Below are 144,179 nucleotides of genomic sequence, written 5' to 3' on the forward strand. Positions count from 1 at the left end.
CCATTGATTATTTACATTTGAAACAGGAGACTAGTGGATTTGTTGCCAATCTAAGAGAAATTTAGCTTCGCAACAACAAAGATAACGCCTTTATTTATTATTGCGAATTAAACCATGCTTAATCCTTTCTGGAATTTTTTCCAGGAAATAAGTGTTTAAGATTTACTTTGTAATTTTTAATACAGATATTTTCAGTTTTTATCTATTTTTGCCTTGTCGCGAAGTGAGAACTGAATTAATTGAATGAGAAATACTCAATCGTCTGTGAAAAAGTTTTCCTTTTTTTTTTTTTTTTTTTTTTTTTTTGTTTGCTTAATTTTTTTTATACATCGTTCTAGCTTTATTATAGTATTTGAATAGAACATGTGGCAACGATTAGATAATTCTATTCTTTAAATGATATAAATTTTGTGCATTATGAGCTATAATATGAAAGAAATATAATACTGTTAAGTGAATCTAGCGCCAGAGTGTCGCTATGGTAAACAAATACTAGAGTGAATTTTAAAGAATGCATTTATTCTATTGTTGTTTATGCGCTGTCGGCGAAGTAGATTTAATTCATTCAATAAGTTTAAATGAAATGCAAGAAAAAATGCGTATAATTTAATATTCCGTACAAGGAAGTCATGTGGTGTACACATCAGATTTTTTTTTTTTTTTTTTTTTTTTGTAATGTTGCTGTTAAAATGAATTTTATGGTTTAAGTACGAAGGACATGATATTAAATAAATAAACGTAACACTCAAAACGTTCAAAAAACGCCCATTTTTGCATGATTTTTCAGATTTTATATCACGCATTTTTCTGTTTCATTATTATTATTATTTGCAAACAAAGAAAAGTTCTTTTCGAGATATAATTTTGTATAAGTACAGTGCACAATGTTTGACAACAGTTATTAAAGAATATCATTAGGAGAAATAACTGCAGTAGTAATAGTATTGGTAATAATAGAAATAAATTCTACTGTGCATAAATTTTTCGTGATGTGTTAGATAAGATAGAATATCAGATAATGAAATGTCAGATTATCCGAACTCTTCTGTATATATTTAAAATAATAGAATATTTTAAATATACACAGAAGTACGTGTGTACGGAAAAGTTTGAAACCATTATTTTAGCCTAACGCTGTTTATAGTAGTGTGCAAAGTATTTTGAAGCTTCATAGATAATTGCATAGTAAAATAATGAAGTTTAATGACCCTATTAAATTTTAGTAATTATTATTATTATTTAAAACTTTTAATTTATTTAATTTCATCCTAATATTTTACTTCGTTAGTTAGGCTTAGGATCATTATATAATTTGCTCCCTTACGTGAATTACACGCGCTAAAATGTAAAACATAAAATATGGTGCAATAGGCATATTTAACACAATGTTTAATTGAAGAAATTCTAATTCCTTTTTACCAGCATTAGAAATTTGCATTTTTTGTACATATATATGCATTTCCCTATTAAAATAGTACTTTTCAAAATATTCCAAGAAATTGCTATGCTTCAAAGGAGCACACTATTCATTTTTAGTTTTATATAATACAGCGTTTCATTTCAATGGGAGGGGGGACCATTTCGGATTTTACACTCGATAGAATCTTTTTGCTGGCAAAGGAAAAAAAAAATTTTTTTTTGCTTCTGAAAAAAAAAAAAAAAAAAAAAAAAAAAAAAAAAAAAAAAAAAAAACGATTCCATTACCCGAAGTTACAAATGGAAGCTATTCTTTTGAGGTAGTTTATTCTCTCGAGTTGCAAAATGAAAAACCGCATTCTTTCTTCAAATTATTAGAGGACAAAAAAAGAGTAACCAGATAACGAACAAATTTTGCCTTTTCGAATGGACAGATAGTAAATTTCTTCTTGAAAACCATATTGTGTTTGGTTTAAGCAATCGATGTAGCTTGCGGCAGCTCGATCGGAAATAAAAGTGGCTTTAAATAACCATGTCAGGAGGTGTGGTTAAAGTTGTTACCTTGTAAATGTTTATGAGTCCCTCACCACTATTAACGTAATTGTTCAGAGACCTCTTATTACCTTTAGTCACAAAACAAGGCCATTTTACACCACTTAGACCTTTTGTTACAACAAAAGAAAAACGCCTATGGAAAGAAGAACTGCTCTGGCATGGACCATCAAGGGACAAACCCTTAGGAGTCACAAGTCAAAGGATCATTGTCTCTGACTAGCCGCAGCAAGTCATATACTTTTTGAAAGCATAGAACTGCACTGATTTGTGGTTATACTAATACCTTTAAAAGCATACATAGCTTTAACAGATAACGCTAAAGTATGATAACCTAGTCTGCTAACAGAATAGTCTAACAGTTTATTATTAATATATATCTTATTTTAGTTAACAATTTTGTATTCTTTATTTCGAATGTACTTAATTTTTTAATGATTCGGTAACACCATAGCTCATTTGTGCATTCATGTCCTTCCGTAAATATCTAAGGAAAGGCTTCGGAAAATTTCAGCATTTTGGAAAGGAACTACGAGTGATGGGTAGGAAGTAGATTACTTTAATATAAAATATACAAAACCTGTTACATTTTTTTTCATGAGCAATATTAATAAAGCATGTAACATCTACAGTGCTTTGAAGGTTATAAAATCAAAATGATGTAAGTGCAGAAAGACAAGATGTAAAATTTAGTATCAGTAAATAATGCATATGATAGTGGTTTCAAAACTGTGAGATGGGATTTACAAATAGATTGGGCGAAAAATTTTGATGGGGACTAAAGATTTTTGATGTGCATTTTTTTAAAAAAATTTATAATTATATATGTACTTGAAGACTCGGTGTAACGATTCCTTCTTTCTTCCAGCCAAAGGATATTATAACGAGCAAACATGATCGCTGTAGCGAAAATGGATTTAAAATACTCTCATCAGAAAGAACCGATCTTAGTCATGGAATGATCTTTAAAAAGAGCGGTCAAAAGAGCTGTGAATATATGTACCAGCAGATTAAGAATTAATTTACAGTTGTCAATTAATTGTTATTAATAGTTATTTATGTTTATGTTTTACCCCTTATCGTTATATTATTTTCTTCCAGGAATTTTTCTCTGTTTTTCTCTTCTCCTTTCCCTGTCTAATCGCTGTTAGTATCGCATGTAGGTTGTGAGGCTAAAAAATTTGAATAAACTGAAATACAACAAGCACATTACAAGCATGTTACCAGCACCTTTTCTCTTCCTTATGATTTTTCTAAAGAATAATTTTTTTTTTTTTTTTTTAATTTTATTTTTTATTTATTTATTTTTTTTTTGTAGCTCAATAGCTCATAAAGTGGGAATCGCAATTCAGTAGCCACTAAATGAGTCTAAATTTTTCCTGGATCGTGAAATGTTCTGAAAGAGATTTTTTTAATACTTAGTTTTAGTTAATTTTAATCTTATTTCACAATTCTTACTGCATTGAACAGTAAATATTAATTAATTTATCCATTATTTTCTTAAAAATAAAATTTGGTTATAAATAATAGCACTTAATTATTACATTATTTTCTTCTAAATAACACCTTTCCTTTCGTCTCCCCCCTCTCAAAGCAAATATACAGACGGGGGTCATCAAATATTAAAAGCTTCCGAAAACATTGGTCTAGTTTAAGGTAGTCTAAGAATACAGTTTATAATATGAAAAATATATAACATGAGTATTATTCGACGGTTGACATTATAGGACTGCTGGTTAGCAGTATGCTGTTATAAACATTTCCTTTTCCCAGCAGGAAGTAAACTTTATACATGTATTTCCGTCACCACAGGGCTTTAAAGCTCTAGGCCGCGTTATTCAGTTTCTACTGTAAATTTAATTAACAGTAATCTGTTCTTTGAATTGGTGATTCATCATCTTCAGTCATGAAACAAATAATGATAATTTTTTATCTTCAAAACTTCTAATTTCCGGATTGAATTAGTCTTTATCATTGCTTTAATTTTGTGACTTCCATCGCTTTGTAACACGTTCCGATGCGATTGTATACATATTTTTATTATTCTGATCAGCTAAATTCTACATAAAAATTTGGCAAACAAATCTAAAACACTAAAGAACGGTCAATAATTATTGCATTTTACTTGAATCAGAAACTTTATGTGTCATAGAATCAACAGAATATTTCCAAACAAAATAAACTTGAAAATGTTTCACTAATTACGTTTGAATATTTTCCAAATCGTGGTCAACTAACGTCAAAAGAAGAAATCAAACAAGTTTATACTTTGATTACTCACCTATTATCTCAGTTATATTATAAATACGATATTACTAACTACGTAAGGATATTTTATTCACTTTTTAACACATGATTAAAGAAACTCTTACTTTCACTTAGGAAAAAAATTCAAATCATGACAAAATAAGACACTATTGCGAGCAAATATGGCATCAAATCGTTTATCCTCTAGATTAATTGTATTGGATTATATTAGTTACGTAAAAGCCTGCAAGAGCTAATTTAATATATAGTAAGATATGTCTCCGTGGAGAATTTTTTAAGGGAAACTTTTTCTATTTGCATTACATATGCAAAAAGAACACCTTGTATAATACATCGTACTATATACTGATGACAACAGCATGTATTTCTTTTTTTTTTTTTTTTTTTTTAGTCCAAAGGTGCAATTTTCCCAGAAGGTCTATTAATTTCGTTTCGGTATTTTGCGTCGATTCACTATAAGCTTGTTTCACATTTCAAACTGTTGCCACCAAATATTATCGCCCTGTATTATATTTAAAAAAATTAAACAATGCAGAATCTGCATAAATGTATGTATACTTCTCGCATTGTGATAAAACAACAACGGTATCCAGAGTCATAAAATTATGAATAACGTAATCCTCCTGCGAATATGGGCATTTGGAAGCCCAAATTTGAAATTTGGAATTTGTTTTATTATCGATTTCATATTTTGTAAAACTTTAACGAATTTTTGATTAACAAACTCAACGATTTCAACGCGAGCAATGGTAACGTTGTACAGAAAAACCATTTTTATCTCCAACGCGCGGCACTCTGTATCGGAAATTCTAAAGGTATGCTCATTTTAAAATTATTTTGCGGTATTGCTGTTGAGCTGAATTCAATGGCTTGAGTACGTAGAACATGATATTTAATAAATAAAAGTAACACACAAAATGTTAAAAAAACGCCACTTTGGACGTAATTTAAAAATCTGAAACCTTTAAGATTTTTTTTATTTGTATTCAAACTATAAAGGTTTGATTTTTATAAATAAAAAGGGGTTTTATGTTTATATAATAAATGAATTTAAATAGCTATGTAATCAAGAAACGTTCCTTTCGTAGAATTGGCGATTTTCAAATACCTTATTTCAATTTTTTATCATGTGTGACTATGAAAATTTGTTTCCGTAGGAAACATTCAATTTTTGATTTTCTCTTTTCTTTTTCCTACCTCCTACTTTACGTATCATGCATTTGATTGTTTAATTGATTTACTTTTCACAGTGCAATGTGAGTCCCTTCTAAGTCTATCTTAAAGACGATACAGCATAAATACGTAAGCATAACATAAAAATGACAGCATGGAATGCAAGACGGCAAGTTTAGTAATTTATCTCTTTATTTCTCCTAAAGTTTATTTTCCACAAATACATTTTTTTTTTTTTCTTTTTTTTTAAATATAGAAATATCTTAAAGCAAACCGCAGAGAATTTTAAGAAAGAAATGCTTTTAAAGTGCTTCTACATATGCAGTGATTGTTACGATCCTCTCTTAAATAGCCGTGTGTTGATTTTTTTAAAATTCATATGAATTCTAATGTATGAAAATTTATGTTATTTAATTTCTTGTGCTTATCTTATTATTACGTTGATGTTTGATTTATGTGATCAGATTTCATTCGAGTCATTTACTGTAGTCTTTCAAGCGATTCTGGGATGAGCCTATTAAAAGCTTCAAGTTAAAATCGTAATATGCCTTCATTACATGTTTCAGAAATAGGTAGGCGGTGCTGGAAAACCTTTCATGTGTTTCAGGCGATAGCAAAATGCTCTTCTTTTACTACATGAGAAATGATAATTCAAGTTTTTAAAGAACTCAATCAAGAACATCATTGGCTTGGTCTTCAAATCGTTGGTCCTGCATCTATCTGGTCCATGAACGAGGAGCAATATGACAGTTCTTTTTCTCATGCGTTTCCAATGTTGTCAGATGGTTTCAAACATTTGTAGCTACCGCAGTTCATTGAAGATTTTGCGTAGAGGAGGTGAAACGTAGCGACAGAAGATGTCAGAATGATTTTATTAAAATAAAATAAAAAAAAAAAATACGAGGCGGAGTTTCGTCGCATGCCAATCGAGTGCGTTCTGGAGGAGGAGCCAAACACGGCGCCGCACATCACAACGCACCGCCTTTTTCGGGATCGCCAAACGATTGTTCACCTCACCCTCACCTTCTCTCTCACATCTCGCAGCGCTGCTCGCACGCATGTTAACAACTCCACTCTAGCACTGTGGTGGGCCGATCACCACACCTCGTAAGCCAAGGAGTCCGCGCAGAAGCACACACGGCCGTCGACTGAAACGACGCGCGGATCTTGACTCGGCGTCGATGCTCTCTGACGCAACATTCTCTCGCAGCTGTTGCCCACCCTTCTGGAGCATTAGCATTCCCAAATATCGTTTGATGAACTTGTTGGACCTTCCTGCTCCTCACCGTATGGCTATGCTGCAAATTATGAGCCCATCAATCATTCAATTTGTTAACGTATGACAACGGCGGGTTGTATTTGTTTACAGGAACTTGTCACAAACAGCTTCTCGATCCGACAAGTGTGAGTCGTTATCGAAAACTGTGGATCCAAGTTTATAAAAGTGAAGTTTACAAAATTTTGTGATTGAACTTTTTGAATTCTTTAAACAAGATGAGGTTTTGTGTATAAATTTCTTAATCAGTGGTATTTAGTGAAAAGTGATGGTGTAAGAGACTGAGTTTAAGAAACTCGTTCAAAGATATTATTTTTATTGACTATCGAAAAGTCTAGACGTTGTTCTAGACTAAGCACTGACGATCGTGGCGTCGTAGTATGTCCTGCTCTCCATGCGGTTACACTTACACATCGACACCTCAGGTAAGTGGGATTTCTGAAAATTCTGTTATTTTAACATTTCCCCCCTTCTCTATTTCTTCCCTTTTTTTATATGTTAATTTCAGTTTCTGTAATTGGTTGCATACAACATATCCAGCTTTAGACTTATTTTTTTTTAATACCTGAAAATATGAACGTCGTTCATTATTGGACGACGTTAATATTTTCAGGTATTAACGTTAATATTTCAGGACGTATTCTATTTTTTCGACATTAATATTTTCAGGATATATTCTACTGTATTGTTCAAATTTTGGTAAAGGAATTTTACTCGGATCAAAACATTTATACATTTATAAGGAAACTTCAGCGCAACATAATTTTTTCGCAGTTAATTAATTTTGTCTAAATTTCTAAAGGTCGAGAATCCATTATTAACCATTATTGTTTCATTAGAATATCTAATGAAAAGAAAATTTTTAGTTATAAAGCTTTTAAAAAGGTATTTTGTTGAAGCATTGGCTTTATTTATGTTTCGGCTTTGCATTTGTAGTATTGATTTCAACTGCATATCGTTGCGAATTAATCATTAATTTTATTGTATAAGAAATAATCATTCTTTGATCATAAGACTCCACTGTGAATAATTCAAAACTTATTAAATTAACTGTATTAAAATGACTTGTTAAAGACATTAATTACGGATACTAGTTCTGCACTGTGTGTCAGCTGAACTGGATTTATCATTGTTGCTTCAATTTGTGAAACATTATGCTCTTTTCAATAGATTTTGTAGATATGTGCTTGAATGCTTATAAAGGAAAACTAAAAAAAAAAAAAAAAAGCCATGAAGAGGAAGGGGAAGGTTTGAGTTATGGAAATCGCTTGGAAAAAACTGACATTTGTCTCGAATTCTGTATTTTAGTAATTAGTTTGATTCATTGAATTTCTGCTGTGGTTAGCAGTATGCTGTCAAAAAATCATAGATTAAGATTTATAGGCCACCAGTGGCCGAGCGGTCATGTCCTTGAACACTGGTATGACTGATATTTTAAACTTGCTACCTTGCGGCAAAAGCAGGGATTAATAGAACCATTCAAAAACTTTTTATGAAACCACCATACCGTACTCATACTCTAAGGGAAGATTTGCTGACCTCACCAGCAAATACCTTTATTTAAACAAAACATTTTACAAAACAAAACAAAATTACATCAATTGCAATCTATTTTGATTACAAATAACACAATAAAAAGAATTCATACAATACAATCCAACTTGAATTTACTTAAATTAATATTTATAAAATATACATAATAAAGTAATTTACAATAGATTGCTTGTACTCTTATAACTTTTTTTATATAACAATATAAATAATAAATTACAGTGACTGTTCAAATATAACATTTTCAGACTCAGTAATAATTTTCATAATTTCTATTGTTCCTTTTTTAAAATTTTTCAATTTGAATTGAACACTGGTAGTTCGGTCCGAGATTCGATTACCGCGAACAGGCTGGCTGCATGGGCGTTTTTGTTGTTTTTTCCATGTGTAACGTGTTAATACGAGCCAGTTCCTTTAAAATGTCGTCCACGGAGGCATCTTTCCCTTCCGTTTAGTGCCTTAGTTCGAATAGCAACAGTAATAGTATGCCTTAGTAAATAATAATAAAAAAGTAAATTTATTTTTCCATCTTTGAAGTTAATTTGTGTTTCCTTTGTGTGTGAACTGAAACAGGCGTTTTAAAGTGAAAGATATGTTAAAAAATTGTGGCTGTATCCCTGAGGTAATCGTGACGGTGATGCATATCGGGATGTTGCTAAGTAAAAAAACTGGGAAACACTACAATTTTAATTAAGAGTTAACGTATGATATTTCCTAACTTTAAGAATTTGATCAAAATACTTCACATCCTTACACTTGATACGTTAAGTACCAATATTCATTTCAAATAATATCTAAAGAAAAAATAAGACTTTTTATATTACATTAAATGTACTGTTACTAGCTAAAATTAATTAATTTTTTTTTTTTTTTTTTTTTTCTTGTCTTTGCTCCTCTACAGACACATACACACTACTAGAGGAGGGAAAACAAAGTCACTTCATCTATTTTCATATTTTGCTATTTATATTTATATTTGGTTATCATGAACACCGATTTCTCAATATGATAAAAATGGATGAATATGGATGAAATGTATAAAAAATGGATGAAAGTATTAATGATATGACATTTATTGAGCTCATTATTGAAAATAATATAGGTATCAAAAGAATTATTATATTCATATGTTTTGGTAACACTGGAAGCAAGATAGCTTTATTTTTAATTATGCGTCATTTCAGATGCAGAAGCATTTCTACTAGTTTGTTATTCAATTTAAAGCTGGTCTTACTATTTTGTATATGATGGATTATTGTTTGAATGCATCTAATTATAATTATTTAATACATGTTTTTTCACAGTTATAAAATGCACTGAGTACAGCTTACGCATGGAGACAGTTTCTCTAAATTTTATGCGTGAGATTAAGCTAATTTAGCTATTTCTTTGATGAATTTGGAATATGAATTGCTTTATAACACTCAAATGGGTGCCTCCAGTAAGAGGGTGTCATTATCGTAAATGCGATATGTTGAAGAATTTTATAAGAATAATGGAATGTAGTTTAAATCACAAAAAAGACGCCTTAATAAATTATTATTGCTCAAGTTTTGGAACACAGTATAGCTATTTAGTGATTTGCCATTTAAATCTGATATACATTTTATAATAATTTCGGAGTTAATTTTTGTAAATTAAAATGATTCTTATTTTGCTTAAATTATTTGTAATTTCATCCGAATTATTAAATTACCTCAATTTATCAGGTTCAGTGTTTCTCCTTGTTTGCTTTGGGAACTTTCAAAAACCTGACTCGGAACAGGGAGCTTACTAAAGCTATGTTCAATAAATGTGGGAAGTAGACAAGATACACAGGAAGGGTATACGAAATCCTTTATTTTTTCACTCTTTACAATGATTTCCGGACTTCGTTATACAGAGACCAACCACTTGTGGTCTGAACGTAAGAATATAAAAATATTAACTAAACTCTAACTTAACTTTGGAATAACAAACAAGGGCCTTCGAGAAGATTGACCGTATATTAACAGGAAGCCGTATGTAGTACAGAGAACTGTTAACACTACGATACGTTTAAAATTATCATGAGGATTAAACCTCTGGCCTGGAAGGCAACCAGCAACCGAGTAAAACTGCTAAGGCAAGCGGCCTGCTTCTACTAACTCCTTCCTCACTCTTGCTTGGCAAAAAGCCACAACTTAAGTACTTGGCGTTCGCCAGACAAATTTGCATAAATAAGTTAAAGCTTTTAATTATGGCCGGAAGTAGAAAATAAGAAGTGATAGTAAAGATTTAAAATAAAATAAACGTTAGTAAAACTTAAGATCCTTACAAATTATCTACTACTGATAAATAATAATAAATTAGTTTAAATTACAATTAAATTAATTAAATTATCCAGAAAACTGGAATTATAGTCTATTCGGATAATAGGATAATCCGAATAAATGTGGTTTTATTTTGTTTCTTTCGTAAATCCAAAAGCTGTTTAAATCAAATGAAGAATTTATTTATTTTTGGTTTTTTGTAATTTATTTCAACAAAGACTGTAGGGTTTAAAAAATATAAAATGTTTTTATTTGCTAAATTACAAAATACAGATGATAATTAAGGAAAAAAAAATAAGAGCCAGCTCTTTATTTAATGCCTGTGCAAAAATTTGTAGTGTTGAAATGTCCTTTTGAATAATAAACACTACAGTCCTTTTCTTCAAATTTTGAATCTATTTCAAGTACTCTTAAGTAGTGAATATTAGTAACGATAGTTATATGAAATCTCCGATTAAAATTAAAAATCTGATAGAAAAAGTTAAGTAAAATGTAAACCACAACCGAACATATTTTAGTTAACGATTTTATGTTCTAGGTTTACATTTTATTTAACTCCTTTCTATTGTAGTTTTCAGCTCTGTAAAAGAAGATTATTGGAATTATTTATTTAGGACACAGCAGAGAGGGGTTATTGCCTAACTCTATTCCACTTTTGCCGAGAGTCTTCCAGGCAGTTTGGGTTTTGTGAAAGCCTTAAATGATAATTCGTGATAATTAACATCTTTAAGGCTTTCCTAGAGATATTATAACGTACGCTTATTTTTTTTATTTTATGTAACAGTTACATTTCTTAGAGCATTTTACTCACAAGTTTAAGATATTTCAGGATCAATAAAATTATTTTATGTTATATCTTTCTAAGTTTATTTTTTGAGCAGATATAATGCATTTAATAATAAATTAGAATGCGTTGATTGCTTGAAAATAAATGGTCGCAGTAACTGGAGCTGGTTTCAATGAAAGAAAACTTTTTCCTGTAGCTTCAGTAATTTTGCACATCATTCTCAAACCTGCTTCTTTTCACAGTAATTTTTACCATTTCACATGAAAGTGAAGCTGTCATACAGGTTCTTATCACCGCTGGAAAAATCATTTTACCTCCCTCTTCAACACTGTTTTTGCCTGTTTGTAGGTATCCCAACACAACCCGCAAAAGGAAGAGGAAAATAACGTTACCCGATAAGTCATATTCCAACCGAATACTTGGAAGTCATCATTGGCTAATGCAGTGCGAACTGTGTGAATTTATCAAAAAAATAAATAAATAAATAAAATAAATACAATCTTTTAAATTTTTTTTTATATATGTATATATATATATATATAATGGGAAGTATTTCTTGAAGAGTGAGAAAGGTTTACTAACGAAATTATTAAAATTTTAAGATGAGAAGTAATTAATTCCTACATACGTACAACGTATAAGCTAGCAAATAAAAGCACTATAAAGCTTCCTATTTTTTCCGAAACACGAACATCAAGAAGTTATACAAATGTTTTGCTTCTCTTTAAATACAAGTTTAATTTTGAATGCAGACGGTGATGTACAAACAGAAAAATTAGAGAGGCTGCAGTTCAAGTACACGATATATTGCATTAGAAACATATTTTATTTTTCATGTGAAATATTTGTAAGTGGCAGTAAACAACATTGCTATCGAAAGTACGATAAAAATGCGATATTATGAAAATACATATCACTGTCTTAGTGGGAAACTAATCAATGTAACACATTGCTGTTAAAAAGTACTATTAAAAATTCGATAATTATCAAAATGCATATGACTCTCCTTATAAGTAATTTACTGTTAAGAAACGTACCGTTATAATTTAAGAGAAATGAAACACCACATGGTTTCGCACATCTTTTTCGTTTATCACGATAAGTTTTTCTTCGAAAAGAGAAAAAAATAGCATTATAACATCTTGTTTAGGTGTTAACATTGTCTGAGTGCTGAGTTTTAAGATTTAGGATCAAGAATTATGTAAAAATAATTATGTCGAATATTCTCAAGTCACATTTTAATAAGCTTACATATGAATAATATTTTTTAATGTCTAGATGAAATGTATGTGGTTGCAATAATCAGGCATTTCTTGGTTTTCTGCAAATTGTACGCATTTCTCGGTTTTTTTAAGTCAGATATTACTTGAATCTTTTAAATGAAGTTTTTATCTCAATTACTGTGAATATAATTTTGCATACATTTAATTATGAAACCATTGTTAGATTTTTTTTCCTCTTATTTTACTAAAAATACATGCAGAAAACATGCCATAAAGTAGTTGGTAAGGGAAAACAGCAAATCTGCTATTGACCTGAATTAAGAAGACTAAATTAATTTACACGGCTATACGTATGTATTTAAGGAAATAATTTTAGAACTCTAACTACATCTATACAGATGATCTATAAAATATTTAACTGCTAAACGCATTTTAAAGTTTATAATAAAGCTTAAAAAAGAAATGTACATCGAGAAGTAAGGTTCAAGTTTCAAGTTAAAGCTTTTCTTTGCAGCATGTTTATTGTGCAGGAGATATATAGACAGTTTTGTTTCGACATGTTAAAATATCTTTAAGATACAGTATATTTTAAGCTCTGTTTGTTACATAAAGAAAAATAACTTCACATCTGTAGCATTTTTAAAAACAGATTTAAAAAAAAAAATCAGCGGAAAAAAACTGATGTTTTGCATTATGATGTAAAAATGTGGTACGTTTCAGTTTAAATTTGATACAATTTATTATACAATAAATCTCAGAAGAAAAAATGGCAACTTTTATGAATTTATTTTCATAAAAGTAACTATACACGTTGTGATAAACACAGAAGCTTAAGCTTAACTATTGTAGAAAAAGGATCTATTTAAACGCGCTAATTTATTAATACAGTAAATCTTAATTCATTAAGATTTACTATATTTATTAATTAATTAGCGCATTTTACTTAGCGCTTCTTTTCGTCGTTTACGATTAATAATTTTTATATTTGCATTATAAAAATAATTTGAAAATTCTATAACTCCACTTTTGCAATGAGACTTATCTCTCTAATACTGGTGCTCTTTAGTACATTTATAGTGAGTCATGGCTTACGTTTATAGTTAGCTCTTGCATTTCGTCTCAGGTTCAGTCTAACGTCTGAAAATCCTACACGGAGTTTTCAAAATTTTCTGCGTGTGTAAGAAATATAATCCAGTTTTTCTCTAAATATCTTCCACATTTATTCCTTTTCACAGAAGTCGCATCCTTTCCACAGCAGTCGCATCCTTAAACATACAAGACTCATATGCTTTATTAATCGTGTTTGTCACAAAAGTGCCGAATTTTTTGGCCACGAATTTATACTTGAAATAACTTATCTTAATTAATGCATCTGTTTTATTTATTTTTAACTACTTGTTAAGAAGCACTGATTTAGCTCGATTTATTAGTTATAATCAAAATGTAGAAAAAAAATGTGGAAGCTTTCAGATTTTACATTACGCGCAAAGGGTCTTTTTTTTTTTTAATTTTTTTTTTTTTTTTTAACTTTTGTGTGTTACCTTTATTTATTAAATATCATGTTCTTCGCACTTAAACCATAAAATTCAGTTCAACAGCAATATCGCAAAATAATTTTAAAAATGCGCATATCTTTAGAATTTCGGATACACAGTCTTGCGCCCTGGAGATAAAAAAAATTTTTTTTTTCGTACAGTGTTGCCATTCCTCGCTTTGAAATCGCTGAGTTTCTTAATTGAAAATTCTTTAATGCCTGACAAAATATTGTTACGAATTTGGCATTTAAATAGTTAAAGTTAGTAGAATTATAAATTAAATTGTTTTATTCCCTGTGAAATGCAGCGCGTGACGAATATTATGAGAAGGCTAAGCCGGAAAAATTAAAAATACAATAGCACGTGTATTTAACATTTAATAAATAAATAAATATCTCTTTTTGGATTCGAGAAATTTCCAGAAAATTCTCGCGCGCTATTTAAAATCATATAAAAAGGAGGAAAACCTCCCAATTCGATGGTTATTTAGTTTGTTGTTTTAAGAGTTTGTTTAGAAAACTGCTCTTGTTGACTGTAGCGAATTCGCGGATTAGCTTTCTTTAGCTGTTTTGAATTAACTTCTGTTGAACTGTTTTCTGAGTAGTTAAAAGATAAGTACTGTGAGATATCGTAATACTGAAAGAACATCTGAGGGAATATAAGCATTTTTTTGTGATAATAATAAAATTTTCTCCACTTTTCATCGGACTTGTGCATTCATTTCAAACGAACCCGTACGCACGCACCAATATGAAATAAATAATAAAACGAATTCTAAATTCCAAATTAGGGGTTTCAGATGCCCATATTTGCTGGAAGATTACGTTATTAAAAATTGGATGGCTCTAGGTACCGTTGTTTTATCACAATGCGAGAAACATATATACATTTGTGTAGATTCTTCATTATTTAATTTCTTTAAATATAATACAGGGCTGTAATATTTTGTGGCAACAGTTTGAAAAGTGTATCAACGCAGAAAGTGAATCGACGTAAAATGCCAAAACGAAATTAATAGCCCTTTTGAACTAACGCTCTTTGGACTAACAATCGGAAATTTTCAATATGTCGGTTTCTCTGATATGTATATTTAGAAATTTAGCATCTTGGCAATGTTTATAGTAAATGGTACGGAACTTAACATTTTTCCAATATGTCCTCATTTTTATCTTTATTTCTTAAAATATACTATAATGTAGTACGTTCAAGCATATGACTCAATGCTGAAATCGCACAATGTACGTTGTTTATTATTTTTGAAGTATAAATTTCATAATTCCAAATTTGTACAAAGCTTAATTTCTGATTACGACAGATACGACAGTGACATAAATTGTAAAAACTGAAACCTATTTACCGTTAAAATTGGAATAAGTCAAGGTTTTTTTTTTCTTGCTATCTCTCAAAGAATCAAAGCTTTGATGCAGAATCTTAACAATCTGCTATGAAATTCATTGTTGCGTGAAATTTGCATATTTAGCATAAATTTCATCCTTGGTTAGCTGCAAGTTTCTTTTATGAGCAATGTAAAATGTGCGATGAAAAAAATTTAAATCTGTGCTTCCTGAAGTTATGTGAACCATTTGCAAACAAGATTGCAGAAATGTGTTTCTTGTATTCATGTTGTTACCAAATTATTATTTCATAAACTTCCATAATTATTCCAAAACGATTCCGTAAAGAAAATGCTGCGATCTTCTTTCTATGTTCAGAATTTCAAATACTACAAGTTCATAAGACTTCTTTATCTCTTTGGGAAAGGCAAATCTTTTTTGGAGTATTTGGTGTGTTAATCGAAGGATCGAGAAACACGAAACTGTTAGAGAAATACAGAGGAACTCTGTAAGGAAGTAAGTGGAATTATTTTTAATTATAACTTTCATTTCTCCAATGACAGAAAGTCTGAAAAACGTGTTTTAAACTTGTTTAATTGGGTATAATTTTCACTGGTTCTTAATTATTGGGTGATATGTCTTTCAGAGATAAAATATCAAAAAAATTTATCTTTTACTTTGGAGAGATTGGTTGAGAAGAGAATTAATTAAATGAATCAACTGATTTTTTTTTTTTCTCGTAAAATAAAGTCGTAAAAATAAAGTGTTTACATGCGTACTTCATTTTATAAATATAATCTATTAAACTTTTGAAAAGTAAACGTGTATGTATATATTCGTAAAGAATATATAATTATTTTAATTAATTTATTAGAGTAGTTTAATGATTTTTATATCAAGGGGAAAGCTTAAAATTTAAAAATTCGCTTAGAAACATTTTTAGCCTAGAAGGGCTATTAGTTTCGAAACGGCATTTTGCGTTGAATCACTCAAAGCTCTGAAACACTTTTCGAAATTGTTGCCACCAAATATTATCGCCTTGTATTATATTGAAAGAAACTAAATAATGAAAAATTTACATGAATGTATGTATTTTTCTCGTGTTGTGAAAAACAATGGTACCTAAAGTCATCAAATTTGAAATTTGTTTTATTCCCTATTTTGTAAAACTTTAACGAATTTTTGATTAAAAACATTCAGCAATTTCAAAGCGAGCAGTGGCAACACTGTAAGAAATGAAACATTTTTATCTTCAGAGCGTGAGGCTATCTATTGACATTCTAAATATATGCCGATTTTAAATACTTTTAAGCACAATCTGGCGTAAGCCCAAATGATCTCGAAATATGTATGTGTCTATAAATGAAAAAAAAAAAAAAAAAAAAAAAAAATCTGAAATTTTTTCAGATTTTAAATTACGTCCAAAGGGGCGTTTTTTTAACGTTTTGAGTGTTACCTTTATTTATTAAATATCATGTTCTTTGCACTTAAACCATAAAATTCAGTTCAAGAGCAATATCGCAAAATAATGTTAAATTAAGCATATCTTTAGAATTTCCGATATACACAGTCTCGCGAGCTGGAGATAAAAGTATTTTTTTTTTATATATATAACGTTGCCATTTCTCGCTTTTAAAGCATTGAGTTTGTAAATCAAAAATTCGTTAAAGTTTTACAAAATATAAAATCTATAATAAAACAAATTCCAAATTTGGGATTTCAGATGCCCATATTCGCAGTAGGATTTCGTCATTCAAAATTCGATGGCTCTATGTACCATTGTTTTATCACAATGCGAGAAATAGACAATCATTTATGCAGATTTTTCATTATTTAATTTCTTCAAATATAATGCAGGACTCTAACATTATGTGGCAACAGTTTGAAAAGTGAACCGACGTTTATGAGTCCGACGCAAAATGCCAAAACGAAAGCAATAGTCCTTCGGGACTGAAATCCCTTTGGACTAAAAAACAAAACAAAAAAAAAAAATCTGAAATGTTTCAGATTTTAAATTACGTCCAAAGGGGCGTTTTTTAACATTTTGTGTGTTACCTTTCTTTATTAAATATCATGTTCCTCGCACTTAAAACATAAGATCCAGTGCAACAGCAATATCGCAAAATAGTTTTAAAACGAGCATATCTTTAGAATTTCCTATACAGAGACTCACGCGCTGGAGATAAAAATGTTTTTTCTGCACAACGTTGCCATTGCTCGCTTTGAAATCCTTGAGTTTATTAATCAAAATTCGTCAAAGTTTTAAAAAATAGGAAATCGATCATAAAACAAATTTCAAATTTCAAATTTGGTCTTCCACATGCTCATATTCGTTGGAGGATTACGTTATTCAAAATTCGATGACTCTATGTACCGTTATTTTATGACAATGTGAGAAATATACATACATTTACGCACATTTTCATTATTTAATTTCTTCAAATATAATGCAGGACTCTAACATTTTATGGCAACAGTTTGAAAAGTGAACTGACATTTATCCGTCCGACGTAAAATGCCAAAACGAAACTAATAGTCCTTCGGGATTCAAATCCCTTTGGACTAAAAAAAAAAAAAAAAAAAAAAAAAAAAAAAAAAAACCGCCCGTTTTAGCTTAATATAATCTGAAACTTTCAGTATTTATTTATAATTTTAAGTGAGTGGCATCGATCGACAATCAGCATCTGCTGGATAAACTGCTTCATAATTTTATATTTTTGTAAAACTCTGATAAAGTTAATGAACTTCAGAATTCTTCTTTATTGTATAAATAGTTTTGTTGGTTAGGAAATTTAATTAATTTTGAAACAGCAGAAGCTATTTTTTTGTGTCTTTGAAACAACAGAAGCTGTTTTTTGTGTTTTTTTCCGGGTATTTTTTTATTCTTATATAATTTCAAATCATAAATTTATTTATCATTTATTACCACTTTTTCCATTATAACTTTATATTATTCAATTGTTATTATTATTTTGCATATTTGTTATTGTAATTATGAGTAATTACTGCAATATTGCAGATATCACCTAGCAGTATTGCAATCTGTCATCGATCCTCAAAGCTGTTTATTACAATATTAAAAAAGTGCGAATTAAACAAAAAACAATATTAGAAAAAGGAATGGGCAATCTTATTTTCTTCCCATAATAATTATACATGATATGACCAGGCTACAATCTCCTAATTAAAATTTTGATTTCCTTAAGCTTATTTTAGATTATCCTTTGTACCTGTTATGTAAAATAGCTTGTCTTTTAAAATTAGGCAAAAAAGCAATCTTAGATAATGGCAGATTTCGAACAAAACATTTTAGAATTCGAGCACGATCGGATATCCGTCGTTTTTTTTTCAACAGCAAATGCCTGTTAGAAATGCCAATGCCTTTTCGAAGCCTCCTTCTCAATTTCGTTTATGTGATATCATAGTAAACAGAATTTTTAGCCTCTTTTCCAAACGTGCTCTGTATTTTCGCCCATTTTTTTAAGTGTTCTTCAGTTTTCTAATTTGTCTAACATTTTTTTTTCCTTTTCTGTTAGTTTAACTCCTTAATAAACGTTACTCTAACTCAAAGCATTTCTAGACGGATAATTTTTTTTTTTTTTTTCTTAAATCATTGGCCGACAATGAGTTGAAACCCTCAGGTAGGTCAGGTGTCTATCTGAGTAAGAAAAAATAATAATAGCAGTAATGATTACAATATTGATAACTATTAATGGAACCATTAATGTAATATTAATCGACGAGCATTTATGTCATTGCATGCTGAAACCGCGGACAAGAATCTTAAAACTGCTAATATGTTCTGATATTCGCAAACAAAATATTTTTTATCCTAATTTTGCTTTCAAAGCAAAAACATATAACGCTAAAAAATTTAGTTTGACCTTCCTTCTTTTTTCTCTAGTTTGAGTGTTGCCTAATATTAGAAATAACTGAATTAATGGTAGTAATATGAAATTATGGTACTATTCGGTTTCGAGGGCCGTAAAAAATCGCCAAACTATTGTTGATGTCAATGCCGCCAAAAATAGTTGCGGCAACCCTAATAATTGCGGCTAAAAAGGAAGTATAACAGTAAATAACTATCTAAGATTGATGTTTTAATTTAGATGAAAGGTTAATTTCATATAATACTTTTTTATTATTATAATTTATATGAAAAAGGCTAAACATGACATAATGGAAGCATAAGAGTAAATAACTATTTCAGATCATTATTAGATTTTTATATAAAAATTGCTAAACAGAACTGAATGGATGCCTGCATCGCTATTTCGCTACCGACTTATCGCTAAAGCATAATTTCATCTCGTTGGTTGTTCAAACGTAATTTTTTATAATGAATGGTGCTTTTTCTTTGAAAATATTCTCTTTAAAGTGCAGAATCGCTCACTTATTTGTTTGCCGCTTTTTACAAGGTGAAAAACAATTGAATTTTTGTCAATTTTCTTTTACTTTTTGAGTGAAAATAGGTCGATGTGTACATAGATAAAGTCAAGGTTGTGCGCAGTGCCATTTTTGTGCAGTTCTAGGAATTTTTTTTTAAAGTGAAAATAGGTCGTTGCGTACATAGATACCGAGTATGTGCAATTCTTAAAAACGCGTCAAGCAGTGGGTGATTCTGCACTTTACTCAAAATTCTATTGCAGACTTTTCGTGACGGGCAATTTTCAAATTGTTAAATCCATAGGATATCAAAAAAGGATTTAAAAATTAAACCAGTATTTCAATGGCGTTTTAAGAAATATAGAACTATATAAACTTACGCAATCTGAAATCAGCGCGTACGCTAGATTTGGCGCGCTGTTACATGGGCGCGTTTGCTAGATTTGGCGCTTTTGCGCATACATTTTCGCTGCCATTTTTTTACGGTCCTCAAAACGGAATAGTACCGAAATTATTTATACTACGAGACAGGTTATTTGGTTTGCTCCAATCATTAATACGAATTGTCTGGTTTGCCGTCTGAAAATTCTCTGTTATACGACACTGCACTACCTGACTGTTTTACGTTCAGTAAATTAATTAATGTAATAAATTATTATATATACACATATATCTGTAAAACAAAATTTTAATTTTCAACAGCTGGCAAAGTTTTTTTTTTATGTCCAAAGGGACAATTTGCCCAGAATTTCGTTAATTCGCTATTAATTTCGTTTTGGCATTTTGCCTTGATTCACTACAAGCGTTGTTTCACTTTTCAAATCGTTTGCGCCATATATTATCGCCCTGTATTATATTTAAAGTAATTAAATAATAAAGAATCAGCTTAAATGTATGTATGTTTCTCGCATTGTGATAAAACAACGGTACCTATAGCCATCAAAATTTGAATAACGTAATCTTCCATAGAATATGGACATCTCGAAGCCCAAATTTGGAATTTGTTTTATTATCGATTTTATATTTTGTAAAACTTTAACGAATTTTTTGTTAATAAACACAACAATTTTAAGGGGACTCATACACTTTAAAACCCATAAGATGTTCGAATAGGTGACTGTTGCAAGAATTGGGATAACTTATTTATTTTAAAAGCAATTACTACCAACTTTTTACAGCGGACTACATAATATAGCTGCTTTCTGAAATAGTTATCAGAAAGTTTGTGTTGCCACAAATATTTTTATAATTGAATCCGCTTTGTGACAACATTTTTCGTCATGTTTCCAACTTGCGCGCACAGTTTAAAACATTCTGTTTCATAATTTAATTCTATATTTAATATATAGCTTTTATAACGACTGGAAACTACTGTGAACCTAAAATTCTAAAAATTTCATGTTAAATTTTTCTTTTATTTTGAGTTGAGTTTATAAAATGTATTTTATTAAAAAAATGTGTAATGTTTTCGTCCATAAAATTTTTCAATAGTAAAATATTCATCAGATTGTTGGTTCATTTAGAAAATAGTGCCCATATAAAGAATTTCATCCAATTTCAAGTGTGTACCATTAGCCATTTTTAAAATATCATGCGCGCAAAGTGGAAACATGGCGAAATATTTCGTCACAAAGAGGATTAAATTACAAAAATATTTGTGGCAACACAAACTTTCTGGTTACTAGTTTCCAAAGCAGCTATATCATGAAGTAAGCTGTAAAAAGTTGGAAGTAATTGCTTTTAAAATAAATAAATATCCCAATTCTTGCAATAGTCACATATTCGAAGATCATGAGGGGTTTAAGGTGTATGAGTCCCCTTAAAGCGAGCAATGGACACTGCATGTGGGAAAAAAAATTACCTCCAGCGAGCAAGACTTCGTAACAAAATTTCTAAAGATATGCTCTTTTTAAATTATTTTGTGATATTGCTGTTGAATTGAATTTTAAGTGCGAAGAACATGATATTTAATAACCGTAGGTGACACACAAAACGTTAGAAAAAACGCCTCTTTGGGCATAATATAAAATATGAAAGCTTTGAGTTTTTAAAGCCTAGGCGTGCAATAGTCTCAAAACTTTTGCATTCACTTTAATGCATTGTTTTCCTTTTCATTCGAGTTTTTTGGCATTTGTGAGAAAGTTAGATACTATTCTTTTTTCTTTAATCTATCTGCTATTAGTAAACAAATTAAACTTTTTAAAAGTAATAGATGGAGGTTCTTAAAATTATTATTTTTTTAAAATTTTTAATCTGATTGATTTAAATAAAAAGCAATTTAATTCATGATATATCTAATTAAAAAATTAAATGTTTTAATATTTCTTTTTTACTTTTTACTAATTGATGTAAGTTAGAGAACAGATTTAAAAGGACAAAATTCCCTTTCCTGTCGACAGAGGGGGTATAGTATTACTTTCCTGTTACCGGTTATTTAAAGTTTTGGTTATGAGTACTGTAGAGTCATTAGGTTATTTGGAAACAGGAGATGAGAAGTGAGCAATGAATCCCCTCGCCTGACTCAAGCCTGGAACTCTTGAATATCCATTGAGTGTGCTATACCGTTACACCACGAAGGCATACAGAAAGAAGGGAGAAACTACTTTATATTACCACTGGATAAAAGATTTCATTTCGACTGTTGTTGAGCCCACCAGCGGCCGAGCGGTCAAGTCGCTGAACACTGGTAGTTCGGCCCAAGGCTCGAATCCAGCGAACGGGCTGGCTGCATGGGCGTTTTCGTGGTTTCCCCCGTGTGTTCCCGGACGTGTTTCCCTTAGAAAGTCCTCCACGAAAGGCATCCTTCCCTTTTAGGCAGATAGCCTCAGTGTGCTTTTTAACGTAATTAAATAAACCAAACCAAACCGATGTTGTTTATAAATGTGGATGTGTTTCCCTTAGAAAGTCCTCCACGAAAGGCATCCTTCCCTTTTAGGCAGATAGCCTCAGTGTGCTTTTTAACGTAATTAAATAAACCAAACCAAACCGATGTTGTTGTTTATAAATGTTAAAGTTTATACAATTATTTTTAATGGCAGCGTTATATAAATATTATATATCATCGAAAACAGAAGAGTGATGTATTTCAGAAATAGTAATTATAAGCATGTGCTAATTTTAATACAATTAAAAGTTCTATCTCACGTATATACGTGCTAAGAAAAATTAGGAGATAAATTCTTCTAGTAGTATATAATTTTGGGGTAGAATGTGATAAACCGAAGTCTGTTATTCACTTAACTAAACTAATTGCAAATGCTCCACTTAGAAAAAATAACCGGCTATTAAATTCTTTTTTTTTTTTTTTTGTTAATCATTGACCAATAATTCATAATTATTAATAATTCCGTAATCAATCATAATCAATAATTCATTAATAATCATTGATCAATAATTCATTAATAATCATTGATCAATAATTCATTAATAATAGCTGGAAGTCAAAGATGGAAAGCTGCACAGATAATAGTATTGCTCAGTATTTAGCTGCACAGTATTGCTCAGTATTTATTATGTGATAGTATTGTGGCAACCCTGCAGTTACTGCTTATTAAACTAGATAACGAATCCCTCATTTTAGTATCAATTAGTCAAATTTGATCTATTACAAGGTAGGCTTAGTCGCCATTGTTGGAGCCGAGATGGTGGTTTTAAAAGTTAGATTTTTTGCTGTTTGCTACTTTAAATGCTAGAGTTCTTGAAACCCCATCAATTACTGTGCCTGTTATTTATTAATATTATAGTTAGGTAGGCAAATATATGCATTTAATTAGATTTCTTTTTAGTTTGTGGAGACAATAATAAATAATTCTTCGGAAAAAAAAAACGGTTAAAATTAGTGTAAATTAGATAATATTTAACATTAATTTTACATACTTTTTGATAAGTTATAACTACTTCAAGGCTTTAAACAAGTCTGTGGAAGTGTGATTTCCTACATATTCCTACGTGTTAATCATAATTACTGAAAATTTTCATTGCGTGGAAAACAACCTTCAAGAAAAATTTCTTCTGCAGATGATTCAAGGTGGAAAATATTGAAAGAATTATGTAAATCATCATTTTTTTAAATGTATTTATGAGTAGAACAACGCATTTTTAGATTTTATTTGATTTCATACCAAATTGATTAAGGAAAACTTTAAAAGACAATAAGACGTCGAAAATCGAATAGATAAATGAGACCTATGTAATTACACGCGAGAATTTTGCGCAATAACTCTTACGAATATGGCAAACTACGCGATTATCATTTGTCTTCCTTATGATAACATGAAGATGTATCTACGATAATTTTACGAATAATATGTATTACCCAAAAGAAATGAAAATGCTTTTGTTTTGCGACAATTTGATTTCATAGTATTTTATGCGGTTACAAAATCCTCTGGTCACGACCTTCACTTGAAAAATACTGCAAAAGCAGGATTAGGACTACTACTTTTTAGCCCAGTTTCACTTTTGAAATTGTTGTCAACAAATATTATTTCAGAAGTCAAACAACAAAAATCAGCGTTATATTCACAAAATTTTCACAGGACTAGTTTCGATGGTTTTACCGAACCATCATCTTCCTGTGAAAATTTTGTGAATATAACGCTGATTTTTGTTGTTTGATTTCTGAATTAGTATTTATTCGGCGTGTTATTGTGTCTTAACAAATATTATCTCTTTGTGTTATTTTTAAAGAAATTAAATAATGAAGAATCTGCACAAATGTATATATGTTTCTCGCATTGTGATAGAATAACGGTATCTGGAGCCATCAAATTTTGAATAATGTACGGCTCCATCCGAATATGGGCATCTGGAAGCCCTAATTTGGAATTTGTTTTATTATCAGTTTGATATTTTGTAAAGCATTTAGGAATTTTTGATTAAGAAACTCAACGATTTCAAAGCGAGAAATGGCACTGCAGAGGGAAAAAAAAAGGCAATTTTATATACAGCGCGCGAGACTGTGTATCGGAATTCTAAAGATATGCTATTTTAAAATTATTTTGCGTTTTTGGTGTTGAATTGAATTTTATGGGTTAAGTGCGCAAAACATGATATTTAATAAATAAAGATAATACACAAAACCTAAAAAATAATAATAAAAAAAAATGCTTCTTTGGGTGTAATATAAAATCTGAAGGCTTTTGGATTTTTTTTTTTAAATCTATCTACCGATTTAAATAATGCAATTATTTTCTTAATGCTGTTAATTTTTTTAACTTCAAAGAAACAAAGACTATATCTACCCTAACCATCAGTTTTTTTTTTTTTTTTGGAACAGATGTTTAAGTTGCATATATAAGCAATTATTAGATTTATATCACATAATTTAGAATTTCAATATTCTACATGCGTTAGGCGAAAAGGTGTTATTTGTAAGTAACGCTAAATCATTTCATTCATTACTTTTACATTTCGTATCATAACTATATAATCGGATGTTTTTTTCTCCTCAACCCGATTTAATAACTTAATTTTCAAAACTTGCGCTGAAACTTAGAATGATATACGGTTACTCATTCTTATTTTCTTCATTAAATCATTTTTCATGTTACGTATATGTAACTATGTGATTCCATTGCAAACTCCTGGGATAAATTTTACACTTGAAAGCATTATCTTCATTTTGTAGCACACTTAGCTAGAAGTTATAAAGTGCCTAGACTGGAAGTTCTCAACCATAGGAGGAATACCCCCTAAGAGGGGGGATTTCATATTTTCAGGGGAGGGAAATACCGTCAGCTTGTAATTTACCTGTTAAGTATTTAGTTTTAATTTATGAATATTAAAAAAGTACTTTTATTGAAGTTTTGATAATTATCAAAATGTTCCACTCTTTTCTTGTTTAATTAACAAAACACATTAAAAATAATATAAATAATAAATTTGAACAAATGTACATGCATTTTTAGAGTTTTGGGAGGTGGAAGAATGATCGTACAGCAGTGGTGAAATGCATGAGGCATAAAAGTACCACTATAAGTACTAGTATAAACGATATTTGCGAATTAGTCCTATTTCCGCCTTTTTCATATTCTTCCAGTTTCCGCAAAATCGGAGAGTGCAATCCCCTCTCACAGCTTCCTCCTCGGAAGATGAAACGCTAAGAAGAGTTGGGCAGTTCCTTTGTGAATATAAAATCACTAAGTTCGTCTTCGGCTCGAAATTGTTCGACTGAAAACTTCACTAAGTTTGGTCTCCTACTCGAAATCTTTAGTTTCATTCCATTTCTGATTCTGTTACAATATTAGCTGTTATTTTCACTTCTTATCTTTATTAATATGGATGTTATAGACACTATTGAAACTTGGCTTTTTATAAAGCTTTTCGTTATAGAATTCGGAAAAGAAATAAGGATAATATAGTTCACTGGATATGCGTAAATGAAACTTTACGAGATTATTAAAGATCTTTTGTCCGTTGCCAAACTCATCTCAGTTTCAACATCTCTCTCGCTTTTAAATACAGCATTTGTTTCATTCACGCAAACATTCTGAGTTCATAGATATATTTTTTTAAATCCTTTTTCTTAATCTAAATTTTTTTAATTTCCTCACATTTCGCGAAGGGCTGAGGTCCAGTCGGTCCCCCACTATGTAACCCCTTTGGGAAGGTGATGAAGATTGATGATTTCGCGCAAACAGGAAAGCTTTTGACAACCGCGGAAACAAGAATACAGTTAAACTTATTGCTGCAATGCGAGAATATAATAAGAATAACTATATTGCATACTTTTTAAATGAAGAAGTTCATAGTCGCAATTAAACCAGCAACAATTTTTTATCACTGACTGCAATTTCACACTGTAGCTTAGTCCAACATTATTAAAGCGTTGTTGTACGCGGATGAATGTGATGTAATAACAACGTTTTGAAAATATTGGACAACTCCAAAAAAATATGATAAATGTCAAGAAATATCATGATAAATGCCAAGTAGCTTAATTTTAAATGACTAATTTTGTTTTGGTCAAATGAATAAAAAAAAATCTTTTTAAAAATTTATTCTGCTGCAAAAAGAAGACAATTCCTTGTTTTATTTTAATTGAAATACATCTGTTTATAAAAGCAAAAATTAATTTCATTATTTAATTTTGATAAAAAGTATCTAAAGAAAAACATTCTATGGATTTTTATAGTTTTAACCAAAATCAAAATATTTTTCTTAGTAGCATAATCTAAATTGAAATAAAATGTGAAAAGGAAAAAACAAGTTTCTACTACAACACAGTAAATGCGCATTTGCTCCTACATTAAGCAGACAACCAAATTATATTAATTATTTCGAATATTCGACCTGGATACAATTTACGTTCGTTTGGGCCTTTGGAGTTTAACTGAACAAAGAGTTAGTTGGAACGCTTAGAGCTAGAGAACATCTCAATATGTATGCAAAACATGGATGAAACTAATCAAATTGAATTACAAAATTATAAAAAGGTAAATAGTGTTTCTCAAAAATCAAATTATTTCTGCACTTTTTCCTCTTATTCGTGTGTAGCAATAAACAATAAACTCTTATATTTTGATTACAATACCCACAGCAATAAACTCTTATATTTTGATGCATCATTCTTTCGGAACATACAGTAGCAGAACAACAAACCAATCGCCTGACCAGGATAGTGGTTAGTGACTCTGAAAGTCTTACCGAAGTTTACGGGCTCGAATTCCAATGAAGACATATATGTTTGTAAGTGTACAGTGTCTGTATGTCATGGGGGCACTCTAAATATACGGCGAGCCGAAAGTCCTCTCGAGAGGTTGGTTGTAGGGGAAGAGAGGTGGAAGTCCCTCAGATCCGTCTCCCCTGGTGCTCTCTCTCAAAACGTGGAGGCAGAATTCAGGCTGTCACCTATATGGTGCTCAAGGCTCTCGTCAACGACAGGCGGATTTGACTCCTTGTCCCGATGAATATTGTCAACTTGTGCTGACCACTGTCAAACAAGTGAGCTTGGTAACAACAACAAATCACAGCACGAAATTTAGACCAGCGTTTAATATCCAAAATTAGAATTACCGGTGCTATACAGAAGGCGAAAAATTACGTGATAATTAAAGCTAATAACTAACTAATTATTAAATCTAAATTCAAAGAGATAAATAAGAAAATTACGAAATTTAATTATATTAATGATAAAAATTTAAGAAAATTGAAATTCGAAACTCATATTCTCAGGGCTTTTTCTGGAATTACAATTTCACTAAAAAAACTGAAGCATCGGAACCAGGTTTCGGTGGGCACTGGCTTAATTTAAGTCCTGTATTATATGAATTAATCAGTTCCCAGCCGTACTTCTCGTAGCTAACAAATGAAATTTTATAACGAAGCAGCGTAATAATTAGTCTAAACTAGAATTAATGGAGTATTGTGTTACTTATATAATTCTTTGAGTAGATTATATAAATGATTATTACCTATGAGCGATTTATTATAAATGGTATACCCAATGAGTTCTTACTTTGAACTTCACAGTTCTTCAGCTACTGTAAGCGATTTCGTGACTATAGAGATTTGAGACAACGTCAGTCATTAGCTGGAACATTGTATCTGCTCAACTCTAAACCATTAAGAACAGTTCTACAAAATTGATGCTTCTAGGATCATTTGTGAGTCAATTTCGTGGTTGTCGGAACAAGTTGATGGCTTTTATTCCGTTGTCAAGCCACGTGCATCTTCTCCAATGATGATTTCGACGAGCTTTGCACATTATAATGGTCATGTTTCAATGAAATGCGTTATTAATTCCCTAGAATACTTTAAATTTTAATATTAAATTATCGAATGCGAAAGGAAACCACAAGTAATCAGTCATTCATTTAAAATTCTTCATTATTCTCGTCACAAAAATATTTTTTGGAACTATCCAAAAATAGATTTTAATATATTCAAAATAAAGAACATGAGCAATTAAAGTAATATGCATTAGATGAATATGAAAGTGCCTGAATAACAAATCTTAAAAATGTGTTTTAACATTCTTTGTAAACTTGTAGAGTTATTAGTTTATATCGATGCAGGAATGTGGAAAATGTGCAATACGCTCAGCGAAATTCAAATTCCGGACCCCGCGAATACGCTTGATGGCGCTTCCATTTACGCCACGTAGCATTGTAAGGATCCTAAGTTTTACTAACGTTTATTTTATTTTAAAACTGTACCATCACTTCTTATTTTCTACTTCCGGCCAGAATTAAACGCTTTAACTTATTTATGCAAATTGTCTTGCTAACGCCAAGTACTTAAGTTGTGGCTTTTTGCCAAGCGAGAGAGAGGAAGGAGTTATTGGAAGCAAGCCGCTTGCCACTGTAGTTTTACGAGTTTTCACTCTGTTGCTGGTTGCCATCAAGGCCAGAGGTTTAGCCCTCTTGATAATTGCAAACGTATATTGTAGTTTTAGCAGCTCGGCGTACTACATACGTACCTTTCTTTAAATAAAGTCCAATCTTAGTGCTAGGCACTTGTATACTAATTCAAAGTTAGTTTTAGTTAGTAGTTTTTATATTCTTACGTTCAAACCACAAGTGGTTGGTATTTGTATTCCGAAGTTTCGGAAATTCCTGTAAAATATAGAAAATAAAGGGTTTCGAATACCCTTCCTGCTTGTATTGTCTACTTCACACATTCTTGAACATAGCTTGAGTAAGCTCCTGTTCCTATGCAGGACCATTCATGTTTCCAAAGCAAGTCAAAAGAAACACTAGTCCTGATAGCATGAGAAAAGGAGAGAGAAAATATCTTACATATTTCTCTTTTTAAGGGCGACTGGGGGTTAGGGGACTCAACTCCTGGTGGAGACCAAAACTTGGTGGAGACGAATCATTGCCGAACACCTTTTGTTTTGGCGCCACTTGTAGGGTTATTTGGTTATAACGATGCAGGAATGTGAAGACATATGCAGTGCTCTAGCCAGGATTCGAACTCCGGGCCTCCCAAAAATACGTTGAGTTTCCACTTACACCACGAAGGCAAGCTAAAAACACTTTACAAATGTTTTAAATTATTTCAAAAGTTTTAAACGTTCTTTTTTACCTTCATTTAGATCTACGAATTTAACATTTTCTAGGCTGTTGAGGAAATCTACCACAGTTACACCGCAGATAAACGCCATTTCATTACATGGAGCCCACCAGCGGCCGAGCGGTAAAGACGCTGAACACTGGTAGTTCGGTCCGAGGTTCGAATCCCCCGAACGGGCTGGCTGCATGGGCGTTTTCGTGGTTTTCCCCATGTGTAACGTGTATACGAGCCAGTTTCCCTTAGAAAGTCCTCCACGAAGGCATCCCTCCCTTTAGGCAGATAACCCTCGTGTGCTTTGCCATAATTGAGTAATCCAAATCCATTAAATGGTTTAAAAATGTTCATCTCGAAAGGGGGGGGAGGAAGTTTTATTGCTACCTAGTGACATTTCTTTAAAATACGTATGGTTATTTTTTGCTGTCTGGCAGAATTTTGCAACCAGTTTTTCGACTTACTACCGTTACATATTGAGAAAATTGTCCAAAGATATAAAAGAAGAAGAAAAAAAAAAAAAAAACATTATTTTAAAATAATATTTTTTGTGCGTTTATGTCTGACTTTCAAAAAGTGTTGTATATCAAATCTACGCCTGTTTAAATTTTAAATATAGCCACTGTTTTACTAGTTCTTAGTGCAGTGTATAATCCAGTTTATACACTGCAACCAAACAGCAACCAAATTCATGGATAGCATCCCTACATAAGCAGGTAATAGGCGTCGCGATTAGACGGAAAATAAAGAAACATGGTGTAGTAACCTTAACCGTGTAGGCAAAAGTCATTTGCAGTTTTTTCTAATACCTCTTCCCTATTATTACTCTTATCTTCAGGAGATATTTTTTATTTAATGGTAGTAAATTATGTGCTGGTTAAAATTTGTTCTTTATATGCGTGACATGTTCATCACTTTACCACAGGTAAACTGCAACTGTCAAAAAACTAAAAATGTTTAATTTCCTCGAGTTTCATAAATTTTCTTTATATTAGACTAAATTGCCACTTTTATAAATATATTGATTCGAATATAAAACATTTAAAGACGCATAGAAGAATATTCAAGACACATAGAATTTCGTCTTTAGATACAAAATATAAAATAATTTCTTTGCAATATTCACTGCATATGATTCTTCTCGTACTTTACATCAAAGTTGCATGGTTTTATTTTAATTTAATTTCTTAATTGATTTAGGTCAAATCTTGAGATTGATTTGGATTCCTTTCTGAAGACCCTATTTTCTTAAAACTTTTCGAGCGTGCATACTTGCAATGACAATTAAATATTCCGCAACGAGTTTTTAAAATTCAGAAATTTTTTTGAAGGGGTGGGCGAATGTTCTATTTTTTCTTAGAGATCCATGTTTAACGGTGAAGTTAATCATCGCAGAATTTTGGTGTTTACGTCATCGAACAGAACGAGAAATACTCATACATATAAATGATTTTTGAAATTTTGGAAACTTAATTTGTCGAATTTTGATGTCATATAAAAATCATTCCATGTTTTTAGCTCTCATGCAGTTGTTAAAAATGATTAAAGTATTTTAACAAATTATTTAATCCTATATTAATATCAGCTGCTGTTTTTAAATGACAAAATTGGGCTTTCTAAATTAAATAGAAATTTCAATAAACTGAATGTAATGCTACGCCAGATAGAAGGAATAATTTTCATACATTCAAAAACAATGATTTTTTTCTTTCTGTATTACTTTTCTGCATTGTGTAAACTAGTGTAAAAAAATAAGCAAGAAATATTTTTAAATTACACGGTTTTAGTTAAATACTGTTGGATGTTTTTCATAGTTTTTTTTTTTTTTTTTTTTTTTTTATAACTTTATTTGCCTTTTAATAGCCCTTAACTCTTTGAGGGGCAGGAAAAGGCAATTAACTTTTCCAGCAAAACTCTTGCTTTATTTACTATATCAGGAGTTACAATGAAATTATTTAAAACAATTACACATATTTTGTCCAAGACGCTTAAAAAAAAAAAAAAAAAAAAAAAGACCACGGCCCACAGAACACATCCTTACAAATCAGTCTGTATGGTACTCATGGGAACAGTTTTTCTTTTTTCAAGCAGAGTGCAACTTTGCATGTGCTGCATTCCCATGCTGTTCCTACAGGCTTTTTCTTGGTGCTACAGAGTGCACATCGTCGTGATGTCGCCCACCAGCGGCCGAGCGGTAAAGTCGCTGAACACTGGTAGTTCGGTCCGAGGTTCGAATCCCGCGAACGGGCTGGCTGCATGGGCGTTTTCGTGCTTTTCCCCATGTGTAACGTGTATACGAGCCAGTTTCCCTTAGAAAGTCCTCCACGAAAGACATCCCTCCCCTTAGGCAGATAGCCCTCGTGTGCTTTGCCATAATTAAATACACACACACGTCGTGATGTCTTCGATGGCTGATGCTTATTTTCTTGAAGACGAGCTGCTGCATCATCTACTGGCATATGTTTCTTGATTGCCATCTAGCGAGCTACAAGGGAACTTCAGAAACGGTCAGTCTTGAAAACCACTCACACGAGTGAGTTACCTTGTGTCCGCCGATAACATCGCGGCAAAAACATCGCGGACGAAAATGTCGCGGAGAAAACAACGCAAGGCGAAAACGTCGTGCTACAAAACATCGTGGAAGAAAACATCGCAGTTCTAAAACATCGCGGTACAAAACATCGTGGTCGAAAATAAAGCGCTTCAAAAACTTCGCAGTTTAAAACATCGTCGTCGAAAATATCGTGGTAAAAAATAAAGTATCTACAAATCATCGCATGACGATAACATCGCAAACATGCTTTTTTCAGGTATAATAATTATAAATGGATATTCCCATAATGATTTGCTCACAAATCATTATGGGAAGGTGTAAAGAAGGATAATTTTTACTTTCACATTTTTTTATTAACTAATAAATTTTTGCTGAAAAAGTAAGAAGGAAACTTAAGCATAGAAAATTAAATGCAACTTATTATACTTTTCATGAAAAATTACCAGTAAAAACTTTATAAAAATGATTTATTAATGGCCTTTGTTAGTTAACTATGTTGGTTTAAAATTCTATTAAGTGCTATAAGTTGCATTAATTTTCTATGCTTAAGTTTTCTTTTTATTTTCTCGGCAAAAATGTACTAATTAATAAAAAATATGAAAGTAAAAATTATCCTTCTTTCCATCTTGCGCTCACGAATCATTATGGGAATATCCATTTACAGTTATAAAAGCATGTCTGCGATGTTATCGTCATGCGATGATATGTAGATACTTTATTTTTTACCACGATATTTTCGACGACGATGTTTTTAAATTGCGAAGTTTTTAAACCGCTTTATTTTCGACGACGATGTTTTGTACCACGATGTTTTAGAACTGCGATGTTTTCTCTTTGCGATGTTTTCTCCCACGATGTTTTGTAGCACGACGTTCTCGCCTTTCGTTGTTTTCTCCGCGACGTTTTCGTCTGCGATGTTTTTGCCGCGATGTTTTCGGCTGTAACCGAGTTACCTACAGTTCAATAAGGTAACTACCTTTTCTATTGAACGTCTTAACCACCGCCCTTGAAAGAGGTAAAGCTTAATGCAATGGAATTATTTACGAGAAAAAATATATTGCATAAAACAAAGAAAGTGTGAATAACGTACAAAACTTAATCTATCCATTGCTAATGCTTAGTAATAAATATCCATACACAAGATATATGCCGATACGGACAAATGCACACATTACCTACAGTGCGTGCGTAGATGCATGACATTTATGCATATATATATATATGCCGATTACATTATTCTTTTGTAAAGGAAGGGTTATTCCATGTACAGGAAAGGAAGTCGAATTAAAGCATGTTGTAAAGTTTTTGTAACTAGGCCCTAGAAAGCTTAAGGTAAAGAATTGTGGTTACTTTTGTTTTGTTCCTGATGATTTGTGTGAAATAGTTACAGTCCCATTCAGAATGGAAAGCTGCGCAATAAAAATATGCATGCAAATGCAATCACCTGGAACGAAAAAGCAGTGTTAACCATGTCTTTGACGGGAACATGTTATATGGCCGGCATAACAGGGTCAAAATTGCGCGGATTATGTTTTAAATCACTCGAAAAGGTTTGAACCTTTGAAGATCTGGAAAATGTTAATAGTTTTTCATATAAAAGGAATGAAAAGTTCAGCAAAATTCTTAATATCCGGACTATCTGAAACTACAGTTTCTCAGGATATTCGAAAAAATTCAGATATTCAGATTTCTGTATTTACTCTGCTAAATATGCATTTACTGCAACAAAAAGTAAGGAAGTTTTATCTTCTCAATTCTCGTATACGACAGGATGTTTGCTGAAATAATGTACAGATTATTTCTGTGAGATTAGTGATTATAATTAAAACATGGAAGGATTTAATTTCCTTCAAACAAAATATAATGCTGCTGATGATGATGTAAAGATAAAAAACGAGTAAAGATAAAGATGCAAAGTTAAAGATGAAGATTCAATAAAATATGACGATGATGTAAAGATAAAAAAATACTTGAGAAAGATGTAAAAATAAAGATTCAACAAAATAGAATGATGGTGATGATGATGTAAAGATAAAAAATTCCTTGAGGAAGATGTAAAGATAAAGATTCAACAAAATATGATGATGTAAAGATAAAAAATTGCTTGAGAAAGAACCGATGCAATATCAACACACATGTTTTGTAATATTTTTGGGGGGGGTAGGAGGGCACTTGTTATTGCTAAGCGATAACTCATGGCATAAACAAAGAAGAGTAGGCAGTACCTAACTGCTTTGCTATTCATTTTTATGAAGCTACATATTTACCAGATATTATTGGCTATATATCATGTGTATTGATTTAAAGTAATTTAATAGGATTTTACATTATTAAATTGCTTTAAATGGATATGTTATTTACGGTTATTGCAATTTAATTATACAAACAATTAAGTTGCAATAACCGTAAGCCGAATAACTGAATTACTGAGCAATCATAAGCCGGATTATTGGGTTCTACAGTTTTTATGAGAGGATAATTAAGGTGGAAAATTAATAACTTAAAATCTGATGAATTCTGAAATATATATTACTAGATGTTAGTTGTTGTATACGCTATTATAATAAGCTGCTAATTTTAGCATCTTTTTATTCATAAAAAACAAATTTTTTATTAGATTATTTAATAAAATGCAGTATGTTATTGAAAGGTCCATTTCGTTTATTTATACTTTGGTTGGTTTATTGAGATTACGGCAGATCACACAATGGCTATCTGCCTAAAGAGGAGAGATGCCTTCATGAAGGACATTCTAAGGGAAACTGGCTCCTATGCACGTAAGCACATAGAGAAAACCACGAAAACGACCATACAGTGAACCCATTTGCGGGATTCGAACCTCGGACCGAACTACCAGTATTCAGTGACTTTACCGCTTGGCCGCTAATGGGCGTTTATTTATGGAAAAATGTCGATTCGAAAGCAACTAATTAGCGGAAATAGATCATGAAAGCACTTTTGAATGCGCAATTTCAAAAGTAAGTTTTTGATCATTAAAGGCAAGATCATTCTTGCTGTGTAAACACGGTAGATAAATTAATCGCGAATGTATTAAACCCGCTTCGAGCCTATGATTGTTAAGTGCTAGCAGTTGTGACCTAGAATATTTATTATTTGAAAATTATATTCTTTTCAATCGACACATGTAACCTTAAAAAAAAAAAAAAAAAAAAAAAAAAAAAAAAAAAAAAAAAAAAAATTCGCACTACAGCCCTTGCGAAATGAAAAGAAATGATAATGCGGAAACTATATTTTCGCCATTTTTCACACATTAAGGTTAATTGGTAATTTTTATGAAAAGTTATAAAAAGTAATTCTTCTTTCTTCTTATGAGATTCTTCGCCGCCCCCCCTCCAAATTTTCTTCGGAAAAAAGAAATTGCGTTTAAAAAATGTTGATAAGAAAAAAGAAATTGATCGATATGACACATAATAATAACTCAGAGAACACTAGAGACACGTGACCTTTAGCCTATAATTGCACAATTAGATACGGAAGACTCGAAGGAAGTTCAAATACTATTGATTTCGGTTCGTGGTATATATAATAACCTTAACGTATAAAAATGTGTTAAACCTGGATTAATGTGCTCATTAGAGTGAGAATGTTTTAAGAGATAAATTTTTATCCAATTTTCTACACGCCAAAGCCATTTCGAGCTTTTTTTAATAACGTTGGCCTTCATTCATCGTCCTTATTTTCTATGGTGTATTCAAGAACTTCTTTCTTCGTGTTTATTTTGATATGGATAGAAAGAATTACAGAATAATTTGCATTTGTCGAATTTCTTATCTTATTGCATATATACAGTAATGAAGAAACTGGCTGCCAATTCAGTGGAAATTATTCATATGATTTGTTTCCCTTCATGTTACTGTCGATTCACTTTCTTATAAAGGTACTCACATTTTTAAATTGGTAGGGGGGTTTGCTGATTTAACTAATGTGGATCCAAGAATATTTTGAACTGAAGAATTCACAAAAAACATGACTGCTTTTTCTAGTTACCTAGCAAGGCTCTCAGAGCTGATAAGTGATTAAGCAAAATAAACATGTGTTTAGGTCATCAAGGACAGAAGCACTATAAGGATGGTGCTTAGAGACTCTAGAAAAGGGTGCACCTCGAAAATTGCCAATGGCCGATTTTACCATGGAAGGCACATACAGCTAAACCGAAACTGAGAAAAAGAAAGAATGCAAAAAGCAGGCTTTATACTGTAAATGCACGTGGAGGTACCCAAATCATTAAAGTTTACAAGTCCTTTAACAATATTGAGTCTGCCGCGAAGCCTTTATTAACTATTTAATTAAATCAAAGCTGTTTAACTAAATGAAACGCACATTTTTCTTAAAACAAAGTTTAAATTGCGAACAGATGACTGCTGCATGATCTGTCAATAAAACGGCTAACAGAAGTAGCCTTAACTAATTTAGCTAAAATTAAATGGATGTTTAGATGTCTCTCCCGCCGCCCAAACGGTATAGTGGTTAGCGTTGCTGACTACCACGCCGAAGGACCTGGGTTCGTATCCTGGAGAAGGCATGGATGTTTGTAAATGTATAGTGTCTGTGCGGCATGGGGCACTCTAAATATGCAGCGAGCCGAAAGTGCTCTCGAAAGGTTAGTGGTAGGGGAAGAGGGGGGTGGGATACCATAGGTCCCGTCTCGCCGGGGTGCTCTCCACCAAAATTAGGGACGGAATTGAGCTAAATCGCCCTGTCACCTGTAAGGCGCTCATGGCTGTTGCCAACGACGGTCGTAAACTTTCTCTCATTGCGCAAGAAATTTCGTGGGCTTGAGCATTAGCAACAACAACAGCTGGCTCTCCTTGTACTTGTCTGTGCTGAGGGAGATTAAAGTGCTTTGATTTATTTAAGTATAGCAGAGTACATGAGGGCTATCTCCCTAAGAAAAAGAATACCTTCGAGGAGGACCTTTTTAAGCGAAACGGTCTCGCACTTATATTACACATAAAGAAAATTAACACGTATGCAGACAACCCATTGGCTGGGCTCATAAATGGGTCGAACTACTAGTGTTCAGCGGTCTTAACCGCTCGGTCATTGTTTGACATTAATGTGCTTTAAATTCTGAAACATAATCTTCTAATATATATTAAAATCTCGGAAACGTACACAAGCTACAAAGAGGAGTGTGGTAGCGTTTTTAGAATAATTTGCTTTTTTGATATTAGGAAAATCCAGAATTAGTGATTAATTTTTTTCAAAATTCCAGTTCCTTTTTCAAAAAAATCATGAGAATAACGAATTTCTTAACACTTTTCCTGTAACTTTCTTAACCTTGCATTGTTGTCTGAGCTGGAAACGGAACTTGGTGGTTCATAATAATACCGCGTAAACTACAGATCGACAGATACATAAATTTATAATGAATAGGTTTGTGAAATTTCATTTTGAATTTAGAATACAAATTTGCAGTTTTAGGTTGCACCTTAAGATAAAATTTCCGTTTTTCTTAAACCAGGATTGCTGATATTATTTCATATCTCTTCATTGTGTGAAATCTCGGTGAAAACTCATCGTATCAAAAACACTCAGTGCAAACATCGCAATCTGATATTTCATATCCATTTTCATCAATATTATTTTGGCATTTCATTTTAAAAAATCGAATTATTCCCAATTAAAAAGACTGCAGTTCACTTGCGCAGTTTTGCTGTTTTTTCATATTAGAAGGGGAACAAAAAAAAAAAAAAAAAAAAAAAAATCTACGTCCAAAGGGCTTTTAACCTTTTTTTGTGATACTTTGTTTATTAAATATCATGTTCTTTGCACTTAAACCATAAAATTAAGTTCAACAGCAATGTCGTAAAATAATTTAAAATGAGCATATCCTTTAAATTTTCGATACACAGTTCCGCGCGCTGGAGATAAAAAGTTCTCCCCCCCGTAGAGTGTTGCCATCGCTCGCTTTTAAATCGCTGAGTTTGTCAATCAAAAATTTCCAAATTTAAAATTTGAGCTTTCAGATGCCCATATTCGTAGGAGGAGGATTACGTCATTCAAAAATGGATGGTTCTAAGTACCGTTGTTTTATAACAATGCGAGAAACATACATACATTTATGCAGATTCTTCATTATTTAATTTCTTCAAATATAATACAAGGCTAGAGTATTTGGTGGCAACAATTTGAAAAGTGATACAGCCTTTTAAAGTTTTCAACGCAAAATCGCAAAATGAAAACATCCTTCAGGGACAAAGCTCCTTTGGACTAAAAATCATTATTTCTCAGATTGATGAAAAAACTTCTCACAAGTTTTCTCTGTGTGTTTATCGCGAAAATTACGAATATTGAAGCTGAATAACAAAAACTTTTAAGAGTGGAGACTCTAGGTTTTTCTCGTAAATCTCGAGATTTTTTGTAGTTTCGAACACAGCCGCTAATTACAACTGTGCATCGAACCAGTGTCTGGAGCTATTTCTAAAATCACGGGCAATTTGAAACCAAAATAGAGCTGAATTCAAGTTTTAAATTCTGACAATTTTCTCAGAGTTCCGTAACATACCGATTTACGATATCTGGTGCAATGTGTCAATTATTTTATCATTAAAAAGTTTAGAAACTGTGTAAGTAAATTTTATTCTACTCGTTTCAATATTTGAGGCAGGAGTCCATTTGATCTTCAGTCATCAAGATAACTGAAACGACTTTAAATGAGTATATATGAAATGCAGCCAAAAATATCCGGTAAATATGTAGCTTAATGAATACTAATAGCAAAGCAGTTAGGTAACAAGTGCACCCTCCCCGAAATAGGCTAAACATGTATGTTGATAATAAATAGGTGCTAAAAATTACTTTAGGCAAGTTTCTAATTTTGCTGTGCATTGTATAGAAAACTCTTATATCCAGAATCAGAATTTCTCAGCAATGAATGTAGTACTCACGTTTTTCCATTCTTTTGCCAAATGATGCAAAAAAAAGGTAAGTATAGTTTTTCGTATGAATCGTCTTTTTGCATCAATATTATTTTGCATTAGTCACCTAATTTTTTTTTAAGTTTTCTAACATAGGTGAGGTAATGAAGACATTCTTAAAAAAATTGTATAGTCATAATATTTCATTTATGAGTTGCTAAAAGAAGTAAACAAATGGAAATATTTAGTGTAAATATCTGTATAAATAAGTAATATAATAATTTTGCACGATCATCTTTTAACTGCAGGTTCATTGGAACGGAGTCTAGTTTTGTCAAAGTGTTTATGAGTGCTGGGATTAAAGTTAGACTTAATCTAACGAAATTTTGGCAAAAGTTTTAAGGCATTTATCAACGCCTTGCTGAAACTGGACTGAGTTTCAGCTGAACTGCGATCAGCGAAAATTCGTAGCCTAAAACTAAACTAAACTAAATTAAACTCGGCGGCACAAACAGCCCAGAGGGACCCATGGCCGGCCAGTGCTCTGATATCTGCTTTCTAGACAGTGGTCTCCGGGGTGCTTGTGCATCTTAGCCTGGACAAGTGGTCAGCTTGTCGCAGGACTCCCGGTGTTTAGTCCCCAAGCGAACCTAGTACTTATTTTATCAACCCACTCCAGGGATGAGTCAACCATGTCCAGCCTGGGGATCGAACCCGGGACCTGTGGTGCTGCTGCTTCGCGCGCTAGCCAACGCGCCACCGGACATCAGATTTGTGGTCTATCTGGGCTAATTTTTAAGCTTATATTTTTCATTTGTTAATATTAAACTACGCACCTTTTTCCCAGTAAAAAGTGCTTAGAGCATTTTAACCTATCATGTTTAAATATTCTAATATTGCATTATTATTCCGCATTAAATTTATTTCAGCGCATAATATATGTTGAATAAATTTATAACAAGGTAAATGCTTTAGAAACTGAAAGAGTATAGAAAAATACATTTACATTTTCTTGCCAAAGAATCATTAACTTTTACACATGGCGTTTTCTTCGGGCAAATTCAAAACAAAAGCGGTTCTTTCGAAATCATGAACATTATGATATGGTTCAACCCGAAAAGAAAGGTGGTTGTTGTAACTCATTCTTTACCACGTCAAATGTTCACAACTCAATGTTTACGTTTTTTGTTTTCAATATGGTCTGTTTACCCATTTCGGTTGAACTGTTTTGTTTTGTTCCGATTATTAGTCGTTTGTTGTTAAATGCACCACGCTTTTGTTTCGTATCAGGTATCAGTTTTCTCCCGCAAATTTTTATAATGAAGCTAAAGAATTTTTTGAGATGTTTAGAATTAGTTTCGTGAGTGAACGAAATGTTTTGAACGACATGCACGAAGCATCAAGGGCACAGGAAACTAGTTCAAAAGTGCTGTTCTATAAAATCGGGGATATTATTTATTAAACTAGGTTAACTTTTTTAAGTTATGGGGCAGTATTTGTAATGTATCGAACAGGAAAAAGCATTCAATACCAAAATAAAAATCAGGCAAAATCGCGCAGATTTTAAATAAATTTCTGTTGATTTCAAGGGCGAAATGACAGTAGACTTCTTCAGTAGCAAATAATTTTCTTGAGAACGGGAAGGGCACACATACACATATGTAACTGCATGAAGAAATCCGCCAAATAAGTAAAGAAATGTGTTAATTGCTTTCTTGTTTAGTTTGACTTTTTTTTTTTTTTTTTTTTTTTTTTTTGAAAAATTTTTCGCCTCTAAGGAAAAGGGACCTCTATCAAATCCTCATCGAAATCAGAAGTTTTGATTATAATCTACACCATGCGATTTTTTTCTGCATAATTTTTAACTTTACTTGTTATTTGAGTCCACTAGCAGGCGTACAGGATTTTATTGCCTGTTTTCCACTAAAGTATAGCACGTGACATGACATGTGCAATTTTGAACTAAGAGATGGCTGAAGAAGAAAGAGTTTCCTACAGTTAAGGTCTTTAAATAATTTATCATTAAAACCTTAGAAAAGTTTGCTTTTCACTAAAAGACTCGAGATTAAGATATAAAGGATAAGATTAACTAAATATCCGTGGTATAAACGCGAAATGTTGATTGTCAAATAATTAATTTAATGCGGCTCTCTCTTACGGATCAGCGTACCATATCGGCAATATCTAGCAAACCTGGCAAACTTAACCACATGATAGAAAACGGATGATGCTAGCATTTCATTTCATAAATTTCGCGGGAAGTTGGGCGTGAAGAGCTTTAGCTAGTTCTGCTCCAATCCCATCAGAGTGTTTAAAGCCCCAGAACACAACCAACATCGCGAGAAGTAATAGCTTTGCGATTGATTGTAAGGCAGTTTTGGATTATGAAATGTGAAAAGTAAGTTCTACCCGCAGTAACTGCTCAATAATGCAGAAGTTAATGTTACCATCATTTGGCCAAAAATTTATCACCTCGACTTACTGTACAAGGATGGGAATTCGAGAATTTAATGATAAATGAAACAGACAAGTGACGCCAAAAAATAGCTGTCCCTGAGTGCTTTCCGTGGTTGATAAATTAGCCGTGTCACTGATTTGTTTAAGTACCTTCGAATCAAATATGTTTTTTATTATCTGTTTAATACAGGGATCGATTTTGAAAGGGTGTTCCTTTACGTTTTAGTGAAGTATTGCATTGTTTTTTATTGTTCTTGTTGTTGTTGGGCAGCTTCTTTAGAATTTAATAACATAGCAACTTTTAAACTTTGTGAGTTTTTATTACCAAAATCTAAATGAGAAAAAGATGTAGCAGGTTTCTCATTTATGTGTCTTGAATTTAATTTTTATCAAAAAACCTTCAAATTTATTAGGAATTAGTGTCAATTACTCACACGCTTTCTTTTTCAATTATTATTTATTCAAAATTCTTTAATTATATGAGACTTTTACAGTTAAAAATTAAAAATTAAGTTATAAAATAGCAATTTTTAAATTTAAATTTATTGTTTTTAACGTTTCTACTTTTGGCTACACCGAATGCGATATCAGTTGCGAATAAAAAAAAAAATATTGATAAAAATTTAAGAATCTTATGTTTATTTACTAGTTTATTTTGTTCGTTTCACTGAGTAGATGGCTATGGTCTCACAAAAATGTCTTTGATTTTCGTTGCAAACATTATATGTTTTGAATGCTGCGGGATGAAATCTGATATGAAATTAAGAAATTCCGTTATTGGAATTATATAATTACTAGAAAACCTGGCGGTCATACGAAATGACCGCTGTTCTGGATATTATAAATTGTAATTAAAATGATTTGGGCAAAGGTGTCTGCAATTTAATCTGAATTACCCAGGGCAGGCGGCGAGGACGGCCCTTTGCTTACTGCTCCACGGGGTTTTCCCCTTCTACTTGCTTAATTGCTTAAAGTAGAGTGCAATGAAGGAAACCACTGGCGGTACATTTCTTAAGAGCCGCCGCTAGCTCAATCAATAAAGGTGATTTAAATAATGAAATGTTAATTTACATGTCAAAGATCTCTTTGTACGCAACATTTCTTGTGTAGATCTTTCCATCATTTTTAATCTCACGATTCATTGTTTTTAATTTTACATCCGTTCTTTCACGAACTCTTGAACAGGCAACATAAAGTTGGCCGTGTCCAAATGCAGGCTCGGGTAGAAAAATGCCAACACGTTTAAGCGTTTGGCCCTGAGACTTATGGATGGTCATAGCAAAGGCAAGTTTTACAGGCAATTGTCTACGTCTCAATTGAAACGGCAACCCTGTGCCGTGGCAACTTCACCCCATTGGTTAGTACAGTTACGAAAGCAACCAATAAACTATCGGCGACAAACAGACACTTAAGCCGCATATATATATGGGTGAAGTAACATCATCTCCTCCGAAACGGCTATATTTATAGCAATTGAGCCGAATGTAGTGAAGGGACGCGAATCTGATGAGTGACCTGAAAGCTGAAAACATATTTAAATGTTCTGGAGTGACCATATAGTATAATATAATAGTTCGCCCGGGCCTAGCGAAGCACACTGTTGGATTGCGCAGGTCCGTGGCACGTCATTTTGACCATTCGCGTCTTTTTGGGACTTTAATTAGCCGAGATATGAATTAAAAACTAATTTTTCCCTACGTTTTCCACTTTCTTTCTTGGGTTTTCCCTATTAGAGGGATTTAGCTATTTGCCAAATTATTTTTTCTCGAATATCTACGGAACGGCACCGAGTTGGAATTCGAGACGCGTACCCTCGGATTCCAAAAAATTCTCTGAATCCATCGATATCGTTCTCATTTTCGTACGACGTTAATTGGTCGAGATATTAATTAAAAACTGCGGAAACGTTAATTTCCGCGCTCATTTTTCCGAGTGGCAACAATAAACTATCGGCGACACACACTTTAGCCGCTTATATATATATAAAGATAACAAAGGTTGTTTATCTGTGCTGAAGGATGCCTTCATGGAAGACTTGCAATAAAGAACTGCCTTGCATATGCGATCTGGTAAGAAACTTAGCCAGTTCTTGTTCAAGTGTATGCGAATAATATTTTGCGGCTCTATTCATTGAAATAATACATTTCACCGCTGTTTCAAGCAATGTATTTTTGACTAAGATTATGTTAACACATGCCAATACTTCATCATATCATCACTGTTTAAAAATAAAATATATAATGCGTGTAAATGAAGGTATTTTTAAAACACATATGGACCATTTTTTTGGTCTCTAAAGCGTAACATTGAATAGGAAATACTTCGCTTAGAAAATACTTCGTGAACTCGTCACACTGTTGGCAAGTTACTACTTTATTAGCAAATCACCTATTGTATTTAATGCCGTATTTTCAGCATTTCATTTTATAGCACTTGTACTTCTCTGTATCGATTCATTTCTCTGTAACTAAATACGAGTCACTTTTCCTTAGGAAATCCTCCACGAAGGAATCTTCTCCTTGGGCATACAGCTTTTGTGCATATTCACCTAAAAATGCTATAGTTCTCCCTGTATTTTACATATATCTCGCTTTCTTTATGTGTATGCAGAGCTCCGTTTTTTCTAAATAATAGGGAACCATTTTGGATCTCTTTTCTTGGATTCCCGAAGTCCCTGTAACAAGGATAAGGGGAATGTTCAAAATAAAGTATATTTTGACTGGGGCTTATGAAAATGAAGAAAACACTTACCGAGCACCTATAACCGATAACTATGATACCTTTACTGTATATTTATAGCCATTGAGCCGAATGTAGTGAAGGGATGCGAGTCTGATGAGTGACCTGAAAGCTGAAAACATATTTAAGGTTCTGGAGTGGCCATATAGTATAATAACATATTTGTCTATAATCTATATCCTCCCGGAGGGAAACAGCAGATTGTCATGGTAGTCATTTTTATCGAAAGAAGTTGTTTCTAACTCATGCCTGGAGTAGTCTTGGGCAATTGTAAACTTGCTATATTTCAGCATTTTACTATGTCCAATTGTCACTACTTGCATTTACTAACTTACACTCTTGGAAATTATGGATAATTGAAACCGCTGGTACAAGAGTTGACTGTTCTGTCATATCCAGCAATTCATCGCTGTGCAGACAGCTGTGAATAGAAATAAAAAATGCGTGTAAATAATCTATAATTCAACCGAATCGAATTTAGTTCAGTTGAAGCTGAAAAGCGAAAACACAACTTACATGTGTACGAGTAAATATCGAAGAAGGAAATGGACCGGCAAGTTCCTTTTGAAGTGTCAACCTGAAAAATGATTGCCGTCAATTTCTTTTCAATGATTTTTTCCAATTATGTTTAACTCGAATTATGAGACTTTTGTTACTGTATGGTTGATCGGTTTTTGATCATTTCGTATTCTGCACCTTTTTCGAGAAAAGTGTAGAAGGCTGTCTATCATTCCTTATCAAAGATCTGATAATCTTTCCATTCTATTTTTCAGAAACATTTTAATCCTTAAAATGCTTGAGCACCCCATCCTACATCCTTAATGGCCTGAGATTAATTCGGCGTTCAGTAATCTGTTTCACGGTGTTTATTCTGGGTAATCCATTCCTCCAGGCTGTGAATAATTGAGCAGATTGTTGCCAGTAAATGACAAAGTAGTTAACGTTGTTGTAATCCACAGTAATTCACTGAGATCGAATTTACTTACGAATTAGGTAGCTCGAAAAGCTATCGAGCCGTTAGGTCAAGTTCTGGAGCAATTTTTTACAACGCAACGCTAGATTTCAAAGCATTCTTTGCTTAACAATAATATAGAATTAGAAAAGCACTCTAGTAAATGTGTGTGAAAAATTAGGATGATTTTTTTAAAAGAAGCATATTTTATTATTATATTAATAAAAGCATATTTTATTCATTAAATCATTACATTATTTTTTTTCATACTCTGCAATTTTTCCTTTGTAATGCATAATACCAGCAATTGAACAAGTTTATGCAAATATCTTTTATCATTTCGAACAAGTTTGTAAGGACGTTTAGTTATGTATTACTTGAATTGAAAGAAAATTCTGAAATTAATTTATGAGTATCTGTATCAGTTACTGTTCTTTTTTCCATCCCTTACTTAGAAAAGATAAATTAGTTTAACATGTCTAGAATTGAAATTAATGGCAACTAAAATGTTATTTTCGGAAGTTTATAAATTATTTTAATACACACTTGCAAACGAAGCTCTACACATTTTGCTACTTTACTTTAAATTTAAGAAAGTTCCGTGTTAGATAGGCTCTGATTTTGCACCGAATAAAATCTGTATATTTTGAAAGATTATTTTCCGAATGTACAGAAATTTTTTCGGATATCTTCAGAGTATTAACTCCAGTTCCTTAAAAAAAGGAAGAAAAAAAAAAATATTTCCCTTTTGCTGAAAATATATGACTTACATAAGTAACATAAAAATAAATAAAAAATTAAAATCCATTAGGAATAGCGCCATCTATAGAAACGAAAACGAGATATGAAAGGATTAGAATCTTCAGGAAAACCCTAATATAAAACAAAATCATTAATACGATATTAGCATCAAAATCTAACCAGTTCTAGATTTTCAAAATGGAAGGAAAGCTTATCATCAGCCGTTGTTAAAATTATAATGGTGGAAACCTTTAACCGAAATCAGAATTGAGAAAAGATGTCTGATTTAAATTTTTAGATTGACAGGGGTCATTGTACTATGGATATATGTGGAATTTCGGATTTTTGACTTCCTCAGATCTGGAATTTCCGGATACACGAAATGCATATTCTGTATTTCTCGCAAATTTAATTTTAGAATAAATGTATCATTCAGAGATTATAAAAATTTTAACTTTTAGGTTATGCGAATTTCTGTGAGAGATCATACTTCTTGCATGAGCAAATGGACCCCATCCTACATCCTTAATTGCCTAAGATTAATTCGGTGTTCAGTAATCTTGTTCAGATAAGAATTATATTTTATACAGGAAAGTTAATTTTACTGTTTATGTCATACAGAAACAGAAAACTCATATTGCGAAACTGTGGCTGAAATGTTCAGGCTAAAATGCGATGGAAAATCTAAATACTGAGTATTAACAGAACTGATTAAGTCTATTTTAATTTGCTTGTGGACCCACTGTCGAAAATTCATTTATTTATTTACACGTGGGAAACCGCCATAAAACTGTAACTGAACCTGTAAGACATAACTTTGACGTGCTATCTAGTAGATGAGCATGCTGACAACGACGAATGAAGACGTATGATGTAACATCCTTTTTTTTTTCTTTTCATTTTAATTTATGTAAATAAATCATACTTTAGTAATTACTCGAAAAGTTTCAGTGATGATTATTAGTGATGTTTTTCCTATATGAATGGTATTATCAGCCTTGAATACTGATAACATAGATGCTCCTCAGACTAAAATATTTATTCTCATTGTACAAAATTTCATGTGCAACTGTAGAGTCAGAAACTCCCTCTGTGGGAGCTATTTATAAAGATATTAGGGACAATTCATTGAATAATTGGGCAGCTTACTGAATTTTTTATAACAGTTCATGAAACAATTTTTTGCGTCTGCCAGTTTCTCATCTGCATTACCTGTTAATATGGAGACTTCAAGTTCTAATCCAATGCGTAAAAAGTTAAATAAAACGTAAAAAGCCATTGTCTACTTCAAAATGTCTTGCCGAATTTTGAGTTGTTACAATATTTATGTAAGTGTATACAAGAGATAAAAATTAAGTCATGAAAGGCGGGCTGCTCTCCAAAAGGAATTACACAAGACAAAAACAAAAAAGTTAAGAAAATCGTTAAATATAAAGAATATAAAATTGTAACAAATTGTTGCAAATTCCTTGCTCATTTTTAAGCAGCAGCCGAAGATGTTTAAACACAGCCACATTTCTGAATAATACCTAAATGATTTTCAAACCCGGATACATTTAAAAAATTATAGAAAATGCCAATAAAGAAAATTTATTTAAATTAAGATAATTAAAACGTTTTAAAAGCGCAATGATGGGCAGTTGTGTGAAATGATGTAGTAAGAAGTAAATTATTTTTAATAAATTAAAAAAACAGATATGATTTTTGCTTCGCTTGTGAAATTGTTTGAAAATATGTGAGTGCTCATTTATATATTTCACATTAATATTCTGAATTATTTGAAATTATATCAAATTAGCACTACACAGTAATTTTCAGAATTTTTGAAATGGGATAGCAATCACCACTGGCATTAATTAAGCTATAGCAACATAGTATAAGTGCAATAGTTATGGTTTCAGTAATATGAATATTTCAATTCAGCTTCATGTTAACATTCGTATACGCTGCATACAAGGGTACTAAGCAGCGAGAAGCTTAAAATAGTCATTCCAAAATCCTAAAATTTCACTTTATTACTACTTTAAATGAAACTAGCACCTATAGCCTGAGTGGTCAATGGGCTAACTAATATTCCTCCAGATCGAAAAGAAATTTAAGGTTAAATTTTGGAAAAAAAATCTTGAAGCGACTGTTTTTGTAGTTATCCACTAAACATTTTTTGTATGGCCATGATTGAAATGAAAGAATAGCATTGCTTCAGTGAATGAAGGAATGAGGGTTTCCCTTTTCCTCAACGTTACTTCTGTATGAATCATACACACTTACTGTATATTTTTAAACAGTAATGAGAAGGAATACTTCGAAAATTTAAGACTTAAATTATTAATCTGTATTAAATTGAGGGGCGCATACTGCTTTTAGCGTCGGGTGATGAATCTTCAACGCTAATCTCGTCGTATATTAAAAAAATATACAAAATAGATAATGCATGTAAAGCTTAACTCGAAAATGAAACTTAGTTTTCCAATTTTGGGGTAATATATCTACTTGCTTAATTGAAATGAACTGTTTAAACTTGATTGGAATCTTAATTGAAAAATAAAGCTAAAAATAATTAAATTAAAATCTTAATTGGAATATATATGTATATGCAACCGCTTACCCAGTTTTTATTTTCACATTGGTTGGTCGTAGTCATATGCTTCCAACCAATTACAGAAGTGTTTTAAATGACCAAAATATTCATGCTTTGGCAATATCAAATTTTTTGAAAAAAATTAATTTTTGAAAAATAACGAAATCTAACTTTTACTGCAATCTTCTGTTTCCTATACTTACATTTGGACAAGTTTTATATACTCGTTATGAAAAAGTAAAATTGTAAGAAGTCTGACTCCCGTTTGACAAAATTTGGTCGTATTTAATTTCAGAATTTGCCATTTTTGATGTCAGTTTCAGCTTGCCTTGAGAGATCGGCTAATTAAATTAGAATAATTCGAGGAAATAAGTTTAAATGCGTAAAGTTTAAGTGCGGCAAAAAAATGTGTGTAATTTAGTAGGCCGTACAGGTAAGTCATATCGTGTACACATTAAATTTTGTTATCGAATCTTTAAATAATGTAGGCTATAGAGGCTGTTCACACATTTTTTAGACGATGTATATTGTATTCACAAAACTAAATTACATAAAATTCCTGTGTTTTAAATGTTCTATTTGACATCCCTTATTCTGAACTATCTTTCGACATACAATTTCCATGATAATAATACATTTTGAAGTGGTAGAAGAGGTATTCTATCCCATTCCTCCCGAACAGCTTTCCAGAGTCCTGTTAGGGTTTTGGGACAACGTTTGGATAATGCAGTTTTTAAAAGTCCGAAAGCACAAAAATCCATAAGTGACACATCGGGAGATTTAGTAGGGATATCAGTAAAGGGTATGGCCTTCCAGTTTTTTGTTCAATTTCTTTTAGGAAATTCACTGTGGATTTTGATGTGTGATTGCTAGCTTTGTCCTGATGGAGTCTCACAGATTGATGGCACTGATGATGGTAAATCTTACATGATGATGGTAATCTCACAGATTAATGGGTAAAGCGATCGTATTTCATTCCTAAAAATTGGCGATAAAATATGTTCCTGATAGTATATGGAGTTAATCTTGACGAGTTTCTGCACTCTCTTTATTTTTAACTTGCCATTATAAGAAAAACCAGCAACAATCATGTATCCCTTAGAAAAACCTTCTTTCGATTCTTTGAACCATGTACTTAAATTTTTTTCTCCCCTTTTATGATAATAAATAGCTCTTTTTTTGTTACAATCATTTAAATACACCCATGCTTCATCTATTGTAGTGACAATTGCTTTCCATTTTTCTTTGGATAAGTGTTTCTCATATAGAATTCTGCAGCGTGTCCTGCGTTGAGCGATATGCTTTGGAAGAAGACGATGCACATTGCGTTTTTTCGCTTTCTTAGGATTTAAATAAACGTTTATCATTTTGTTTACAGTGGACACCGAGCATTTTAATGATTTTACAACTGTCCTTTGAATAAGGGGATTTTCTTTTAACATTAAACAACGTACCTTTGCAATAGTCGAAGATGTCCGTTTTTTCCTTGGATACTTGTTTGGAATTTTTGTCCCACTTGAGGCTCCAAATTTGACGTTTTTTTCCGCTCTTGTTGATGATATTACCTATCGACGCGTTAGATATCACAAAACCATGACTCTCACATCGTTTTTGGATAACGGAGTATGCATATTTCTCTTCGGAAAAAGCGTAAATGTAGCCTTCGAACCACTGCTTTGCCATTTTGATTAAAAACAAAATTTTCAAGCCATAGACGATAATTTTGACTTTTAAAAACATAGTACAATTGCAATTACTTCTTTTGCAGCAAACGATTTTTTATTACCGCTTACCAAATTCGTGTAAAAAATGTGCAAATAACCTCTTTATATTGTAACCGTTAATAAATATCTAATTCTGTATATTGCCTTTAAACACATTTCTGAAGATTCGTCTGGTGTATTTGTACATCTTTCTTTTGCCAATTGATCAGATGCTAAGGGAAACTGAACATTCGTGGCTTCAATTTTAGAAGTTATTACCAGTAATTTTTCTATGCTACTTTCCTGGTTGCTTCTTTTCAAAAAGGCTGTTTCCGTTTACTAGTACCTTATCTTTCATCCTTGTGAAACCACCCGTATCGGTATTCAGTGAGCTGCTGGTCGGTATATTCACTTTGATTCAATGTATTTTTATATGCGATCTTCTTGTTTAGTTACTTTGTCTACAAATTCAGTTATTTTTCATTGTTCTTTTTAGTATATATTATACATGGTCTGTCCGATAAAGAAAGTTAAAAGCCGGCAATGAATAAAACATGTTAAGAGCTAGTTCGGTTAGTGATGCACTTATTTCGGTAGCCATTGTTAGACAGGGGGGGGGATCTGAAAGATTTCAGATTTTATATTACGCCCAAACGTAAGTTTATTATTATTATTATTATTATTTTCATTTGCAAACACATATGCATTACAAGAGGATTTCAGCTAATGCCACATTGTGCTAAAAGTATTTAAAAACAGCATATCTTTAGAATTTAAGGTAGACAGTATTGGATGCTGGAAATAAAAATGTTTTATTAGTTACAGTGTTGCCATTTCTTAGTTTGAAATAGTTGAGTTTTTTTTAATTAAAAATTCGTTAAAGTTTTACGAAATAGGAAAGAGACAATAAAAAATTTTCCGTCTTCCAGGTGCCCAAGTTCGTGTGGAAGACTGTTATTCAAAATTTGATGACTCTTGGTACCGTTGTTTTTTCACAATGCTTGAGGAAGATGAGTACTTGGGTATAGCTGAAATTACACTACAATTGCTTTATTCTAGCTGCTTATTGCTAATAGAATGAGAAAAGAGAAACTGCAAACATTAATTAAGTGATGGAGAAGCAGAAAATTAGTTTCTTTTATATAATACGATAGTAATATTAATGTTGTATTGTGGAATCCCGTATTTAGGAAGAATTCGGGAAGTTATAGCTATTTGTGCCTCATTAGATGAGCGACAGTGTTTGAATGATGAAAAAGATTTGTTAGTTACCGATTTCACAGACCAGATCATGTGTAAGTCACTGCACTCTGGTTTATCTGATTATGGCAAAGCACTCGACGGCTAGCTGCCTAAGAGGAGATATGCCTTAGCGGAGGACTTTTTAACGGAAACTGGCTCGTATACATGTTACACATGGGGCAAACCACGAAAACACCCATGCAGCGAATCCGTTCGGCGAGATTCGAATCACAGACCGTACTATCAGTGCCCAGCGACTTTACCTCTTGACCCTGGTGGGATTCTTTTGTAAGTCAAGTATTTTTTGAGATATGTATCAGTTTCAACTTGTCGTATTTGGTTGTGTACATTCCTCAGCAGTCATTTTTCGCATCACCGCGAAATATTAATGTAAATGCTTGATTGCAAATTTTTAACGTAAATTCCAGGCTAAGAATGTTCCACGAATTTTCACTGTTCATCCCTCGACTGCCCCCGCGAATTTTGCTTGTCATCTGGATAAAATTTTTATTTTGATATAGAACACATGTCAAATTTCAGTTATGAATGGAAAGCAAATGACATAGATAAATAGAACTTTGCAAGCTATAAAAAACAACGGATTCAAATCGATTCAAACTCACTGGTCATGAAAGAATTGAACCAGTAAATATGTGCTAGATTGGTACACTTTGTCTTATGAAACACGCTCGTGAAAAGATTATTTTCTGAGAGATAAAATTTAGCATGACATGCACTGGAAAATACCAATTTGTATAATAATTGCTGGAAAATCATCGCCTATTTTTACTATTCATAAATAGCAATCAGAGTGGCTACCTTTTCACTGAATCGAGAACAGAAAATATAAGAGCATTCTGCTCATATAAGGTCTTCCTACTGTGCATAAATAAAATAAATCTCTGCCCTAATTCTGACGTTATGATCAATTGCAAAACAACCTCGTTAATTAAAAGCATAACACTGTGTGCTAAGCTGTCGTGGAATGTGATTTAAAAAGCACGAGAGAATCAGACAAAGCGGTTAAACGAGAGAGAAAAAGAACTCCAACCGCGCCCTGGGGGCAAATGCAAATCAAGAAAACTGGGAAGAAGAGGCTCTTGTCTTTCGCGTTTTGCTCGACTGATTTATCAATGACAGTTTCTTTCATTCGGAGTTTTTTTCACGTGTTCATTTCTGCGTGAAAGACGATTGCTTCTGCGGATTTAAGTTTATTGATTGATTGAGACGTGTTGTCCTTCCTCCAATCTGCGAGGTGCCTCTTGAGGACATCAGCTGAGATGTGGTTTTTACAACTTTTTTGAAAGCTTAAGTTGACATCTCATCGACAGTTGCGTAAGCTGTCTTCTAATATCTGTTTTTCTTCTTTCTTTTCTTTTTTATCCATTTTTTTTTTAACTTTACCTTTCTTCGGCAAAAGATGTTTTGACATATTAAGTACTTTAAGTACTAGTTATGAATTAGCTGCAGCAAAAAAAAAAAAAAAAATCTAAGCTTATATATGTTCTTTTGCCAGCTGGCTAACGTTACATGTATAGAATGAGAAATTTTGAGGAAAGAGCCACTTTACCTTTTTTTGAAAATTATAAATTTAGGAGAGATTGTTCACAATAACACTGTAACACTTTCCTTGATGGACTAAATTTGCTTTACCAAGGATGCACCAAAGAACATCAGCCGATTTGCATTTTTAAATGTTTGGAGCTATTTTTGTTTACAGTTTAGACAAAAATATAAATTTGCATTTGCATTTTCAAGAGATGAGAGTGAAAGAATCGAAATTAATTTTCATCTCTGGTATGCAAGTTATTAAGAAGTAGTCCAAAAATTGAAGTACAAAGTTTTTATATAATTTCTATATAATTCTATATAATTTCCTTCCAAAAATTCGACCATAAAACCTAATTTTTTTATTTCTTTCTCTGAAACAAGAAATATTCGCCAAGAAACTATGATATCACGATTCAAAGTGATATTACGTCGTCTTCATTCTGTGAATTTCAGTTTTGCATATTTAATGCTTCACTCAAGTTAAGTGATGTGATTGAGGAAGTATTGTACTGTCTTACTGCGTTTAATAACACAATAGAGGAAAACAAATTTAAGAATTTACATCGCAGTATCTATTTTACCCAGCCTTCAATGTATTTATTATATCCAAAACATATCAGTACTCGAAAAATATGCCGAATAAAAATATTATTATTAACTCTTGCAGAAAATAATAGTAATGCAAACTTATTCCTTGCTTCTAAAGCTATCCGAGCTTAATGACTTGTTTGTTTCTCGTATTGCATTTTAACAACTGCAACAACAAGCAATTTAAATAGGAAAGTTAAATGTTAAAAGGAATTTAAATAGAAAGGTTTCAAAGCATCGGATGTTTCATGAAGAGCTATTCAGAAGTACGTTTATAGTGAATTTGCATTAAACGCAGTTACTATTCATGAATAAGTGAATACTAGTTGAAAAGGGAAGAAAAAGTTGACTTGAGTTTGAACTGCTAATTGCTTTCGATACACCACATTACATATTCGCTCATTAAAGGTTCCGTAGGAGGAGGAACTCGATAAGCATCGATTGCTAAGAGCAACAGAGCTCAGAGTTAGATTCCTGCCACACGGATGGTCGTAAATCAGCGAACAGAAGAGCAGCATCTGCAATTCCCGTCCTCGCCATTGTGAAAAACAGTGATATACAGCGTGACCGAACATAATTAATGAACATACCCGGTCATTAACGAGGGCCACTTGTTAGATGGGTAGCCAATGAAAAGCTTTTCACGCTAACAACAACCATTCTCGGGCTGCGCCCATCGGAACCCATTGTCTCCAGAGGACGATACAGTCGAGAGGGCAAGCAAACAACCGCCAGAGGAACTTAACAACTTGAGAAGATAACGCAATAAATAAATCCATTCATCTTTTAAACTACGCAAATCGGTTCTGAAACAGAAGCAATCTCGAACATGACATGTATTTTAATTTATTTTTATTTTTATTTCTTCCAGGATTTTGCCTGCTCGAATCATGTATCTTCCACGCTTGAGTGTTCCACAGATCTGGAAGAGACTTGTAAGACGAAGCCTTCAACTTTATCGTTCCTTATCTAAAGTTCTTCCAGTTTCAGATTCCCAAAATAGCTCAAAGATTTTAATTCGATTTGCCTCCTAGTCACTGTAGATTAACTAGTACTAGAGTGACGAAGAACGAAACTGGGCCTTTTCTTTTTTTTTAAATGGCTTTTCGAAATTTGGGATATGTTTCGAAGGTATAAGAGGGGATTATGTAATATGCAACGATAATGATCTCTGATGCCTTGGGAATTGTTGCAAAAAAGGAAACAAGTGAAAAATGTCTCGTCATGGGTATAATTTATAAAGTTTGCAGAATCGATCTGTTAAATCTGAAGCCATTTCCATAGCTTAAGAATGCTTTTAATCTATAAACTTTCGTGTCTTGTTCATGAAGTAATCTGCGCAGAGAGAAGTGTTCCGTATCGTGAGCCTTTTAATAACAAATTCTAAAAATAGCTTCCAGCGCGATCTGTTGAAAGTAAGAAGGCCTTGGGAAGGGGAGGGAAATAGGAAAAAGGTGTTGTTTTGGAGATTGCATAAGTTATGAGAGAGTTCTGTGGCAATTTTTTGCAACTTAGGCATTTTTTTTTTCTTTTTGAAATTCCAACACTGTTGCGGAATTTGTTATGACAAGGCCAAAAAAGTAATTTAGTGTTGGTATTAAAATAAGCGCTGATAGGAGGAAGAGAATTTGGGTGCAATCATTCTTTTCGAATTTTATACATGTTTGAGAATTATTCATGTTCTCGTAGCTTGAAATTTTACTAAAATTGAGTTAATTCGGCTAAATACAATAATAAAATCAAAAATATTTTCCATTTAAAGATCTTTTTCAATTCGATTTCAAAATTTCTTGAGCCTGATTCTTTTCCAAATTCTTAAATAATTATTATCCAGTTTTTAATCAAACTGATAAATATTAAAAACTTAGTTTACACACTTTTTTTAATTGAAGTGATAAGAAAGTTACCATTTTAGAGTATATTTAACTACACTTTTTTTTTGTATAGAATTTTATCCGAGATGCAAACAAATGTTTAATATTTTAGTTTTATGTAGCATTAAATAATGTTTTGACCTTTCAGTTTTAAATTAGTTTAATTTTGGTATCTTAGCGAATACAGTTTTTCTAGTATCTTTTAGAGTAAATCTAGAAGTAACTGCAAAAATCAAGTTATCTGATTATGTGTACTAAGTTCCCAAGCTATAATAATTTAAATATTAAAATTTCCGGTACTGTTCTGTTATCGAGACTGTTCTGTTACCGAGAAATGTATGAACGTGTGTTTGTATGTATGTGCATATATGTGTATGTGTATACACACACATACATTCGTACTTACATATGTACAAGCATACATGAACACATACATGCATACATTTTTGAACCCGGTCCTGATAACAGAACTGTACCAAATTTCCATATGGTTATATGCAAGGAGAGAACGTGCTTGTTTAGATAATTTCTCATTGCGAACTGCTGTTCAAAAATCGAGATTTTTAACCTAAATTTAGGGGGAAATTGTAGAACAAAAATTATGAATTTTATTCTAGAAACTTTGCAATTAGAAGTAATCTTGAATAAAAAATTTAAGGAAATATAGCCCTACTATCACCTTTTTGAATATTATGTAATAATGCTATGATCCAATTCCATTCTATGTGAGAAATCTTATGTTATATATATACAGTTACCTGTTAATCTCTTCGTCTTCACTGGCTCGGTAACACAAGTAAGGTCCTGTCCATCTCCAGAAGTGTTCTCTAGGCATCTCTGCTTTTGGCATCAGTTTTTCAGTTCTTGACTTTTAGAATGTTTACGTCATTTTCAACACATTCGACACATCTAACGGGGGGTTATCTCGAGGTCTCATTTCTATGGGTTTTGCCAAAAAACATTTCTTTTAACACCGATCTTTGTGCATTCTGGCCAGATGGCAAGCCCATTTAAGTCTCTGTAGTTTGATTGGTTTGGTTTGGTTTATTTAATTACGGCAAAGCACACTAGGGCTATCTGCCTAAGGGGAGGGATGCCTTCGTGGAGGACTTTCTAAGGTAAACTGGCTCGTATGCACGTTACACATGGGGAAAACCACGAAAACGCCCATGCAGCCAGTCCGTTCGCGAGATTCGAACCTCGGACCGAACTACCAGTGTTCAGCGAATTTGCCGCTCGGCCGCTGGTGGGCTCTCTGTAGTTTGAAGAATTTTACTACACCAGATAGCCGCCCAGGCGGTATAGTGGTTACAGGCGTCTACTGTGGTACCAAAGGGCATAGGTTCGAATAACGGAGAAGACATGGATGTTTGTAAATGTATAGTATCTTTGCGGCCGCCCAGACAGTATAATGGTTAGGGAAGCCTCACTGCGATATCGAAGGGACCGGGTTCGAATCCTGGAGAAGGCATGGATGTAATTGTCTGTCCCTTCATAGGAGGCAAAGGTGGCCCACCTATTGGCCAGTTCCGATAAAGGCAAGTGCCAGCCATAAAGCGGCATGCGGGCATTCTAAATATATATCGAGCCGAAAGTTTTCTCTAGAGGTTGGTGGTAGGGAACAGGGGGGACCCAACGACCCGGCCTCCTCCCCGGGTTGCTCTTCACCAAAATTGGGGGTGGAATGAGCGGAGTCGTAATGTCACCTGTATGGTGCTCAAGGCTCTACCAACGACAGGGGCAGTCTTGCACTTCTTGCTATCGTGGTCTTATTCTGATATGATTCTGACAAGTGAGAAGAACCACAACACTACGTCAGATTGTGTGAAGATCTCCTATAGCTCGAACTTCTCCACGATCCATTCTCACGGACCCCACCAAGTATGCAACGCAAAAACCCTTTCTTAAAAATCCTCAAAGCTTCCTACGTATTAACTTAGATTACGTATTTATTATGAAAACAACCTTAGCCAAGAACCTGATACAAAGTACAAAGGAATAAAATGATAAGCAAATGTTATATATTTAAATTATAGATTTTTTTAAATGTATTTGCTGTAATAATTTATTGTAATAAGTACTAATTTATTACGCATATAAAACATTAATAAATATCTCTTTTCCCTACATTCCGTCTAATACAGCTGAAAATATGAATTTTTCCGTCTGTTTTTTTTTTTTTTTTTTTTTTCTTTCTGTTTTCTACTTAATCAGTGTTTCTCACGCGCAGTTGCGTAAGCAGGCTACTTAGCTGGGGAGGCGGGAAGATAGAGAGGGGGAGAAAAATAAAATAATAATAAGGTCGAAATAAAATGTAGTCAAACGAGAGAACATGACGGGATTTATAATTAACGCGTTTAATAATAATCATCTTAATCGTGCAACTCCGATCAGAAACTTCGCAAATGATTCATAGCCTGCTTCTTAATCTTTTTTTTTTATTTTGTTTTAGTTCCTTTCTTACCTTTCAAACCACTTGAGGTCCCAAATCTGCCAATTCTTCCCCCTGCCCTCTTCATCATCTAAATTTTCCTTTTTAACTTTATTTTTTTTTTTTTTTAATCTTTATCCGACGTTGCCAAGTGCAGCATTGCAAGGTATTACTTCTTCATTCTTTCCAAAAGTTGTTACAAAAAGGGGATATCTTTATTTATATTTCCGAAATAAATCAAAGTATTTTTATTTATATATTTTTTACCGCATGTTTCAACTCCCTCAGATATTGAGAGAACAAGTTTTAGATAAGGTCTTTGTAACATAATAACGCCTTGGGTTTCTTTTCCCCCGTGCGTAAATTTGGTGCGCAGTTGCCTAAATTGCGAAAATCCCCCCCCCCCTCCACTTCTCTCTTCGGGAGGCGAAAATTATTTAATAGAGTTTTGAGGTGTGGTTGGAAGACAGCTTCGAAATGATTTCGAATTTACACGTTCGCTCAATACCCTGTAAAGGAAAAATAAGAAAGTATTACAATGTTATTAGTTGTTAAAGGTGAAATTGTTACTCACAGTGCTACACAGAAACATTAAATTCTCTTATCTGCTCCGACTACTGCTTATCTAATCGCTAATAAGCAGTTATGACTGAACCATTGTCTGCTTTTATAACTACTCCTTCCCATAACATTTTTCTCTTGACAGCTACTATAAAGTTTGATAAGTTAACTTTTCTGTCTTTTCAATATGATATAGGCTTTCCAACACTGATTTTTGAAAACACTTTATATTTGAAATGCTTATAACATGTCTGATCTAAAACAAAAAGTATTTTCTGAATTATAGAATTGTTTCCTTTTATAGATTAGACAAATTATTTAATAACATTATATTGAATAAAGTACGCATACTATGGTTACAAAATAAATGATGACAATAAGCTGGATAATGATGCTAATAGGCTCACCTGTTTACCGTGTGCCTTTCGAGGTGTAACTGGAACGCCCTCCAGGTTAGCAGGAAGGTACGGAGTTCGAATCCCGGCGAGGGCATCCATGTATTTCACATGCATTTTGAAATAACCTAATGACTTTACGTGCGATCCTAAATCCTGGGTTAAACGAATTACAAAATTTGAATATTTTATGCTAAAACTTGCACAGATTGATCATTTCGTGAATGCAGACTACTTCTTCTTCTTAACCGTCTTCCGTTTAACCGGATCTCCGCTTTAACCGGCCATAATTAATTCAAGTAGAAAATAAAAAAATAAGTATAAGAATTACAGAAAATAGAAAATTCCGTAATTATGTATTTTAAATGCGAAATGAAAAATAAATTAAATAAAAAAAATAAATGCTTTGTGCATTAACAGTATTGCACGGTCCTTTTAATTCAAAAATAAAAAGGTCCTGGAATATGGGTGGGTAAGGAGCTGACTAGAATGTAATTCAGCAATAGATACTAATAGAATAATAATAAAAGAATTATATAATTTCGATAATAGAATTCTTTTAACATTCCTGTTAATGGTATGTAAAACTTTCTTTAATAAACTGATTTAATAAATGATTTCTTAAACTATAAAAAAGTGTATTTCCATCAATGAAACTTTTATTTTCATTCTCTCCTATAACCGGAATTTTTCTTTTAACCGGCTGAACCCCGGTCCCTTTTAGGCCGGTTAAAATAGTCTACTATGTTTTTCTCTCGGTGTGAATGACTTGAATCTTTTATTGTATTGAATACAATACGAAAACATTTTTGGATTAATTAATTTCTGAAATAAATAATAATTTAATTTTATGATTTAAATGGTACATTATTTTTTAATGAATAGCCTGTGAACTCCCGGAAATGAATGTCAACTACTCAAAGATTGTAAAGATGTAAAATTTCCATCATGAGATTACATCTGAAGGTAATTTGTAAAAGTCGGTTCCTAAGTCAATTAAACTTCTAAAGGCCAAGTTATCTTTTAGACAGGTTTCAGTTGCTTAACCTAACCACTGAATATGGGTAGTATTACTTCTACTCAGCATTAAAAATTATGGCAACTTTCATTTAAAATCTCTAACTATAAGGAATCAGCATTACATGGCAAAACTACATTTAAGAATAACAAACAAAAATTTAAAGTTATACAGTTTATTACTTTGAAATATTTTATAAAGTTTGGAAGTCCTAAACTAATAAAAAAAATCATAGAACTATATTACATTACATTTCGCTTTCTCTGAATTTAATATCTAGTCATAAAAACTGAATATCAAATAGGGTATTTAAATTAAAACTTTTAATACTCAATCAACAAAGACCTTTTATTGATTGAGTTTTAAATAAAGGCGCTAAATTATAACTTCGCTGACTGAGTGTGAAATAAGATGAGATATCAGTTTTTGGACGATATTAAAATTAGAATAAAAAGCTGGCTTTTAGATAAAAGATTGAGTATTAAATTAAGAAAGCTAATTTTAGCTGATATACAGGGCTTGGACAAAAATATGGAAACACCTTTAAAAAAACATGTTTCTTTGCTTAATATGGTGTAGGAAACCCGTTGGCATCCAAAACAGCTTGCAGTCTTCTCGGAATGGATAAATACAGTTCCTGTATGTTTGCCAAGAGAATATTATATCATTCTTCCTGCAAAACGGTGGCAAGTTCAGATAACTATGTTGGCGGTGGATAACGAGAACGCACTTTCCGTTCCAATGTAGACCACAAAGGTTCGATAATATTCAGGTTTGGTGACTGTGGTGGCCAGGGGAGATGGGACAACTCATCCTCGTGCTCAGAAAACCAGTCCTGGACAATGTGAGCTGTGTGAACAGGGGCTTTGTTGTCTTGGAAGACACCATCATCATCGGGGAACAAAGTTTGTACCATGGGATGAACTTGATCGGCCAAAATGTTCACATAAGTCTTGACAGTCATGTGCCCTGACACAGTTATCATGGAGCTAGCAGAGAACCACGATATGGCTGCCCAAACGATAACAGAACCCCCGCCATGTTTCACTCTTGGCAACAAGCAATCTGTATTATAGGCTTGAGATGGCGTTCTCCAGACGTAAACTCGGCCAGAAGTGGGAAACAATGTGAAAGAAGACTCGTCAGACCATATTACTCGCTTCCACTGCTCTATAGTCCAGGCTTTATGACTTAAACACCACCTTTTCATGTTACGGGCATTAGCATCACTGATGAGTGGCTTCTCAATTGCAGCACGGCCAGCAATTCCCTGTTTATGAAGCTCCCTTCTAATTGTTTTGGTACTCACAGGGTTCGGTAACACAACATTCATTTCAGCAGTAACTTTTGCAGCTGTGGTCTTCTTATTTTTCGTCCCAATTGCCCATAATGATCGTCTGTCACGATCACTCAGGACACACTTTCGTCCGCGCTGTGATTTAGCAGATGATGTTTTTCCGCTTTTCAAATATGCGAAATAAATCTTCGATACAGTATCTCTTGAAACACTAAACACCTCGGCTACCTTGCTTACGGAAGCACCTACCATACGTGCTCCAACAAATTGCCCACGTTCGAAGTCTGTTAACTCTGACATAATGCAATGACAACCTCACCAACCTCACATAACAGTACTCCGACAACAACTGAACTGTTTAGCACATTTACGAAGTTGTATAGGGGGCGTCAGTAGTCAAAAACGCCAGCGCCACCTACATATTTCATTAAAATCAATCTTTCTTTTCAAACATGCATTTCACAAGGTGTTTCCGTATTTTTGTCCATCCACTGTAATACCTTAACAGTTAGTGCACACCTAACTTGAAAGTGGGAAAATAATTGGAAATTTTCCTAAAAGGAACTCAACAATGCAATGAAATAATACTTAATACATTTTTAATTCCATTTACAACTAGTCGAGGAGGTAAGATAGATGACTGTTTTAAGCTCGACCTAAATTTAAAAGCTGACGAACTGCAGGCATTTTTGTGATTTTCTCTTTGTGTAATATGAAAGCGAAGTCTGTTTTCCTCATGAAGCTTTCCAAGGATGTTTCCCTCCCTTTAGCCAAATTACCCTCGTAAATTTTTCCACAGTCGAATAAAAAGCAAACTGACTGACAGATAAAACTAAACAAGTAGATTTTAATAGATCGTCACATTATTGCTAGCTTGGATTCAAGATTTTTTTCATCAACTTCAGCTTTTATAAAGCACAAGCTATTTAAATAATATTTGCTTTTGAAAAATTAAAAAGATGAGCGCTCTGAAAGAATGATTTGTTATTCCAAATACTTTATTTCCTCGTACTCAAATTTGGGTACAATTTCGCTAACAATTCAAAATGAATTCAAATACACATTTGTAAAGTATTACAAAGCTGCAAAAGCCTCTTAAAATTAGCCTGTTAAACTTGTAAGTTTGATAAAAAATTCAAATAGTCTGTTAAAACATATCAATTTTGCCTTGGTTTTTCACATAGTTTCTTTTCATTGATTTCCATTTTGTACTTAAACACCAATTTTTTTTTTTTTTTTTTTTTTTTTTTTTTTGAGGCATGTCCTCTATACGTCAGAATAACTGAGCTCTCTATCAAAATGTGTAAAGAGCACCTGCGTTTTTAAAAGTAGTTATTAACACCACATTTCTAAAAGGAAGTCATAAATCTGTAGATCCACTCATTGCACTTAGGAATAAGGGAGTTAGGAATAAGGGGGGGGCAACTCTCACAAGTATGCGAAGACACGCAAACACAACTGATAAATACTTTTCCTTGATTGCTTCTTATGCTTAAAGCCAAGATATGTCTTTCCAGGCTTTGCGTGCTTTTAAACAATGATTCATGACAATTAACGCAACTCTTATTAGGTATTCTGAATATAGTCATTTGATATTATTTATATGAGTCATTTAAGTAAATGATTTTCATCTGCATTTAGCTCTGCAATTTAGTCATCCATTGTATCATGACTGATAAATAGTAATTTATACAGGGGAAATAAAATACATTTTTGATGACATCTTTTTGAAATATTGCTGTTTCTCGCGTTAGGGATAAATGAAATAATCACTCAATTGCATTTAGCTAACAATGAAGTTTCGTATATCCTCTATACGTAACTAAATAGGTAATCTAAACGTTATGTTTTACTTCTTGTTTATTTTGATGCATTCACGAATTTGATTTGATGGATTTTAGGAACAGAAGTGTGAGTGCACATATGAAATGTTAAAGTACGATTCATTTACCACTTACGGGTAACATTAAAACTTTGAAAAGTAGATTCAAACGGCATTCATAGAGGAATCATTTCTAAAATTCTTTTGGACGCGCAGGTACATTTTTCTTACTTAATTCAGCAACTAAAAAGGACAAATAAACAAGTTCGATACTAGAAACTTATATTTTTTAATTAAAATATAGCTGAAAAAGAAAGTGAGATTATTTTATTAATCCTCATTACGTGTTTTAAATTTCATGTTTTGAATATGGAGCTTTTGGTATATGAATCTGCCTTATTTTATAACATTTAGTTTCAGTTCTATTAGTCATCAAAAACACTAAGTTATGAATTAACGGTAGTATGATAATGCTTATGTGACTAAATTCGAAGCTGATTCTTAAATAACTTGCATCGCTTAGTTAGCTCATCACTTGGTTACAACGGGTTTTAGGAAACAACATGAGTGTTCAAGAACAAGAACGCTTTTGCAGCTGAGGATGATGGTTCGGTAAAACCATCGAAACTAGTCCTGTGAAAATTTGAAAATATAACGCTGATTTTTGTTGTTTGACTTCTAAATTAACAAGAGTGTATCAAATGATCTTTATATTGAATAGAATGTTTGCTTGGAGAAATCAATAACATTTTTATATGGGTCTTTATATCGGGGATCGTACTAACGTAAGTCGAATAGAATGGATTCTAATATTTTGCGTGTGAATAAAAAAAATTATCGAGATAAGTTTAGTTGCAGAAAAATACTTTTATTGTTTAGATGTGATAGTTAATAGGAATGAATATATATATAGAATTTAGTCGAATTTCAGTTAATAAAATGTACAATGTTACAAATATTCGCACAAATTTTAAATTTTATTCCTTATTTAACATGTATTTTTTTATTTTAATTTATATATTTTATTTTAATTGATAGAAAATCGAGGCAGAAAAATGAGTAAACTTTTTCGAAGCTTAAGTATTTATTCCTAAAGATTACCTTGACTTTTTTATGACATATTTCTCAGTAGACCAATCTTGATAGGCATGAATACTCCAAAATTAAAAGGGAATTGAATCAACGACTGATTGTTATTGCCTATAACAATCGAACAGAAACATTAGGCAAATCGTAAAAATTGGGCCGATATAATTGGTCAGATGGTTCGATATAATTGGTCCGATGCATAACTTTCCCTATAACTGACTCTGGATTCAAAGACATCTTCATCGTGAGTCCTTGAGTATTTAATCCGATTAATTCACGATTAGAAGCATCCAAAGCATTCAAAACACCGTTTTTTAAAAATTCTTCTTATTTATTGCTTATATTAACATTCGTGATCTATTTTTGCACTCTTTTCAAGCTCGGGTGATATGCAGACGTCAAGTGCTTTAAGTCTGAAGTTTAACTTGCAAAATTCATAGCAATAGCATATTCTTGGGCAACATTATTCATTCCTTCATTCAGATGGCCTCGCCTAATGGTTCTGTACTTTTAATTTTTCACAAGAAAAAAACTGGAGTACTGCCTTTCTCTCTTGAAAAAATTGTCTTCCGAAAATAAAGGTGCAAAAATTGTGAAGAAAATACAATATTATTGCACATAAAACAGTGCAATTAATCGTTATTAAAATGAAAAATTTTCAAAACTCTAACATTTTTAACAGCATTTCTTCGGTTTATATGCATCGAAGTAAATTTTAGTGGATACCCAAAGTTCACAGTATGATATGTACGAGCTAAATGAATTTTTTCATGCTTTCACATATACCTTGCTTGAAGTTAATTGCGTTTTAAATGAATTTATTTCATAACTAGTAAACATTAACAATGAAGTATCAATTTTTATTTGCCTTCTATTTGACTTCCTTTTAATATTATGTTTCGAATTATTTTTTTAATAGTCAGTGAAATAAAGTAAGGTATCTCATTTTAAAAATATATATCTCCACAGATCATGCCAGGAGAAGCAAAAAGGTAGATAAAATGTGGCTTTATTATTTCATTTCAATAATCTGATCAGAATGAATGTTTATGCAGTACCTATTTTGAAGAAGTCATAAAACATCAAGAGTTGACACTTTGAAGCGTTACGAAAAAAACTTTGCGACGTACATTGAAAGGAGAGCGAAACTTCACATTCATTAAGTCACGTGCATGAAATGCATTTTCCTGCTTCTATTTCGTAAAAGGATATCCTTACTTATTTTCTTGCTGTTATGCTTACGTAAAATTAACAGGCAATTAATCTGCTATATTTATACAGGAAAGAACTATTTTTATTCAATTTTTGAAATTTAAACTTATTTCTCTCCTTCGACTTCACTCTAAGAAAATGAAACGTGAAGAAAATTAGTAAAGCTATCGTTACATATTTTCTCCTAGACAAAAATATGTTTTGATATTTTTGTTATATAACAGAATAACTTTACTCATTTTTTTTCTGGGGCATAAATAATAACTTCACTCATTTTTTCTGTGGGGCATAAATAATAACTTCACTCATTTTCTCGAAGCCATAAATAATAAGTTTACTCATTTTCTCTCGGATACAAATATGTTTGGCTATTATTATTACATAAAAGAAAATCTTTGCTCATTTTCTATGAGGCAGAAATATGATTTGCTGTTTTATTGTCTTAAAAGTTATATTTTCTGTTTTTCATTTAGTTTCTGATGACCGGACAGCATCCTAGTGTTCCTTATCCTACACCTAGTACAATGCCTCCAGATACCTTAGTGAGTCAGGCGCATCCAGGCACCGGCGTCTGCTCTCTGCCCTATGATGGTCGTCTGCTGGGCACGGCCTATCCGAGACTATCAGAGTTGTACGCGGGTGCAGGTTACCCGGACCCGGTGGCGGCCTCTTACATGACCGGCCTCGCTCCCAACCACCCCGCTGTCATCTATCCTACCTCACTGGTAAGTTTTTGGCATAAGCGGCAATCAATAATTTCTATTTCCATGGCATAAGCAAAGGGTGACGTTCGTCAGAAAGGATAGTTTGCTTTAGAAGCGTGTGGGTGTGTTTGTGCCCAGTTTTGTATAACAGATAGCAATTAATTAATGAAAAGGATAAGTTTTAACAGACTTTTAAAATTAACAAAGGCAGGAGGCCTTTTTTTAGGTTTTGCAACATTATTAAGTTTCCGATATTTTTTATTTACTTACTTTATATTATTCAAATGAAAACAATTAATTTTGTTGTTGTTGTTGCCTGATTGTTATCCTTTTGAAAATCTGTGCTTTATTCTAATGATGGTGATATACCTACGAAACAGTAGTACATGCACGCACGAATAAATTGTATAACAGATAGTGAAGGAGAATTAAACGCCCCCCCCCCCCCAAATGGCGAGTAGTAAATCACATGACTAAGCGTATTAGTTTTTATTACTTCCTTGTGCGAAGTAAAAAGGAAGTACTGTAATCGCGAAAAGCTTCAGGCAGCATATTTTAACGAAAATATCCACTTCGACCGCTTTCGAATGCAATTTAACGATGTTTTTGCGTAATATCTGTACGTAAGAACAGAATAAAAGACTCTTTTCCTCCAAAAAAACTAAAAAAACTGCTTTAAAATGAATTGTGAAGAGAATTTTTCGTGGCGTCTGTACGAACGTACGTACGTATATCGCATAACTCAAAAACGAGTAGCCTCAGAACGTTGAAATTTTGTATATAGGACTGCTACAACATGTATATGTGCACCTCGTATTTTGGTTGCAATCGGCAAACGTATATAAATATCCAAACGTATATAAATATATTTATAAATATATTCACTCGGTTACCCGGCTCAGCGATCTCAGTTTCTTTACTCTTATATGTTTGTAAATTGTACATTTTTTGCTTTAAAAATGATTGAATTGTGTAGTTCTTATCTTCCGGTTAAGGTTTTTATGCCTTTAGTAAATCTACATGCGATATTTTAAAAATTATCAACAACTTAAAAGTTTTTAAGTGCCGCTAAGCTTCATAATTTTTTTGATGGCGGCCATTGCTTGTTTACATTTGAAACAGCAGATTAGTGGATTTTTTGACAATCTAGAGAAACTTAGCTTCGCAACAACAAAGATAACGCCTCCATTTATTATTTAAATCATGCTTAATCCTTTCTGGAAATTTTTCTAGGAAATAAGCGTTTAAGATTTACTTCGTAATTTTTAATACAGATATTTTGAGTTTTTATGTATTTTTGCCTTGTCGCGAAGTGAAAACTGAATTAATTGAATGAGAAATACTCAATCGTGTGCGAAAAATTGTTTCTTTTTTATTTTGTTTGCTTAATTTCTTTTATACATAATTCTAGCTTTATTATAGTATTTGAATAGAACATGTGGCAACGATTAGATAATTCTTTAAATGATATAAATTTTGTGCATTATGAGTTATAATATGAACGAAATATAATACTGTTAAGTAAACCTAGCGCCAGAGTGTCGCTATGGTAAACAAAGTGAATTTTAAAGAATGCATTCTTGTGTGGAATTCTATTTATTCTATTGTGGTTTATGCGCTGTCGGCGAAGTAGGTTTAATTCAATCTAATAAGTTAAAATGAAATGCAAGAAAAAATGCGTATAATTTAATATTCCGTACAAGGAAGTCATGTGGTGTACACATCAGATTTTTTTCTTTTATTTCCGAGAATACGATGCCCACGTTTCCAGTGATAGCAGTGATATTCCAGTTGCACCTAAACATACGTCCCATTTACTGTCAGAAAATGAAAATGAATAAAAATCTTGTTATGTGCAAAACAGGTCGTCCCTGCCTCCTTGTTCATGATTTTTTTTTTTTTTTTCTTTTTTGATTTCAAACAAAAATTTACTTTCGTACATTTGCACTACTTATAATTTTCAAATATGTGTATTTTATTGAAATAAGGTAATAAGCTTAAAACGAATGTTTTCAGATGGTTTTTAAAAAAATTACGTTTGTTTATTTCTTAGCTCTAGAACCAATCTTCTTTTCTTCCAGTTCAATGCCTCCTTTTTTTTCCGCTCGAATTCTTTTACATGCATGCATCAAAAACGTACATATGGCATCAAAACAGAATTAGTTATACATAAGTTGTAGAAATCTGATTATAATATGCTGTTGTATAAATATAATTGTACAGAAGTCAGATTGGAAACCTATATTTACGGAATATAAGATAAAGCATTAAATATTAATATGAAAGAAAAACTGTGCATTTTCCCCCTTTACAACAAAATCATATTGTGCGTATTTGCATGTATGTAGCTATATTTATCTATTTATCCATTTCAAACTGATTTACTTGGAAGCTACTCTATGCTGAGAAACATTCTCTTACAATCCTCATACTGAAGATATTATTTTATCTTTCTTAAATTCCTTACATTTTACGGTCGCCTTTCCGTAGATGTTGTAAAAATAATTAATAAGTAATTAAATTAATTAAATTAAAAATGAAGAAAATACAGGATGCAAAATAATATGATTCAAGTCAATATTATAATTTTATTTACTGCAATAAAAATCAAAACCACAAAATTAAAATACTTTTTTTTTTCATATTTTATAATAACAAGGCAGCTTGGAAATAATTTTATTATAGTTAATTCAGCCAATATAATTTGGGACTAAAAGTAATTTACAACTTTGATTTTGCATCTGAAACAATATAGAATATTAAACAACGATCAACAAAAATATTCATGGATCTGAATTTAAAGTTATTGAACGAGTTAAATTATTTCTGAAAATTATTTAAACCCTTGTGAATTGAAAGTTAATAAAAGTGGTAAGAAAACAGAAAACCAATATTAGACGCACAGATAAATTATTTAGGAAATTTATGTTGTGATGAAAAAGCATACGCGTTACAAGTTACAGTAATGTACCAATCAGATAGTAAATGTTAAAGCCAGTAATTTCTATCTATTTTCAAATATTTAATGAAAACGACTTTGCCTTAAATTAATGTTAGTAAGAAATAATATTATTTAGCTTTTTAGTGGTAAATTAGGAATATATTTTCTCACTTAAATAAAAAAAAACATAAATATTTATTCATATTCTACTATAAAATATGTCAGCCATTTACAGATTGTATTCACAATAAAAATATCTTCACATAATTAGCTGAAAAATAATTAAACTTTAATTTTTGTTTGTTTGTTACTAGCTGAATTTGAAATAGAAATACTACTAGTTTATAGGCAAGAAACAATTTTTTAAAATAAAAGGGAAATAAGAGTATTATTTATATAAATAAATATAATTTATTCTATTTAATTCTATTATTCTTTTAATTTCTATCCTAATTGTGCAAAGTATAGCGATAATGAAAATGCTCGTCGAAAGTCATTTCGACATAATATTATGTATATAATAAGAAATAAAATCCCATTAATTTTTCTAAACGTTAATCTAGAAATGAGGATTACATAAAGCATGAGAATATTAAGAATAATCTGAAGCAAAAGATATTCTACATCAAAATTCCAGGGCAAAAATTAATCATAGCATTTGCTTGCATTCTTTTCTGTAGACTTCCCCGTATGACATGAAAGATCCCCGGACGGCTTGGGCAACTCTGCCGCAGGCAGCTGGCTATCCATGCGATCCAACGTTCGCCGCTTACGGACCTTACGGAGACAGGTATGATTCATTTCTGTTTCTTTCAAATTGCTAGCTTTATGCAACCCCTTATTAACTGATCTCGAATAGCTTTGTCTGCTGTTGTAAAAATAAATTATGGAAGCTTGTAATTTTCTACATAATTTAAAGAACAAAATAGAGAATGTTTATGCATTTCTACAAAGGCAGGAATACAATATTTCAAAAACTAGTCTAATTTTTTTGTTTGCTGCAAAATCTCTTAATTTTATAGAAAAGAGTTTTATTTCCTTTTAGACAAAAAATATTAGATGTTCTCCCCACCCTACGTCCACAAAAAATCTGCGTAAACATAACCTTTGAAATTATATATTCATAGCTTGCATTTTTATACGGCTATTATCGCATGTCATAATCTCAAAAATATGAAAATGACTCCCAACTTCCTGGCGAGGTTTAGAATTCATTATTTTGATTATATTCCATGCTCCTTTTCATGGTGATAACAGTGTTGTATATTCTTATGCAGTTCAAATTGGTTGCACCGAAACGGCTGAAACAGGAGAAAAATATATTTTAATTTACGCGTCCTCTCATATAAATTTAATTCTCCACAGATGTAGCGAGTAATCTATACTATTCAAATGTGCTCGTCTGTTTGTTTGTTTGTGGCATTATCTCCTCCGGAAAGGCGGGGAGTTGAGTTTCGAGAGAGGAACCTTTCCCCCCGGATTCCAAATATTCGTTGAAGCTATTTCGACCATTCTCGTACGACTTCAGTTAGCCGAGATATTGATTAAAAACTCTGAAAACGCAATTTTTCATATTCATTTTTCTGAGTGGCAACATTTTATGGATACAACTGGAGACAAAAGTCAGCTTTTTTTCGAAAAGTGTTGCCACTACTCGCTTTCAAATCGTAGAGTTTGTTAATAAAGAATTCGTAAGTTTTATAATACGAAATGAAAATAGAATTGCCAAACATTAAATATATTATTTCGGATACCAAAAATTCGTGGAAAGCCATTTCGACAATTCTCATATTCGTACGACTTTATTCAGCTGAGATATTAATTAAAACCTCTAAAAACGCTAATTTTCATACTCATTTTTCTGAGTGGCAACATTTTGTGGATACAACTGGAGATAAAAGTCAGCTTTTTTTCGAAAAGTGTTGCCACTACTCGCTTTCAAATCGTAGAGTTTGTTAATAAAGAATTCGTAAGTTTTATAAAATATGGAATGAAAATAGAATTGTCAAACATTAAATATATTATTTCGGATACCAAAAATTGGTGGAAAGCCATTTCGACAATTCGCATATTCGTACGACTTTAAACAGCCGAAATATTATTTAAAAGCTTTGAAAATATTAATTTTCGCACTCATTTTTCCGAATGAAGTCTCGTCCTGGAGATAAAAATCTGTTGTATTTCGAAAAGTGTTGCCACTGCTCACTTTCAAATCATACAGTTTGTTAATAAAAAAAATTGTAAGTTTTACAAAATATGAAATAAAAATAACATTGCCAAAAATTAAACATATTATTATTACATAAGGTCATATTCTGACGTTGAAAAATGCATGCGATTCCATGTGACGTCATTGTATGTCGAAAACTTTTCGTTAATGTCAGCATTTTAAATAAATAGCTGCTGTTGGCAACTTTTTTGTTTCAGGTTAAGATAATCGACACTATATGTTATTGCCATGTTAATTCTATTGAAAACTTTTTATTGATATTGAGAAAAGTTATTATATTACATTAAATTTAAATCATGACGTCATACGTCCTGGTTTGGCAACAAAAAAATTATTTACGAACTTTTCATTGGCCGCAGCCCGCTAGTAGTCAAATAATATCTGTAGACTTCAGCGTATTCAGCGTGTCATTTTAATCTAATTTACATTCTGTAAATGAATGTAAAGCATATTGTATTTTTTATCTCATAGAAAATATCGTGAAAAACCATCCGTCATTTTGTGTTTAGTGCGTTTTCTTAATATTTCATAAGCTTTTGTTTCGGTTTATGTTTAATTTGTTCAATTTTTATTATTTGTAAATACATAAAACCCCCTTCGCTACGAAAGAAAAATTTATTTTACTAATTAGGTGCCATAATTAAGTATAAGCAATAATAATAAATATAAACAATGAATTAAAATATAAACAATGAATAATATCTTCCCATAATATATTACATCAAACTGCGAAGCTAAATAATTGTAAATGTCTCGCCTTTCATAATTTTATATAATAAAATTTATTCGGACAGTTTCAGACGTAAAACTCTATATAGTATTTCTTTTAAAAGTCCTTTTAAGAAGCGGTATGTTTAGGATTAATATGATAGCACACAATTTTTTTTTCCAATTTCGTATATGATACCTACGGAACTTTTCCACTTATTTGCGCTAAATTAATCTCAAGAAAATGATAAAAAGCTGAAAGTGATGATAAACTGACATTACCCTCTTATGCAGTGAAATGCACAATAAAGAATTTTGAAAAATTAATTATTTTTATAAACACTGTACCTGTAACGCAATGAATCATTTTTCATACAATTAAGTGTTTCACGCCCAAAATTTTAAAAGTCTCTTTAGTTTGCTGTAATGTTTTTCATTAAAAGGCCAGTCAATACTTAGTTATTTCGAGAAATCTGGCTACAGATTATTAAGTATGTTTTAACACAGCTTATAGCGAGGCAGGGAAAATAAAAGAAATGATAAATTGGTATTATTTTATTAGGCATAATAGTGTTTCTTGAATAATGAATTCATTTGATTAAAAGCTTTAGGGTTAATTTGTTAATAATGAATCGCTTTCCAAGTTTTTATTTATGCTCCCCATTTAAAAATTCTAAAACTACGTCTCGTAGCTCATTATAATTTTAGCTAAATGGTTATTCATAGCATAGTTATTTCGTAAAGTCTACCTAATTGCGATTAATTTTGCCTTTTCTAATTTGTATAGAAGTTAATAAGAATAATAAAACGAAAACATTAAAAAAAAAAAAAAAAAAAAAAAAAAAAAAGAACTAAATTATCCCCAAATTGTGCAATTCGTTAATGAAGTTCAACATGCTTTGTGAATTATAAGCGGCGCATTTTTACACCAAGGAATGAAAATTAATCATGATCAGCATGATTTATGGTTGATTAACAACAAAGTAAAACATTTTGCGACCTGTATACAGCAGTAGTTTGCTTTGCAGTTGTGTTCTAATTCATTTTTCATGTCTCAGGTTTGACCCAGTGGACAGCGAGGCAAGGCGTCGTAATGCGACACGTGAAACGACGAGCACCTTGAAAGCTTGGTTAAACGAGCATCGAAAAAATCCCTACCCAACGAAAGGGGAGAAGATAATGCTGGCGATCATCACTAAGATGACTCTCACCCAAGTGTCCACCTGGTTTGCCAATGCTCGCCGGAGGCTGAAAAAAGAGAATAAAATGACCTGGGAACCCAGGAATAAGACGGGTGACGATATGGATGACGTCTCCGTAGATGAAGATGACGACAAAGAAGAACCCAGTGAAGACGACAAAAACAGTACAAATACCGATGCCAGTAACGATCAGAGTAAGTTTATCCCTTTATTTATTTTTTTCTCAAAAATTGGAATATGTTTTTAAGATAACGTAGAATCTTCATACACTACACATGAAACAGGATTTTTTTTCTTTCAATTAAGACACGCTAATTTATGAGATCGTCATTTATCGCTGTTAATTCTAATTGAGATCTTCTAACGAAATGAACAATGGCTTTGTACTCGTAGTAAGAATGGAAGGACAAATAGATTTACTTGAAAGCATGTATTAGAAAATTAAAAAAACAACTAATTATTAATAGATTTTAATTCGACGAGGGTTTTTATAACATTTTGTGGCATTTTTTAATTAACTCTAGAATTCAACTAACTTTTAAAATATTTTAATATTTCCATAAATTCTTTAAACTGATATCGATTACAATCTAAATATAACTAAACAATTCTGTGAAAAAAAAAATAACCCTCTTGCTTTTTTAACCAAGATAACTTAAATCAAGTCATGTTAAGTCACTTCACAGAAAGATCAAGAAGTGTTTTAAAAAAATACAGACTCTTGTAGTTCTGCTTTTGAGAGATATAAGGATTTTGCTTCAGCTACCATATGGTGTGACTTGGAAAAGGGACAGTATTTTTTGTTGCGTTTTTTCTTCCATCTACTCGTTAGAAAGAATTTCCATCTGAATTTTTTGCCGTCTTCTTTAATTATATATACTTGAACTTTATATACGTCTTCTTTAAGTATATATTAAGTATATATACTTCTTTAAGTATATATAGTTCAAGTATATATACTTGAACTCCTAATATGCGTAGTGTTAGTCAATCATAATTTAACAATCCTAGGAATCTTATGTCAGTTAATTCCTTCGCAATGTGCTTGTAGAAATCAATAAGAAAAGGGAAAGTGACAGCATTTGCCTGTATTAGATTCTGGGACTTATCTTTTACTGTTTTTGCTCTATGAGATTTTTGGTTGAAGAATGCATATGCCCATGCACTTTTTGGTATGCAGCCCGACCAGGATAGTGGTTAGCGACTCTGACTGCTGTACCGAAAGGCGCGAGTTCGAATCACGGAGAAGGCATGGATGGTTCTAAATGTATAGTGTCTGTACGGCATGCGGGCGCTCTAAATATGCAGCGAGCCAAAAGTCCTCTCGAGAGTCTGATGGTAGGGGAAGAGGGGTGGGAGATCCACGGAGATCCACGGGGTGGGAAATTCCCCGGGATGCTCTCTCTCAAAAGTGAGAGCAGATATGAGCATTCACTCAAAAGTGAGAGCGGAAATGAGCAGTCAAAAGTCGTACTGTACCTGTATGGTGCCCAAGTTTCTCGTCAATGGCAGGCGCAGTCACCTCCTTGCAATGATGAATTTCGTGAGCTTGTTCTGATATCAGACAAGCGAGCTGTATCACAACGGCAAAACTTTTTGTTACTTTTTCGTACAAAGCATTTTCGTTTTTCATTTTTATATATATTTTCACATATCTCGCAATTTTTTTTTAAAAATAATTTTCGGAACGTATGTTAAGGGGACTCGTACACCTTAAAACCCATAAGATGTTCGAATAGGTGACTGTTGCAAGAATTGGGATTACTTATTGATTTTAAAAGCAATTACCTCCAACTTTTTACAGCTGACTACATAATATAGCTGCTTTCTGAAATAGTCATCAGAAAGTTTGTGTTGCCACAAATATTTTTATAATTTAATCCGCTTTGTGACAACATTTTTCGTCATGTTTCCAACTTGCGCGCACAGTTTAAAACATTGTTTCATAATTTAATTCCATATTTAATATATAGCTTTTATAACATTTGGAAACTACTGTGAACCTAAAATTCTAAAAATTTCATGTTAAATTTTTATTTTATTTTGAGTTCCATTTATAAAATGTATTTTATTAACAAAATTTGTAATGTTTTCGTCCATAAAATTTTTCAATATTAAAATATTTATCATATTGTTGGTTCAGTTCGAAAATAGTGCCCATATAAAGAATTTCATCTAATTTCAAGTATGTACCATCAGCCATTTTTAAAATATCATGCGCGCTAGGTGGAAACATGACGAAATATTTTGTCACAAAGAGGATTAAATTACAAAAATACTTGTGGCAACACAAACTTTCTGGTTACTAGTTTCTAAAGCAGCTGTATTATGTAAATCAGCTGTAAAAGGTTGGAAGTAATTGCTTTTAAAATAAATAAAATATCCCAATCCTTGCAACAGTCATATATTTAAAGATCATGAGGGGTTTAAGGTGTACGAGTCCCCTTAAAAATACCAGAGACAAATCATGCATTTAGTGATGAACTTCTGTTATATATAGCATGTGACCTAAGGAGGAAAAAGTTTCAAACTTCTGTTTGAAGACTGTTGTATTAATTGTAAGGGAAAATTACAACTTGGAATATAATAAAAATATGGTAAAATATAAAAAATTGTTCAATTTGCTAAAAAATGCTTGTCGCGAAGATATGCGATCTTTATTCATATGAAAACATAAAGGTTTTTGCGTGAATTCTATGGAGAGTAACTTTAAATTCAGTACCTTTCGTTGTGAAAGAAAAAAAAAAAATTAGACATCTTTTTTTAATGTCTATTTCTGCTAACAGTGTATTGTTTATGAAATTTCCTATCTCTGAAATTAGCGTTAAACTATTTTACCTCATCCTCTCTACTTATTTCGTGGCTAGGAGTTATCAAGAGTTCAGAAAATTCGCTCACCTCAATCTAAAAGAAAAAATATTTAACTCTTTCACCCTTGAGTCTAAAGTATCTCTCGCTTAATTGTTACCTAAGCGTGAGATTTGACGTGACATTTAAACTCTTTCGTTCTAACTGAGGTCAGATCATGTTCTCTATCTACTTATAACATCGGTGTGAATGAGTTACTTAATTCTGTTAGACTTTCCGCATGCTAACGTCTGCTGTTGTATGATTTACTTAGAGCCAGTTTAAAATGCTAATTCTTTACTGGCAGGCACATGTCTTAAAGAGGATATACTGATAAATTTCCTATCCTAATTTCTACTGATTTGCGACAAGCGGAGTGATTAAAAACTAATAACACCGCACAATACTTTTATTCCAAATAATACTCTCGCCTTTCAGATAAACATCAGTATAAATGAATTCGTCTTAGAACTGGTAACGCCTTAGTCTCTTAACTGTTATCCTGATTACTCCGAAATAGTTAATTTTTCTATACTTCTAACTTAGTTAACAAATTAAACTCAGTATTAAACAAGCACATACTAGATATATTTTAACGATTTTTTTTATTCATATTTTTTTTTTATTTCCTTAAAACATTTCTGTTGATGGTACTGAAATCAACTAGTGCGTATATAGTATCAATGGCATCATAGAATCAAGGAAGTACAGTATTACTAAATTTCGCAACTATTGTTTTAGAATTTGTACTGATTTTTAATAATAATAATTTTTAATAATAATGGTTTCTTCTATATATGATTTTACAGATTTCCCTTACAATTTCGCTGAACATTGTTAACTACACGAAATTTGTTTCATTAAATTCAGCAATAATTTCTACAAAAGTTTCAAAAGTTCTAATAATAAAAAACAGATAGTATTACAAAAAATGAAAGCTTACAGATTTTACATTACGCCCAAAAGGGCGTTTTTTTAACGTTTCATGTATTACCTTTATTTATTAAATATCATGTTCTTCGCTCTTAAACCGTAAAATTCAGTTCAACAGCAATATCTTAAAATAATTTTAAAATGAGCTTATCTTTAGAATTTCCGATACACAGTCTCGCGCGCTGGAGATTTTTTTTTTCCGTACAGAGTTGCCATTGCTCGCTTTTGAATAGTTGAGTTTGCTAATCGAAATTCGTTAAAGTTTTACAAAATATGAAATAGATAATAAAACAAATTCTAAATTTGGGCTTCCAGATGCTCATATTCGGGTAGAAATGTACGTTATTCAAAATTGGATGACTCTAGGTATCGTTGTTTCATCATAATGGGAAAAACATACATACATTTACGCAGATTCGTCATTATTTAATTTTTTTAAATATAACATAGAGCTCTAATATTTGGTGGCAACAATTTGAAAGGTCAACCGAAATTTCAATGCAAAATGCGTAAATGAAATTAATAGTCTTTCTGGGCAGATTGCGCTTTGGACTAATTATAAATTAAACTTTTATTTCAGGTTATAAACAGGATGTTTCGAGATTTGCACAAAATGGTCAGGGAAATAATAATTATTAAATTTCTTCAAATTAGTGCGCATTCATTTTTGAAACGATGGCGTTCGTAGTTTCATAATTATAAATATTTTGATCTATTTCAAGGCAGCACAAACTTAGTATATCTAAGTTAAAAAATTAAAAAAAAATATTTGAAAATTTGTATTGCATTGTATCTTGTTAGTAAGAGAGACTGATATCTACCATAACTGGCTAAGCACATTTAGTGTCAAATTCACAACGATAAATATGGAAAAAGAATATCCTGATTTTTATCATTTGTTTTCGAATGCAAACGGATTTGGCCTCATTTTATAGTAATCTGTTTTCGCCGATAACCGGGCTTGAGACAGGATACACTGTCACAGTTTCGCTTTTTGTTTGGGTAAGCAATTATTCTGAAAACTTTTAGGGATTACATGTAGGTGTTCTAAAGTAAAAATATGAAAACAAGCTATATTTAAATGCTCGACTTTAATTCGTACTGCATCTGTTTTTTTTTTTTTACATTCTTTGTAGAGATTGGTAGCAGTTCCTGACTATCAAAGTTTTGCCACCAAATATTATATTTAAAGAAACCTTCTTATATTTAAAGAAATTTATAACCTTATTATTTTATAACCTTATTATATTTAAAGAGAAACTAAGTAATGAAGAATTTACATGAATGTATATATGTTTCTTGCATTGTGAAAAATCAATGGTATCTATAGTCATAAAATTTTTAATAGCATAAGTCCTCTACTCGAACATGCACACCTGGAAGCCCGAATTTGGAATTTGTTTTATTGTCTATTTCAAATTTTGTAAAACTTTAACGAAATTTTGATTAAAAAAACTTGGCAATTTCAAATCGAACAGTGGCAACACTGTAAGGAATAAACTATTTTTATTTCCAACGCGCGAGATTGTCTACCGGAGATTCTAAAGATATGCTGTTTTTAAATATGCGTTAGCCCAAATTCTCTCGAAACGATTATGTATCTTTAAATGGAGGAAAAAAACGGCCATTTGAGAGTAATATAAAATTTGAAAGCTTTCAGATTTTTTTGAACATTTTATCATATATTTTTTTATAAGGAAATCTTTGTGTTTAATACAAATTGTAAGTTTTAGTGCATTAAATCTCTTTAGAAGCTTTTCTATAATTGCTTCTGAATTTAAATTCATATAGCAGTTGTTCTAAAAATTACAGTTTCCTAAATACTATTAAGGAATTTATTTCGAACTAGAAAGATAAACAACGTTTTCCTGTGTCAAACTCTTAACAGATGAATTTTTTATGTTACTTACTGAACATTTTAGTTAACATTGTGTATAAGTCATTGTGTTAATCGAGTTATGACACTGTAATCATTTGCCGGTTCATCATTACGTCTCATTACTCCACTCCGAATAGATCATTAAGGCTGCTTTAAACTTCTTCAATGTTTTTGATTCACGATGATCAAAAAGTCGCAAAGCAGTTACATAGTTTAATTTCAAAAGCTCAGTAAACATCTAAACAATTCACAAACTTCAAAACTGATTATATAATAAAAAAATTATCGGAAATTGCTTAGCCTATCTAACCAGTAATTTTTTTTTTTTTTTTTTTTACCGCAATTCTTGTGAAACGCAAAATACCAATTTAACTGCTCAGATCTGCAGAAGCACATGGAATACCAATCGCAAACTTATGAAAAGTACGCTCTTTTTCCATGTTTCGTTGTATAATTAAAAATGATAATCTGAGTAAGTCAATTTTATTTTAACGTCAATTTTCAAAAATATGTGAAAGTACATGCAATAATTCACCGGAAACTATTAGTTTAAATTTCTAGATAACTATCTTGTGAACCATAAAATGTATAAAAAAAATTATCCAAAAGCATCATGAACAGACTGAACATTCCTTCCCCTTACTACTTTAGTAAAAAGCAAAATTGGCATCTTATGTAAATTTAAAATTTTTAAATAAAGGCAATCAATGAAATTCTAGAACTTTGGAACTAAAATGAGATTTTTCACTTTATTGAGAACTAATTTTTAGCACGGACTTAATGCACATTAACATTTACGTTATTATGGTGAAGGTCGTACAGATTTCACAGATCGACAAATATCAGCCTACAGAACTCATATTTTTCTTTTAAGTAAACAAAAAAAACAAAAAAAAAAAAATTTTAGTGTGTTGTAAATGCAAGAAAGGGTACTATTCCGTTTTGAGGACCGTAAAAAATCGCCAAACTATTGTTGATGCCAGTGCTGCCAAAAAGAATTGCGGCAACCCTAATGCAAGAAAGGAAGTATAATAGTAAATAACTAAGATTGATGTTTTAATTTAGATGAACGGTTAATTTCATACAATACTTTTTTATTATTATAATTTATATAAAAAAGGCTAAACATAACTGAATGGAAGCATAAGAGTAACTATTTCAGATCATTATTATAATTAATATAAAAAAAGGCTAAACATAATTGAATAGATTCCTGCATCGTTATTTCGCTTCTGAGTTATCGCTAAAGCATAATTTCATCTCCTTTGTTGTTCAAACATAATTTTCTATAATGAACGATGCCTTTTCTTAGAAAAAATTCTATTGCAGACTTTTCCTCATGGGCAATTCCCAATAAAATCAAAAAAGGATTTAAAAATTAAACTAGTATTTTAATGGCGTCTTAAAAAATATAGAGCTATCTAAACTTACGCAATTTGAAATCAGCGCGTACTCTAGATTTGGCGCTTTTACGCATACATTTTCGATGCTATTTTTTACGGTCTTCAAAACGGAATAGTACCAAAAACGTTTGGTACGATTTTCATATGCCTTTTAAACAATTATCAGTTAGAATGCAAATTATAGTTAAAAGAAGTTCTGTTAAAATATTTTTTTTTTACCTTTAGAGGTATGCTTTTAATATGGCTCTTTTAGAGTAATTTAAATTAACACTAGCTCAGTATTTATTTAATACTCACTGTGCTTATCATAAGAATTAATTAAATGAGGTAAAGGATCTATAATAGAAACCAATGTCAGTGTTGAGAAAATGATCTTAATGCATGAAATTTTTCGTGGTGTTTTCCATGTGTAACGTAAAAATGAACCAATTATTCTTAGAAAATGTTTCCCAAAGGCATCGCTTTCCTTAAAAGTGCCCTTCCAGTGGGCGAGTGATTAAGACGGCTGAATATTAATAGCTCCTCCTGGATTCGAATGCAGGTGAACAGGCTGGCTGCATTGTTAGTTTTTGTGGTTTCTATATGCATAATGTGAATACCAACTGGTTTCCCTTAGAAAGCTCTCTACGAAGGCTCCCTCCACTGAGGTAGATAACTCTCACGTACTTAGCCATACTCAAATAACCTACCCAAACTTGACTCTGCCCTTAGACAAATGGCTCTTTTATGCTTCCGTGTGTTCAGTTTGTTCAAATAGATTAAGAGCAGGAAGCAAGTATTACATGTGTCAAGAAATACCTTTTAATGTAAAGTTTCGAGGTAATTAACAAGCTCGGTAAATAGTTTATATACTTAAGAAATTATTAAAAACTTCACAGCAAATCGTTTAATGTAGGCATATAGAAGAATGATGAGAATTGTTCAAAACGTGTCATCATTCGTGTTGCTAATTAAGACAAATTTATGTAAGCATCCTGTGCGCAAAATATTAACGACAGTGCTTTTCTGCTGGAAGATTAATGTGGAGCATTTGATTCTGAAACACGCTTTTGCAACTAACAGTTCATAAGAGTTATTTGCTACTCAGCAATTGTAATAATCCAACCAACAAGATAAGTATTGGGTATTAGCGAGAAATTTGTTACGTGAAGGAAGTAAAATCGAAGGCTAACAAGCGTATAATCCGTATAATCCGTTTCTCGTGCGTATTATCCATCTTTTCACTTAGCATGCTATTTGAGCAGGAAAACTTGTTTCTCTGTGCCACAAACATGCAAACTTGTGTTTGAAGAACGTAATTTGAAATCTATTGTTCCTTTGTATGCTTTTCGATCTCTCCGCTACATCACGCACATTGATCCTGACAGAAACTGTTGGTGGACTTCTTGTTGGTTGGAAATACAATAAGCCACCACAGAACGGAGAAGGGTAAACGTACAAACAAACAATCGTATTGATATCTGATCAAATCAAGAAAGTAGCTTCTGTTACTTATTTTTTCCCTCGGTGAGATTAATTTATCTCACTCTAACGAGAGATGATGATCCATTGTTCCGCTGTACAACGCATCAGCTGCGAAATTCCCTGATCAAGAGACCTGTAGTAGATTTAAACCTCTGCAGTTCCATTTGTTAGACGTGGGTGAAGAATCCACTAATCCTTGATGCATCAGTTTTGATGTAATCAGAGTTTAAGATTGTTCATACCATGAAACTTTTTTTTTTGTAATACGGTTGAGTGAAATATTTTAAAATAAAAAGCCCATAGAAAAGTACGTTGTAGTGTCTGTTTACGAAGAAATGATCTCAGTGTTTTCCGGAAGAAAGGGTCATAACTTTGAGGAGAAAATGAGATCGAAGAAAGAAAGAATTTATAGGAGTTTAGATGAATAGTTAGTTATCCGAGGGTTCTTCCTGTTGAACAGCAACAATAGCAGTTATTTATCTCTCGGTGTAATTTGTTGTAGTAACTACTTATTATCTGATTCAAATTTATGCATTCCATCACTTGAAAGTGTTTATTGTTTATCGCTTGAATTACTCTGCATCTTTTCATCTGTAAGATTTCTTGGACAAAAGTGCATCATAAAGGAAGTTCTGTTATTCATGGTATAGTAAAGTTCATTGCAACTAGCTACAAAGGTAACAGAATGCACAGCAAAAATTTGATTGCGATTATCAATAGACGAAAATGTATAGTAAATCCTTAAGGTGCATTAAAGGGGAATTAAATTATTTTATAATCTACACATGGATGTGGAAAGATAGAATTATCCGCGCAATGTTTTATTGACTATTTAATAATTCAATTATTATATTCTTTCAAAACTTAAAACATTTTGAAACAAATTACTTTGACCAGCGTTATTTATTTGTGTTTTTTATAAATATATTCATATTTGTTGCAAATAGAGTTTTTAATAGAGTAATATCTTTCAGTAAAGGTATTCATTGCATTCATAATTTATAACTTGTTCATGTATTGAGCATAAAATTTGGCATATTTCATGAGGGCACCTGAAAATACATGATTTTACAAACATATTTTATAATTAGCTACGATAAATATTGGTTATAATTGCTGTAAGTAAAAAATAACAAAACTTTAAAAAAAATCTTAAAACATTCTTAGATCTTAGACTAGAATGCATCGAGTAGAAATACAATAGTTCATACGGGAAAAATTAAAAATTCTTTAACTTTCCTTTCACTATTTTTCATTGTACAAATGCAACGAATGCATGAATTTTCATGTGTCTACTTTTTCTTTCTAATGTAAAGATTTTCGATATCATGGTTAAAAGTAACTTGTTATTATTAGGTTTGTATTGAAAGATAAGGCCTTTACAAATTAATAAATTTTGATATTAGGCATTATGTAATTTAATATCTCTTACTGTAATAGGCGAGTAATAAATTGATAGAGTGTTTTGCAGTATATGAAACCAAAAATGTACATCTAGGTAGTAAGTTACGAAATGTATGAAGAAATATGCGCTACTGCGAATCAGCCATTATTTTGTACCTGTTTCTGTATATTTTTAAATTTAGCTAATGGAATAAAATAAGGGCAAGCCCTTTCTGAAATAATTAATTCGAAATATTTCGCACAAATATAGATAAATAAACGCATATTCTTTCTCATGCGATATAGTTGAGTATTTTTTTACATCAAATTTCACAGTTATTATGCTCCAAGTTCTAAAATCGACGGGAAGAAGTTAAATAGGATATATCGGAGGATTGTTGTTGAACATGAAAGCATAATTTCTTCTTAAATCTGTTTACAATATTAATGCAGACAATAGAAATGTAGAACGGTCAGTGGGAGATTTCGTAAAGTCTCTGCCCTTATCTACTATGATGTCATTATCTTTCTATATTTTTATGCGAAGATATTAACTAATTAACTATTAGAAGTAATGCTGGAATTGATTATTAAGAACACTAAAATTGATATATGCAGCTATTCTCAGTTTAAACGTCAGATATTTAACAATCTTTAAAATTAATTGACTGATCAAAGCAAGTTAGTAAGTCTGTCTACCTAAGGGAAGCGATGCCTTCCTGGAGGACCTTTTTAGGGGAAATTGGGAAGTGGAGTTACCCATGAGAAAATACTTACAAAGTCTTTAAAAAGCCGTCTGAGAAACATATTATTTTTAAAAGCACATTACATAACGCTTATCATCGCACGATGAACAGTATACTATTTGAGTTTAAAATGGAATTAAAAATGCCATTTAATTACTGTCATTAATTCATCTGTTTTTGGAGTCAGATCTTTTTCTTCCTTCTCCCGCTCTCCCCTTTAATGTCATGGGAAAATACTTCATTATTATTTTATATTATATACTTTGTATATTGAGAGAACATTTCGAATTAATATTTTTCCATTTTCCTTTTAAAATATTTTAAACAAATTATTTTGGATATGGGTTAATGCTGAAGCCACTGGTTTATACACTATCATATACATCCCAATTTTCAGAAAGTTACAGTGTTCGGATTAGAAAAAACTATCTAAGTTTTTCGCAAACTACTTTTACAGAAAAGGTACTTTTGTCTTTTTCTTACCTAAAACATTTCGGACAAGGGGAGGACACCTGCAGGAAATTTTAAAGAATCCTATGCACTTTAATTTCTTTTCATCTAAATTTATTTTCCTATAAAAGTGCACTTTTGGTTCTTTATGTTGACAATTCGCTTTTTTCTAGCCTGTAAATATATCAAAGCCACTGTATCTATCCATTCCTAGAGTTACTATATTGTGGAGTATATATGATATGTCTTGAACGGAAAAATGATTCATTTGTTTCAGCTAAAATTTCATGTTTTTCCTCTACAGAAGACTAATACTGTGATTGATAATATCATTGATCTAAGGACCTTCGCCCTCGTAATTCTTCGTGTTACTTAAGCACAATCTTTTGTCAAAATCATTTGCTATGCATGTTGCTACTAAAGCATTACAACACAATGGTACTGACTAATAATCATCTGATCAAAGTGTACTTTCACTTTGCCAAATGAATACGTATGTCCTTGTGAAATAAAGCAATTGCAGTGCCTAATTTTTAACTGAATGCTATACCTCATAATTTGAAGGAAATTTTGAATGTAATGTATGGATAGATATCAGAAGTTTGAGGAAATTTTTCAAGTTTAATTTAATCTTTGCAGATGGTATGTAATGTTTCTAAGTACACCGATGGGGCTTTTTCCTACTGATAAGAACAAAAGCTTTGTTCTCATCAGGAAACATAAAAGGTACAATATTAGCAACAGCAAAAAGGGATTTTAAAAATAAACATTAGTTGTTGGTTAATCGGTATTAATAATGTTTCCAATAAACATTTTTTATTTTGGTTAAAAATTTTCATCTAACTAGAAAAATTTATTTTATGAATCACGACAGCTTTTATCATGTTACCTTGAATTGCATAATAAACTAATTACCGTGGATCAATTACCCGGGTTAGAAATTTATAAGTATTTCATAACAATTTTTTTTATCTAAGCATATGATTTTTGTTTGTTTTCACATAACACTTGTAGAGGCATTAGGTTATTGCGAAGCAGGAGACATGAAAAATGAGCAACGCCCTCTCTGGGTCTCACGGACCTCTGGAATTCGCGCCGAGTGTGCTGACCATTACACCACAAAAGCATGCTTAGAAGGCGGGAGAAATACCCCAGATATGAATTACAGATTTGCTTATCATACTATTCCATTCTTTTCTCTCTGTCCTTTTGTGTTTATGACGTTTGTAGATGGAAGTATTTTAGAAACTATTTATTGTATGATAGTTTTAAAATAATATGTGCATTAGAAATTATACTATCCTCAGAGTAGAAAATTAGTTCAATTTAAATTTACATTAAACAAGTCTAATTTATTTTCATGTCCAGTTAAAACTTTCTAACTACATATTTCTTACTATCAGTAATTACTATAAAGGTTGGGGCTACTCATTTATCCACCCGGTGCAATCTGTGCGATTTCTAAATTCTTCCGTCCAGTGATTCACTGAAATGTAAACATTTTGCTACTCCTTAATACCACTGCCCGGTGCGGCCGCACTGGTTGCACACGCGCAAACCTTGATTAACACCAAAATAATGTTGAAAATGTAATATGAAATATTAATAATATGGTAATTATAAACTTCTCTTATGTATTCATCCATGTATCAAATTTCATCTCTTATAACACTTGAAGCCCGATTGAGAAATTGCCACAAAAAGCAAATCAATAATCACACCAAACGCCTTAGACGATCATTATGCAAACAAATGCATAAAGCAAATTAATATTAGTCATTATGTCACAACAAAGGTAAGATAGTTAGCAAAATGTTTAAATAAGATCAAAATAAAATCTATTAAGAACTAATAGCAAAGATAGACAGCAAGGAATACATTGTATATACCGGCATAAGAAACTCGCGTCTCGGCGCCACCAGACTGCTGTTCTTAAAGCAGTCATTATGTAGTTACTACATGCATCTTCATGCAACAGCAACTGTAAAGAAACGACCGAAAATGAGCTATGGTCGTTAAAAAAATGAAAACAACGACATTAATAACTTCATTACTTCACCTGGCAGTTGACATCTCAATTCCAAAGAAGCATCCCGCCTTTTATGTATCGCAGTTCCCTTTTAAGTTTTAATTTGTAACCACAACGAGTGTTTAAAACATCCTCACAGGTACTTAAAACGGGCCGTAATGTTTTTTACTAGTACCGAGTTAACGACCAGTCATCACACACATTGAAGGGTAATAAACCTAAAACATACCCTCCGAGAAGTGCACGACTAATAGCGCATTATAGAATTATGACTGACATACACGTTACATCCCCTGTTCCCCTCATAGAGATATCTCTCTTCTTTTTTATAATGTATATCTTGGACTATAGCAGTTGCCCAACACCTGTCATGTCATATGCTAAAGACATCCTAAAGTTTTACAGCCAGCTAATAATTGAGACATCTAGCTGCGTGTAATTGCTAGCTTTGGCCTAGCCCCTGTTGACCGACCGGAGAGGTGGACAGCTCAATTGAACACCGCTCGAAATTTACGAGCACCGATAAGTAAGTGCTATATATTCCAGGAGCAGAGCAACCTCAGGGCCCAACGTGCCAAGAAGAAAGGGGAGGAGACCTCAACACAACGCACACAAATCATACTCCTGGCAAATTGGTCCCGTCCGTCAACAATAATTACGCGCAGTTATACTTAGTTCGAAAGAAAAAAAAAAAAAAAGAAATCGCTGCCAAAAAATAACCAAAGAAAAACCTTCGCTGAACTTTCTCTCGTCGGTGGGGATGCATTGTTTTAAGATTTCGGAGATATTTATAGGGAAGACTCACGCGAAAACTAGACAGGAAAATTTCCAGTAATATTTCTTGGGGTGTTAATGAGTTTCGTTCAGTACTTAATTTCGAAACTGTCCTCCCTTCGGACCTTATATATTCTGGACATAGCATGCATTAAATTAGCCTCTTCGGAATTAAGGCAGAGAAAATATGTTATACGCTTGGAGGTGGAATGGATTTCGCACAGGAATGTCTTAATTTCACACTGCACGTAGCTGAAAAGTTAAAAGACTTCAAGTGGCCATCTGCAGAATTCTGGAAAGCCGAACCAGCAATGGTATAAGTTCTCTCAGAAAGTTCATAAATCAAATCGGTATAGTCTTGATGCAAAGCAACATAATCTCTTTGTTTTAAAATGGATTACTTAGGGATCTGAAATTTTTAGATATCTAGCACACTCGTTATTATTTTTAAGCCAACCGCTTTTTATTTGTACTTGCTGCCCAGCCATCATTGCCGGCATTTATAATACGGGAGTAAAACTATAAAAGAAGTCATTCTTTCTCTTTCATCATACCTGTAAGTTTACTTCTGATAGATACTACGCGTAATTTCATCGTTGATGAATAAAAGAAACCTTTTTCAAACGTTAACAAATCAGACTGGTATTTTGGCCATCGTCAGACCACCTGAAAAATGCTTAATGCATACCCTTACTGTTAAGTTTCCTCTGATTAATTTTCAAACAAATTCGCTTAAAAATTGATCATGTATTTCCCAAATTAAAATAAATAACCCTATTTTGTGCATCTGAGGGCTAAGCATATATATTCCGGTTTTAAATTTAATATTTAAGCGTCATTGATGAAACATAAGATTTGTAGGTTTTTCAAGGGACAAAATTTAAGGTGTCAAAGATGGTTTGGTTTGTTTTATTTAATTAATGGCAAAGCACGCTAGGGCTATCTGCCTAAGGAGAGGGATGCCTTCGAGGAGGACTTTCTAAGGGAAACTGGCTCGTATACACGTTACGCATCAGGAAAACCACGAAAATGCCCATGCAGCCAGCCAGTTCGTGGGATTCGAACCTCGGACCGAACTACCAGTGTTCAGCGACTTTACCGCTCGGCCGCTGGTGGACCTAGGTGACAAAGATGTAAGGAATCACAACATTCTCCCGAATAAGCTTTTGAAGTGAAAGTGGTTAACATGTCTAGTCAATAAATGGAAGATTTGTGGTTCAAATCTTGGCGAAGGCCCAGTTAATTTTTCATGTGTTTTGCTCCTATAAATTTAACAGGTCTTCAAAGTGGCCGTCCAAACTAAAAATATGCCTGGACTTCATCTGGATTTATTCAACTGTGTCTCGTGCTTCTCCTCAGATATCCTTTAAGGAGGCATAGTGAAATTACTGTATTCTGCCTTACATGTTCACCTGGTCTAAGAGATCATGTCCAGCTAATAAGTGAAAGATCCGTGGCTCGAATCCGGGCAAAGACGCAATTGATTTTTCTCGTTTCCTGCTCCGAAAAACCTAATGGTTTCCACAAAAGTCTTAGCTAATCTAATATTTGCCTAAACATTCTTAAAATATGTCCATTAGTATCATAGTATCAGTAGATAATATAATAATATATGCAAAATAATGAAAAATAATACGCTACTGTATCTACGGGATCTATTATTAGGGGGAAAAGTGCAAAGCATTAAGGAATATAAAACAGAAAAATTCAATTATATTTTGCATGTGTTTCTTATCCTTTCTTAGCTTTATTTTGAAACGAATGCTTTAGTATAATTATACATATATGTAATGAAAAATAGGTAATGTCTTTAAAATTCATACCGTATTCAATTGAGAATAAACATATGCAAAAACCAAGAAACCAAAAACATATTGCGAAACTTCAAGAAAAAGGGAGCAAAACATATAAAAATCAAAAATGAAATAAGAAATTTACATCTCTCCCTGCATCGTCATCAAAGGACATCTGCATCGTCCAATGAAGGAAGTAAATAAATCGGCCTGTGTCTGAACCAACTAAGATGCAAATTACTTTAATTGTTGAGTTTGTCTTCGTTGGTTCGGAAAGAAATAAAAGGCATACATTTGCATACAAGGGCAAAGCATGCAAACCATCTAATCACAATACCTCTAAACGTAAGTACAGATTACCCTGTTTTTAAAAATAAACATAAATGCTTATTTTGATTTGAAATAAAAATTATTGTCAACTTACTTTACAAAATGCAGATTAGAAGCTGAAATGAGAACACCGACTAAAACTTTATAGAATCTCTAAAGTTATTTAACCACGAATACCGTGTTTGCCTGCATACTCGCTTATTTTTCCTCCTCGCTAATTTTCCCTTTATATTTTTTCAGCATATGATTTAGAAACTTAAGTTGCCATAAATCAGGGGAAAAAAAACCTAAAATACTAAACTCAGTGGAGCAAACAGCCCTAATTGGCCAAGGCTTGCAGTGCCCCGAGATCTGCTTTCTTGACCGTTGGCTCAGGGTTGCGTAAGCACATGCCCTTAACAAGTGGTCAGCTTGTCGCAGGATCCCCCAGTGTTTAGACCCCAAGCAAATTGGTACTCATTTTATAGATACAAGGGATGGAAATTCAGGAATGAAAGGCTGAGTCGACTTTGCCCAGCCCGGGTTTCGAACCCCGGACCTGTGATGCTGCTGCGCAATGCTATAGCCACTATAAACCAGAAGATTCATGGCAAATCAGAAGATTTCTGACAACAATGTAAAATGTATGCACAAATAGGAGAGTATTTGCATACTATTGAAATCGGTTTATCATTTAAGCCGTCTCTACGGTAATTCTTCTTTCTCGAATGATAAGTATTTGAATACGCTTCGAAAGTATTTTTCATTCGGCTATTTATTTGAAGGCAACCTCTTTCAGTCATCATACAGTTTCAGTCACTTCATACTTTGTGTTAAGAGTTTAATCAACTCTAAAATAACTTAACTTTGCTTTATTTTCCCTAAGGTGGGAGAGTGGAAAGCAGCAAGAGAAAAAAAGCAAGTTTAAAATTGACAAAACAAATAATAAAATTTGAACACAGTCACAAAATCACAGCTCAGATGCAATCCCAAAACTTTTCGTTATAGAAACAGCCGAAAATGTGTTTAATAATGATGCAGTTAATGTTAACTAATATTTTACAAGCTTTGCTTATTTCTGTTCATTGTCTTGGGCTGTTCGACTGGAATTAATATCTTATTTATGTCTTAATTTCGGCAAGCAATAATGATGGTTTCAGAGATAAAGCTCTAGCAGGGAAAAAAATACAAATGCCAATAATAAAAGATGCATGTACGATAAAGAAAGGGGATGGAGAGATCTCTGCATGGTAAAAGAAAAAAAAAGGGGGGTAAGAATGAAATCTAAAAGCATAAGGGGGGGAAGCCAAAGAAGCGGGAATCTCAAAGATACTCTTGGGGTGTTGGAGGGGCACGCAACCGCATGTTCCGAAATGCTGTTCGCGGCCGTGGTGTCTTATTATGTCGTAAATCTAACTGGCATGTGATTCTGTCATCTCGAAATTGAGACATTAGCACTCAACAATGGCATGAAAAGCGCATTTTGCTGAGTATATGTTTTACGTAACGACTATAATGTGTTACTTAGTTCTCTTCTTTCTTTTGTCCTTTATTTCTCAGGGAGGCGCCATTTTTGAGCATTCTTCGACCAATCTTTACTACCATTTCCTCTAGCTGACTTCCTCTTTTTTTAGTTCTTTGTGCATATTAATATCCGAATTATGGAACTGTAATGTCACTTTCCTGTGGATGATATTTACCTCTTCGTAATGGGAAAGGAACATGCAATGAATGGGATATGTAGATAAGGTTAGGTGGGTCTTTATTCAGCAATGAATTCGTCTTTATCTCATTAAAGAGCTTTTACCATTTAGTTTTATGCCGAATACATAAGGAGTAAAATTAAATGGTTACAAGCTAAAAAACAGAAATTCGCAAAACTAATAATTATGTAGGTACCATCGATAATGATTCATGGAAATATCTTGAATTATTTTTATGATGTGCTGAATTATTTAACAAGACAATGATTTATCTATCCAAAAAAAAAATTATTGTATGAAATTACTAAATATTTCAGTCGCTTAAATCATTTTGCAATAGACATTTTCTTTCCTTTATTAGTCCAAAGGGATTTGAATCCCGAAGGACTATTAGTTTCGTTTTGGCATTTTGCGTCGGACTCATAAATGTCGGTTCACTTTTCAAACTGTTGCCACAAAATGTTAGAGTCCTGCATTATATTTGAAGAAATTAAATAATGAAAAATCTGCATAAATGTATGTATATTTCTCGTATTGTGATAAAACAACGGTACATAGAGTCATCGAATTTTGAATAACGTAATCCTCCAACGAATATGAGCATGTGGAAGACCAAATTTGAAATTTGAAATTTGTTTTATGATCGATTTCCTATTTTTTAAAACTTTGACGAATTTTTGATTAACAAACTCAAGGATTTCAAAGCGAGCAATGGCAACGTTGTGCAGAAAAAACATTTTTATCTCCAGCGCGTGAGTCTCTGTATCGGAAATTCTAAAGATATGCTCGTTTTAAAACTATTTTGCGATATTGCTGTTGCACCGGATCTTATGGTTTAAGTGCGAGGAACATGATATTTAATAAAGAAAGGTAACACACAAAATGTTAAAAAACGGCCCTTTGGACGTAATTTAAAATCTGAAACATTTCAGATTTTTTTTTAAATTTTATTTATATATTATCATTGATTTTAATTTGCATTAAAATTAAAATTGAGGTGAAAAATTATTGCATAATTATTTGTTGGAAAACTTACTTATCTAGGAACTCAGTATTCTTCCATTTAAGAGATTATTGGAATAGTCAACGCTAGAATGTTTATTCACTTGGCTTTAAAAGGAAGGTTAAGTTTAAATGGATCATTTTCCTGTGCATAAGGAAGAGAATAAATATGAGAACGAAAAGATATATAAGAATAAATAATTATTTCTAAACAAATTATTACCCATACATTTCAAAGTTCTAAAATATCAGCGAGGAATATAGAGTCTTGCATCAATACGTCGGATAACATTCAGATGACATTGCTTTCATTTATATTCTAAAACTGTGTCATCATTTTTCATTGGCAAAGTGAAGGTCCTTTTCCATCCTTGACTATTATAGTGTTGTCAAAGATCATAATTCTAAAATTTCAATGAATATTATTACATATAAGCAAAATTTAAGCTTTGTTACCATAAAAAGGAAAAAGGAAAAAACTACATTTCTCATTTTTTTAATTTCTTTACACATTTTACTCAAAATATGCCCTTTTTGCAAAATTATTTCCCAATTTTAAAGTGTATTTTTAAAATTTTTAGAAACACGTGAAGAGCCAACAAGGAGTGAAAACAAAGGCAGTAATTCTGACGAAGAAACAACACACCAGCGTGAATCTTCTCCTTTCAAGAGTGTCTCGGAATCTTGCAGAGATGAATCTACGCCAAAGACTATCGAAAACTCTCCTGTCAAATTAAGAGTGACTGATATTTCTGATAGTAATAAGTGTGATGAAGGAATTGTAGCTGAGAAGCCAAAAATCTGGTCATTGGCACAAACAGCCACTTCAGAGAGTCCACCTACTTCAAGGAAGCATGGTTTGGAACAGCAACAAGAAGATTTCAATAAAAGGCTGAGGAGAATGGTTTATCATGAATCCTTTCATTCTCCAGACGTGTCTCATCAGTCTCCTTACCATAGAACCATACCTAGATTACACCAGGACAGCTCAGCAGATTCATCGTTGTCATCTCCGCCGCTCTGGAGAGCAAGTGATCTGCACGGCCTCAATCATAGTGATAAGTTTGGACGCGTTACACCGCTGGATTCAAACGATCTGGTCTCGGTATCTCCTTCTTCAACTGGTTCACCTGCAATGGTATCCTCTAACTTAGATGCACCTAGCACTTTATCTCCCAGCCTCAGTTACAATCGCTTATTGGGCTGTAGGCTGCTATCTTGCAGTGACAGTGCACCTGGAAGTATGAGGCATAATCCTGTTGATCATAGTCATTATTATACCACTCAAGCTAATTCGATGCCACCCACCCTGGACTTAAGGACTTTACATTCTGCTTTCCTCAGAACGTCCCCATTTGCATATCCGGTTGGTTTTACAGCTACTTCGCCTTCAGTTCATCATAATCCCTCGACGACAACAGCCTGCAAACCTAAAACAAATGATGGTAAGTCTGAAATTTATAATTCTTACAAGATGTAATAACAAATGCACCATAAATATGAAATATTTGAATGCCATCTGAATGGTCTATTCCAGTGGTCTTCAAACTGTGTTCCACATCCGAGGGTTCCACTAGTCAAAATAAAAATTCAAAAAGAATATATAAAGCACTCACACTAGTTAACCAATGTTTATTAACTAAAAAATATAAAATCATTTAGTTATAGATTTAGTTTTAAAACTTAACATGTGATTGTCATATGTCAAAAAGAATGGCGTGCGATGCTCTGTAAAACTAAACAGTTTGCTAATGGAAAATGAACTGAATTTAGGCGACAGTGTTAAAAATTGCACAATGGAGCCTATTTTCAGTTGAAGAAAACTATTTTATTTACCATAATTTTATTGAAAGAAAGCGTCACTCAGTAGCAATTTTTTTTTCATTACTAGCTCTTTCCCCATGTGTAACTTGTTAATAAGAGTGTAACTTTTTTTTTAGGAAGTCCTCCACGAAGGCATCCCTCCGTTCCTTGTAGGGCCTTAGAGCGGACACGTAAATAATAATAATTGCTAGCTCTTAATGAGCCTTTTCTAAAAAACAGTTAAAAAACACTCAACTTTAGATTGGCGTAGATTTTGACTAAAATTCTGTCGATTCCGAGAGAGATCTGACATACTCTTCTTTAAAAATGGGATAAGTTTTTTTTTTTTTTTTTTTTTTTTTTTTTTTTTTAAAGAAGAGGGACCTATGCATCATCACACCCGAAGTTGAAAGTTTTATTGCGAATGTAAAGAATATATAAATGGCCTCTATAACTTTTATTTTTAGTTCCCTTCTGTCTAATATAAAAAGTATTACCAGCAATGAAAAGTCATCGGTCTTCAAATTTGGATAGAAATCCTCAAATCTGAAGTATTTAAACAAAATATTACGCTTTTTTCCAAGATTTAATCTATTCCCCGAAGTTATGTAATTAAAACGCAGTTGGCTCGCGCAGGTGTAGTCTCATGTCACAGATTTCATCACATACAGTCGTTAATGGTAAAATAGAAAATTATTTTTGCCGTGATTAGAATTAACTTAATGCATTAATTCATTGATTAGCTGAAAGCAATAATAACATGGGTATAATTTCTCTAATATCAAAAAATGATACCCTGTCATAGCTACATCACAATGCATGCAAGGATTGTGTAGGTAGAGAAAATTATTTCAGCCCACATAAATTTCTTTTATTTTCTTCACAGCTGAAGAAAATATAGTAAGAAAAGTAATCGTCACGGCTTAATTACCATCAAGAATTTGAAGTCAAGGGTTTGTCAAACAACATAATTTGATCATCATTATATTGTTTTCATTGTCTTAATCGTTCATTCACACTTGTGAGTCTACAGACAAAAAATGATGACAAAAAATTGTGCTTTGCAATATACTTCCGAGCTAGTTTCAGCTTAACAGCAGAAAGAGTTCTGCTTTTTCTTTTTCTCACTGAAAATTGTATCGAATGCAATAAACAACTGACTGTTCGTGAGAAAATATATAAAAATTTTGTTAAATTATTAAAAAAAAAAAAAAAAAAGAAGCTTCCTTTTAGAAATTCTGAAAAACTGTTTCTTCTGAATCTCTAACTACACCAAAGAATTTTTCATGTTCGTCCCCCTCCCTGTAAACATTTATTTAAATGTTGCATCAATACTGGATTAACGTTACTGTGATGACTCAAAACCTATTATGATGTGAACTCAACATGAAGTTTCCAAGAGCATTCTTTACCTTCATGTTTTTACTAGCAGCATCTCGGAATTTCAGATTAAAAATATAACTTTTAGCTATTGCTTATTTTTTCATGGAGGAAATAAATAAATAAATAAAATGGCTGACTCAACTTACATTAAGACTTTGCATATTTTAAAATATCACACTGCTAAGATGTATTTTAAATCATTTTTTTTTATATGTTGTGATTTAAAAAAAAAAAAAAAAGGAATTTCTTCATGTGGAAAGTGTATCTTTAGTTTCATATTCTATTCATTTCCCGTACTCATATTGTGGAAAACATGGTTTTAACTAAGAATTTAGTATTCCGTTCTAATCTATTAATTAGTAAAACCATAGCTAGCAAAAGCCCAAGTAAATGCGTACGAGAATTTTGTATTTTTACAAATATGTCCACATTACGATAGATTTCAGCAATTCACGGTAACATTGTTTCGGTTACAATGGAAGCTATTTAAATCTAACTACAGTTGCTTGGTAACAATTACTGTAGTCTTTCAGACTCATAAATAATAAACGAAAGTTTTTGTTTATTATTTATGAGTTTTTGTTAATGTTTCATTATCAGGAATCTCTTTCTGTTGTTTATTGAAATCTGAAATTTTGTAATTTGTGGCAACTATGAAGTCTTTCTCATGTAAGCTGAGATTATTTAACTATAATCTTCAATCTAAGAAAATTTAACTGTAATCTTTTCTTTTGAATTCAGCTTAAAATTAAATGAGTAACACTGTAGAGACATTAGGTATTTTTTTGAAAGCAAGAGAGATGAAAAATTAGCAACGGCTTCGCCTGGAATCGAGCCGCGGACCTCTCAGACGCACTGAGCGTGCAGACCACTACACCACGAAGGCTTGCTAAGAAGGCGGGAGAAATACCTTATAACACTACTCCAGAGGCTGCTACTTTGGTAGACGGTTGCACGGATTTTTGGCGATTTACGTTGGCGCAATTGTTGGCGCGATTTCTACAAACGTCAGCCATCTTGAAAAACGCTGTTTTTACGCATAGTAAAGTATTCGAAACTTAAAAAAAAATAAATATCGTTAGAAATAATGGATTATTTTTTTTTTGTTGAAAATGTCGTTTTTTAAGATGGCAGGCAAGTGTAAGTAAATACATTTACTATGAGTATAAAATACTAAAGTAATGTTATTGTTAATTTCATATAGCAAAGAAGAGAATAAAAACACCGCTATAAAAACATTGTGCCAATGTTTAATTAGATTAAAATATTACTGAAATTGAATATCGAAATAAAAAACATCATCCAACATTTAAAAGAATTAGAATATTATTAAATTTAAATACTTTAAAATACGTTATAAATATATATATATATATTATATAGAATAAATACATTTACTACGAGTATAAAATACTAAAGAAAGGTTAAATTATTACTTTCATATAGCATAGAAATAGAATAAAAATACCACTATAAAAACATTGCGCCAACGTTTAATTGGATTAAAATATTACGTAAATTGAATATCGAATTAAAAACCATCATACCAACGTTTAAAAGAATTAAAATATTACTTAAATTAAATACTTTAAAATAAGTAAATAAGAACGCTTCGTACACTAGAGCTAAAATGACAGCAATTAGTTTATTGTTAGTAAAAAAGGAGGAATGTCTAATAACTTCTTACCGTTACAGCGCTTATTTCTTCCAACATGACCACAATATCATATACGGCCGTCTCAGAATCGGCTCTTCTAACGGTCTTTATCTGTGATCTACATTTTCGCACTTCATTGAAGAAACAATTAGCGACGTTTCCTTCAAAAATTTAAAATAAATTTCCTCTGACCCTTGTAAGAATTTTAAATAAATCTTTGATTAGGAAAGCCAGGCTGGCGAAAATAAGGTCTCAAAGGACAATTTTTTGATTCCGAAACCAAAAATTCTTGGTACTTATCAAAAACAACATTCATCTTTGAAGGAGACATTTTTGAAGGAATTCGAAGATATGAATTAAATTTTAAAATGGCGCGGTAATGCACAAATTTTCAGCAACCTATCAGGGAGCTGATTACAGCTCATTAATGCACAAATATTCTAAAACCAATCAGAGAGCTGATTACATCACGCCTAGAATTAAAATTATTTAAATAATCATACATAATAAAATCATTTTAAAAAAGAAATGCAAAATTAAATTGTATTTTAATATTTAACAGCCATAAATAATGTTTAAAACATTAGATTAAATTTATAGATATTAAAACCAATTACTTTTAAAGTAAGGTGACGTCACTGATTACATCATCCACAGCATAAAATTTCATAAAATATGATAAAGAATAAAATTTTTATTTCAAATAAAAATGCAAAATTAAATTGATTTTTAATATTTAGAAGCCATAAATAATATTTAAAACACGGAATTTATGCATAATAACACGCATTATTTTTTAAATAAAATGTCAACAAAGTATCGGTTACCATAAATAACTTATCCAGCAATGGGTTTACCATAAGTCGTATTACTCGCCAAAAGAAAAATTGCCAAAAACTCGCCAAAATCCGTGCAACCGTCTACCAAAGTAGCACCCTGCAAAGAACAACTGTTCAGTCATTTGAACCATTCTTAGTAATGACAAGATGAGTAATTTGAATTAATATATCATAGAACAGTGTGAATAGATGCCTCTTTTAAATTAAAACCAAACTATTATTACGATTCATCTTAACCATAATTAATAACCACAGTTTGCTATTAATAATTTTAGGTAGCAAATCTTTATGAGCGTTCATTATGATTATTGATATTAGACTTAATAGAACAAGATATATTAGAATTAATAGTAACAAGAGATTTACTTCTAATCCAGAAAAATGTTTCGAAATTACTATAATATTCCACCGAAATTAAACTAACTGAAAACCTTGCTAACCGATTTTCTGAGTTTACCATTTTACATATAGATGTGATGTTGTAGTATATGAGGAAGATGACACCAATTCACTTTTTAGTCATGGCCGAGAAACACTGCTGCGTAAATCTGAGCGGCGAGAAAATCACAACTGGCTTGATGGTTAAAACATCATTTTTATTTTCAACAGGGGCAATTATTCGGAAGTACATTTTAGCTTAAACATTAGGGGTGCTAAACGTGCTACACAACTCCTATATACACAGTTTATATTTTAGATAATAGATAAAGAACTTAACGAAGAGACGTGACATTTTTGGCGCAACAAGCAGCTAAACAGTGATGCGTAATAATTGCAGTAGTATAAGCTCGGAAAGTCTTTGTTTTAATCCTGAGCAGCGATTGGGCAAAAGATTTCGCTCTGCAGTTGCTGCAGGGAAAGCGTGATGTAACATGGGGAAATATGGAGCCTTGAAAAGGGATGTATACAATTAAAATTAAGAATTTAAAGGACAATTCCGATTAAGTTTAATTTGGTAAATAAACTTCCATCATATTTTCATATCTTATATATATAAACATTTTGAAAAAGTTTTAGTTAAATTCGTATCGTTAAGCTTTTCCCCTGACTAATTTTCATGAAAAGTATATAAATAGTTTGGAGATAAATATAGTCTTGCTGCTCTATAATCTTGCTGACTTTCATTTCTTTCTCATTTTCAGTTTAGATCAGTTTTCATCCTTGTTTAAATTCTGGGCAATATTGATCTTTTTAACTTAATACTTGTAAAGTTGTAATTTAGTAGTTTAAACTTAATTTTTTCTCAACGTAAATCATATTTACTTTTAAATTTAGCTATTAATGTATTAGCTTGCAGTTAGAATCTTTTAATTCTGTTCGCTGCGCTTTATTTTAATATATCAAATGTTATACCAAGAATAGATTTGACCAGATCTTGATCAGGCCCATAAGACAAGTGCCTAAAACCTTATATGTTACATGCCTCCAAATCATCGTGTAACTCTTTATAATTCTGTTTTTACTTCTTAAAAACAAAGAAAGTAAACTTTGGGAAGTGCTGAAAATTTTCTGTACCTATATGTATTCTAGTCTTGAAATGAGTGTTCTGGTTTTCACTTCACTGAACTGAATAAGAATTTTTTATCAACGGTAGAGACAATTTAATAAAAAAAAAAAAAAAATCACCTCAGCTTGAAGAAAATATGCGAAAACGTTTGGCCGATATGGAAGTAAAATATGTGGTATATTTGTATATATTGATCCTATTAAATTTATTCTAGTCCTTGCCTGAAAATATTTTCAAAGGCTTTTGTGCATGCATAAGATAAGCCAGCTTATCTCTGAGCTAATAGATCAACTGCACTTGTTCTGGTATGTCGTGCACTTTTGGGTAATTGAGATGGTTGTTCAAGGAAACAAATACAACATGCCTATGCAACGGAAACAAAATAGAGATGCACTGCCCGATAAAATAATAATAGGGAGCATAATTTATCATTCGACAGACATCGAATTATGCAATTATTTTTCGGAAGCTCCGAAGGGAGATTATACTGAGCATCGTAGACCAACCTATAAGGAAAATTACTACGATTCATTATTTCCGCTATTGATGGTAAGCGAAGATTGTGGATTTCCCTAGCTTCTTGCCCAGAGTGTGTGGTACGCTGTTCCTCACACATGGTTGCTTGGAATCACTATATGAACGTGGATACCACTACCATTGAACATGAAGACAACTGTCGCTAAAGGCAAAATGCTTGACAATAGGCAAATCCCGTCACAGCAATACATTATGTTCAAGAAAGTGTCATAATTGGTTAAAGGATATGGAGATGTTAGTGCTGATTGCTTGCGTAACGAATGGAGTCATTCAACAGGGACTTTTGAGAATTTCAGGCGCCAGTGCATTCGTGTTTAACGGTCAGCATTTGAGTAAGTTTGACTGAAATGCAACGTAAACGAGACTTCAAAAGCTATTACTCGCTTCGGTTAATCTTTCAATAATGACAAAATACGTATTTTGACGTTTCTACTGTCTTTAACAGCAATAACAATTGTCGCACTCTTAGCTAATTTTTTAAGCATAGCTGTAAAATATAGCTGCTAGTTTACGTTTTAGTTAATCTGAGGTTATTTCATCAGGAAAAGTGTAAGATCGTTAATTACAGACATTTCTTTTCGATAGCAGTTACCAATAGCAAAATTGATGATTGTACAGGACTTTCTACTGTTTTTCTTCGTTTTAAAGTAAAGTTAGGATTTCTTTCAAGTTCCCCCCTCGAATTTATTTATTATTTTTATTATTTGAAAGACAAATAGTAGTTAGGATTTCTTAAATATTCATCTGGAAAGATACTAGATGTCCTATATTTTGCTGTAATGAATTGCCTGATTATGTAGCGCATTACAAAAAAAAAAAAAAAAAAAAAAAAAATATTAGAGAGCAAGATTAGGAAATATTTAGGAGAAATATACCTTTTAACAAAATGTTTTGCAGAATGTTAATGAAGTGTTCGAAGTATTGCTTTTCAAAATTTTATTAATTGCGAAGTAATTAAATTCTAACATATTCTAGTATTAAAAACACTGAAATGCAAATTTTCCATAAGATTTCTTATCTGCTTCAACAATACTGAGTGCACGAAGAAAATCGTAAAATCTTTTACAAAGAAAATCAGTTTAGTTTTTATGAATGAAATAAGTAACTTTGTACAGACATTAGGTACTTTTTGGAAGCAGGAGAATTGAAAAAATAGCAAACGCCTTCGCCAGGAATCGAACCGCGGACCTCTGGAATACCGGCCCAGTGTGCAGAACTACTACACCACGAAAGCACGCTAGGAAGGCGGGAGAAATACCTTATATACTCCCCCTTTTAAAGGGCCACTGGGATTTTTGGGGGACCCAATCGCCAAATCCTGGGTGTGGAGTGTCATCATCCACAAACCTTTTAGTTCGGGAACCACTGTAAAGATATTAGATATTTTTTGTAAGCAGGAGGCTTGAAAAATTTGCAAACTCCTTCGCCGGGAATCGAACCACGGACCTCTGGAATACGCGCCCAGCGTGCAGTACTACTACAACACGAAGGCACGCTGGGAAGGGGGAGAAATACCTTATAACATTTATATGTTATTTTATTACACGCTGAAATAATATTTCAGAATTCAAACCAATAGATTTCCGAAAGCAATTCAGATTTTCTTGCGTCGTTTACTTCATCACAAAAATAAATTTGCATAATCAAATTTAAAAATTGAATGAAGCATCGCACGATGAAAAGATGGGAAATTTTTCTCGGTCAAGGTACCTCTTATCCACGCGTATATTTAAATCTTTGTGTATTTTTTTTAACTTTTTCTTTCCTTTGAGAATGTTCCACACGTGCTAATGGACATTTTCTCCATTAAAAACAAGGATATGTAGCGATAGAAAGAAGCGGGAAAGAATGAAAAGAGGAAAACATTATGCTAACTTGCTATGTAACAAATTTTCTACAAATAGTTCCTTATTAATTATTTATTTAGACCTATGTTCAAGAATCTGCAAAATAATAAAAACGTTACTCTTATTATTTAAAAATAACCATGTTATTTTTTTTTTCTCTTGCGACCTACAATTCACAGCTTTCGTTTCCAGTTGGACAATGCATTTGAAAACATACTTTTGTTCATTAGCACATCCGTCGAAGCTCTAAAGAATCCGAAAACGGAAAAAAATAAATAAAGGGTGAGAACTAAAGCTCAGTGAGTGCTTAAATGGGGTGGGAATAATGAAAGAGGGGAGAAGATCTGCACACCTGGAACTGCGATTGTTCATTGATCATGTTCGGGTTACGAAAGAGTCTAATTATTTTTAAAAGAAAGGTTTCACACTTGGTAAGTTATTAGTTTTATTTATCTTTTAAAAGAAAAACCCGTCACTTTTTTAAACAGCAACGGGGTATGTTGGAGGGAATTAAAAAAAAAAAAATATATAAAAAAGGTAGTCGATTTCGAAGAAACAGCTGCGGAGAAACACTGCTATGCTACAGGAATGGCACGCGTCTGGTTTATTCGCATTTAAACTTTAGAAGAGTATAAAGGTAGAAAAAATAAAATACAGTTCAGAAGTGATGTTTAGGTGTTCATTTTTTATCATCTTGATGTGGATTTAATGTAACCGATGTTCTTTTGCGAACTAACTACCTCCACTATAATTGCGTCAAATCATGCAACTCGGTTTGAAATTATAGATTATAATACAATGAATACGTGTGTGGTAAATAAAATAAACGAAGCTGGTATCACTGCAATATAATTGTTCTGGAGTTTAAGTGCCTGTGAGTATTTACTTTAAATTATTAATATGTGCTCTTTTGAATTTTGATTGGAAAAAAAGAACGTACTTCTATTTTAAAAAAAAAATATGAACGTAGTTAAATACATAGCAGCATTTTACGTTAATTAATTTAATTAAATTATAAATTAACATAACGATTTAATAGTAGGAGTATCAGTGCTATGAAGAAAGTTTAATTGTCAAAATTTTGCTAATCAGAATTACAAAATACCTATCAATTTTGCAATTTTGTCGGCAAGTTTTGTGAAACTTATTTTGCAGATATCAGAGTGAGATTCCATTTGAAGTTAAATATAGCACTTAAAGCGAATTTGCTTGCTTCTAATTTTAATATACATTATAATTTTCAGACTCAGTTATATTAATTACTATTATTTACTCGGCATTTGATACTAATTCATTATACTAATTTTAACTGCTATACTTACAACAATCACTTAATCATTTCTGTTGTATATTTACGTATGTAAATGTTGCTTAAAAAATTACGTTGTAAGGTATTTTCTCTCTCCTTTTTGCATGCTTTCGTGGAACGTTAGCGCACTCGGCGCCTATTCGAGAGGTTTAAATTCCAGTCCCTGAGTGGTCATTGCCCATTTTTCATGTCACGTGCTTCAAAGAAACCTTATGTCTCTACAACATTTACCAAAGATACCAAAAGAACAATAAACTTCTAGGAAATATTTTTTAACAAAATTTCGTAACAGCTAACACTGTAATTATACAGTTCATCTCTATAATTAAGTAACATAAATGTAATTATACAGTTCATCTCTATAATTAAGTAACATAATTGTAATTATACAGTTCATCTCTATAATTAAGTAACATAATTGTAATTATACAGTTCATCTCTATAATTAAGTAACATAATTGTAATTATACAGTTCATCTCTATAATTAAGTAACATAATTGTAATTATACAGTTCATCTCTATAATTAAGTAACATAATTGTAATTATAATTTCAATAATAAGTAATATAATTGTAATTGCAGCAATGTTTTATAAAATTGTTTCTTTTTATAAAGTGTAAACAAGTAATTCTATACTTCCTTGTAAAGACATTCTTTCTGTGTTTCTTCTTAGAATGAAATTTTAATCCCTTATCTTTTTTAATCTCTTATCGTATTATTATTAATATAAGAATTCATTCTATTTTAATCCAATATTAATTTTTAAAAATTGCGTTCCTATGCATAATTTAAAAATTTTAATAATAAGCATTTCGTTGATAAGAGCAGAAATGGCAACGTTCTTGAAAATTTATAATATTCACTTATTTTACTTTTTGCAATGTAAATTTGGCATATTACAATCATCAAGTGATTATTTAGAAAATGAATAACTAAAAAGGTTTAATTATTTTTAAATGAAAGAAAACTATTTACAATAATTTCGTAGTTTTTATTTATTATTTATTTATTTTTAACGTGTTTAGTTCTAGCTTTATTTATTGTTTTAAATATGTCAAGATGGCGAAACATTTCACGTTTCTGTTGCGTCTCTAAAGATCAGCTAGGAATTATAAATCAAAATATACGAAAAGAGTGATTACACTTCAAAATTTGAATAACAAATAAATGGAAGTTTGTTACCTGAAGCAGTCACGTAACTTGACAAAACAGATGTTTAATTCGACCTGAGATCTTACAGTTGTTAACTCGGGCGCTGACCTTGTTTTCAATGAGCTTTTTATACGTTGTCTGGGGAAAGCCCAGCAAGTTTCCTTAATTCAATGCATTTTTCTTTTTCAGTTATACATCCCCCCCCCCAGGGATGGGACATTCGAATCCTTCAATATTCGAAAACCAGAAATCTTCTGGTTTTTCTCATTCGGATCTTTTTAATATAAAAATCCGTTAAAAATTTTAAAAAAAAATCTACATTCTTGTCCTTTTAGCTCTTGAAAATCTTCTCCCTTCGATATTTGCTTTGAATTCAAACACATTTTACAAAAATTTAAAGATCTGGATTTTTACCTAAACACACTTTTTATCAAATTATGATAAGAATTTCAAACATTAGATTTAAGATTATCTATTATGCACTTCATTTACTAAACAGGGCTAACCAGCGGCCGAACGGTAAAGACGCTGAACACTGGTAGTTCGGTCCGAGGTTCGAATCCCGCGAACGGGCTGGCTGCATGGGCGTTTTCGTGGTTTTCCCCATGTGTAACGTGTATACGTGCCAGTTTCCCTTAGAAAGTCCTCCACGAAGGCCTCCCTCCCTTTAGGCAGATAGCCTTCGTGTGCTTTGCCATAATTCAATAATCTTAATCCATTTACTAAATTTTAATTGTATTTATAAAGTACAAGTGCATTTTTATAAATTATTTAATCAAATTAATTTTTTATTACACACAGATTTCAAATTTAGCAATTTTTTTAGCTCATAGTTATCGTTGTTATATGAAAGATTCAAAAGGTACAAAAATCTTTCAAATTCTTCTCATCTCTAATTTTCCTTACTTTCTCTAAACTTTTGAGGATTTTAATAACCTCTTTCTTCTGTTACATAGTATCTGCCTTTGAATAATTACTGAATAAAGTTACAAATTAATAAAGAGTTACAATTAAAAATGATATATATATGCAAGATGTAAAACATGTAACTCAAAATTACTAATTTTATTTTAGCATTAGTCCTTTTAACTCCTGATTTTAATTTGACTACTTCTTGGAATCTAAACTGCGCTGCTTGAAAACTCATCCACAATTATGTCATCGGCAATACAGTAAGCTTTTGTCCAATCGCAGTCCACAATTTAAATAAAGAATTCAACTCTATAAATACCGTATATATATATCATTAATACGAATACGCACTTGAATACGCACTTGCTTTTGCTACTCCCCTACTAGCACGTGTCTCCTTGTTTCGCTTTGTCATCTGTTGCCTCGAAATTTGACAAGTTGTAGAGAGAATTGTGATTTGCTTGTTGCACCCATAGTAATATGTGAAAAGAATATATGTGTCCTAAAAATTATTCATCAAGAAATAAAATTATGTGGTGAGTCTACAATAACTTTTCATCTCCAAATTCCATCCATCTATTACACATCGTATCTGTATGCATCTAGAACCATCTCGGTCATGACTAAAATATAATTGGTATCTTCTCTCCCACACTTCCTAAAATATTGCTCTCTTCAAATCCTCAAGTCATCATGTACAGTACATCTACTCAGAGCCAGAGACTTTATATGGTTCTAAGCTATTTGAAATATGGGGACCTTTTATAAGTCTGTTATACTACATTTTAACTTATGGGGGCCCCCAAGAAAGTGGGTCCCTAAGCTATAGCTTGTGTAGCTTATACCTAAATCCAGCCCTGCATCTACATCTAATATATATGAATATATCATATACATATATATATATATATATATATATATATATATATATATATAATTAAAGAAAAGAGAACAAACTTTAAGAGACCTATGAGGTCAAAACTTTGCGCATTAAGCTGCAAAATTTAGAAAAACGTTAAAAGAAAATTCCTAGTTCGTACGCTAAAAAGTTGCTTAGATACTGTGGTTCCGTGAAAAGATTAACATAAGTAAAATAAAGTGCAATGAAATGTGTAAAAAAAGATTAAATAAACAATATAAACACTCGAATATTTACAAATAAAATTCAATACTAATTGTAAGCAATATGCTGATCAAAGTAAGGCATATTTTAAACATTAGAATTAAAGTGACAAAAGCAAAAATACAGAAACAAAGAAGCGGTAAATGGTAGATTAGCCCAATCCGAATGTCATTAAGGGTCTTCAGGGGAAATAATTTTAATGATTTTCGAATCCAGCTAACTCCATATCGCGTTTCGCCGAAACAGAATATATGAATTAATAATCATGATTTTGCTTATTAAACTACGAAATTAATTCATTAGAAATGTAGCTCTTATGTAATTAATTCATTAGAAATGTAGCTCTTATGTAACTTTGCAAATAGTGGATAAACTTCATAAAGCCTTGTGTAAATTTTCTATTATATTGCATCAGCTATTGATTTTTAAGATTTAAAATAACTGTATTTACCTTCGATAATTTTTTAAGGACGAATAAATGTGCATTCCTGAGTTAGTTCTCGAATAAAAATGTTTATAAATAGTTTATGAAATATTAATATGGGGTTAAAATATATTTGCATTCTGTTTTCTGTAATACAGAATTTATAATAGAATACAATTTCTGCAATACAAAAATTTATCCGAGCCACATATTTTTGCATGGTCTAGTTTTTAATAAGCTTTGTTATAAATCATGATTATTCTATCTTTGATAACTCTGCGTGTTTATGTACACCGGGGGAAAAAGGGGGGGCAGTTCTATATCTCCCATTCTACAAGGCCGATTGACAATATTCAAATTGCATTTTTCATGTCTCGAAAGAGCGACTAAGGATATGTATTAGATTTTCATATAGTATTGTTCTAATATAGGTATTTTGACACAAAATCGGTCTTTTTCTAAAACGGCGTGCATCTTTTTTTTTTTTTTAGTCCAAAGGGATTTCAGTCCCGAAGGACTATTGCTTTCGTTTTGGCATTTTGCTTCGGACTCATAAACGTCGGTTCACTTTTCAAACTGTTGCCACAAAATGTTAGAGTCCTGCATTATATTTGAAGAAATTAAATAATGAAAAATCTGCATAAATGATTGTCTATTTCTCGCATTGTGATAAAACAATGGTACATAGAGCCATCGAATTTTGAATGACGAAATCCTACTGCGAATATGGGCATCTGAAATCCCAAATTTGGAATTTGTTTTATTATAGATTTTATATTTTGTAAAACTTTAACGAATTTTTGATTTACAAACTCAATGCTTTAAAAGCGAGAAATGGCAACGTTATATAGAAAAAAAATACTTTTATCTCCAGCTCGCGAGACTGTGTATATCGGAAATTCTAAAGATATGCTTAATTTAACATTATTTTGCGATATTGCTCTTGAACTGAATTTTATGGTGTAAGTGCAAAGAACATGATATTTAATAAATAAAGGTAACACTCAAAACGTTAAAAAAACGCCCCTTTGGACGTAATTTAAAATCTGAAAAGTTTCAGATTTTTTTTTTTTTTTTTCTTCTTTTTGTTTGTTTATTTTGATTCTGCGACTCAAATTATGCCAAACTGCCAAGTTTTGTAAAATTCGCACGAGTAGTTTTTAAAAACATTAGCTGCTCAATGTTAATTGAATTTGATATATATTTATTAATATTTCTTTTTTTTTATTAAACTTACTTGATTCCTTCTTCCAGAACGGTTCATTAAAATAAAAATTCGCCCACTTTTTATGATTTTATTTTAAAAATTGTATTTTTAAATAATTTTTATAAATTTTTCGAAAAACATTTGAGTTATAACATATAAAAGTTTTGCCATCTTCTTTTACGAACTTTGGAGATGAAAAGATAAGATGGATACTTTGGAGATGATTTTTTCTTTGGAAATGAAAAGTTATTGTAGACTCACTACATAATTTTATTTCTTGATGAATAATTTTTAGGACACATATACTCTTTTTACATATTACTATGGGTGCAGCAAGCAAATCACAATTCTCTACACAACTTGTCAAATTTCGCGGCAACAGATGACAAAGCGAAACAAGGAGACACGTGCTAGCAGGGGAGTAGCAAAAGCGCATGCGTATTCAGCAGCTGTGGTATTTATAGAGTTGAATTCTTTATTTAAATTGTGGACAAAAGCTTACTGCATTGCCGATGACATAATGCGGATTAGTTTTCAAGCAGCAAATTAGAGTTTTGCCATCTTCTCAAGTTTTGCCATCTTCTTAAAATAGATGTATTTTTAAGCATACTTGCAGAAAATTTGTGTTTTTATTCAAAATTTCCTACGATATACGTGAATTTACATTTTTGCGAGTTTTGAAATTTCGCGTATTTATTATAAGCGATAATAACGAAAATGTGGTTTACGGACTTAAAAGTTATTTGAAGTGTGAGCGACGACTTTCGCTCGTGGGCAATGAAAGAAAGGAAAGGAAAATAGAACTGCCCTCCTTTTTTTGTGCAGTGTACCTGAATTTTCAAAAATGTGTTATTTTAATTGATGATTGTTTCGTCTTACTTTATTGTTGAATATTTACATATTTTTCTCCATACTAATTTTTAATATTGTCTTACAGGTAGCCAAAGCAGAAGCAGCAGTTAACGGACTGCAATAGCTGAACACTGATATAATGCCTCCTCTCTCATTTTGAACAGTTCCAAAATGAATACATAAAAATGAGATTTTACATTCCTTTGAAAGTGTCTTACTACAGCGAAAGAAATGCCCGTCTGAAGCGCGTTGAAAGCTTTGAGCACCGTTGTCATTCATATCAAATGTTTATTGCAAAACTGAGGAAAAGATATGTTCAAAAAAATTCATTGTAATTTATTATAATCGTCGTTCGGGCGTATAATATAGGGCACAGTTATCTCAGATTCAAAACTCATAAATCATTGTGTTTCCTTTCAAAGGATAACTGTCACATTAAAGGAGGTTTGAAATCTTTTTCATCATAAATAGGCCTAGTATAATTTATGTAAAAATGTATGCACGAAAATTTTGCTCTCAGTGTTTCCATGTACTCTATTGTAAATAAAATATTTTTTGTTATACATGATTATTGAAAAATAATAAAAAATTATGAACTCATTTACGTTTCTTTTTGTAATTGTTCTTACATTATTGAAAAATTATTGATGACTGAACAACTTCAAACAAGAACTCCCGTTTCACTTCCTCACTTGCCCTTCGCTAATGAAATTTTAAATATTTTTTTTTTTTTTAGGTTATAATCTTATCTTTCTTCTCTCCTTTATCTATATGCATATATACATTATACACATATTATTATATTTACTTTAATATATATATATATGTAATAATAAAATTCCATAGTCAAGAATACACTTAAAATTCTAACTGTATGTTCTTTGCATTTTTAATAGCGACGTTCTCTTATTTGAAAGTACGTGGAATTAAATCCACAGCCCCGTAGTCAAGTTGTTTTTCCCGCCTTTTCTACACGTACAGTTTTAGAATCTTCTTTAAATATTTAAAACGAACTGGATTGGCTGACGTCATTTCTTTGAAGCTCCGCCTTTCCAGAGGCTATAAAAGGACTCGCAAAAGAATATTGGGGGCTTTTCTTAAATGTCACGATGCAGTAAACTTCATACAAAAAGTTATTAGTAATTCTTTTTATTTACTCCGAATATCTGATTTTGTAACTGCTATTTCTCCTGAATAGTAATTAATGGATCTTGTTTTTTAAACTTATCATCTGATAATTTAAGTTACGACTACATTTATGATTCTTCACCAATCTTTTATTCTGGACAAAAGCTGGTACATCACATATATATATATATATAATGTTTTCTTTTTTCCCTCCTTTATCTGCATGCATATATATATATATAATTTTATCTTTCTTCCCTCCTTTATCTACACCCGCGAAGGGACTGGCTGCATGGACGTTTTCGTGGTTTTCCCCATGTGTGTATACGAGCCAGTTTCCCTTAGAAAGTCCTCCACGAAGGCATCCCTTCCCTTAGGCAGATAGCCCTCGAGGCTTTGCCGTAATTAAATAACCTAACCTAACCTAACCTTTATCAACATGCATATATATACATATATATATAATTTACTTACTAAAGAAATATTGATTACATTATATCCTAATATAATGAAGTAACCCAGAAGTAAAAAATTTAATTCCGAAAAATTTTTTAAAGGTACTTGAATTTAAATCACGAAAAAAATATTCAAACTTTGAAAAGAAATTTTATAAACCAAGCAGTTATCGTCCTTGATTGGAAATTAGTTAACTTGTCAAGGGGAACAAACAAACCTACGTTTAATGAACAATAATTAATAAATGCGAAGGTGTTTCGTCTTTTACTCAAGTAAGAATGATGATGCCAAACTGGCAAATTTAGTAAAGGCCAAAATTGTAGTTTTGTTAAATTACAACTTAATGCATTCGTTGGGAATAGCCAACAGGCATCGGTCTTTTAAAAGAAAAGGTTCCAATTTTCACCCCTGAGGATGCCTCTGCGGATCTTCCACCATTCTTCCCACCCTGAGGGTCGATGTAGAGTAGAGAATTCCACGGAGCTACTGGCTAGGATCTGTACCTAGGCAGTCTTGTCCACGGGGGTATAAAATTTATGAACCTGGTGGCTCTGGAGGCCCAGGAAAAATCAATTATTGGCTGGCCATGGGCCTGGCGAGTCCTAGAGCAGAGTGGCTCTAGTAGCCCGAGGAAGCGTCCCGGGTACGCTGGGTAATCTCCCTATGCAACAGGCAGCCCGAGCGACTGGCAGGTAGCATCTAGACGACCAGCGTCGCCGTATGACGATTGGTGCCAGTGTTCTCCAAAGTGAGGGGAAGGGGGCTGAATCCCCGAAACTGTTCTAAGGGTGCATTGGCCCTGTAGTGCCGGCACCTGGCGAGGCGAAACATGTAATAATAAAACTAGTTCCACCATTCCTCTCCTACTCCATAACCTCTCAAGACGACTTCCGACTCACCAGTATTTTAAGTGCCTCCATGCCGCCCACACACTGTATATCCATATATAATAACTATAAGCTCCAAGACTTCCTCGAGATTCAAAATCAGGCTCAACAATATGGCAGCTAGCAGTGCTATCCACTATATCAGTCAGGGCGATTGCTTTGGTACTTACTTCCACTTGATTTTTCTTAGGTTAACTTCACTTGCCCTTTTTTTAAACACAGGTCACAGATGTCCGAGAAACTATATGAGGCTGTCCATACTGACGTCGCTGCAATATGGGAGGCAACGTTTGGATGAGACATCAGGAATGCATAACTAGTGAGAGCAACCAGTTGCGCAATATTATCTTTAAAAGAAAATAATAAATAAATGTAAAGACTGTTCTGTAAGATACTAAAAAAGAATTTGAAATAGAATTTATGCTTTATTTTATATATTTTTATCATTTCTGTTTAAATCGGGAGATCTTTCCGTCGAACCTTGTAAATGTATGCATAGATAAATATACTTGAAATTCGGAAGAAAAATTATTAAAAGGAATTCCATTTCTAGCAAAGAAAATATATTCATTCATGAGAATCGCAACTGAAACATTTAAAGCAGATAAAGACGTCAAACCTAATTCCTATCGCTGCATCTCATATTCAGAATATCTTCAAAAAATAAACAGATACAAATTCCTGCCGTCGCAATGACACAAAACTGGACACTTCCAATTCAATCTAACGACAGCCCCTTGAGCTATAACCTCCGCTGAGAGCCGATTGACCTCGAACATGCTACGAGACCTCGGAATCTGAAATGTCGCCCCAGGCTTGCGTAATGTAAGCCCCACCTTCGTAGACGCCCTCTTCAAATGTTCGCGCTCATATCTGCTAAACAGAGCTCGCGTGACTCTGTTGTTCCATAGGTATACACGACCGCAGTAACATTTATTATTATTTTTGGTACTTCCTTAGATGATTTTCTGCCTCATTTTTTCCTCTTTCAATCCACCTCCTACGTTGTAAGTTGAAAAGCGCAAATTACATGGCTATTAAACCTGCATTTGCATTCGGTGCGAAATAGTGTAGTAACCAATTTTCGGGTACCGCACATGTTACGTGCAGCGTGGACGAAAATTGCTCACGTATGAAACATGAATTATACACACTTCATGGGCAGATAAAGAGGTTTTTTTCGCAGTTTAACAATGGACAGTTAGCTTTTACTAGATGCCGCTCTGTGCACCAGCAAATTGCCAAATCATCTCCATCGAATTAACATTTGTGACGGAATTCTTTTATATGCATGTATTCAATTGTAGCAATAACGAAAGGGAATGCAATCTCATAATCGTGCGCATCCGCTTTGTTCAAAATTTAGGATAAAAATTGCCCCATACATAGAATTGATCGATGGAAAAGGACAAGATTTCATTTTCTCCAAATACCAACTATGTTGGTAAAATTTAAAATTTATGAAATGCAATGCTTAATTACGATATATGAGGAATACATAATGTATTTTTGGATCATAACATGCACCTTTCTTTCCGGTTAAAATTTCGCTAAAAATGAGATACGCAGAATGAAACATACTACGATAGATTCATTCACTAATTAATTATTCTAAAGATGCTAAATTTTAGATCGAGGGAGTTTCAAATGGTTGGTTATTATTTGATAAATTGTACTCTCAAATAAGCTAACCAGAGTATCATCTAAAGGAAGGAATTTCTAATTCCAGCCCTTGGTTGTATTTTGCATGTTAAGAAAGCCTATGACACAATCAATTTGTTCCAGTTAGAAATAGAACCACCAGCAGTTATAAAAAAGCCTTTGATATTTGTTGCTAATAATAACCATAAATAACCGATAGATCAGTAGATTACCATAGCTGAAAAATGTTTTTTAAATCATTAAAAGCTTTACAAAGTTTAAATTTGAAAAATTTTGGAGCACTTGATGAAACTGAATAATTACCCCTAATAAAAAATTTTCTTGTTTTAAGCTGTAGAGACATTAGGTAGAGACGTTAGCTGTAGAGACATTAGGTAGAGACATTAGCGGAAGACATGAAAAATGATCAATACTCTCGCCGGGACTTGAACCTGGACTTCTCGAATACGCGCCGAGTGTGCTACCGTTACACCACGAAGACATGCAGAAAAGAGGGAGAAAATACCTTATAAAGCAAAGAAATAAAAAACGGTATAACCGGTAATAAACTAACCAGAGTAATATTTATATGAGGAAATTTCTAATTCCAGCTCTTGGTTGTATTTTAAATGTTAAGAAAGTCTATGATACAATCAATTTGTTCCAGTTGCAAATCGAACCATCAGCAGTTATAAAAAAACCTTTGCTATTTTGTTGTTAATAATAACCATAAATAACCGATAGCTCAGTAGATTACCATAACTGAAAATTGTTTTTTAAATCATTAAAAGCTTTACAAGGTTTAAATTTGAAAAATTTTGGTAGCACTGGATGAAACTAAATAATTACCTCTAATAAAAAAAATTCTTGTTTTAAGCTGTAGAGACATTAGGTAGAGACATTAGCTGTAGAGACATTAGGCAGAGACATTAGCTGTAGAGACATTAGGTAGAGACATTAGCGGAAGACATGAAAAATGAGCAATACTCTCGCCGGGACTTGAACCTGGACTTCTCGAATACGCGCCGAGCGTGTTACCGCTACACCACGAAGGCATGCAGAAAGGAGGGAGAAAATACATTATAAAGCAAAGAAATAAAATTAATAAATACGCAAATATTGATAAATTCTAAAAAAATATGCATTCTTTCTATATAACTTCCATGATTCATTTTTATGACTACGTTCGTCATTGTGTCATGTTCCCTTATTTGTTAATATTAATAACATTGCTATGATTCAGGCAGTCAGGTATACAGTACTTTATATATACCATTGTTGTATAATCTACCTGCAATGATATGACTTCTAGAGCTTAATTTGCTATAAATATGTATACCTTGCAAATAAAAGGGGGGGAGGGGTTCTCCTGTTCTACTGCGGAGATTGACGAATTTTAACTTGCGTTTTTCATGGCTTCATAGCGCGACTTAGGATATATATTAGATTTTAAAACAGATATTAGATATATAGCATTGTTCTAAGATAAGTGTTTTGACACAAAATCAGGCCTTTTCTGAAATAACATACCCATTTTTTTTCCATACTTCGATTTTACGACTCAAGTTATGCTAAAATGCCGGTTTTGTAAAAATCGCAGGAGTAGTTTTTAAAAAATAAGCTCTCAAAATTTTAGCTCCTTAGTGTTAATTTAATTTACTAAATATGAATATTAATATCTTTTTTTTTATTACACTTAGTTGGTTCCTTTTTTCACAGTTTGAAATTTAGGTTCAATCGAAATAAAATTCGTAGATATTTTCTGATTTATTTTTTAAATTTGTATTTTGCTGTAATTTTGATAAATTTTCCAAAATTTTTTAATTATGGCCTATAACATTTATACTTCTCAAAATGGATGTATTTCTAAAATTAGTTTTTTTATTCAAAATTTCAAACATTATATGTGAATTTATATATTGGCGCGTTTCGAAATTTGACATATTTGTTATAACTCCAAACGTGCTTTATGAACTTTGTTAAATTTATTTGAATGAATGAACGATGAAAATTTTTCCCACTCGTGCATAAGGAAAAAACGAAAAGAAGAATAGGTTACTATAAATTAAGAATTTTCCTGAGTGAATTATTATTCTTGGCGGAAACCTGAAAAAGTGCGCCAAGCTAAATTTTTAAATTTCTTGCTAAGTTTCTCATAAGATTTTATAAAATTTAATATGTGAGCATAATTTGTGTTGTAAAATCGAAATATGGAAAAAAATGAGTTGTTTTTTTTAAATTTTGTGTCAAAATACTTAAGTTAGAACTATGTTATATATATAATACATATCTTAAGTCGCGCTTTCGAGACATGAAAAATTCAAGTTAAATTTCGTCAATAGCCCCAATAAAAGGATAAAAGGAGAGATACAGAAATGTCCATCCCCTCTTTTTTGTGGGGAGGGAGGTACAAGGTGTACATCTCCCAAGAAACAAATGTGTACTCTAAATTCAAAGCAACTTAAGGATATGTAATACATTAAAGCAAAGACCACCATCTGAGTTCAAGGGAAGGCCAGTCAGCGGCGGAGCGGTAAAGTCGCTGAATACTAGTAATTTGATGAAGGATTTGAATCCTGGAATTTGAACTGGAATAAACTAACTGTATGGGCGTTTTTTTTTTTTTTTTCTGGTTTTTCTCTATGTGGAACGTGTATACGAGCCAGTTTCCATTAAAAGTCCTCCCCGAAAGCTTCCTTCCCATTAGGCAGACAGCCCTCGAATGCTTTGTCATAACTAAATAAACCAAGCCAAAGCAATTCAAGGAGAAAAAAAGCTAGCTATCAAATGTTTTACTTCTCCTAAAGAAGTATGTTTAAAGGAGACCTTTTTACTAATCTTCAAAATGAATTATTAATAAACGGGATGTAATGATAATCTTTAAAAGGAACTGCAATTAAATTAAAGGCATGCGAATATATAGTAGTTAAAATTAATTTAATTTGTAGTTAAGGATTTATTTTTTTCCTTAAATATTCATAAATTAATAAGCAAAGCGTAGTATATTCTTTAAATCAAAAATGTTATGCTCAGAAAAGGAGAATTAATTCTACACCTGCTGAAAATAATGGTAAAATAACAGACCAAATTCAAAAGAAATGTATTCAAAATTTCTAAATCATCATTAAATGAAAAAAATTATCAGTGGAAAAAATATTTTTAAAGAAAAATATTCTTAAATATAACTTCGCGTATGTTTTCAGTTATCTATCCAGTTTTCAATGTTCACAATTTCTTTCCCCTTTTCTTAACATTTCCAGAGGGCATTTTGATTGTTGTTAGCGAAGTTGTCTTCGCTATTTTTATTCATCTTGAAAAAGAAGATAAATTAACAACTAATGTTAAAATCAGAATGAATATCGCTCACGTAAATAAAAAACTCTACTTGAGAAGACATACGAAGTTATTTGTTCGTTTAAATGAAGTATCGTGTCTAAGATGTTATTTTACTAATAAAGTTGAAAACCACTTCAAATTTTCTGCTCTAAATTTTATTTAGTTTGAAATTTTCCAAGAAATTAGAAAGCTTTTAATTATCTTTCCATTTATATGGTGCAGAAATCTGTGAATCAAAGGCATCTTTTCTCACCTTAATTCTCACATAAACGGGTTTGCTTTTGTGGACTACATCTACATGCAAACTACATCTGCCTGATCATATATATACATGTACAAAGGAATTTGCATTATTATCATAATCAATAAAAAGCTACGTTGTTCCTTTAGAATTAAAATTATCCTTAATTGCGTAGCTATAGATTTTACTTGTAATAAGAACACTTATATCTTATTCATAAACGTTAGAATGCACTGGACATGGAAAATCATTTGACAATATGCACAGTTATCTTTAACAGAAACCATTGCTTATTTAAAAAAAATATTGTCACCGTGAGAAAAATTGCATTTTATCTGGAAGCACATTAAAACATTCTTTTGCGACAAATCCCGTTGAATATTATGAGAAAAACAGAAGAAAGTCTATTTCATTAGCAATTAAACATAAACCAAAACTCGTTGCAACAAGCTTTTACAGTTCTAAATGTAGTAGCATTTCCTTCTTTAGCAGATTCACTCCACCCTGTTTCGAACGACGTGTGAGTGTTTTGGATGCTTTCCTAGACAATAGCAAAACGTAGCCGACATATTACAGGTCATCAAAAGTTGCTGTAATTTAGTTACAACACTTGTTCGACATAGCAATTAAGTGGGAGTGATTTATCAACCTCCTTCCTGCACAAGCCCCTCAACGTCCATTCTGATGTCAGAGAGAACAATATAAAGCCTTTATTGAATCCCACGTAAGCCGATCCGTGGTGAATTTTGCGTGCGTATTTGATGCCATCGTTCTGTTCGACCCCGAGTAGCCAGCGAACAGATGTCGGATCCAATTATGGAATTTAAAGAGTCCTTTTAGTGGATTAGTCTTTAGGATAGGTAATTCATCCATCATTCTTATGGGCAGCTGTAAGAAGGATATGCACGCTAATTTTCCGGCCTTTCTAACTGATAAAGGATACTGAATGGATTTATGAACTCTTTGCCCATGAGTTTGCCATTTTTCAACATATGACTTTCCCTTCGACGTCACGAAACCCTTACGTAAATTTCCTGTGATCTTGCCGGGCGTTTACGAGTGAGAATCTTCTACCGAGGTAAATGATTTCTTTTTCTAGTCAAGTGAATGAAATGTAATAATTTACGAGATTAAAATGCCAAGAGAAATTCAATTTGAGATACATCTTTAGGATTTAGTTACGCCTCAAGAGTTTTCAAATGAGGTGAAAGCAGAAGAAATAGAAGAGAAGTGGTTTTAAAAAAGGATTTCTACTACTGCTGCTTGCCTGTAATAAATTTCAGAGCTTTAAAATATTCAATTTAAATCTCTTCTTGAATATACTAAAGCAAACTCGAGCTAGAATTACACATCCGTTGCCATAAACAGAATTTCTCCTTACGAAAAGATGCTGGGAAGTGACAAATACTTTGAGAATACGAACACTTTGATTACTTGAGAATACGAACTTCTTCTTTGATACTTGAGAACTTTGAGAATACTTTGCGAATACGAACACTTTTATTGACAAGACAAAAATTAAGATTAAATAAAAACATAAATTAAAGGTGAGTATTTCTGATAGAACAATTCACGTGTCGGAACTCGTTTCCCGCCTAGGATGCTTTTCTTATATATTCTTTTCTCTTGCCAGTGTATGGTTTTCCATTTTAATGTTCCTTTTTGCCAACCATTCGATTTATTTATTTTGTTATAAGAAAAAGTACTGTGTTCATTAAATTGAACCAAAATATATCATTTTTTTCAGATACCTGGATATATTTTAAGATCGATAGAATTCAAATGCTTAATGGAAGCTTCTAATTTGTGTCGTAGAATCGAAATATGGAAAAAAGAATTGGTATGTTATTTCAGAAAAAGTTCGATTTTGTGTCAAAATATCTATGTGAGAACTATGTTATATATAAATCTAATATATATCCTAAGTCGCACTTTCGAGACATGGAAAATGCAATTTGAATTTTGTCAATCGGCACAGTAGAACGGGAGATATCGAACTGTCCTTTTTTTTTTTTTTTTTCGCAGTGTACATATTATTCGATGAGTATTCCTTACTCCCTTCCACCAGAGGCCGAACGATTAAGCCGCTGAAATCTGGTAGTTTGGTTTGGGGTTTGAATCTCGGCAAACGAGCTGGCTGCATGGGTGCTTTCGTGGTTTTCTGTATGTGTAGCAAGTATACGACCATAGAATGTCTTCCACGAAGCCATCCCTTCCCTTAAGCAGATAGGGTGCTTTGCTAGAATCAAATAAACCAAACCAGTTACTTACTGGTTTGTTTACTGCATTAATATCGCAGTTATAGCACAAGTTGCGTGCGTACCGGGTTCGTAATACATTGAATGCACAAGTCCGATAAAAAGTTAATAAAACTGTATTTTTATCACAATTATTTTCATTACGACAGGTTAACTTCTTACTATGGCCATAATATGTAGTGTATATAATTGTAAGTAGTATATGACCATGGTCGTTTTTCTTTCTATATTTGTATTTGATTTGATTTGTATTTAATATTTGATTTGTTTATGTTATGTATTTGATTTGTATTTAGTATTTGATTTGTTTATGTTTAATTTATTTGATTTGTTTATGTATCTTTATTTTTATCACAAGAATTAAAAACAAAATGCTGAAATTTTTCCTCAGAGATATTCGTACAATATCATAATATCACACAGTAGTTATATTTTAAGCTACTAAAACGTTAAACAGAACGCAATCCAAAGCGCAGAGAAAGCCAATCCGATCTCATCGTGAATTCGCCTCAATTAACAACAACAGTTATCTAAACAACTACTGAGCTGAGATGTTTCTTTCCGGCTTTTATAGCTTTTTAAATCGGCCACACGAGATAGTTCTAGCAATTTCGAGAAAGCAAAAAAGAGTAGAATTACAGTTACAGGTAATACAGTAGTCAATTACATTTATTAAAATTAAATATCAATTAGAGAGATAAAAGTTTATTCAATGTTAAATGCACATGCTCTTGTATTTTTAATTTTTTGGCGTAGTTTTCTCTTAAAATACGTCACACGCTGCATTACACGGGGAAATGAATTTTTAATTATAATTCTATTAAAAATATCTAACTAAATGCACATTTCGTAACACTGCCCTCTTCCCAAGGACTGCGCGTTCTGGGCAGTACAATCCCTGAACAGGGAGACATACTTAGAACTAAAGCATGAATGCAATAAACATTACAGTACAACACTACAATAACAAACGATATAAACAAAATTGCAATAAGTAACATAAACAAATCAAATACTAAATACAAATCAAATCAAATACAAATTTAGAAAGAAAAACGACCATGGTCATATACTATTTACAATTATATACACTACGTATTATGGCCATAGTAAGAAGTTAACCTGTCGTAATGAAAATTTTAGGCTTAGAGTTCGATGACTTACGGATCCGAGTCACGCGTCTTTCAGCCTGTTTAGGGCTGTGTATGGACCATCCCAAAGTGACTATAGTTTAGGACAGAGTCTCTTCCGTAGAGTCGGATTCCACAACCACATCTTAGATGTATTCCTCAGATGATGAAGGCGCATCCGGAGGGCAACCAAACAAGGCAGACGAAGGTCACGACCGAAAAGCATCTGATCTGGAGAATAGCCGATATTTTCGTATTTCTCTTCGACCCCAGCATGATTTTAATAGCTTTTTGAGCAGAGTCTTTCAAACAAGGCGTCAGCGTTTCCAGGGAAGGATCCCTTCTGATGATGAGTAATTATGTCCTCTGATGCTAAAAGCAGTTTGTTGTTTTTGAAGTCCAAGGAGAAATTGTATTTCCTTAAAAAGTCCTATCCGAATATTCAAGGATCTGCAATATCTGTCACATATGCCGTGTGATAGTAGGCGGCACTTCCAAACGTAATGTTCACGGATAACGTCACACCTATATCGATTTTTAAGGAACAGCATGTTTTTGAAGGCTCACCATTACAAAAATGTCAGTAACATTTTAATTCACAGTATATGTGTATGATAGTAACGAAGTTTAAGAACATACATGCAAAAACAATAGCTACTACTTTTATTTTATAAAAAGGAATACTTTTATAGTAGCTGTAGAAAAAAGGAAAAATTGTAAGTTTTGTTCACAGGTGTTGTTCTTCAATTGTTATTAGTAGTCTCGTTGACAATATTCAGGAGAGTCTACCAATGTCGAGGAGAAGTCCTTTGCCCGATTCGTTGAGGTGGCAGGCCATCGGATAGATGGAAATGGGATGTCACAAGCTGATGCTGCTAGACGTCTCAAAGATTCTCGTAGTGTGGTCCACCCAGTATGGAATCAGTTTGAATCGAAGAATTTTGTGTCTAGAGGACATGTTCCAGGTAGACCTAGAGTTACAATACCTACGGGAGACCGTTATTTAGCTCTTTCGGCCCGAAAGAGGAGTAACATTACTGTGCCTCAGCTCTTGGCAGATCATTTAGTGGCAACAGGAACAAGAATCTCAGCTACTACAGTGCTCAGATGCCTGAACAATACAGGCCTTTATGCAAAACGACCAGTTGTTCCTTTGAGTTCCCTTTTATGTTGGGCAAGACCAACATAAACATACATCTCCTGGACCAATCACCAATGGGCGTCTGTTCTCTTCACAGACGAGTCCAGGTCCAGGAGAGTGATTCTCATCAGCTGATCTGAAGGGAAAACCACACCAGATACAACCAATCCCACATTGTGGAAAGACACAGTTTCAGAGGTGGTGAAATAATGGTTTGGACTAGGATCTCTATCGGAGGTCACACTGACATGCATGTGTTTTTAAGGGGACTTTGACCTGTGGGAGATATCGAGACGAGATTCTTGATCAATATGTCCGCCCATATATCTCTGCTATTGGTCCTGGATTTCTTCTGATGGACCACAATGCGCGACCGAAACGAACTCAGGTTGCTGAAGAATATCTTAAGGGTCACGGTATGGAGCGGACGGAATGGCCAACTCCAGACTTGAATCGGATAGAGAATCCTTGGGACTACCTTGGGAGGACGCATTCCTTATTAGAACCCATTTTCGTAATGTTACCACCTCATTCTTCCTCTAAAAAACTGTGATATACTGCTTCACCAAGACTGGATTTCTCTGCCAAGAGTGCAATTTTTGTTTTTAATTCATGTTTGTGTTGAACTTTAGAAACATTCTATGTCGCATTCAATAAAGAACTGTTTAGTGAACATGTCCTCTACATTTTTGGTGTCTATGTTGCTTCATTCTCAAATTAAACACAAAAACATGCTGTTCTTTAACTTTTGGAGGGCAGTGAATATAAATAAATAAACGCAAAGTAAGAAACAAAATAAATATGATTGTATAAAAATGAATATGGAAATTTTAGCAAGTTTTGTTTTTGGACTCGATCTATTCAAAGTAATTGCCTAAAATTTGTCTATTTTTTCCAAACATTTTTAATTGTTTTGCAATTGTTTGCAATGTTTATTTCGGCTTGTAGGGGTTGGACTGATTTAAGACACGGATTACTCTTTTTTTTTTTTTTTTTTTTTTTAAAGACTATTTTTAAACTTTAACATTAATTTGCATCTTTGTTGGTTCAGAAACAGGGTTTTCTTACTTATGTACTTCTTTCGTTACGCCGAACTTCTGATTGACGATGCAGTGAAAGATGCAAGTTTTATTTTTCGTTTTTAGTTTTGGCATATTTTGCCTTACTAATTCTTGCAGTTTGCTACTGTTTTTCTGGTTTTTTTGGTTTTTGCATATGACTTATTTCGAACTGAATATGCGATGAATTTTAAACGGATTCTTTATTTTTATTTTATTTTGCTTTAACTTCAAAATAACTTAACAAGTTAATTCAAGCTGAGTTTTTCACAAAAAATATCCTTAAATTACTCCACAATTTCAATAATAAAATCTTATGGTAACTTTTTAATTACTTGCAACATTAATACAGAGGTTACCAAATTATCGAAGACCTGGTTACTGACTTCTGTAAATTTAAATTGGACAAAAGCTAATTCCTCACTCAAAAGGGATTGCCTATTAACGTTAATCACTAAAATCTCCCTACACTATTCACTTTGTCATCCGATTTATGATTCATTTAAAATTAATCTGATTTTCAAGGCCTATCAAAATCTATTTCCTGATCAAAACTACAAAATAATACCCAGTTTCAAATTTAGAAAAATCCATGTGTAACTTAATCTCTAATCACCATGAGTTAAAAGACATAACTACTTAACTGTGCAAACTACCAGAATACCGAAAATTTTTTTATCAGCACCGTCAGCATATTATTACTTGAGATTTACTTATTGTAGAAGACCCAACTTTAAGACAATTAATGCAATTAGGCACCAAAATTCAACCAATTTTCAAAGTTAGCAAAACTGCAAGAGTACTTTTGCCACTACAGGTATTTTCAGAATGGGAAGTAGCTGTTTTTAACAAATTCAAACTTATCAACAAGCTTCAAGAAAAGAACATGATAATAAAATTAATCTGCTACGTCAAAAATTCACAGTCATCAAAATAGACAAGACAAGTAATAACTTCAGTATTATTTGAAAAGCATTTTATGATAACATAATTGAAAAATAACTCCGGAATACTAATAAAAGACCAAAACAAATTTTTCTGTCCTCAAAAACAAAATCAAAGCATTACACCACAGACGTAAAATTTCAGTTTTAACAGACAACAACAGGTTACAACACACCTTTATGCACTTCCTAAATTTCACAAGGCCCCCAATAAAATTCAGATTCATAGTCAATGGCCCTGAAAACTACATAAAAGAAATAGACTTCAAGTTTGCAAAAAAAGCTTAATTCACAACACCATTATTAATTCTGCTAATTAGGAACACGGTTACAAATAGATTATTTAATAACCAAGTACTTATTTTGGCTTCCATGAAAGATCTTAAAATAAAAAAGAAATATGAATAGCTTCGAAAGTCTGTATACTACACTTCCATTAAGCGAAATTTTTTAATAGTCTCCTGACACTGCCTACGTTATTTCCAGAGATTCTTACAATAGTGTAAAAAAAAAAAAAAAAAAAAAAAAAAAAAAAAAAAAATAGATTATTTATCTTAAAAGGGGGCTATTTTACAACTACATCAAACTTAATAATACTATATATAAACAGGTTAACGGATAACGGTTATAAACGGTCCCTATGGAAGCTAACTCATCTTCGACACTTTGCAACTTCTTTAAATACTTTTACTTTTCTTTAAATACTAAATTTTATACTTCTTCTTCTAAAGAATATCAATTCCAAAAATCGCTAAATAAAGAGCAAAGGATTTATTTTTCAAATATTTTCAGATATATTGATGACATCTTAGCAATTTCTAATTTGGAGAAAATCTAGACAGCTAATATCTATCATCTTTTCCTAAAAAAACTAAACTTCAACAAGAAAATATGAGTTATCTACATATTCTGGATTATGAAAATTAAAACTATATGATTAAAGAAGAGAATTAAGTTCAGTGCCATCAGACTAACTAATTAACATTATGATGTTAATTTTTTTCAAGAAGTTCGACTTTTAATAAATTGTTTTACAGAAAATAGAACACCTAAATTTAAAATTTACCAAACGTTGAAAAAAGCAGACGTAAACTACAGTTTTTGAATGTTTTTACAGTAATATAATCATTATACCCTCAACCAAGAGGCGAGTAAAACGAGATGGCTGTTACTAATAATTTAATGTTCATATGTAATTCATATTTTATAACATACAACGTCTAGATGTAGCTAATCTCTTGCAAATTAACTGCGTATTTTCTCAGGTTTGGTTTTAGAAAAACTAATCTCTCATCTATCCTATTATTAACGAAGGACCAATTTCTTTTCAAAACGTATTAGTGCTCGTTTATGTGAAGACTTATTTATGTGAATCTTTTTACTTGCTATCTTTTCATTATTTTCTCCGCGTTTATCAAGAATTAGTTTAAATATAACTTTTAAATGTTTAAAATTAGTTGCAATTTTGTCTTCAAAATGACGTTGCAGTATCAGTCGGAAGTCAAGTTCAGCTTTTGTTAGACACTCCCACAGGAAAGGACCTACATTTTATAGCATTTAAAATATATACCTACAACTTATAATACAGGAAATTGATAAGTTTTATGTTTATTTGCCCAATGTTTCTAATTAACAAATTTAAGGTGCGTCACTTTACATACCTCGGCAAAGCATATCTTTTAGCCATTTACAAATCTAAAAGGTCTTCCAATTTGTTTCACCACGAAAATTTGCATCCATCATCAGAAATCTCTCAGACATTTCAATCAGCACATTTTATACGAGCGCTTATTAAAGCATTCGCATTTAAGAATAATTATTTAGCTATAAGCTCTGTAAGTCTTTTCAGATTCTTAATTTGTTTTCAACTGATAACAACATTTACGATAAAATTCCCAGCAACTACAATAAACTTTCGATCTATCGAAATTGAATTAACCTATTTGAAGGTTAATTGGGCCCAATCTGAAGAGAGAGAAAAATTTTGCAGTATAGAACAATAGAAAAACTACTATCATAAATCCTCAGCATAAATCAAGTTTGAATTTAGTGGCATTCAAGTTCCCTTAAAAAAAAAAATTGTTCTCTGATGCTACTTATAATTTAATTTCTTCACTTATAATGATATTTATTCTTTCATTATTCACACTGAACTAATTTTGTTTTAAACTATGGTTTAATTTACACAACAAAGTGAATTTAACTGCTTGAAAAGACAAATAAATGGTTAATAATACTTTTTATTAATTAATATATCGATTGTTTTCTTTTCTTGAGATTTTTAACTGTCCACAAATTAAACACGATTTTGATTCAATCAGCAGCGTCATTCCCAATATAATCCTGATATATCGGAAGCTGATATATTGAGATTTAATCATCGATATCCTTTCCAATATTATTCTGATGTACCAGGAGCTGACTGCAAATGCAATGCTAATAACGGCGCCATTTGCAACGAGAGCGCATGTCTTTCATGTAAGAAACCATCTGATCACTTCGATCTATACCACATTCTTCTTTATTATTTTTAGCAGTGGCTACTTGCTTAAATTTTTTCTTAATTAGTCCACACTGCTGAATTAAATTAAATTAAAATTAGTCCACACTGCTGAAACATAAAACGGCCTGCGGCGTACCACGAACCTGAGCCCTAAGGGAAACACACTCAATTTGTAACGCGCAGTGAACGTATTAAACGAAAGAAACATTTCAAGTTTTGCTACACGTAGCAGAACCATTTCTTGAATTGTTAGACATAACAGCTGTTTAAAATTATTGTTACACATTTTGACGAAGGGGAAAAAATGCGATTATATTTTAAGTGTTTGAAGTGATGATGGTTTTCTGTGATCATCCATTGTTCCTTCAAATTTTCCCTCCCTTCCTGGACATGAAAACCTTTTTCTTTCTTCACCTGTATTGGAATTTTATTGCAATTAGACCCGCCTACCAGCTCACGTGCGACTTACGTAGATTTTTAGTCTTTTTACTTTTCGTTCCACTTTGACTTTCCGGTGGTTCTTCTACAGCTGTGTGGTTTCTATAATTTCTCTTTCATTTCCCCAGTAATTGCGGCAGGTGTAAAGAAATATTAGACGGAAATGATTCATTTAAACCCACAGTAAGATTAAATGGGCGGTTGTGGCAACAGAGTAGTTTTATCCTCGAATTTGAACTTCTCATATCCAGTTCAATTCAGATGGTTGATGGAATTTTAAACTCTCAGCTTTTTTAATTATTGGTTAATTTCTTTTGTTTCAAAATTTTTAGAAGATTTTGTTATGCAAAAACAATTTGCTTTTTTACCTAAATTATAATGGTGCTTAATTCCCTTCCTATCAAATTCAAAAACAAAATTATGAAGTTTATCATTATTATTACAATTTTATTCTAATGCTAGTTTAATAACTTGATTATTAATAATGAAAATGGTTCGGAGTGTTATGTTGCGAATGTCAAGAATGCTAAAGACACAAGTAATACGGTGTTATAGATGAAATAACGCATAGAAAGTACGTGCATTAGTCAGTTAGTCAGGTATTTACACATGATAGTTTCGTATGAATGTGGCATGGAGCAATTTAGATTCACATTATGTGCATACTAGTCTGCTTAAGCTTGCAGTTCACCGTTCATTGTTATTTCGCATGATCACACTGTAATGCACTAAGTTTTCCGACTGCGCGCAGAATGCGCTGCAGCTCTCGTTGCAAAATATATGCTGCTTTGTTGACTAAAGTGGATATAGCACAATGAATGGAAGTCCTAACATTTAAGCAACAGTAATACTTTACCTTTTACTTACCAATATTTATTATTTACTATCCTTTTCGTGACATGTTTTGGCAACAAGTCATTATATCATTGGCGACTCTGTACTTTTTTGGTTTCAGTCCTATATACCTTTGCTAACTATTTTTTGGCAACAAACTTTTTTAATTAAGATACAATAACACGCCTAACAAATATTAATTTAGAAATCAAGCAACAATTTTTTTTTGTTTTAAATTTTATTTTTGTTTTCCAAAATAAATATTACAAGCAAATTGAGGGGTTAGACAAGGAAAGCCCCCTCAGTCCCATCCTGGCTGATATTTACATGCATTATTATGAATCAAAATTGTTTGATACTTTAAACTTCCCGGTATAGTTCCGCTACGTAGACGATACTTTTACCCTGTTTGAAGGTAATATAGATGATTTAAATAAAGTTCTTTCAACAATGAATTCCATTGATCCTGCTATTCAGTTCACTTTTGAACTTGAGACTTGCAATTCTATTCCATTTCTCGACATTCTGGTCACACGTAACACATCCAACTTCAGTACTACGGTTTACCGTAAACCTTCATCGGTTTGCCTTCCACCACACTTCAAATCATGTCATCCGACTAAACAAAAGTTAGCTTCATTTTATTCCTATGTTTTCGGTGCTCTTCAAGTTTGCTCCTCCAAACTATCCCTTGATATTTCTGTCCTAGTTAATGACCCTAATTCTAATCCATCTTTGCCTTCAGCCTTTAAAGAAATTATGTTTTAGATCTGGTTTCATCAACAGATGGCACCAGTGGCTTATCTCCTGTCCAGGCTTTCTTATCTCATCATTGTATCTTATTTCGTCCATTTGCGCCTTTGCAGCTGAGGATTGATGATTCGGTAAAACCTCGAAACTAGTCCTGTGAAAATTTGAAAATATAAGGCTGATTTTTGTTGTTTGATTTCTAAATTAAACTTTTTAACTTTGGTAGCTTTGTATCTTTTGTAAGAGTCCTTGGTACTTTCTGACAAAATACAAAATTTACATTTCAAAAGGGAGACAATGTTACTGTACACCATAATAATTGCGCAATGTATTGAAAATAAAAATGCTTCTTTGTATTTTTACGTTTACAATTATGACGTCACGGAAGTCAAATTTTAATTTAAAACCCTGATTCATTCTTTTGCTTTTAGTTCCAAATCATAATTACGTGCATGCTATATAAAATATTGACCAACAATCTTAAGTCCGCCGATTATGCTTCGCCAATTTAATCCTAACTACACTTTCTTCTCCATTCAGCTGTTAACAATGGCCTGCGCAAGCCTGATCGAATCACCTATTATATAATTTACAGACATAACCAGCTAAACCAATTAGGGCAATTTCCTAGTTAAGCTGACAGAGCAAGGACATGTTTTGCATTAACTATGCAGCAGCAATAGCAAGTAATTGCTGCGTAACATATGCAGCAGAGTTGCTTTACAATGCGTATCGGATCCTGTGCCAGTGCGAAGAATAGACCGATAATATCGAAATTACAATTTGAGCCTTGCGTGACGAAGATTTTTCATTATTCCAAGATCACTTTCTTGGAGCAAGAAGTGGTTCCTGGATTTTCTTCCTGTGTTACAGGATGACTGCCGCAATTAAAATCACTCTTCATTCACGCCTGTCTGTGATACAGGAAGGACATTAAAAAAAATAATAATAAAACTTAAAATGCTTGTGGAAAAAGCGCATAAGCCCAGGAAAATAAATTACTCCATGTAGAAAAGGGCATTACTCGCAATTCACCCGTGATAATAACAATGACCAAATACACAAACACTCGCGCAACATAACCGAAGGAAAAAAAATCTGAAAAGAAAAAGGAACATGCCTCTACATGCGATGTGTAACACTGCGGTCAACCCGCGGTGGAAAATGCGAGTCGATTAGTGGGCATTAAAAAAACCCTCACGGCAAGTTAAGATTTGGAAGCTTCTAGCTCCCTTAGTTACCGCATAGTAACACAAAAGCTACATCCTGCGCTGTGTTGGCCGGGGGATTTATATACATACATCTATACATGCACTTCCTTTTAACACGCGCACTGCCGAGTCGCCTCCGTGGTCTGCATAGCCAAAGAGGCCTAATCATTCCCAAACTGATACAGTGCAGGTTTGAGGGATATTTGTTATATGCTAATATTACTTACTTGTTCTGCTCGAAGATCGAGAAGCAGAGACGGTATACTGCAAGATGTTGCCGAAAGGTTGCGCCACTTACTGAGGTTTCCTTTGTTCACATACACTTCCCAAGAGAAATTATTAGTATGTAATTTATTTAATACACCTAAAAACGTTTAATTAACGAGCATTATTGTTTAAGGGGCCTCATACACCTTAAACCCCTCATGACCTTCGAATATGTGACTGTTGTAAGAATTGGGGTATTTTATTTATTTTAAAAGCAATTATTTCCAACTTCTGACTACATAATATAGCTGCTTTGGGAACTAGTAATCAGAAACTTTGTGTTGCCACAAATATTTTTGTAATTTAATCCGCTTTGTGACAAAATTTTTCCTCATGTTTCAACCTTGCGCGCATGATATTTTAAAAATGGCTAATGGTACATACTTGAAATTTGATGGATTTCTTTATACAAGCACTATCTTCTAACTGAACCAAAAATCTGATGAATATTTTAATATTAAAAAATTTCAGGCACGAAAACATTACAGATTTTTTTTTTAATAAAATACATTTTATAAACTCAAATCCAAATAAAATAAAAATTTAACAAGAAATTCTTAGAATTTTTGGTTCACAGTAGTTTCCAAATGGTATAAAAGCAACATATTAAATTTGGAATTCAATTATGCAACAGAACGTTTTAAACTGTGCGCGCAAGGTGAAAACAGGACGAAACATTTTGTCACAAAGCGGATAAAATTATAAAAATATTTGTGGCAACACAAACTTTCTGATTACTATTTCAGAACGCAGCTATATTTTGTAGTCAGCTGTAAAAAGTTGGAAGTAATTGCTTTTAAAATATCCCTATTCTTGCAACAGTCACATATTCGAAGATCTTATGGGTTTTAAGGTGTATGAAACCCCTTAAAGAAGGTAGCTGATAAAACTGATAAAAGAAAAAGAAATGGATTGAAATTTGCCCTCCTAAGTCACACTTAAAATATTGCTAAACTTTTCTATTTCTGTCCCTGTACCACCTAATTAGAAGAAAATATTGTATCTCTTGCATTAAAAGAAACCATCAGTTCCAAGACACTTTGTCTAAATTAAAAAAAAAAAAAAAATTTTGTAGCGAAAAAGTTTCAATTGTCTGTTTCGGCGAAACGCGTAATGGGGTTAGCTTGATTCGACGTTCAAATAAATGAAATTTCCCTTGAAAAGCCAGTTTGGAAGTCGAGTTGGGCTAATTTACCATTTTCCGCTTACCTTTTTATCTGATTCTGTTTTTTTAATATTTTACATGTTTAATTGTTTGATTTTCATATGTATTAATTTTTTAAAACGTGTTGAACTTTTTGGAGCAGCAGCTCTTGGTAACTTTTAGGCGAGCTTACTACATTTATATATATCCAGAGCGTGAGACTGTGTATCGGAAATTCTAGACGTATGCTCTTTTTAAATATTTTGTGATATTACTGCTGAAATGAATTTTATGGTTTAAGTGCGAAGAACAGGATATTTAATAAATTGAGGTAACACACAAAACGTAAAAAAAACTCCCCTTTGGACGTAATATAAAATCTGAAAGCTTTTAGATTTTTTTTTTTTACTTTAATTTTAGAAACAGGGGTGTGTTTGAAGGCGTGGTAGAACATAAAACGTAAAAAAGTAATTGATTAAGAAAAACTAAAACTAACTCTACATGTTTTATCACAACACCGTAGAAAAACTTTCTTTTCATTCATGAGTAAAAAGGTTTAGCTCATTTTTTTTTTTTTTTTTCAATATATAACTAACTAAGCTAAGAAATTTCATAAGCGATTTCCGTCTTTCAATACATATTTTGAATGGACAAAGTTTCATACAGCTAAAATTCCTATCGTGTTTGTTATGAAATATTTTAAAAAGCAATGAAAATTTAAGAAAAATAACCAAAAATGGTAAGAGAAATAAAATTAGTATGGAAGTACAAGCATTAAAAATTTATAAAGCGGGAGTAACGTGAACAAGTTCAAGTGAAATAAAAAATTTGCAAACACTTCTTTACTTCCTTGTGTAAAGTATAGGAGGTATTGCAATTGCAAAAAATTTCGGGTCGTGATATCTGTACATACGGACAGAATAAAAGCTCCCTTTTTTTTTTTCAAAAGGCTCTAAAAATGGATTTTAAATGGATTCAAAAGGATTTTGTTTTTGTAACGTCTGTACGGACGAGCGTATGTATGTATCTCGTAAAAGGCAAAAATCATTAGCCGCAGAACGGTGAACTTTCGTATACGATATTGCTATAACATCTAGTGTTTTGTACCTCCATTTTTTATTTCAATCGATATATATATATATATACATATATAAGTTTGGTACGGCCGATTGCAATAAAAAGCCTCTGTGAACTTTTTCTTCATATATATTGGCAAATTGTGCATATTTTTCTTTAAAAGTGATTGAATTATATTGTTATTAAGTTACGATTAAGGTTTCTATCCTTTATTCAATCTGCATGCAGTAGTTGTAGAATTATCAACAATTTAAAAGTGTAAGTGGGACTAAGCCTGAAAAAGGCCTGAATTTGTTTACATACAAAACGCTTAGCAGTACAGTGAATTAAGTCACCATTTTCAGTGTCTTTCCGCCCAGTGAGAGCAAAAGTTAACTTGGTGCACAGAAAATTTTGTCTTCCTGCCCATTGGCTGAATTGCTTGTTTTGATGTAGAAACTCTTCTAATTTTTATTGCATAACATGTTTTTTATTAATTAACGCTATTCGGTGTTTCTTTTTTTGCATTTTACAATTTTTATTGAAAATGTTTTGAGTTTTTATGCATTTTTGCCTTGCTCTGGATTGAGAACTGAACTGTTTGAATAAGAAATATATCTCTAATAAAATTCGAGGAAATATCGTTTTCCCGACAGATAAAAACTTAGATCTCTCTTAAAGATTAACTTTTATGAATATATGTTGCTCTATGTTCAAACATTTAAACATTTCTTTTTTTATCTTACGAATACAATATAGTATTTACTATAATGAGAAGAATTTTTTGTATCTAAATGTAGCAAAAATAATATAAACTTAAATATGCTGTTGGATCTCTTGTAAAGTGAGATTGTTTCAGAAAACAATGAAATAATAAAATAAGTAATTTTGAATAAATGAAGAGCTTAAAAGTACTCTGGTGCAATATCGCTGGCACTGCAACAATAGAAAATATTTATTCTGCGTGCATTTAAGAAAGTATGCATTATTTTATTTCTCTTTAGTGTTCGGAAACAACTGGGAGGGAGAGGTACAATTTTGCAGTTTGGGCTTAGTGACGACCACAATATTTTCATTCGATTTCTCAGCTTTCTCCTGTTTGAAAGAAAGGAGGCTGAAATAAACATATGTAAAATATATTTATTCTGTACCTATATAGTGTCAATAGGCAACCATAAAAAATGCGGTTCTGTCTAAAAAAGGATGTTTAAATGGAACAGAAATGCTTTTGCTTAGAGCTTGCTTTTGTTATATATATGTATATATATGTAATAATAAAATTCCATAGTCAAGAATACAATTAAAATTCTAACTGTATGTTCTTTTAATTTTTAATGGCGACGTTCTCTTATTTGAAAGTACGTATAATTAAATCCACAGCCCCGTAGTCAAGTTTTTTTTTCCCTGCCGTTTCTACACGTACAGTTATAGAATGTTCTCGAGATATTTAAAGCGAACTGGATTGGCTGACGTCATTTCTTGGAAGCTCCGCCTTTCCAGAGGCTATAAAAAGACTCGCAAAAGGAATATTGGTGCTTTTTTCTTAAATGTCACGATGCAGTAAACTTCACACAAAAAGTTATTAGTAATTCTTTTTATTTACTCCGGAGATCAGATTTTTGTAATTGCTATTTTCTCCTAAAATATAATAAATGGATCCTGTTTTTTAAAACTATCGTCTGATAATTTAAGCTACGTCTACATTGATGATTCTTCAACAATCTATTTATTCCTGACAAAAGTTCGTACATCACACACACACATATATATATATATATATATATATCTTTACTTATAATTATATATATATATATACTAAAGAAACATTTATTATATTATCTCCTAATATTTATTTTAATTTTAGTAGAAGTATGAAAAAGAGCGAACCCATAGGTAAGAAGTTTAATTCCGAAAATTGTTTTAAAGTAACTTGAATGTAAATTGCTAAAAATGCTTTACGGGGACTTGAATTAAATCATTAATAACAAAACTTCAAGTGGAAAAATAAATTAAATTATAAACAAGTAATTATTGTCATTGATCGGAAATTAGTTGACTTTTCAAGGGGAACAAACCAACTCCCGTTCAATGAACAATAATTAATAAATAAATACGAAGGTGTTTTGTCTTTTAATCAAGTAATAATGGTGATGCCAAACTGGCAAATTAAGTTAGGTCAAATATTTTCGTGAAGTGAAGGTATTTATAACAAAGTAGAGAACCAAAGAACTCCTTCTTACTAAGCATTTTCGCTAATACAGTTCTGAGTGAAAAGCAATTTATGTAGTAAAATTGTAAAATACTTGAGTAATTGTCCCCCGACACCCTCGGTTTTATGCATTTTAATTCAAAACTATTTGTAAAAAAATTAAACATTGGTAATTGGAATTATGAAATAGAATACAAAGTAATTTAAATAAACATAAGAAAATTAAGAAATATAATGCAATCTTTGCAAAAACAAATCAAATAATAAAAATTGAAAATTAATATATATGTAATAAGAAAAGGGAATGTACATGAAGATAGAAAGGCCAGAAAAAGCATTAATTAACTTACGCTCTTTCTAGTGGGATGTGGGCTAAGTGTTTTCTTCGGCGGTTTAACTCAGAATGGTTGTGTGCCCGTAATTCTTTATATATATATATATATATTATTGTACAGGAGTAAATTCCTAAAATTATGCGATAGTATAAGAACACCAATGTACTCTAAGTTTGAATAATTAACTTTCAAATAAATTGAGTGGCATATTAGGTAAGATAATATAACGTTATTTGGCTATGGCAAAGCACACGAGAAATAATGCTTTCATTCGTGGGTCTGGCCGACGCATGTTTATGTTTTTTCGCCCAAGTGACGTTTCGTCCAAAACTTCCTTCCACCATCAAGGAGTAACACTTGACGTTTCTTTTACGGTTTTTTCCCCCCTCTGATGTTGTTTTTATGATTTGGAGAAAAATGCATGAAAATCACTCACGACACCTCTGAAGGATTTCCTGAGAGAAAACTTTCTCGTATTCACAATACACATGGAGAACACCACAAAATAAGCATGAAGCCAGCCGTTAGGTTCAAACCAGTATCGAATAACTAGTATTTCATTTGTGGAGCAGCATTATAAATGGACAAGCATTTTAATTTAAACTTTTAAAATATCACCCAGCTGAAGTCCCCCAGTGCAAGTGAATATCATCCAGCTCTCGAAAATATCCACCCATTCATTTGCGCATGAACTGTACCAAGTTCATTAAAATTACACGTATTAGAGCTGTGGCGATTCGTTAAAGTGATAGTTCTGCCCCAAGGAAATACATCATGAATACGCAAAAAGGCGCCAACTGAATAAAATCACTCCACTGAACAATAATAGTTCTCCGAAGATTCGCACTCCGATAAATAAGCTGAATACCCATAGGTAGGTACATTTTTCGAGGTTTTTTCCACGTGTTAAGCCCGAATACGAACCAAATTTCCTCAGAAAACTCGCCGAGAATATACCCCTTCCTTCAACTAAATAGCTTTGTGCACTTTTCCATAGTCAAATGACTTAATCTAATCCGAAATAATGCTAATTTTGAGTGATTGTTGCAGTAAGGACTAAGCGACACTTTGTTTTGCTCCAATATCTGACCAAAAGAAAAAGAAAAATTAAGTAAATCTGCACTTGAAGATAACTAAATGAACAAAATTTGATGAATGGAAATCATTTAACAACGCTGCGACAAAATCATAGGTAATCATAACGGTCACTGTAATCAAAGGCAGAAATTTACAGAGGCCTAAGAAGCGAATTTCTGTAAAATGGTATTAAAATAAAATTCCAGTTCTGATATTTCCAATATAACTTAGTTATTATAAAAGAACTTTTCCCCTCATTGACAGGATTATCCGGTTATTGCAAAGCACACTTTGAAGGGCTTCTGAGATTCTATTAAAGTGTGGGTACAAACACAATACAAAAGAAAATAGAGGCGGAAATGCTAGTAAATTAATGTTAAACTCTGAAAAGGAACGTTCCCAAAACAAAACATATGAAAGAAATCAACCAGATTTACAAATAAATATAATAATTACTAATGTTATTGGCTTATACATGTGAAATTGCTTCCCTCTTCTTTAGTTAAAAAAATAAATGAAATACTCAAAACAATGCCCATTAAGAAAATATGCCAACTGGGTTTCAAATCAGCAAAAATTTCAGCATTCTGGGCAGAAGATACATTAAATTTTATTGTTCAGGCTTTACCAAAGAAAGCATATTCCACCTTTTGTAAGAAAAATATTTATAACTACTCTATTTTACGGTAACTGAACTCAGTTAGTTTTTAATAAGTATTAAGTTTTGTATTTAATTATAAAATATGTAGATTTGGGATGGGACCAATACTAATATATATTAGCTTCATTATCCAACATATCAACTTCTTAATTATTAGTCATCTTTGAAGACTTAATGGGAAGCTAAGCCAACTATTGTTCAATCCGTGGTTCAATAGTTGCTTCCTCTCGTGTCAAATTAATACTGGGGCGCTCACATTCGCGGTCAGGGTTAACGACGCGGAACAATGGAGGGGGCGGAAAAACCCACTCACAATGCCCCATTAAGCCGCCCCTCGAGTTGCCCCTTCTTCCATCTGTGGGAGGGTAGGGGAAAAGTTATTCCGTGCGCTTCGCTTTCTTTATCATTTTGTGCTTATTATTGGCTTGTTCTGCTGACGGATCGGTTAGGACGATTGGATAATGAGTCGGTGATGTTTATCATGGCAAAACTGTTGGAGTGGTCGTCATATCACACGGCTATCTATGCGGGATTGAGGTGTCAGGCATTTACGACTGCAAATGTGACTACTGTGTAATACAATAAGCATTTTCAATGTACCTTTGCAGGTTTCAAAGATTCTTAACTGGATGATGTATAAGGTGCATGGAATATTGTTTCTTCAGCATTAATTTAAATATATTAAACATAACGATTGATGCGAAATGTATGCACGATGACAGGGAAATTGTCTGTAATTATCCATATATTTAATAGACGACTAAAAGGGAGGAAAATATAGTTGCATGCATGATATTTTTCTCTGCCTGATCAACTGCAGAACAAAGACAGGACTCTTGACACCTTCAGAAGAAGTCTTAAAAAATTATCTTTGGTTTTAAAAGGAAAAAAAAAAATCAAAAGTAACTATCGATTTCTATTTTTTGATGACAATTTGTAGTAAAGTGAGGGAAAAAAATTAACTCATTGTAGAGACATTAGGATTTATTTGGAGGCAGAAAAGATGAAAAATATGCAACCGCCTTCGCCGGGAATCGAACCACAGACCTCTGGAATACCGGCTCAGCGTGCTACAGTTACACCACGAAGGCGCGCTAGGGAAGTGTGAGAAATACCTTATATACTTCCCTTTTTAAAGGGCGACTAGGGTTTTAGGGGACCTAGTCGCCAAATCCTGGGTGCGGAGAATCATCATCTACAACCCTTTTAGTTCGGGCGCCACTTTTAGACACATTAGGATTTATTTGGAAGCAGAAAAGATGAAAAATATGCAACCGCCTTCGCCGGGAATCGAACCACGGACCTCTGGAATACTGGCCCAGCGTACTACCGTTACACCACAAAGGCACGCTAGGGAAGTGGGAAAAATAGCTTATAAGATAATCTACTCTTAAAAGTAAGCTCATATAATGGCTCTTCTTCTTAAGGTCCTGATGGCAATTAGCTTACAGAAATTTAAAATGGAACAAAACTTTATTCGTCCGCTTATTAATAGGCAAAGAATCTCTAAGGAGAAGAATGAAAGCTTCCATAGATGCAATGTAAACCTGTTTCGCCTCTGCGCCGCTGTACCAAAGAGCCACGGCTATGTAGCGAAACACCAGCGCAGGGTGAAATTTAAACAGCGCAGTTCGAGGAGATAGTAAATTTTTTACTTTGAAATAACTCAAAATGTTTTATTTTCATACATTTCTGGAGTTTTATGAGCAAAAGGATGTTAGTTGGAATTTTAGGGCGAATTATAGAAATCCTGTCCAATTTTTACTTTCATTTTAAACAGCAAGCCGTACAAAGACAAAATTTAAATGAAATAAATTTCTTAATTCTTTTCTTCTGTAAACTTAAAAAGGGGGGAAAACACATGCCATACAAAACGTAATAAATTTTTATGGATCCATAGTTAAAATTTTACAGTGAAGTTTTAAAAGCAAAATTTGCAATAACTAACTGAAACAGCAAAAAAAATATTTAAAGGCACCCCTAAATAAATTGAAAACACTGAAATACATTATAATTATCCGACAACAACTTTACAAACAAATTACCATGAAATCGTTTAGACAATTATTTGGAATGACCATTGTGAAAACCACGAGCAAAGTTTTCACCCAATAGCCAAAACCATTTCACTTACAGCATTACATTTAAAAAGTCTTTAAAAGAATTTCACATAGCTAAAACCAAGTATCTCTGACTACAACAACAAAGAACGTTTTCGAACAACGTGGTAAAAGATTGCTAACATGGCCGACGGCATGCTGCATTCTTTGATGCTGCTTTGTTGCCTCCTGATGTTATTTCGCACATGCGCAGTGAGGTACGGAGGGTGGATGGCTTTGGAATGGTTTGCCCCTTTAAAGTAAGCTTCAGGGATATACATAATGTGTCTCTTCGGTCTGACGGAGCCACATTTGCCCCGGGGAACCTTTACTTCTTCTCCTTAGAGATTCTTTGTAATTGGCGAAAATTTAGAACGAAAAGATCAATTACTTTTTGTCAATAACTTTTTCAACCCCTAGGCTTTCTTCTATGGGATTTACACTAATGTTTGTGAAAAATGGAACACCATGAAGGAATTGTCGAAAATGAATGAAGTTTATACCACATATTACTGATAAATCAATTACAATTAAATGATCAAATTTATAAGACAAAAACAAAAGTCGGAAATTAGTATTTTGTGTGTCCGCCACGCCGAGAGATGAGAGCTTGTCATTGAATCATACAAATTCTGATTGAAATACTGGGAAATGGCATTCATTATGACTTCGACTTGACGACAGAGTTCAGTTTTAATGTGTGCCACACCAGCTGTGTGAGCGAGTCGCCAACCGATGAAATCTCAGACGTGCTCAATGGGCGACATATCTGGGGAATAAGCAGGCCATGGAGGAGAAGCGAAACCTCTTGTTGTGCTCTAAAGAAGGCTTGTGAAGTCTAAGGAACATGTGCACGGGCATTATCCTGCTGAAATACAGCGTCCGGAATGAGCCGAAGAATGGGGTGGACCTCTGGCTCCACAACTTTCCTTATGTAGCAATCACTGTTGAGGCTGCCCGCAATATGCACTAGATGGAATCGGCGTTTATACCCTATAGCTTCCCACACCATAATGCCAGGCATTTGTGCAGTATGACGCTGGAGATAACACACTGTGGGAGCAGATGTTCCCCTCTGTAACGTCTGACGCATACTCTTCCATCATTGTACTCCAGATTGTAGCGAGATTCATCGGAGAAAACAAATTGTTGTCACAAGGCACGTTACACACTATGCTGACGTACCCATTGAAGTTGGAGGCGTATGTGATTCAGTGACAGGGGAATCCTGAGTAAAGGAACACTTTCACGTAGTTGATGCTGCGACGAACTGTGGAGCTAGACGACACCTGTAGCCGTGCTCCAATGTTGTGCTAACACACAAGAGGACGCTGTGCGATCCGTCATAGCCATGCGGATGAGGTGTCTGTCGTCCCGTGTCATTGCGCTATTGCGTGACCCAATGCCTGGATTTCGCCTTGTTTGGTTCTCCCCTGTCCATTTCTTCCAAACACGCATCACTGTTGTGATATGACGCTGCGTGCGGACTGAGATTGCTCGATACGGAAAGTCCACCCTCTCGCATACCGACGGTGCAACTCCATTCGAACTCCGTTAGTTGTTGGTATGGCACCCTCCGCTGTTGACGAGGCATATTGACCACTGATTAAATGTTCACCGCAGATTATTGGACAATAAACAGATTTCACCGCAACTTTATTGTCTTTATATACATAGAACAAGAGGCCGGTTCTCATTCCAAGCACGCGCAATCGCTTTGTAATTATAATTATTTGCATTACCTCACTTTACATTTCCTGAAATTTTGGTTCAATTTGTATAATTCTTTCATGGTGTTGCACTTTTCACAAACATTAGTGTAATTATTTAAGTAAATTCATCTTAGAAAGGCACCTGGTTTCTTGTCGTTTACCTAATGATTATAAAAGGACGCTTATCAAATAGTAGCAAAGGGTAATCGTTGCAGCCTTCAACAAATTCTCTCTTTTTAAAAAGACTGGCGTTAGTTTTTCCTATTTAGCACTGCAGCTCTTCACACCGTAAGACATAAAATTTACTGCTAAGCTAAGCTAACTCTTGAACTCTCAATTCGCTTGCTTTTAATTTGCTTAATGATTACAATATATATGCGATGCTGATCAAAAAATAAAAACAGGACCGTGCTTAAGCTTAATTATTACAAGAATTAAGAATAATTGTAAAAATACGTGTATTAGGTTTTACGTACTAATAAATCCGTTTTAAAATTTGCCCACCAGCGAGACGATCGGTAAAGTTGTTGAACACTGGTAGTTCGACCTGGATGCGATTCCAGGTAAACGGTTGGTTGGATGGGAGTTTTTGTTGTGTTGCCCATGTGTAACTTAGATACGAGCCAGTTTTCCTTAGAAAGCGTCCATTAAGGCATACCTTCCCTTAGGCAGATAGTCCTAGCTAGCATGCTGTATGAAAATAAAACTAAACCAAACGTACTTTACGATTTATGTTTACTCCATATTCAAAGGTAATAAAGCTAATTTTGCATGTAAAGCTAGCGTTGAATGTTTTCGAGAAGACTATTTTCCATCCATTTTCCTGAACATTAAAGTAGTATCCATATAAAACGCGAAAACATATAAATACCCCATATATGGCAATATCTGAATACATTGTATTTTCATTATATTCATGAAATGTCACTTACACATATCTTGAAATTAAATGTTGCTATATTTTTAATTTAAATTTTATCTTTTTAGGATATGATGCTTTTTTTTTTTCCTTTGCAGCTTAATACACTTGGATTTGTTTCTGATAGGAATAATTTCACTGCATTTGTGATACCTGAATGAATTTTGTGTGGCTTTTGCTGATGCTATGTTATTTAGATCTTTAAGTTCCTCGAAAAATTTATGTTTAAATTATTTTTAATTTCATAACACATTTTATCAAATAATATATTTAAGAGATTTCTGTACTGAGAATTTTATATATATATATACACACACACACACATATATATATACTAAAAACTAGAGGAATAACCTCTAGGGAAGATAGGGGGATTCAGAATCACATAGAAATGCAGGATCGGTAAGCCCGGATGTTAATTGTCAGGAATCGCTGATATCCTATATAACATTCAGTACTGCTCTCCTAGACCCATCGATTCCACGTTCGTTTGTTACTCATAGGAAACCTTTCCACACGAGCAGCAATGTTGCAGAACAATTTACAGGAGTCCATATAGACTGCGTTCAAATTTCGACACGCGTGAGTTTGAGTTTCTGCTTTTTACGAGAACCATAATACGACTTTTATAGAAACAACCAACGTTCAAATGCAGAAAAGCAGTCCTCCTATTTATACACAATGAAGAGGCCGTTACTCATACCTGCTTTGTTCGCATCTGCTGGAATACTAATTTCTATATCCCAGCATGTAGTATATGCTTTAGTACTTGCTTTGTATTTATGTTTTAAAAAATTATAAAAACTAAAAACATGTATAAAAAAATTATCTGTCTTTCTCTAGCTCAGTGGTTAGTGGCGTTTGTCTCGAGACTGAGGATCGATACTGATAATCACTGTTAATTCTTCCAAACTTTTAATATCCTTAAATGTTTTCTTTTTTTTTTCTCCTTAATCTTTCTCAAATCATGTTAACTTCCTTTAAAGTAACTTCCTTAACGACTGTCATGTACTTTTTTTCCTAATTCTGCTAGCTGTTTTTACTTTTATGATGTGAAGGTAGAGGGTACTAAGCCCTATTCACTCCAAAATAATTAGTTCTTGGTCCTAACTTGTAGTACCTTCCATGCAAATTTGATATTTGTTGCACGCCGCCTTCATGGTTTAGCAATTTTAATGGGTAGCAATGCATATGTGTTCATTTTTGATGATGCCGTGAATGTCAGAAAATCTAGAAGGGTGGAAGCCATAGATGTCACAAAATCTGGGACACAAAATCTAGAAGCCTCAGGTTTTAGGTTGGACAGTAATTAGGAACCTATTATATATGATCATTTAAAGGCTATACTGTGATAGTCTACACGTCAAGTTGCTTTCCTAGCGAAATCTCTATGAAAGCAAAGAAATGACTGCTCCTTTCCAGAATGATTTTATAGCACGAATTTTTCCAAATCGATAATTACGAATGAGACCCCATTCATTGGCTAATTTGCATTTTTACAGAGCTCTGATGCGTATCTTCTGTTTCATGCCTCATCTCAAGGCTATAGAGATGACAGCTTGTTAGATGGAATGGATGAGAAGGCCTAGATGATTATCTCTGTCTGGACGTTTAAGGTGCCTCTTGTATTACGTGCCAATATCTTCATAACTGGCGTGTCGAGAAATGTGTCACATATGTAAATAGGCATTTTCCGATGAGCAGCTAAGCAAGGTTATCAGCTCTAATCGGATGCTGTCACTAGATCTCGTGAAGTCTTGATTATCACGTGTTAATCGCAATACATGACAGTATGTAAACAGAATGTCATGACTTAGTCTTTTAGCCTCCCTTCTTCGTACAAAGCATTGGTCTCTAATTACAGCTTTCAATAGAAACAAGTTTATAGCATCGTGACAGGCTCTAAACTTCAAAAGCAACAGGGATGAAATTTGCACGTCACACTTACCAAACTGTAAGATGATTGGTCGGGAAGGGTTTCAATCCAACTATGAGTCTTTTCTTCAGGTATTTAGGAAAATGGCATGAATTAAATGTGCAGCCTAGTTTTACTCTTAGTGCAGTAGGTAATTATATTCTATAGCACAGTTGCATTCTTTATTTATGATTTTAAAAAAATAACTGTATGGAACTTCTGAAAAGAGCGGGAAAATGCCATGCAAAAAATGTTTGAAAGATTGAAACTTGAGATTAATTTACCAAATTTAACTGTCTGCTTTTAAATCATAAATACTTTAAAGTTTGATTTAGTTTGAAATTATTTTTGTGTAACTTTAGCATTTAACCTTTATAAATGCTTTTGCTATTGATTTACATCGAAGCATTCTAAATAGAAGAAAGAGTCTTGCTAATAAAACAGACATTATAATTCTTTTAATATTTATGGTGAAATTTCCCCATTATTAAGGACTATCTGCTTTAAATTCCAAATTGCTTTAGGTTATAAGCCAAGCCTCTTAATTTCAATTCCATTAGTACATAATACATACTTTAATTCTAAGAAGACAATGTGAATTAAATCGAACACTAAGGTACATGCAATAATTTTTAATCGACTTTAATTTACTAATAATGGTATTCTTATTTAAATTAGTAAATAATTAGAAACTTGGAAGACTTTCCGATTCTAAAACGTCATCGAACTAAAGCATGCATCATTTTTAGTAATATTTATGTGGAAAAGGTTAGGTTAGGTTATTATAACATGGGAAGGCACACGAAGGCTAACTGTCTGAGGGAAGGCACTCCAACTGCAGTTGATCGCCGTTATTAGGATGCGTTTTACATGCTATGTTCCGGTTGTCTTGAAGTAGAAAACTACTAAGGCTTCGTTCAGACAAAAATTTTGTTGTCATAAAGCTTTTTGCCCTTGCATGGCCATGTACTTTGCCCTTGTATTGATTTCGAAGTGTAGCTTCAGATAGTTGCAGAATCCGGACGATACCCGATTAAGGCCAGTTTACATCTCTCAAAGCTGCTCGTAGCGAGCCGCTCGTCCGGGCGTTTCGAACCGAGTGAACGGACCTGTACTCTGATAGATTGTTTACACCAATCAGAGTGGACTGACAACTCGCCTCCGTTTGTTTACGAAATGGATACCGACGTCGAAGCTGCAGGAAAGAATATGCATTGAACATACATAGATGTTCTTAGGCTGCAGTGCTTGAAGTCTGCGAAGCAGTTTCAAACGAATTAATTTCTGCTCTTGGAAGGGAAAAAAAAAAAAAAAGTAGAAGAAGGGGGAAAAAAAAAAATGGGTACGTCATTGGGTAGCTTGCCGCGATGAATTAGGAGTATTAAATGAACTATTAAATGAATTTCGGACGAGAATGTCCAAAGTTACAAAAACGTTATTGCATATCAGATACAAGAATTTAAAAGAAACTCAGTTTGAGAGAAGCTATTTAATCAACTGTGGTTACTGAAAGTCAAATTAAAAAAGTTTTTCTACTATATACAACTGTTTATTTACACCTAATTAATCATTTACAAAATAATGTGTTTTATTATTTATTAATAGAAAGAATATATTTATTCATCCAGAATCCACGGAATCAGTAGCTCTCTGTGCATGAATTAATTATGGAGAGTTCTGACTGGAACTGTGTTATTTCTAGAGAAGAATTCAAAATTAACACATGGAATATTTATTCAAAGCTACCATTAACACGACAGAAGTAAACTGTATGATATCTACCTAATTATTCAGAAAATCTTAAATAAATAAGAAGTAGCAAAAAACTTGGGAGCATTACATATATTACCACAGGTAAAAGAATATATATATTATGACATAGTTCCAAGAGGAAGATTAATACACCTTCAGTACTTGCACTCACACATCCAAGCTGAACATGTTTCACATCCAAGCTGAATTGTAACGAATTATAGCCCAAAATGTTTTTATACAAAGCAAGAAATTTAAATATCTCCAATAAAACATATTTACATATCTTTTTCATAATTTTTTTATTTTTTATTTTTATAGTTTATCATATATTTATTGCATCCTCATGTAGGGATGCTTGTAGAAAAATGAATATAAGCTCACATAATTATAGAAGTAAAACACTTCATAAGATGCGTATGCATTAAAAAAATGATATCTCGCTTAAAAATGCTTAAACTCGGATTATAAAACTCACTGTCACGACGTCCCTGAAAACGCTGCTCGGAGTAACTGCCCGAAGAGATTTTTCAACAGGT

The 144,179-nt window shown here is 32.5% G+C and overlaps 1 protein-coding gene across 1 annotated transcript; it reads left to right on the top strand.

Annotated features, from left to right (window-relative positions):
• Nucleotides 1–6,441: 6,441 nt before the first annotated feature.
• LOC118193534 (iroquois-class homeodomain protein irx-2-like) lies at nucleotides 6,442–109,138 on the top strand. Its single transcript, XM_035364635.2, has 6 exons — nucleotides 6,442–7,110; nucleotides 65,959–66,210; nucleotides 69,811–69,920; nucleotides 73,127–73,464; nucleotides 92,567–93,430; nucleotides 108,624–109,138. Exons 1-6 carry the CDS (start codon nucleotides 7,066–7,068, stop codon nucleotides 108,647–108,649), a joined length of 1,635 nt encoding a protein of 544 aa, XP_035220526.1. The 5' UTR covers nucleotides 6,442–7,065; the 3' UTR covers nucleotides 108,650–109,138.
• Nucleotides 109,139–144,179: the final 35,041 nt, after the last annotated feature.

Source organism: Stegodyphus dumicola, chromosome 6, assembly GCF_044657685.1.
Source record: "Stegodyphus dumicola isolate Sdum_Otavi_A_Nest chromosome 6, ASM4465768v1".
Taxonomy (NCBI): Eukaryota; Metazoa; Arthropoda; class Arachnida; order Araneae; family Eresidae; genus Stegodyphus; species Stegodyphus dumicola.

Excerpts from the sequence above, each read along its gene's own strand:
- LOC118193534 (XM_035364635.2), top strand. The coding sequence starts at position 7,066 with ATGTCCTGCTCTCCATGCGGTTACACTTACACATCGACACCTCAG. Across the intron at positions 66,211-69,810 it reads TCATCTATCCTACCTCACTG|ACTTCCCCGTATGACATGAA; the intron begins GTAAGTTTTTGG and ends TCTTTTCTGTAG. Across the intron at positions 73,465-92,566 it reads CGATGCCAGTAACGATCAGA|AAACACGTGAAGAGCCAACA; the intron begins GTAAGTTTATCC and ends TAAAATTTTTAG.